Source organism: Emys orbicularis, chromosome 7 (assembly GCF_028017835.1).
Source record: "Emys orbicularis isolate rEmyOrb1 chromosome 7, rEmyOrb1.hap1, whole genome shotgun sequence".
In the NCBI taxonomy this organism is placed as follows: Eukaryota; Metazoa; Chordata; order Testudines; family Emydidae; genus Emys; species Emys orbicularis.
The window spans coordinates 34001258-34145436 of record NC_088689.1 but is presented as its reverse complement, the minus strand read 5'-3'; the positions used below and the strand labels follow the sequence as shown (position 1 = coordinate 34145436).

Below are 144179 nucleotides of genomic sequence, written 5' to 3'. Positions count from 1 at the left end.
CTCAAGATTTGCAGACACTTGCTGAACAAAAGGACCTGATGGGCAGTTGACCCATGAAACAACCTGACCACAAGAACAAGGCAGAGGAAGAGACTGGATAGTGGAGGTGAAATATAGTTGAGTAATAGGTTTGCTGCACTAGAGAACATGGATGAAAAACAGGCAGAAGATGGGGTGGCAAGGAAGAAAAGAAGGGAAGCCAGTCCCTGCAGAAGAGAGGAAGAGACAAAGGAAATAGTCTGGGACCAGAGCCTAAGGAAAAATGAGGATGATATACAGGGGACTGTGAGAGAGAACATAAGACAGATTCATACCAACACTGGAAGAGTCAGGTCTCTTGGAGATTGGCTGCTCCATACTAAGAAGAATCAACAGGCCTGTCACCAGACCATATCTGGAGAACAAAAGAGTGTGCTGTATGCCAGGGGCAAGGATATGAGATGTGGACATAAGGCTAACAAGGATTGTGATGGGAGTGGGGGAAAGTGCTACATGTCAGGACAAATTACACTGCTAGATTCCTACTGGAGCAGATGAAGGACATCTATATTAGGCTGGTAAGATGCTTAAAGAAGATAAAGAAGGGATGATCGACCATTAGGAGGTCTTCACAGGTAGAAGACTCTCCTCAATTGATGGACTCCACTTGAGCCCCTCGGGAATAATCTTCTGGGATCAAGGCTGGCACAACTATAAGATGGGCTTTCAACTGGGAAATGAGGCGAGAAGGATGGGAGAGACTCATGTAATCTCCATGCCTGGCTTCAATAGACAGGAGCAGAACAATTTGTACAAGACAAAGATGGACCCAGCCCCAAGGCATTTACAGTCTTAGGGTTTATTATCCCTACAGTGTTAGCTCAGGTTATAAGTCAAGTGTTGCCCCTAACTTACATCCTGTCCACACTCACAAATGTCCAGCTTGAGTGTGGTGGTGCTTTAAACTCAAACTAGCTGACCTGTCAGGGAGTGTGGCTTGAAGCTTGAATGCTGCTGATGCTGGAGTTAGTAATGCAGTGGAATGCAGCTACTCTGTGCTGCTAATACAACCCTCCTGTGCTCTTGATCCAATCATTTGTTGCAGTTTGTGTGTTGTTTTTCAGTGAGAACAGTCACTCTTGGGCTAAGCTAGCTCAAGAGACGTTAACTTGAGCTAACACTGCAGTGAAGACCAGCTCTAAAAGACAGACACGAATAGCAGAAGACACACAGGGCCATGAGAGGTGTTAAAAATGTTACTTTATATAATTTGTTTGGTCTAGTGATTTCCTGCCCCTCCCCCACTGTTGAGACGTTCTCTCTCTTTTTTAAATCTGTTTGCTATGGATAGGAGTGGGAGCTGCTTTTTACTGTTTTGTAAATATATTGTCTAAGTTTGTTGGGGGTGGGGTTTCTAGATAATTTTCTCTTTGTGGACTTCTTTGTTTGTCTATGTGACCTTGGCCATGAGTAAAGCTAGTTTCAAATGTGGTATATGCATTACTAATACTCTGTGTACTTAGAAGTGTCTGATTTAGATGTGAAAAAATCATAAAAATGTTATTTTATGATTCATTAAACTTTCTGTTGGCACTCTGAGATACAACAAATAGGAGTACATGAAAATTGTTTATAAGAGACTATTAATTGCTGTTTCTGAGAAATCTGTTTAGAAAGTGACCTGTTAGTGCTTTCTCCCCTGTGATAGTGTTCAGCTTTTCACTTCTTATGAAGTTTAATCAACAAAATTGGCCAGAGTTCTAGGACATAGTTCCTGTGGTGACTCTCAAGTTTTAAGTGAATGTTTTTGACAGGCCATAATGCACGTTATGAATCCTTTCCTTTTTCTCCTTGGAAAAATAGAGGTACAAATATGGACCAACTTTGCAGTACAAAATTTTATTTTTGCTTGAATGAAATTTTGAATGAATTAGCTTTTTCTAACTAGGTGTAAAATGGGGACAAATACTAGCTGGACTAACTCATGCGCGTGCTCAGTATTATAAATGGAGCTGTCACTATTTTAATGTTCTGGAAGAAAATTAACTACAGTGCTTACATTATCTCTCTTGTAATAAAATGTTGTGTTGCTAATTTTTATTGTGCTGAGATGTTAAATGCATTTATATGGTATACATAACAGATCTAAGAAAAGAGATTGTTTTTGATGAAAATGGTGGTCAATTATTTACAATATTATGGAGACAATATTTGTGAGATTTTGCTACTATTTCTAATACAAGGTAAAATTATTACATTGCTAATTCTAGAGTTTTCAAAAAGAAAAAGGGGAAACTGCAACTATGAGTTTTTACAACTATAGCAAAATGTCATCCGTTTCTTACCTGTTGCTGTTTGAAAGAAACACACAAACAAAATTCTTGCAGTTATAGTAATGAGGGGAGACACTTGAAACAGTAGTAGGTTTTAAAAAGAAAATCAGAGAAGGGAAATTTTTGAGTCCATGGTGGCCCTTTAAGCAGGGGCAAGATATAGTCCCAACAGCAGTCAACCTCAGAGCATGGGTAAATCACCTGGTGTGATTATCTTCCTGTTCTTTGAAAATGGCATAGTATCCTGAAAAGTGACAGAGAGGGGGGCTGATTAACTCAGTGAAGCAGAGTACTGCTGATGCTTCAGAGCACTTTGCAAAGGCAGGTCATTAGCCTGACTTTTTTCCACCTGGGGAAACAGAAACTTGCCCATGTCATCCAGTAAGTCAGTGGCACAGCCAGGTGTGGCAAACCGAGGTATAGAACCAATGTCTTCTGAGTCCTGGGCACACAGCTTACCTGTTGAGCCAGGCTGCCTCTCAAAAACAGAAGTTTTAAGTGTTGAGCACCCACAGGTCCCCTTGCCTTCATGAAGAGTTGCAGGTGCTCACACTCCCTTAAAAAAATGAATATTCAGTGACAAATTTCAGTTTGAATTCATTGCATCAGTGTTCTGTTTTGCAATGGGACGCCATAGTCAGTTCATACTGCTAAGACTTTTTTTCATAGGGACACCATTCCAGATCTTTGCTATTGGATAAACTGCCTTCCAAAGGACACGTGGTGTGCAGTTAGTGAATACAGCTTGTGTATTTGGCACACTTACTTCATGGAAGCTTAGAAACTAACCATACACCAAGATAACGAGTTTACAGCACTTCTTACACTAAGGAAGATTCCTATAGGATTGGAAAGTTTGGAAGGAAGGGCTTAGAAAGAGCTACATTCAAAGGAACTTAAGAATTCTAGATCAATTTCCCTCACCCCCAAAATATTTATCTCTTCCAAAGCAATCTGTGTAAAGAGACTGACCTTGTTTTTTCTCGCTCTCTAGTTTCTGTAGTGCTCATGAGGCTTAGCTCATACCAAGCTCAGAGGAGTCAGCTGCCAATGTGAATGTTGCATTACTGGGATGTGCAGGTGCATGCTGATCCAGTCCCAAAGACCTTTTAAGAATTGAGAGAGCCCACATTATGCAGTCCCCAAAATCATTTGCTGAGAAAGCAGCCATCCAGTGACAGGCAAAAGCAAATGCAGGCATCTCCAGAAGAAGGAGTGGGTTTGCACTGCTACCTTCAGCCCCAGAACAAACAGAGCTAGTATTAGGGATATGCAGAGCATGTGATGGCTTGAAGCACCCCATAGTCCTGTCCGTTGACATCAGGAGCAGCATGAGGTGCAACCTCAGGCTTACAACAGCTATGGGGAATTGCCAAGTCCCAACAAGGAGGAACAATACCCCCTACTTCCAGCCAATAACCACTTCTCTCCTCACCATCCTCAGGCTGTCTTCAGTCAAGAAGGAGGAGCTAAGCAGAGGGAATGGCTTGTTCTGACCATCCATTGCAGAAGCGCTGAGACATTGGTGAGGAGAGCACACAGCACCGTCCAAGGGATTGTGGAGGAGGAGAGGAAAGGAGGGCAGGAATGTTGAAGGAAAGTGACTGAAAGGCAAAGTGGGACCATATGGAATGCTGATACCTGTGTGTTTACAGAGTAAGGAAAGAGTTGGGGTGAGAGTGAATGAGGGGAAATAGGGTAAGTGTAAATGCGGAGACAGTGTGCATGTGGGTACAGGGGGAAGTATCTCAAAATTTGGAATTTATTTCCCTGAAATTGTCTTTTTTTCTATACAAAAATGCAGCTTCTCCCCTAGGCAGGAGGATGCCATGGTTACAAATGTTTAAGGTTTTTCGTTAGTTGGCATTATATATGTTAGGGGAATAACTTTAAAATTGCTGTGATGTCATATCTTGTTGTTTAGTGGAAAGACAAAAAAAGGTTACTGTGATTACTTGTGGTTATACCTACTGGTGAATTTTTAGGGGAATTTGAAGTAGCCTTACATTTTTAAGTGCCTCATTGTGGTTAGTGTGATATTGGTGTTAGTGACAGTCCTTATTGCAATAGGCTGAAACAACACATACACTTAAGAGCTCAGGAAGGACTTGAAAATGGGATTCCAACTTTGTTGTTTTTTAAAAAGATACTGCGTTACATGCAAAGCTCTACCTCTCTGGAATCCTAGCTTCAGAAAGATCCGTCCCATTATCATAAAGCTGAACAGCTTTAAATACAAAATGCTGATTTTGAAAAGCTTATATCAGTAGCCTTTTGTTTTATAAACTATTAAACCAGTGTGGAGAAGGCTGTCACTGAACATTTGTTCCACTGTTTGCTGAATGAAGAATTGAATAGTAGGCATTTAATTTACCTATAGTAGAGAGAGTAAAGATGGAAAAGTCTAGAGTATTGTTGCAGAGGTAGAGAACAAGATGCTTCGGTTATGAACAGCTTGTGCCTCAGTGAAGCCTGTTTTTGACGTGTGGACAAACAGACTGAAAGAAGAGACTGATGCTTAATGAGATCATCAAAGCTATTACAAAAGACTAAAATACCTCTAAATTGTTGGTATTAATCCAGCTCAGGGTGCTAGTGAAAAAATGCCAACATCTGATGGCTGTTCTACCTATGTGAAATGAGTTTGATAGTCTCAGTCCAGTTCTGAGTGGACAAGTGTCCCCATCACAAGATGGGCTACCATAAGTTGTTGGCAATGGAGTGGCTAGCCAAGATATGGCTATGTAAACTGAACTATCCACTAACCAATAGAGTAGTTCACCCAGGTAAGTATTGAGCTAGAAGGGCAGGGAGAAGCTTATACAGGTGGAACAGAGACACCACCAGTACATTTGATTGAGAAATTCAGCCTGCAGCACTGACAATCCAGAACCCTCTCCACACTACACATACAGGTCACGGAGGCTTGAAGTTAGAGCAATTAAGCAAGGACTTTTTTTAAAAAAAAGACAGCAATAAAGTTGGCATATTGTCAAAAGAAATGGAACTTTTAAAAATGAATTTAGTGTTGATGAAATGTGCCAGATAGCTCTAGAGACTGAAGTCCTCTGACTACAAGACATGTATAGCTCAGACAGTGGCAGTGTATGTTTATTCTGCCCCACCAATGTGCTTCCTCCTTTACCCAGCTGAGTGATGTAGCTATAATACTGCAGCTGGGACACACCTAGTTTCAACTGTCACATAGAGTGAGTTTTCCCTTCCAAAATAACCCAGAAGGCCAAAACAATACCTAACAGAAGATCAATTTTTTCTGCAAGAAAGATCCTGTACTTTGTACTTGACACTTTAAAATAAAGGTTAAATTGTGCCAAATATATTGGAAGAGAAGATGCCAGGGCTCAAAATGGAAGGTCATCCTATCACCATTTATCAAGCCCACAGCCCAAGTGCCAAATAGCCCACTTAAACATCAGTACATAGGTGGAAGGAAGTGTTGCTCTAAAGGATCCGCACTTGGAAGAGTTCAGTTTAGCAGGAAAAATGAGTAGCGGGTAGGGGTAAGTTAAAGTAACTGCCTATGCAGACCCAAATCCAGCCCTGTGTAACTTCACTGATTTCATGAATTGGACCCAAACACTATAACTTGCAACTTCTTTGGATCCCTCAACATAAAGTAAAACCAGCTCAGACTGCCTTACATCTTCCTCCTGATGTGTTAATTGTACTATCTTATATATCAACTCTGAATTTGGCACTGAGTCTTGGAAGCCAGAGTCTTTCGTGTACAATAAAAAAATATATAGATGTAAAGTCAGGAGCCACATGTGACATCCTTCACCCACTTCATGAGACTCCTTTTAGCTGTTTCAGGATGTCCCTTGACCCTCAACGATGGTGTTTCATATCCTTTTTTGCCCTTAAAATACACATCATCTTTATTATTTTTCACAAAACAGGTGAATTCTCATCCCCTTTCTCACAACACTTTGTTTTGAAGAAATCATGAACAGAGACTTTTATAGATCTCTCAAGATACCACACTCAACAGTGATTTAACTTCTCCTACTCTAACCTTCCTGCCCCACAGTCCTTATCTAGATGTACTCATTAGCAAAACCTATTAAAAGCAACCAAATTAATACACTTTTAATAAGAGGATGTTGGTTAGTGACAGAGCAATATTGGGAGTCTGTCAGGTGGTCAGTAGATATTATTAAAATATTTGCCAAAAGAAAGGGAAACTGCTAAATAAAGAACAGGATACAGGACTAAGATCAGCCTTGTTCAGAATTCTAAGATGTTGTGGTTGGAAACACCTTGCAAACTTTAAGGATGTGTAGTCGTTTTTCCTCTAACTGCTACTTTTCCTCAGTATTTATCTTGAAATTCAAGTAATGTCTTGAACATCTGATCACACCGTCCCTTCCACTAACTGCTCACACTCCATCAGATTTTAAGGTCTATTTTTGAGCCTGCAATGCTTGCACGTTTCTCCAATGAAAGGAGTTTATACAATTAAAAATAATATCTTGTATGTAAATCAAAAGTTGTATTGAACTTGCTTTTCTGCTCCTAAGATTTTCATTCTGAAAGCCAAACTAGAGTGGCTGTTTCCTGAGCCATTATGAGAATGTTTTAAAACTGTACAACCGAAATAATGTGTCCAAAGCAAATATGCCCATGTTATTGATATATAGTAAATTTTCTTTATTTATTCAATAATCATGGAATAATGTTAGTTCATCCAGTCTGAGACATCCTCCCACAAAAAATTCATAAAATATAATTCCAATTATTTGAAATTCAAAATAATGATATTCAAAAGTATACCCCCAAATTAGAATTCCTCTTTTAAAATTCTTTTTTTTCCTCTGAATTTCAGAAATATCTCCATCCCCATTCCCATTTAGATAATGAAGGTTTACCTGTATTTCATTTGACAAAACTGGTCTGATAGGACCTCATCTGTATTGGGAACTGTAGTATTATGAAAATTACTTTCGCAATGCGGTCTATAAGCTAAAACCAATCAGGATGAGGACCTCTTGTTTATCAGTTTTAATTAAGACCTTTCCTAAAATTGATTCCATAAAAAGGGGAACTACATTATGGCTTCATTTTTCTCCAAGAACGAATCCACCTGGCTATTGGAGAGTAACAATGCAAATCACAAGGAGTGAGGAGTTAGGACAGGGTCAAACAAAGAACTTTTTTTTTTACACTGACATTTTAGCAGATAACCCTCTTCTCCTTGCTTACGCTTGCTCTCCCAAACGCTAGAAAAGGGGTATATAACTGTAACTAAGTAATTACTGTGGTTTTCTTCTTGTCTCCTTTGACCACTAGTCCACTTGCTGTGGGAGGATACACTAAATTGGCCTCTTAAATTCAGTGACTTCCATTGGTCGCTGAAGATATGCGGGGCTGGGACTGCTGACTGAGTGCAGCAGAGAATGCATCCACCAGATAGAAAGGGAGAAAAAAGAAAATTGCAGCAATTACATCACCAAAGACCCCGGAGTGCCTTTTAGCATGACTGATGGATTTCATTCACAGGATCTTCCAGACAACAAAATGGAACGGTAACATTGATTTTATTTTTTCTTGACTGTCTCCTACAGAGTTTGTGAATGAAGTCTACTAACAGCATTAATAAACCTTCCAGTATCACTGCTCCTGCAATTAGCAGCTAAGCTTGTAGTGCAGTAGTGGGTGTAGCTAAGAATTTGTTCTGTACAGACACTGGACTTGCTTCATTTTCCCATCCCTTTCATCTCTGCTAGTCCATTCGCACTCATTTATACACTGCTATTCTTTGTTCTCCGTCCTGCTTATTTCAAAATCAAAATTTTGATTGTAGTCATTTTTTTGTCAAGCTCAACAAAAAAGCAAAAGAGAGATTTTAATTTTTTTTAAAGAAAACTTTCATGAACATGTAGTTATGTTGTTGGACTAGCTCTATTTCTCACCTGAAGCCCCAGTTCTATGTTTGTGATATCACAATTAGTTTGCTGTGGATGTAATTATACCTGTGGGTGAGGAAAAAGCACCTCAGGAGAAGCAAAATTCCTAAGCAATGAAGACACTATTTTCATGCAAGAGTCCCAGAGGTTAAAAAAGGAGGGAGAAAGTACAAAGAAATTATTATATAAAAGCCTGAAGTGTTCCTAAAGAAAATGTTTTTCAATTTTCTGTTGGCCACAGTTACTAAAACGTTTCCACTTACGCTGACAACTTTTATAGTAATCTCATGTTGGCAAATAACATGCAGGACCATTGACACCTCCTGCTGAATACAATCTTGGCCGAGCCTGGGGTAGTGTTAAGAAAAATGTTGAATGCTATGCCCTAGTTTCAATTTAACTAACGGGAGGGTTTTTTTAACCAACCCGTAACAGGAGGCTCTCTAAGTGTCTTTAATTAAAATAAGAGCCAGCTTGGTTCCATAATTCTGCTGTCTGTATCCAGCATAAATGACAATCTATGTATGTGTTCAGCTTATCAGGAAAGATCAAGCCGTCACCAAACCCTCCCAGTGGCCATGTTTATAACACATGAAAAAATAGGAAGTTAGGGAGGTGAGCTGAGAACTTGAAAACTCATTGAAAGGGCAAGCTGGATATTAGGTGTTTGCTGTAAAATCCTCAAAATATACATCTAAGGTGTAGTGGAACCTACTGATGTGCCTCTCCTGAATAAATACAGACTGCCTGTGATTTCTCTTCTCTCATTATATGCCACAAAGTTACAATCTAACTGCAAAGACACAAACCCTGAGCAACCCAGAGTTGGGGGGAAATGGCATTCAGATATGTGTGACTGATGAATTTTCATTGTTTGCTAGGAACCCATTATTAAGTGACAGAATATTCTGTTAAATAAACCAAACATCTGAAAAAAACAAACTACACTGAACATATTGGTGGAGGACACCATAGTCCCTGATTTTGAATATGTGACAAATTAAATTCTGAAAATGTCATGTTTTAGCTGAATTGATTAGCAGTTACTGAGTCTTTTATTTTAGTGAGTGAGAATTTACAGAAGGTGGGGGAATTCTTATGCATTTCATAAACCAAAATATCCTGTTACTCATTTTGATCTAGAAACAAAGAATAGTCTGTCAAATTCCACTTTCTTACCCCTCAGACTTTCTCAGCCAAGAAAGTATACTAGTGTACTACCCCCAGTAAATAAACCTTTTACTGATATTCACGTTTTAAAATATATTTTTGGTAACTGTTACAACTCTTAATAAAAAATGTTTTGGCTGCTCGGATAAGTTTGTTACAGTTTAAAAAAAAAAAAAAGATGCAGCATAAAAACTCCTGGATACCTGCTTTCTAAGATCATGTTTATATGGATTCTTCACTCCAAATGATAGTGTCACTGGGCACTTCTACAGAAGGGACACATGAGGCAAAAATACATTCACGCTACTTATGTGGTGGCCCAGTACAGCAAAAATACCCTGTTGTACACTGCCATTTAGATTATGTATTGTGAAGTTACAGCCATCTTAAGTGTCGTGGGCCGTGTCTTCCTGAATGTATGCTGTGGAAGGCATTGAACCTTAGTGATAAAACAAGTCTCCTATCTTCAAAAATCTCTGGGCCAACCTGTTGCCCCTGCCATGTAAAAAGCCATGAGAGATAATTTCTTCTGAGAGAGCCTCCATCAGGAGTCTCTTGTGCCTCTCACCCTAACTTTCCATTGGTTGGTGGGGTTTGCCTCCTGCACCTTTTCCCCCGGCATCCCATTGGAAAGGGCATGGGAGGTCTGCCTTCAAATTTGGTGGATCCCTGGAAATCCACAGCACAGACAGCCATGGACATCTGCACAGAGGCCTTGTGACCCCCCCCCCCCCCCATTGCTCCATCCCCATGCACACAAAATCCTAGCAACATGGCTGCATTGGACTGGGCATGGTGTCCAGGCTACCCAGAAAAAGTAACATGGCTTGAGCTTGGGGGCTACTACCTTTCTGGACAAGTTCTGCAGGGCTAGAGGGGAGTTGGTATGTAAACACTACCTCTTGGCCCTGCCCTGCCCAGTCCATGCTCCTCCCCATCGTGGACTTGAGATGCTACAGAGAGGACTCTGTGAGATCTGAAAAGGGGGACAATGTTGTGGGGATGGCTGAGCCCCCATGTTGTGTGGGAAAGGGGGTGATCTGCACATGAAAGATTCATCTGACACACCTCAAGAAGGCACAAACTGGCCCTTCATCCCAGCAAGCAATCATATGGGTTGCAGTCTCAAGCTTTTATGATTGCTTAAAGGTGTGGCATTCACAGTGTTGCTTGTTCTGTATCCTCAGTTGAGTTAGACTTCAGATTTAAACAAAGCAGAGTAACTGGCACAGAGAATTCACTTTTTGCTGGCAAAAAAAATATGTACATCTGACTATCCAGCTTTCTCCTGGCTGGCCAGTTAGCATTCACAAATTGATTAGTATGCTTGGTTTGATCATGTAACCCCATTAAACTTCAAATGGTACCTGATTATGTGAGCTACTGAGCTCTTCAACTTCCATTGATTTCAGCAGGAGTCGATGGCTCTCAGCATCTTGCAGTATTGGGCCCTTGTTCAGATAGGATGGGAGCATAGACAAGAAATCCAAAATACATATTTCTGTTAGGATTACATCTCTATCCCTAGAAACTACACTAGTTTGGGTTTGCACAGAGAAGGGCTAAACTCCAGCTTAAGGGTTCCTCACCCCCTTAGGTTAAGCAGATTAAAGTAATTTGCATGAATTTTGAGAGAACTGTGGGATGTGAAATCTGCACATGAACAGGGTGTACAGAGGGCAAAATCCTGCTTGCCTTACTAGTGCCAGTGCTAGCCCATTGGGGGCCCTAAGCAGGAATATTTTGCCCCCCCCCCCAGCATATACTAATAGTTAACAGGGGGCCCCCTTGAGCTGCTTAGGGCACTAAACAATTGCTTAGTCTGCTTATGCCTAGAACCTGCTCTATGCCTTACTCCGGCTGAAAGGAAGGGGTTTTTGCAGGACAAAACAGAAGGACAGCCCATAAAGCTGTAAAATTTACAAGAACTGTTGCATCAGTTTTGTGATTCACTTTCAGATTATGTCTAACTATATCATACGTGGGTTGGAGGGGAATGTCCCATTGCTGTAAAATCCCTAACCATTTGTTTTTCTCCTAATAATACTTCCTCTTCTCAACTTCCCTTCGCCTGCACCACACCTGGCTAAAGGCATCTGTTGTTCATATAAGAATAATTTGTTTTATTTTATTTTATACTTAGTATGGTAATACCCAGAGGCCGCAGTGTGGACGATGGTCCTACTATGTTAGAAGCTTGACAAACCTAAAAGAAGACATAGTCACTGCCCTGTGGGGAAACGTAAGTAAAAGTGTCACTTTAAAGTTTTTCTTTAAATGTAACAAAGATATCAATAAAAGAATAGTATTAATAGTCTAATAATAGAATACTACAATGAATATTCCAAATTAAATGTCTCCTTATGCTTAAAAGGCCTGCCCCTGAACAGTGTGGACAAGGAATTACATATACAACTTTACTGATCAAATGGCTGCAACATCCAGTGCAGTGTTCTAGCATAATTTCTAGACATTAGTTTCTTTTTTCACAAATCTGGCTGGAGACCAACAGCATCAAAAGACAGGAAAACCCCAGACATGCCCAGACACTCATCTGTGTGAAGTTTGTTCTTTATCATAAACAAAACCAAGGCTCTAAATGTCGTGTGTACATTGTTTTGCATGTGTTTTGGATAGATAGTATTTGGAAAAATTAGCATTTTATGCACTAAGATCCTGAACCCTTGTGCACTTTGAATAGAACCTTTTCCGTGATTCTGATACTACTGCTTGTAAGAAAGTGCACCTTACTATGGGCCACCCACATTGTTGCCTGTGCATTATTGGTAGTAGCATGGATAGGTGAAGAGTGCAAGGAGACTGTGCTGCTATTCCCAATACACTCAGACTTGTAGCAGTGCCTGTATCTCATACAGTATTGCTGCACCCAGTATAAACCCCATGCAGTTCACTCTCTCCCTGGAGCAGCAGGGAAAATGGGAAAGTGACTGGGCTCAGAGAGGACTGTTCCAGGGGCAGTACAACAACACAACACCCTCTGCTTACTACAGATCACAATCATGCTATAACCCTCTGTGAGTGGCACCGCTCACTTCAGTGAGACTTACCTGTACTCATATTGAGTACATCACCCGGTTCCCTGACTGTCAGAATTTCAGCCTGTGTTTTGTGACAGTCCTGCCACTCGATACATTTTAATTGTTTACTATATTAAATACTATTTTAAAGCCATTCCAGAAGCAATCTGTTTATTCTCTGTCCCATTTTGGGAGGTAGTTGCAGACAACCATCCTTCGATTGGTCATCTGTTCTCTATCCCCCTTACAAAGTGCACTGATGTAATACAGGCTCTTGTATACCTTAGTTCATAATCCACAAAGCTGTGTAATGCATAGCTCTTTGTGACACTTTAATTAGAACGTTCAAGTAGAATGCCAGGCTGTCAAGGTTGGTGCTGTAAAAAAGGTGTGAGAACGAGTACTTAGGGCTGTGCTTTGTATTTGAGTCCAACTGTGAATACTCCCAAACGTAGGAGTAGGTAAATGGCACCAATACAAGTCCCTCTTTACACAAGGCAGCATGTTTAATCCAACGGTTTGCATCAGTGTCGCTGCACTTGTGCAAAAATCCCTAACAGAGAAGCTCCAACATGAGGAATGTTCATATATAGATCCACACTGCGGCTATGCATCAGAAATGTGCATCTTTTATTCATGTATTTATTAAGTATATAAACATTAAAAGGTGCTTATTCAAAGCTCGAAACACCTTTACCATATCTCAAATATACAAAACATATATGCATCACCCCCAAAATGAAAGAAAATAAAATACCCTGTGATCCTCCAGCTGCAGAACCGCATGCTCACTGCACACAGCCTGGACTTCAGCCTATGCCCACCCCCTCTCTAAAAGCCTGTGAGAAGAGCCTTGGTAGTCTGAAGTTGCCTTTTAAACTCTGATGAGTCTGGACTGTACAACGTGCCCTGAGTACGGGTTAGTGCACAGCTGCGCTCTGCAGAGCAGAGAATGAATTGTAACTCAGTCACAATTCCTTCCTTCTTGCTGCTCCCCTCTTGTTTGGGGAGGGAGTAAATTACTTCTGCTCTTTTGTGGATTAGCTCAACTGCCCTCTGAAAAGCTACTCCAGTTGGTAAGCAGGGGGTGATTGAGCCAGGGCTCCCCCCGTTTCCTCCTGGAGGAGAGTAACTGGCAACTAGATCTTACTCTCCACCCTCCTCAGAGGAGTAACAATTTGTGCAGCGCTGAGCAGTGGAATTGGGTGGGTGAGTTGGTGTTCCACTCCCAGTTACTCCCCTATGCAGCTGAGTGAAAGCTCTGTCAGTCTAGCCCATAAGTAAGAGAGGGTTAGGTTCTTTTAGTTGTGAATGATACAAGACCAAATAGTATAGTTCACACCTAACCATCTCTCAGCACTTCAAATAAAATAAAACAATCAAACTAAAAACATCCACCCAATGCCAGGCTAAAACCAGAGGTCTTCAGTTTAGTCTTAAAATTGATTTCAGATCTCCTAAATGTGATGGACTACAACTCTGAGTCCACAGGACAGAAACACTGAAAGAAAAGGTGCTGCCCTTACAGGCTTGCAGCTGATCAACAAGACAGATGAGAACTCCTGCCTGAAGGATCATAGAGGGAATAAGGGAGGTTATTAAATCTGAGGTAGATGAGGAAAGTAGCCCCAAAGAGCCTGAAAAGTCAAAAGCAAAATTTTGAAGTAAAAATGTTTTAAACCACTGCAAAGGCTCTAAATCAGGAGTTCGATGCTGGGCTAGCCCTAGTCCAAGGTTAGGTAGTTGAATAGTTTGGTAGCCAAATTCTGGACAAGATGGAGATTGCCATTCGTTCTAGTCAGAAGTCTAGCCAACAGGAAAGTAGAGAGAGTAATTTTAGAGGTTTTAAAGCCATAAATTACAGTTTCCAGGTTAGCTATGGAAAGACAAAGATGTATCCTGGCAATATTCCTAAGAGGGCAGGGAGGGCATTTGGTGACTTTTTGATTTGAGCCTAAAGTGACATCCAGACATTGATCCAATGATCCTAAATATTACTGTACCCTGATGGGCTATATTTTGCCCTTCAGTGGGTGTATCTGAAAGGCAGAAGTGGACACCAAGTGGCAAAGTAACCAAAGACAACAGAACCTGGCAATTGCATAGCATCAAACCTGAGCACTTTAATTTTGTTGCTCTTTAGTTTTAAAAAATTCCTTGCCAGCCACAAATTTTACAGCTGAAAACCACATTCATGTTCTTGAGTCACCAAAGATACATTATCAGAGGAGCTGTAGATGGGAGTGTTGCCAGTTAAATGTAATTAGACAATCCATAAAATTAAAGCTATCATCCAGAGGATGCATGAAAATGTTAAAAACATGGGATCAAGAACAGAACCCTCGGGAGTAACCCAACGGCTTACCACACTATCAGAAATAGAATCAGAGGAAGTGAAAGAAGTATAATTAGAAAAATGAGTTTTCAGCCAAACGATCCTGTCTATGACATATGCAAACTTTACTGGGAAACTGTAAAGCAGATTAGACCCATAATGTAGACTTAATTTAACATAATAATAATTAATAATTGAATTTAAGATTGAGATTTTCAAAGATATAGAGATTTAGATATCTTGCATTACAATTAATGGAACACAGTGTTGCCAACTCTTGCAATTTTATTGTGAGTCTCACAATATTTGGTGTTTTTTCTTAAAACCTCAGCAGCTGGAGTCAAGTGAAATATATAAGAATCTCAGCTTCAATTTTTTAAGAAATAACTTTCTAGCCCTTGAAAACACAAACTCTACAGGCTCAAAAACCAAGGGGAAATAAAAACAACCCAACATTTATTATTTTAAATTTTTTATGGCTGTCAAGCCCATTTCATGATGGGGGGAGGCATACATGATTTTTGGGATGGCAATACTGTGTCTAGGTTCTCTCTGAAAATCTCAAGCTAATAATAACTTGTCATTATGTTTTCAAATAGCAATGAAAACAGGTTTGGCCTCTTTCCCCTGGATTTAACTATTCCCTTAAAATATGAGGGACTGGTTAGGGCATTAGCCTGGTACTCAGGAGAACCAGGTTCAGTTCACTGCTCTGCTGCAGGCTTCCTGTTTGGGATTGAACAAGTTTCCCCTCTCCGTGCACCCATTCCAGGAGAGAAGTTTGGAATTAGCCATTGCAGTCTGTCTGCAAGATCACACATCAATCAAGCTGGACTCACTCACTCCAGCACCATGTGTCCGATGGGTCAGGATTGGCGGCACTGCAATGGAGACTGCTCAGATACATTAATGTATGCCTTGTGCACACTATCTCTGCAAGTGGAGCCAACCCTCCTTCCCCATGCTCTCCATTCTAATGAGCTAGAGATCTCAGGTTCAACCTACCACCCTAAGGAGGAGCCGTCAGATGGGGAGACGTCAATGCATTTGGCGATCCCCTCTGAGGGTAGCAATTCAGACATGCCACCTGTATGGACAGTAAACAAGAAACTCTGCTTTTAACACAGTCTTGGAGGTGCCCCACTGGAATTGGACCACCAGCACCACATGGCTACAACCTGGCTGGGCCTGTACAAGCACAAGCTCATCTGCTCCTGGCACCAGCATCAGGGGACTGGGACCAGCATCTCTTCACTGGGCATCAGCATCACCAGCTGCACTGATGGGGTGCACCTCTTAGAGCAGCTGCCATGGTCCTCCAGCTCCTGTGGCCACAGATGGGGACCAGATGTAATATTTGGATCATGGCATATCCCTAAATGACCCTCAAACAAACTCGATAATTCTCTCTAGAGCGAGAGAGACCCGTAGAGACATCAGTTCCTACAGCAGTGTGCTCATGAAGTTTTTCCCACCCCACCCCCATTACAACTGAGAATTTTGGAGACGTCATGGCAAACCAGAATGACACATTGGTGTGAGAAGTTTTATGGATAAGGTGGAGCAAGCTGGATGGCTCAAGGGTGTGCTGGAGTGTTAGAATAAATCCAATAATGTGAGCTGCATGAGCTGTGTCAGGCTGTGTGGAGTTAAAGAGGCCATTTTTGCATTGCATGGTTGGCAGGACAGCCAGACTGCAGAAGAAGATGGCAGAGCAATCATGCTAATGGCCACCCAGTATCAGGCATCTGGCGTTCTTCCCAACTCATCAGTGTTATGGACTCAGACCCAAGCGCATGAAAGTGCTTTGCCCATCCTCTCCCCCATTCTCCCCCTGCAGAATCAATTCAAACAATCCTAGCCAAAATGTTGCTTACTCCCCAACCACTACCACCTACCATACCAGCACCCACCTGCTTCACCTCTCATGACCTTCCTACTCTTACTTGTACCAATGTTTGTCAGTCCCTTCCTCCCCAACCACCCCCCTCTGTCCTTCCACCTCCTCCTGTTCCCATATGTACTCCTATTTGCCCCAGACCTCCCTGCCTGTCTGCCTCTCATCTGTGTCCCATCCCCCACCACACACAGGCTCTGTGCTCCAGTCCCCCTACCCCAGCCCCCAATCTGTCTGCCACAGCCAACAACAACTGGATTGTCTACCTCTGCTGAAACTGATATTGACACCTGGACAACTTCTCAGATACCCACTACTTCTGAGGATGCAACTGCTGATCCACATTCAAACAATGACAATAATGGTCATCTGTGCCCTCTGTTTTGGTTTCCCCTCCACCACAACCTTCACATTAAAGAAAGGGCAAAGCAGTGATGTGTGATCCCGGTCCCAGCACGTCTCCACCAGTAAGCCCCACAATACAGCAGAGAACCGGAATGTACAGGGACAGCCACTGGGTGCCAAAGGGGGGGGAGGTAAAAAATGAGCAGCCATGTGCACTCAACACCTGTTCCTTCCCCCACTCCCATGTACTTGACCACCACTTCCCCCCCCCTTTGTTATGAAGACACTTTTTTATTTCCATAACTACCCAAACTGTCCCAACACCCATCTCTTGTTCCCTGTAGGTGCCCCACTAACCCCCTGACCCACTAACTTACAATCTGTCCCTATCTAACTAAAATTTTTCTCACAGCATACATCTCTGGCTCACCCTACACTTCCATTGCCACCTGCTGCCATTTAAGCACTTTCATTGTTGCCACTCCATCTAACACCTGCAGTCAGTGCCAGATGACATGCGTTAAGCTTGACCCAAGCACTCCTACATGACCAGCCACTGGAAATAAGATAGGAGTGCCGCAGCCTAGTATAAATGTCAATTAGACAGCCAGGGAGCTCCATGTCAGCGGGGGGCTGAGAGGTGGCATATGTAACTGTTCAGATGTACTGCTAGGTGAGTCTGACTGTCCCTGCGTATAAGCCCTGTTTCTCAAAGTTGTGGCTATTGGCTGTGTGGTAGCAGCAGTGCTTAGGCTTTGCTAATGCTCAGGCATTTTGGTGCCAATGAGCAAGAAAGCAGGTATCTACAGGATTAGGCACCAGCTAAGTGGCGGTTTTAAAAATACCAGTGGTGGACTTTGGTGCCTATCTGCCTCGTCAGGTGCCTAAATGCCCTCAGTTTCTCAGTTCCCCCATCTGTAAAATGAGAATAATACACCCCCTACCTCACAGAAGTGTTGTGAGGATGACTAGACTGAAGGTTGTGAGGCTTTCAGGTAAGTACCTAGGATAGATAAATAGAAACCAGATACTGCAGCACTGTGCCAGTGCAGGAGATCCAGAAAATGAAATAGGTCTGCACTGGGATTGGGACTCGGAAGCCAAGAACTCTTAGAGTAGATCCAGAAAGTTGTGACCCTACAATGTTCCTATGCATTGTACATAATACATAGTATACAGACTCCTAGTATTGCCATTATAGCACTGGGTGGCAGATACATGTACATCATGCTGGTTATGAAAATAACCATGAGGTATTCTAACGAAATGCCTTTGAAATGGTCTGAAATACAAAGAAGTGAATGGAGAAGATGCTAAGAAAACAGCTGCTGTATGTTTCTTTCCTTTAAATTTAAGTCAAACTTTGAAATGTTTCCCAAAAAATTATTAGCAGCTTTGCAGATGATATATTATTATAAATGTAAAAGAATACATCCCCCCACTAATCATAACTGAGTACCACTTTAATCTAAATAAATGGGCCATATACAGTCCTGGGATAACTCAAGGAAGAATTTGGCTCAAGTAGCCTGAGTTAGGATAAAACATTAAAAATTGTGTATTGTGTACAATACATTGTGCATCTTTTTCTTTAGCTGAAGATATGTGGGAAATACCCTATACCAGGGTATATATTTTGTAGATAAGAGAATTCTGATGCATGACTTCACTAAAAGGTAACCTCCAACACTTAAACATTTAAATGATTATTCTGAATTTAGCTTAATGATTTCTAGGAAAACTCAAACCGAGAGTATAGTTGATAGAAGGAATTGATAGAACCTTGTTTACTGGCATTAACTAAAAAGGCCAGATACACAGCTCGTGTAAAGTGGTAAGCTCCAGAGCTGCCCCTATTCCTCTAAACTGTACTTCATCACAAGCTAGGCAGTCATTTTAGATGCAGCATATGTCCAGGTATAACTATGGAAATATTTTCTACAGTGGAAGCTGTTTCTAGTGAAACTGTTTTAGCTGAATGAGTCTCAAATTGTTTCAGTCAATTGCCACTAGAGATAGATCTGACCTGGAATCCAGCATCCTCCCATTTCAAACTTTTGGAAAGTTTGGTTCTGTGGCCAAACTTAGCAGCTTGGGCTGGTCTTTAGTTGCGGAGAGTAATTAAAATTCGAATGATAGGTAATGACAAAATATAGTTAAATTGCTGGGTGAAAAAGTGATTTTCCTACAGGTGAATTCTATTGTGCTTTAAGAAATGATTCCCCATTGTGTCAAGCTCCCTCCCACACAGTATGGTGTCATATTGTCCTTCAGTGTGGGTCTGTCTGGCATTAACTTGCACCTTGGCAGATGCAGAACAGTTATCCCAGTGAGTTCAGAGCAAACTGCAGGCTCTGTTCCGTGACTCTTCAAAACCTCAACTCGACTTCACCATTAACACAAAGCTGCTGCTCAAGGGCAGGGAACCAAGTGTGTGCCCTTAGCATCTGTCACTTGATAGAAGGGGGATGGCCAAGAATCCCCAGAACAAACATTGCAACCCTTCAAACCAGCACAAGCACTAGCCCCCCAGAAGAACAGAAGGGAGAATGCCCTAAATAGATGAGCAAGTTAAGAGATTCCCCTTTTCTTTGCCAACCTGATAGGCCCACTCATCCTAACATCGTGCCTCTAGGACCTTCTGCACTGCAGATAACAATAATGAATTAACCTGTCAGGAAAGATTGTCTTTAGGGCTAATATTGTAAGTCCAGCCCAGCAAGTCACTCCATACCCTACCTGCTGATCCACAGAGCCCAGAAACGAATTTATTGCGTCCTAGGCAATCTGCAGAGCATACTTCATATCCATCCTAGAATCCAGTCCAGCCTCTCAGGTTTATTGCTGCTACCACCTGCTTCATTTAGGAAGATGTGTACTGAAGAACAGAAGAAATGGCCATTCTGGGTCATACCAATGGTCCATCTAGCACAGTATACAGTCTCCTGACAGTGGCCAGTGCCACATGCTTCAGAGGGAATGAACAGAATAGTGCAATTATCAAGTGATCCATCCCCTGTGTCCAGTCCATTCCTCTGGCAGTCAGAGGTTTAGGGACACCCAGATCATGGGGTTCCATCCCTGACCATCTTGGCTAATAGCCATTGATGGACCTATCCTCCATAAACCTATCCAATTCTTATTCGAACCTAGTTATAATTTTGGCCTTCACAATATCCCCTGGCAATGAGTTCCACAGGTTGACTGGGCGTTATGTGAAGAAGTACTTCCTTATGTTAGTTTTAAACCTGCTGCCTATTAATTTCATTTGGTGACCCCAGGTTTGTTATGTGAAGGGGTAACTAACACTTCCTTATTCATTTTCTCCACACCATTTGTGATTTTGTAGACCTTTATCATATCCTCCCTTGGTTGTCTCTTTTCTAAGGTGAAAAGTCCCAGTCTTTTTAATCTCTCCTCATATAGAAGCTGTTTCATGTCATCATATCATTTTTGTTGCCCTCCTCTGCACCTTTTCCAAGTTTAATATAACTTTTTTGGAGATGGGACAACCAGAACTGCACACAGCATTCAAGATGTGGGCATTCAAGATGTGGGCATATAGTAGCATCATGATATTTTCTGTCTTATTATCTACCCCTTTACTACTGCTTCCTAACATTCTGTTAGCTTTCTTGACTGCTGCTGCACATTGAGCAGATGTTTTCAGAGAACTATCTACCATGAATCCAAGATCTCTTTCTTGAGTGGTAACAGCTAATTTAGACCCCATCATTTTGCATGTATACTTGGGATGTTTACTTTGCGCTTATCAACACTGAATTCCATCTGTCATGTCACCCAGTTTTGTGAGATCCCTTTGTAGCTCTTTGGAGTCAGCTTTGGACTTAACTATCTTGAGTAATTTTGTAATTTGCAAATTTTGCCAACTCACTGCTCACCCCCTTTTTCAGATAATTTATTAATATGTTGAACAGCACAGGTCCCAGTACAGATTCTTGGTGGACTTCACTATTTACCTCTCCCCATTGTAAAAACTGACCATTTATTCCCGCCCTTTGTTTCCCATCTTTTAACCAGCTACTGATCCAGAAGAGGACCTTCTCTCTTATCACATGACTGCTTACTTTGTTTAAGAGCCTTTGGTGTGGGACCATGTCAAAACCATTCAGAAAAATGCAAATACACTATATCCACTGGATCACTGTTGTCCATATGCTTGTGGACTCCCTCAAAGAATTCTAATAGACTCATGGGGCATGATTTCCCTTTACAGAAACCATGTTGATTCTTTCCCAATATATCATGTTCATATACATATCAGATAATTCTGTTCTTTACTACAGTTTCAACCAAGTTACCTGGTACTGAAGCTACGCTTACTGGTCTGTAATTGCCAGGATCGCTTTTGGAGCCTCTTTCAAAAAATCTGAATTACATTAGCTATCCTCCAGACATTGAGTACAGAGGCTGATTTAAGCACTAGGTTACATATCACAGTTAGTAGTTCTGCAATTTCATATCTGAGTTCCTTTTGAGTGAACACCATCTGGTCCTGGTGACTTATTACTTTGTAATTTATCAATTTGTTCCAAACTCCTACCTATTGACACCTCAGTCTGTGACAGTTCCTCAGATTTGTCACCTAAAAAGAATGACTTAACTATGGGAATCTCCCTGACAACTTCTGCAGTGAAGACGGATGCAAAGAATTAATTTAACTTCTTCACAATGGCTTTCTCTTCGTTAAGTGCCCCTTTAACACCTTAATCATCCAGTGATTGTTTGGCAGGCTTTCTGCTTCTGATATATATGAAGAGCAACAAGCAAAGGACACAAAAACTAACAACAACCCTTAATATAATATATATATATAATTATAATATATATTATATTAAGGGTTGTTGTTAGTTTTTGTGTCCTTTTACTTGTTGCTCTTCAAAATCTTTTTTGGCCTGCCTAATTATACTTTTGCACTAGATTTGCCAGAATTCTATGCTCCTATTTTCCTCAGTAGGCTTTTGAATTCCACTTTTCAAAGGATGCCTTTTTGCCTTTAACTGCCGCTTTTACTCAGTTGTTTCGTCATGATGGCATTTTTTTGTCCTCTTACTGTTTTTATTATTTTATTATTTGGGATGTACATTTAGTTTCAGCCTCTACTATGGTGTTTTTAAAATCGTTTTCATGTAGCTTGAAGGCATTTCACTCTTGTGACTGTTTAACTAGTGTCCTCATTTTTTGTGTTGTTCCCCATTTTGAAGTTAAATGCTACTGTGGTGGGTTTCTTTGGTATTTGTAAATTCTATTGTAAATTCAATTACATTATGGTCACTATTACTGAGCAGTTCAGCTATATTCATCTCTTGGACCAGATCCTCCACTTAGGACTAAATAAAAAAATTGTATCTCCCCCTCTGGGTTCTAGAACTAGCTGCTCCAAGAAGCAGTCATTAATTTATTTCTGCATCCTGACCTGAGGTGATGTGTGTCCAGTCAATATGCAGATAGTTGAAATACCCCATTATTATTGGGTTTTCTGTTTTTGTAGCTTTCTAATCTCCCTGAACATTTCACAGTTATCATCACCATCCTGGTCAGGTTGTTGGTAGTATATTCCTACTGCTATGCTCCTATTATTCAAGCATGACATTTCTATCCATAGAGATTTATGGTACAGTTTAATTCATTTAAGATTTTTACTGTGTTTGACTCTGCTTTCTTTCACATATAGTGCCACTCCCCAACCAGCATGACCTACTCTCATTCCTGTATATTTTGTATCCTGGTGTTACCATGTCCCATTGATTACCATTGTTCCACCAAGTTTCTGTGATGCCTATTATATCAATATCCTCATCTAATACCAGGCACTCAAGTTCACCCATCTTAGTATTTAGACTTCTAGCATTTGTATACAAGCACTTATTTAGTCGTCTGCCTTCATCTGATGTAACTGAAGAAGATTCTTTTTTGTTTGAATATTTCTCTTCAGTTCCTACCTGTACTTTATCAACTTCTATCCTCTCCTCTTTACTAGGATATAGAGTATCCCTTTAATAAATCCTTTCCATGGAATGTATCTGAGTGAACCAAGTGCTCCTCCACAGATGTTGGCTTCCCCCCCAGCAATTAGAAAACTCCTCTGACCTTTTTAATTTTACATGCCAGCAATCTGGTTCCGTTTTGGTTTACGTGGAGCCCATCCTTCATGTGTAGGCTCCTTCTTTCCCAAAAGATTTCCCAGTTCCTAATAAACCTAAATTCCTCCTACCAACACCGTTGTCTCATCCACACATTGAGACCCTGCAGTTCTGTCTAACTGGCCTTGCACCTCAAACTAGAAGCAATTTCAGAGAAAGCTACAATGGAGCATAGTTGAAGACAGAAGTGGAACAGTTGTAATATATGGACATCTGGCACTATTACTGTATTATTTAATCAACAATCAAATACGATTGTAAGCCCCCTTTGAGGGTCATGCCTTATTCCTTTGAGGGGCACTGCATAGTCAGTGTTTGGCAAAGGAATGAAGTCCTTTGCACCAGCACAAAGTGTTGCCTTGAAGAGGAAACAGTGGCTCTTGCAGCCTGTTGCTCCTCCCTTTTTCTCCAGCTAAAGCAATACTGAATGAAAGACAGTGAGTGGCAGGGAGCAAACAGCAGAAGAAAAAACAGGGTCCAGTTTTAGAACTGGCAGAGGGAAGGCTGAACGAGAGATCTCTTGACAGTCCTTTGGCCTCATCCAGCTGCCCCCCTTCCTCAGTTGGCTCCTGTCAGCAATTTCTATCTTAGGAGAGGAGAAGAGGCGAAAGGCTCCAAAGTGCAGACTGCATACTTGTGGGCTGACCAGCATGCTTGAATTTCTGAGATGCCCATATAGATCAGCATCTGTACTGTGGCAGCTGTTGTGAGTACCCCAGTGGATGTTCCAGCAACCATGGTCTAAGCAGTTAGTCAAAGAATCTTCGGAAGGATGACAGTTGTGATGCTGGATTTTGTTTTATATTAGGTTTAGAAGCCTTAGAATTTTGGCCCCAAATTGCTGCATTGGACTGTGTGTTTGCAAGAGTCACTCAGCTTGTTGTTACTGTCTGGCTTGGATTCCTAAAAATAGTTTAAGGCTGCTTCTTATCATTGACTGCACCCACCCACTTGGCAGTATGGGGTCAAAATATAGAGTCTCAGAACAATTAGCTGAGCATTCATTTTCTAGCAGGACCACACAAGTCCCCAGGTATACAGGAACATAGCCAGTTGAGGATGTGCTGACTGGCAAAGTCATCAATTGCTGTCTGTTTCACGGAGAATTTTCTTTTCCCTTTTTCCTTCTTGCCCCCAACAAACACAGAGCTTCACTTGGGGCAGCAGTACAGTGTCCCAGGACCTCTCCCAAGCTGCTGTTTGTACTCCAGAATATCAGCTTTCATATAAAAAAATTGTCTCCAGCTGTTACAATTTCAGAGAAAATCTTGAAAATATGCACTGAGTGTAACCAGTTCATATGTTTTCACATAGCCTGAAACAAGATCTTTGATAGGTGTGAACAACCTAGCTTATTTCAGCGAGGTCTTTTGATTTCTTAAAGAACTGGATATATTGTTCACTGAAATTATTATGAAATAGGGTGACACCCATTGTGTACATATGCTCACAGGAGCCAGAGGCACTGCTGGTACCACTGTCTGATTACCAGATTTAATTACAACTAAACAGATGACACTACAGTCAAGATTAACATTAATCTGACCTATGAATCCAGGCCCTTCATACACATCCAGGTAGTGATTGTGCACGTTCTCTGCTATGTTCAAATGATTATTTTGATGTCTGAATCGATCAAGCCACCCAAATGAGCAAAGGTAGCATGCTCTGATAGAAGCAAAAATAGCTGAGAGAGAATCTTTGCAGAATGGCCATGGATGTCACCTGTACCCTCAGGAAGAGCAAATCGGATGCTACTCCTAATAAGTACTTACCCATGCTGGAAAGCACTCTTGGCAATGCTGGAAGTGCAGAAGGGGAAATCTTTTTATAGCAGCTGAGGACTGTTAATAAGCAGGTAAGAGAGAAATCATTCCTATTTGATTTATCTGGAAGATCTGCTAAAACCTGTGTGCTAGTTGGAAGAGGTGTGTCCATAGCTAGACAGAAATGAACGAGACTGAGTCACGTCTTGAGAGGAGTCCTTTATTCTGATCTTCTGCTAATCTATTTTTGTTTGATAGTGAAGGTAAAAACCATCTAACATGTTGCCATCTTCTGAGAAGAGTCTTGAAGGCCTCACAACCTTTTCCTTCCTAGAACACTTTCTGCTTACCTACAGTCAAGGCCCATGTCTTTGATGCCCTACGCCAATGGCTCTCAACCTTTCCAGCTTACTGTACCCATTTCAGGAGTCTGATTTATCTTGAATTTTCACCTCACTTAAAAACTACTTGGTTACATAAGAATGGCCATACTAGGTCAGACCAAAGGTCCATCTAGCCCAGTATCCTGTCTTCCGACAGTGGCCAATGCCAGGTGCCCCAGAGGGAATGAACAGAACAGGTAATCATCAAGTGTTCCATCCCCTCTTGCCCATTCCAAGCTTCTGGCAAACAGAAGCTAGGGACACCATCCCTGCCCATCCTGGTTAATCGCCAGTGATGGACCTATCCTCCATGAACTTACCTAGTTTTTTTTTAACCCTGTTATACAAAATCAGACATAAAAATATGAAAGTGTCACAGCATACTATTACTGAAAAGTTGCTTACTTTCTAATTTTTACCATATAATTATAAAATAAATCAATTGGAATATAAATATTGTATTTACATGTGAATATATATAGATAGTATATAGAGCAGTATAAACAAGTACACCTCTACACCGATATAACGCTGTCCTCGGGAGCCAAAAAATCTTGCCGCATTATATCAAACTTGCTTTGATCCGCCGGAGTGCGCAGCCCCCCCCCAAGCACTGCTTTACCGCGTTATATCCGAATTTGTGTTATAGCGGGTCGCGTTATAGCGGGGTAGAGATGTAATTATTTTTATGAAATTAGTTTGTACTAACTTCGCTACTGCTTTTTATGTAGCCTGTTGTAAAACTAGGCAAATATCTAAATGAGTTGATGTACCCCATGTTGATAACCACGGCCTTAGGACCCAGTAACTGCTCCCTTGCAAAAGAAGCTCCAGAAGATTGAAAGACAGTTGATTTGTCCTGTAAACAGCTCCTACACACCATCAGCAGTGACCAAGACAGATGGTTTGTAGAACAAAAATGTTGGATTCACACTCTGCCATGAAATGGTTCCAGCAAGGGGACTACTGCTGAACATCATGCAAGATGCAGTGCAACAACTGGGCACCCAAGCTTCTGTTATTAGTGAGAAGAACATGAATACTTGTCTAGTAAAAATAAGGAAACACTGAGAAACTGACTCCACTGAAACTCCAAAGGCACCCAATGAAATAGCAAGATGGGACTTCCATTATGAAGAGCTACAGCCTATGTAGAACATCAATACCAAAATATGGGGATACTGTATTTATTGCAACTGTAAAACATCATCTAAAGCTGGGAGGGAGAATGGGAAAGGAATCTGAGTTGCTTTAACCAAAAAATAATTAATAATTTAGTAAATTCAAATTATACTATAAAGAGCTCATTATTTCCTTGGTTTTAACACTATAAATTATCAGCCACAATGCCAGTCACAATCATCACAACAGCAATAATAAAACAACCCCACTCTATGTTTAAGTTCTGAATGGACTTTTGATGGGAGATAAGGGAGAATGATGTGGCATTTTTCTACATGAGCTGTTTCACAAAGCACTATTTTAGGTTGCACTCTATCCAAAATTGATATTCTATCATTTTATCGGAAAAGGAACCAAGGGCTGCCTGAAGCTACCATTGTCCGAAGCAGTAATGTGCATCACAACTTGTAACAGAGCTTTCTTTTTCATCAATTTGTAAAAGCGTGTGCGTGTAGTGACGACCTGTTGCTTTCCTTACGGAGTAAGCAAAGGGAGAGATGAGGTTTGTGCCAAGAGCCCTAACTGAAGGGGACAGATAAATAGATTGAAACATGGATGGTTTACACACGCTCCAGCTGCGGCTTTGGAATAGGGCGCCGCGCCGAGCACACGGGGACGCAATCCAAGCACACGGGCAGATATTCAGGGTGGGTCTGTCACACACACTAGATGTTTCTCTCTTAGTGTCCAGCTCAGAATGCAAAATCCGGCGAGTTATTCGTGTGTCCCTCGTGATCTGCTCTCAGCACCCCCTCTTCTCCTCGCCGCCAGCCCGCTCCCCAGTCCCCACGCTGCTGCTCCACCACCTGCACGCCCGAGAAGCGTGCGCCTCCCCGTGCTGCTCCGGGCCCGGGGCGCCTTAGCCAGGCAGCTGGCCGGGTAAGGGCGGCAGCAGCCTCGCTGGGGCTTCCCTGCGCGACTGGGCCTGTGCAGCCGCTGTGCACATACTCATCGGGGCCCCAGCGGCCGGGCGTCTGAGCATCTGCGGCGCCGGGGAGGGCAGCTCCTGGGGCAGGGCGGTTAGAGCGGGCGGTGGGTCCCCGGCCCCGCTGCGGGGCTCTGCAGCCCCTACCGGCCCGGGCCAGCGCCAGGCAGCGGCGGCGTGGCTCGGAGGGCAGGCGGGCGGCGACAGGCTGTGCCCCACTTTGTGTCCAATCAGAGCGTGCGGGGTGCGCGCGGAACAGGGCAGCAATGCGTAAACAAGCCTGGGAAACTCCTCCGCCCCCCGCGCCGCTCCCTCGCACTCCGCTCCGCCGTGCTCTCCCCCGGCTGGCTCCCGCAGCCTCCCCCGCCCTCCGGCTCCGGAGCGCTCTACCGTTACCCGCCTTCCCGCCGCCCGCCCGCCCGCGCTCCCCCCATGCTCAGGGCCTCTTGAGGGAAGGTAAGGGACCCGTCTGCCCGCACGCCCGAGCAGGGGGCTGGGGAGCGTGTTCTGGGGTGCAGGGGGGCGAGCAGGTGTCGTAACAAGTTGCTTAACGTGACATTGCTGTTGAATCATGTTGCAGGGAAGAGCAGCAGCAGCAGCGAGGCAGGCTGGCAGGAGGGATGTGACAGGGGCTCCAAGGGACTGGAGCAGAGAGCCACAGAGTAACTTTCTCCTTTATTTCCCTTTAATTAGAGAGCCTGCTTCAGTGCGGGCAGAGGCTGAACGAGCTGAGATTTCTGGCTGGAGAGAGGGGGAGAGAGAGAGAGACCCTGAAATGTGTTTGGAAGAAGCTGCTGCAGTTTGTGATGCTTGTAGCTTCCTGCTGGGGACAGAGCAGCAGCAGCACATTCGCTGTTGGGTAACAAGCAGGTTTGCATTTGGCTTCTGCGTGTGCTTCCACCAAGGATTTTCCTAGCAAAGAGCCTGGGTGGCTAGTTAGTGAGGAATAGGTTCTGGTCCAGACCATCTGTTTCTAGGGTAATTATCTCTAGTTAATGCTCCATGGCAGGGTGGTTGGCTTCCGTTTTGATTAGGCTGGATTATTATATAAGGAGAGAGACAGAAGTCCTCTGTTGCATAGAAAGCTGCTCCTGTGCATTTCTCTCTCCAAGTAGTTGGGGATCGAGGGACTAGTCATGGCCCAAAGGACATAGCCAGCGCAGAACCGGCAGACACACCTGTCTGAGCCCCCAGGCAAAACTGATGAGCTCTTTTTACACATACTGTTGGGTGCGTTTTCCAACGGTTGTGGTGGAAATGAAATATAGCCCATTGTATTTCCTCATTGCACATTTCCTTCCTCTTACTCTGGATATATCTCACTTTTTAAAAAATAAATATTTGAGCAAAAAAGTTTAAGAACTTGGTTTTTGCTTTGTTATTGAGCATGTTTAGTATGTTAGTATGATCTGGAGATGACTGAATGAATCATCTTCTCTATGGAATAAAGGCTGGTGAATCATCTCTCTCACATGTGTGTACATACACACACAAAATACATTGTTGTTGATAGTGAAAGATCAGTGTCAGTTTCTGAAACAGTGGGAGGGGGGTAGGATGTACTTTGCACTCAAAAAACCACCCCGGTTTCCTGAGGCTAGTTCATGAGCTGTGAAAGTCTTGCAACATAAACTGTTATTTTCTTGGCACAGTAAGAAGAGAGCTCATTGAATGGTAACCTGTGCCTTTATGAACTAACCAACCCTTTGATTTCCTTACTATCTTAAATGATATTAAGGTTGCCAATATCTCATCGTTGATATTTGGGGTGCAGGTCAGGAAGCAGTATGCTATTTTAAATCAGATTTGAATAGGAAAAATATGAAATTGTATAGTTATATCTGTAAAACATAGGCCAAGGACATTCTTTGTCAAATACAAAGGTTTTTAAAAGAGTTTTGGTTGTAGGCCAAAATAATTGACCTATTTCAAAATAAAAGTTTGTTCCAAGCATTCTGTATTTTGGGGGGAAGCTGAGCCAATTTACTCAATAAATGTGCTACAGTTGCACCCTTACATAAACTACAGTTTGATCCTGCTCCCTTTAAAGTTGATGGCCATTGACTCCACTGAGACTATTACTGGGTCCTTAGTATACAGCTTCTCTCTGGAATCCCATTTGCATACCTTCCACTTTTCCTTGACTTCTGTCTCCTGTCTTCTTGTATGGAGGAGGCAGTGACATGAAATTTACAATTCCTCTCCTTCCCTGTGGTGCCAACCTGCATTCAAGAATGAAGCAGCCAAGTATAGCAGGGGAAAGTGCTGTACACATGCAGGCACCTGCAATCCAAAAACATAAATACTGTGTCAAGTGTGCGTGTGTCCATATGACAGTCTCCATTCATTTAAACCCCCACTTTCTCGTCTGGTTGTCGTACATTCTTTATTTCTATGGCCTTACCAAATTCATGGTCCATTTTGGTCAATTTCACGGTCATAGGATTTTTAAAATCATAAATTTCATGATTTCAGGTATTTAAATCTCAAATGTCGTGGTGTTGTAACTGTAGGGGTCCTGACTCAAAATGGGGTTGTGTAGGGGTAGCAAGGTTATCATAGGAAAGTTGCAGTATTGCCTTCGAGCTGGGTGGCTGGAGAGCGGTGGCTGCTGGCTGAAAGCCTAGCTCTGAAGGCAGCACTGCCGCCAGCAGCAGTGCAGAAGTAAGCATGGCATGGTATCGTATTGCCACCCTTACTTCTGTGCTGCTGCCTTCAGAGCTGGGCCCTCAGCCAGCAGCTGCCACTCTCATGCCACACAGTTCTGAAGGCAGCATCGCAGAAGTAAGGGTGGCATGGTATGGTATTGGCACTCTTACTTCTGCACTGCTGTTGGTGGGGCGCAGCCTTCAAAACTGGGTGCCTAGCCAGCAGCCACCACTCTCTGGCCACCCAGCTCTGAAGGCAGCACAGGAGTAAGGGTGGCAATACTGTGACTCCCCCTACAATAACCTTGTGACCCCCCCCTGCAGCCCGCTTTTGGGTCGGGACCCCCAGTTTGAAAAATGCTGGTCTTCCCCGTGAAATCTGTATTGTATAGGGTAAAAGTACACAAAAGACCAGATTTCACACTCCATGACACGTTTTTCATGGCTAGGAATTTGGTAGGGCCCTACTTATCTCTAATGGGCTGAGCGCCATACCTGCAGCTCTTCTCATGAAAGCAAACATGTTCATGGACAGGGTTACTGTTAGTGTCTCATACATTACTGTTGGGGAAGATGGGGCATGCCATCTTCTGTGTTCATACAGAGGTGAACACACTGGCACTTCATAAATAACAATTCTATATCAACAGTGTAGCAGTTGGATGCAAAAAGACTAGATTAATTCAGTGTTCACTCTAATCATTTTAACACTCAAATTAGGAAGTTCAGGAGTTAACAAGGGTTAGTCTGCATAGCGGTGGTAGCTCAGCAATATTGGACACACTAAACAACAGGAGGTATATTTAAATGAATAAAATATTCATCAGAAATAGGGGTACAATATGGCCATGTTAACACAGAAGTGGAAAATTTAGTTTGATATGTTTAAATTACCAACATTAACACTGCATTAATGTTTCTTTCATTTAATTTTCTTTAAAACATCAACAAACAGACAAAAAGAAGAAAATCCATATTCTATTTGGGTACTATTTGGCACAAAAGTAGAACTACACTTAAATAAGTAAGAAAATGGACTATTTGCTCCACTTTTTTCTTTTGTGTTCTGTGTATGCCATGGGATTCAAAGTAAAATTGAGAGATTGTAAATTTTGTTTCATTGTAAAATACACAGATATTTGTTGCCAATTCCTACATGTTGTGCAAGGTAATAAAATAGGTTGAATTTATTTTGCTAGTTACAAATATAAATCAAAATATAAAAGAGAGTAGAGCCAGAAAAGACCACTGTGTAACAGAATCTACCACCTTCCATTCTCCATTCACTCCATCATTCCTGTTAATGCCTTATCTAACCTGTTCTTTAATCTCTGTGGTATTGGTTCCTTGACCATTTTCCTTGATAGTCTAGTCCTCCATTGTACTTTTTCTTAACTATTTTTTCAATCACTGTAGTGGTCGTGAAAAGTGCCAGCTTGACAGCCTTTGAGACTGAAGCCCTTTATCAACAGAAGGGGTATAGCACAGGCAGCAACCTCAATCATGTGGCAAGACAACTTTTAAGTGCACGTATGGGGAGGAGTGGTGTTTCAGTCTCCATTCTTTGTTCTCTCTACGAAAACTGGCTATAAAGGTACCTTTGTGGTGGTTTTGTGATATGAAGGATACATATTTTCACTTGTCAAGTAGGGACTGAACTATTGCCGCCACCACTTCTTTTTACATGTAAAACACTGAACGGCCCTCATATGGTAACAATTTATAGTGACTACTGACCCTATTCACATTTGATCTGGTAACCTAAAGGTGAAATGCTTATTTCCCATTACTAATTGCCAAATCCATCCAGTCCCCAAGAACTTTCCTAATAGCTACCCACACCTTTTTGTTCCTTAGGGTTAGGACATTGCTGCTTGTTCTGTCATCTTCTGAGACTAAATAATTTTCTTCCTTTATGCCATTACCTTAGATGTATGTATTTGTAAACTTGGAGTGCTTTTGCTGGGTTGATGTGTGAATTACAAATGGAACCAAACTGGTTATTTTAAATAAAGAAAATAGGAAAGAGGGGGGGGAAAAAAGGTTAACCCCTCAGCCCTTGAAGATGTTTGGATACCACAGTCCATTTGCATGAGTGTTGCAGCTCCATGTTTGCTGGGTTGTAGGTTTATTCTGCTTGGTGCCAAGTGAGAGGTTGTTTTTTTTTAAATGGGCTTCCTCAGGTTTAGTGTGGAGTTGCATAAGCTATACAATTATTTTAACTGAATGGAGCTCAGTAGCAAGTTCATATAATTTAGTTTTAAAATGTTAATTGAATTTGAACTAACTAACCGCTTAAATTTCTTTATCTTCAGTTCCATCACTCTGGACTGGAGGCTTTCACTCTTTCCAACAAATAGATGTTGGCAGCTTCCAGGCAAATTTGCACTGACTGACACCCTATGCCTCTTTACTGATGTCAGTGGCGTTTACAGACTATAATTCACTGCAGAATTTTGCCCTTCAAATGTCCTTAATGTTCTGTTCTCCACTCATTCAGCCAGTCTGGCCTCTCGTGCACCGTGTACTGCAAGAAGCACTGGAAGACATATTGAAATGCACTTGCAAGCAGTTTTCTTAGTTCTTTGTCCAGCAATTTGTTTTTCATGAAGAACTTTTCAATGAAGAATCTTAAGGACAGAAAGGGATGGAAATGTCCCTGTTTCAAACCACTATTTTGTGACCTTTTTGCCTTAAGTACAATGATAATCTTATTTGCCCAAAAGGTACTACTGAGGAGACTCAAGGAGAAAAACGCTTTCCTTCTCAGAGGGGCTTAAAAATTGTATATGGAAGTTGCTGGGAGTTGTTCAGCTCTCAAAGAGTACTGAATCCTCAGTAGTAAAGGTATTGTTTCCTAATTCACTTATACTCTGTAGTGCACACCAACAATCTATTCACCCTGATATATTTTTTTAATTGTTGGCCATCCATATGGCTTTTTCTAACAACTTTCAGTTTGTCATTTAGGTGCTGCTGTAATATAAATGTTTAAAATGATTATAGGTTTAGGAATTTGCCCAAGTCTTTAAAAACAAAAACAAACCCACAACATTTTACTGCAGGGATAAAAGAGTGTTCTCCCCAAGCACCAGCGCATTGTACAAGACAAATAGCATTAAACAAATAGTAACAAGAATGAAAACAAGTAAGCCTAGATTTTGCCCTTGGTGACTCCTGTGAAGCTCCAGCAACTACAAGGGCAAGTGCACAAGAGTCACTGATGGCAAAATTAAACCCTAAGAAAATTAAAATTTGAACGTTGTTTAAAAAACAAAAACAAAATGAGTTTCTATGGACAAAATGTCCTGTGCTGCTCTCAGACTGGAATTTGGTTCAGCTATGGACTTGGTTTCTAGTGGAAAAAGTCAACAGTTTAGCAAATTGCATTTGTCTATAGTCACTCCATTGCTTTGGGAAGTGATTTGGGATATGTTGACTATGGAAAAAAGGCTATATAAAACCAAATACTGTGGTATTACTAGATTGTAGAAAGACAATTTATCTTCATATTATCCTTATAAGGGTGATTTTTTATTGGTACTACTCTGGAGGATAGTAAATATGTGAATTTACAGTATAGCGATACATATTACATTTATATATCTTTAAATTATTGCAATTCTTGGGTCAATTTTTAGGACTAGAAGAGTTGCCTAATGGAATATTTTAGGCTGTAACTTGCTGTTTCCAGTCTTTCAAGAGTAATGTATTCCCAGCACCTGTTGTTCTGTAACAAAAAACAACCTCCCCTCTCCTTCCCCTCCCTCCCCCCAATTTACTTTGCAGTAAAAGTGAACAACTTGGTGTATGAACGTATAGATAAGTAACTATCTCATACAAAGATATACAGCCATTGAGGGTTTCTGGTGATATCGTTAAGCAGAACATAAGTGAATTCTCTTTAGAATTTTAAGATGGTGTATTCTTGTATACATTATTTTTAATATAAGACTTCTACAAAAAAATGTCTTAGCATTCCATGTAGAAAAGAAGCAAGTTGGTTTCAATACACATTCAATCAATATAGTTAATATGGGTGTGTGATATCATACCCATATTAATTAAATTTATATTTTGTTGACCTGTGGGAATAGCATGTTGGACTCAATTCTGTTCCCAGTGGGACTATTCATGAGAGTAAGGGCTGTGGAACTTGGACTTATATAAGAAATGAAACTAGGATGTTACAAATATTTTATTCCAGTAGTTTTCTAGCATTTCATCCTGTGGACCATCATGTGAAAAAGACCCTCTTATGGAACCATCTCCCCTTTCCACCTTCCCCACTGTGACGAACTGGGACTGTTCTTACGTGATCTGTGAATGCTGACAGGGGAGTGTGGCTGGGATAGTCTGCATTGGGGGATGGGAGACTGACTGAAAATACCTGAGCCTGTAACATGAGAACCCAGGAGGGGGCTGGGGCGAGGTGACACCTTTGCCTGGGAAACTGAACAAAGGCTGTGGGAGGGGTCGCTGAAGGCAGAGTCGGGGAAGCTGGCTGGTGAGGTGGCTGGCAGGCAGGGAGGGCTCTGACCTCTGGAGGGGGTCTGGGGTGCCCGAGGACCCCAAGATGGACCTAACTGAGGGGTATCCTGTTGTCTGTGCCTGCAAGACCTGTCCCGGACTGTATTCCCGTCGTCTAAATAAACCTTCTGCTTTACTGGCTGGCTGAGAGTCATGGTGAATCGCAGGGAGCCGGGGGTGCAGGGCCCTGAGTCCCCCCACACTCCGTGACAACTGGTGGCAGCGGTGGGATCTACTGCACCCCGTGGACGGCGCTTCCTGCAGTAAGTGACTGGGGAGCAGTAAAACGAAGGGGGATTGACGGGGACCAGGCGTGCTGAGGAGTCAGAGAGAGACGGTTATCACCCCTGGGAGTGTGTGACCAGCAAGAAGGACTTTTGCAGTAACAGGGTCCCCCGGGGGATCGCAGCGAGTGGTCCCAGGGGCGGAGGAGTCTGCAGCTCGACCCTGGCAGAGAGGTGGTGACCTCGAGAAGGGCTGGCACACTAGGGGTCTCCCTGGAGACTGTGGGGAGCGGTGAGCACACAGGCCTGTGAGTGGCCAGCAGGAAGATGTATGCCAAGCGGCTTAAGAGCGACCTGGTGGAGCTGTGCAAGCAGAGGGGGGTGCGCATTGGGAAGCTCACCAAAGACCAGCTCATTGCCCAGCTGGAGAAGGGAGATCGCGCGAATGAACTGATCCCTGTCTCTGAGGGAAGCAGCCTGGCAGATGCAGCGCAGGCCCCAGTGTCTGTCCCAGCTGGGAGTGGTCAGCCGGCTGCTGAGGGCTTCCAGAGACCCCTCCTTCCTATGCCTAGGGGAAGGGTGGGGAGGAGCCCAGCAAATACCGAGGGCGCAGTGACCCCCCCGGCCAGCAGGGGATCCTCCCGGCCACGCGCGCCATCCGTGGAGCGGAATGGGCTGGAATGGGAGAAAGAGCTAAAACTGAGAGAGCTGGAGGATCGTGAACACCAGAGACAGCATGAAGAGCGACAGAGGCAGCATGAACGGGAGGAGAAAGAGAAACTGAGGCAGCATGAACGGGAGGAGAATGAGAGACACAGGCAGCATGAGGAGAGACAGAGGCTTCATGAACTGGAGCTGGCCAGGCTGAAGGGCCGCGAGCCCCCGGCTGCGGTGAGTGAGGGGGGACCCAGGACTGCACGGAGCTTTGATAAGTGCATCCTGGCCCCACGTAAGGAGGGGGAGGACATGGATGACTTCCTGGATGCCTTTGAGACGGCCTGCGAGCTGCACCAGGTTGATCCTGCGGACAGACTCCGGGTTCTCACCCCCTTACTGGACCCCAAAGCCGTGGCATTGTACCGCCAACTGGAAGAAGCGGAGAAAGGGGACTACGAACTATTCAAAAAGGCCCTGTTACGTGAGTTTGGGCTGACTTCTGAGATGTACCGGGAAAGGTTCCGGAGTCAGGATAAAACCCCTGAGATCTCATATCTGCAACTAGCCGTCCGCATGGAGGGATACGCCAGCAAGTGGGCAGATGGGGCCCAGACGAAGGAGGACCTGGTTAAACTGCTGGTACTGGAGCAACTGTATGAGCGGTGCCCATCCGACCTGAGGCTGTGGTTGGTGGACAAAAAGCCAGAGAACCCGCGACATGCAGGCCGGCTGGCCGATGAGTTTGTGAAGAGCCGGTCAGGGGCTGGCAGGGAGGAGTCCCAAAGGAACAGTCCCACCACAGCGCAGAGCGAGAGCCACCATGGGCCCTCCCAGCGGGAAAATACGGAGAAACCCCACCAAAGGGGAAGATCCAGCGTCAGGTCCATCCAACCCACTCGAGGGGACCCCTGGGACATGGTCTGCTATCACTGTGACCAAAGAGGTCACATACGGGCCCAGTGCCCCAGGCTCAGGGACAGACTGAGCAGACCAAACCCACAGAGGGTTGACTGGATAGAGACCCAGCCGGGCGAGAGGCAGCACTCCCAGGGAAGGGGGGCTGGCAGAGTACCACCTGCTAAGGAGGGAGGAGAGCTCCAGGCCTGCTCCTCTGCGGGGCGGGATGCTCCAGACTCAGGGTTTTTGGTTTATACGGTGGGCGCGGGGCGGTCCCTCCGGAAAGAGTACCTCGTCCCCCTGGAGGTGGATGGGAGGAAGGTCGATGGATACTGGGATACGGGCGCAGAGGTGACGCTGGCCCGGCCCGAGGTGGTGGCCCCAGATCAGGTGGTGCCCAACACCTACCTGACCCTGACGGGGGTGGGCGGGACACCAGTCAAAGTGCCCGTGGCGAGGGTACGCCTGAAGTGGGGGGCCAAGGAGGGCCCCAAGGATGTGGGGGTACACCCGTATTTGCCCACTGAGGTGTTGATGGGGGGGGACCTGGAGGACTGGCCCAGCAACCCCCAGAATGCACTGGCTGTGACCCGCAGTCAGAGCCGGCGAGGAGCACTGTGCCCTGGCCTTGGGGAGGGTGCCTTGCCCGAGGCGCAGGACCCTAACCTGGTGGGGAGGGAATGCCCAGGGACACGGCTCAGGGAGGCTGCGGCCTCAGACCCAGCCGGCAAGAGAGAGCAGGTGGCCATCCCTGTCCCAGCTGCTGAGTTCCAGGCCGAGGTGCAGAAAGACCCCTCCTTGCGGAAGATAAGGGACCTGGCCGACCTCGGTGCGGTACAGACCATGGGGAGAGGTGGCCGGAAAAGGTTCCTGTGGGAGAAGGGGTTCCTGTACCGAGAATGGGCTCCTCCAGGGAAGATGGGGTCAGGTGGGATCAGGAGGCAGCTGGTGGTCCCCCAGAAGTATCGCCGCCAGCTGCTGTACCGGGCCCATGACACCCCCCTCTCAGGGCACCAGGAAACCTGGCGTACCCAGCAGAGGCTGCTACGGAGCTTTTACTGGCCTGGGGTCTTTGTTACTGTCCGGCAGTACTGCCAATCCTGTGACCCCTGTCAGAGCGGGAGGAAGGCCCGGGACAAGGGGAAAACGGCTTTAGGACCCTTGCCCAGCGTAGAGGAGCCTTTGCGGAGGGTGGCCAAGGTTAAAAGGGGGGCTCTGAACCAAGAGAACCCGCACCACCGACCTCCAGACTGGAGTGCTGGGAGAAGACCGCAGCCCAGTTGGAACCCCAGGGGTATTGGGGTGGGAAAAGGGCACAGGCCGCATAACCCTTCCCACATGCGAACTGCGAATGCCCTCGAGCACCCCCGACCTAAGGGGGGGGCGTGAAACTGGAGGGGCCTGGTGTAATTCTCACCAAGGAATGGGAGGGATGCTGGGGCATCCATGGGAACGGGGGTAGGTTCGAACTTCCCCCGGTCACTGGCTGAAGTGACCCTGCTCAGTTCGGTCTCGGAGGGGGGAGAGATGTGACGAACTGGGACTGTTCTTACTGTGATCTGTGAATGCTGACAGGGGAGTGTGGCTGGGATAGTCTGCATTGGGGGATGGGAGACTAACTGAAAATACCTGAGCCTGTAACATGAGAACCCAGGAGGGGGCTGGGGCGAGGTGACACCTTTGCCTGGGAAACTGAACAAAGGCTGTGGGAGGGGTCGCTGAAGGCAGAGTCGGGGAAGCTGGCTGGTGAGGTGGCTGGCAGGCAGGGAGGGCTCTGACCTCTGGAGGGGGTCTGGGGTGCCCGAGGACCCCAAGATGGACCTAACTGAGGGGTATCCTGTTGTCTGTGCCTGCAAGACCTGTCCCGGACTGTATTCCCGTCGTCTAAATAAACCTTCTGCTTTACTGGCTGGCTGAGAGTCATGGTGAATCACAGGGAGCCGGGGGTGCAGGGCCCTGAGTCCCCCCACACTCCGTGACACCCACTCCCTAGTCACCCACTTCTTGGTTCTCAAAATATTTTGTTCTGCTGACCATGAGCAAAAGTTCCATGGACAACTGGTAGTCCATAGGTCAGAGTTTGAGAACCATTGTTCTATCCACGTATATGCATAATACCTGCAGTTGGAAGTCACATGTATGTAATTAATTATATTTATTAATAATATTTGATATTGTGGTAGGGCTTAGTAGCCTCGGTCAGGATCAAGACTTTATTAAGAACTGGAATTTCCCAAGCAGTAGTGAGTATCTAAAATGACTGCTACCGTAAAAATAAAATGTAATACTGTTCAGGTGGCATTTCAGTGCTAGTTAGCCAATGATCAGACAGCCAGATGAGATGGGTTCTGTTTTTTATCCAGTGGGGATAGTGTTGGTGTTAAAGATGAGTAGTTGATTTACTGGAAATGAGACAAGAGATTAAGAGTCCCAGGAGTCCCTTACAGAAACATCACTACTAGTTAATGCAAGTGTAATAGCATTATTCACCAAAGAGGGAAAACAGCATCAGAATACCATCCAGGCTCTAGTTTAATGCCAGAAAACCAAAGCTATTCTTCACAGCTAAGGATCAACTCTTGGGTATCCACCAGTGACCAGTGGATGCATGCACATGCATTTGAAATAACATGCACGTACACAAGTGCAATGCCTGATGTTCTATGTGTGTGTGCATTTGAAATCCCCTACTGATGTGTGCACTTTTCTTTGTATGATCTTTTGAAAATTTGGATCATAATTTGTATTTGTTACAACACTGAATATGATCCAAAATTTTCCATTGGTTTCACAAGAGATTTTCCATTGAATTCAGAGAGAGGCTGGATTTTAGCAATTCTTTATTGGTTTCAATGGGGCTTTTCTATAACATCTGGCTTTGCTCAAAATTTCAAGAGTAAGTTTCCTTTCAAACTGATGGTGCCTTCCTATTGAATCTGTTCTGGTTTAAAAAAAAGAAAGAAAATCTGAGTTGGTGCTGTTCATTCAAACTGTGACAGTTTCTTTTTTATTCAGGATTGTTTATTGCTCCAACCCCTCCCCCTTCAGGCAACCTGGGAGAACCAGCTTCCTTTAGCCTGGTCACACACACTCTTTAGAGCAGGGGTAGTCTAGGCCAGTGTTTTTCAACCTTTTTTTGGGCAAAGGCACACTTGTTTCATGAAAAAAATCACGAGGCACACCACCATTAGAAAATGTTAAAAAATTTAACTCTGTGCCTATATTGACTATATATAAAGTAATTCTCTTGAATAGGAATCAAATAAACACAAAGAAAGTATTTTATAATTACTTTATTATGAAATAGTAAGTAAACAGAAATATGAAAAATTATAAAATACTTTATTCAGTGCGCAACCTGGGCCTGTTTGGCTGAACACAAAGCTGATATTCTGAGCTATTTATAGTCCTTAACATCAGTGGTGGGATTCAAAAATTTTAGTAACCAGTTCCGACATTCAAGCATGGTTTAATATTTTTTCCCCACGGCACACCAGGCAACATCTCGCGGCACACTAGTGTGCCACGGAACAGTGGTTGAAAAACACTGGTCTAGGCGAACCAGGGGCGAAATCCAGACCACCAGATGCTTTTGAACTGACCTCAAAATCTTTTTATTTAGTTATTATATCATAATATATATTATTAATATATAGTATATATATATATATATATATTATATTTAGTTATTATATAGTTATTATTGTTATTTTTTATTATTATTATTTTCTCTGGAGTCTGGACCTTGACTAGACCTTGCCTAAGAAATTTGGACCTTGCCCAAGAAATTTGGACCTTGACAAAAAATAATTGACTACCCCTGCTTTAGAGTAACAATTGTTCCATCAAGGTAGAGGCATTCAGTGTTAATGACTTCTTGATTGTCCTGAAGCAGCTTCCTGATAGGGTTTGTGATGACCAGTCTTTGCTAGCAAATGGCTGATTCAGTACACAGTGAGGGTCACTTTATATACATAGTGTTAATAAAATCAACTAGAATACATAAGTTTTACACAGACAGATTCCCTGAACTCACATATGTGATACCGCCCCTCTCTGAGGTGTGATTATTTCACTGATGATACATAGTGATTCATTTTTGGTGGTGTTCTGCTTAGGTGAGTCTAATTTTTCTTGAGTTTTGGTGTGACAAGCACATTTTCCTGTAGTTGTGTATGAGGCATATGGGAAATTGATCATGTCTTTCATTAGCTGCAGTGTTCCTCAATAACTTGATGTTCTTCATTGGCGAGATTTCCTTTGTGGCCATTCTAATCACAAATATTACAGAAGAGTAAAAGAGGGTGACCTAGAGAAACATTACACAGAACAATAGCGAAAGAAGCCAAATCTATCAACATGACACTCAGGAGCCTGAAGAGACCAGGGCAAAAGCGAAATAAGTGGCAGAAATTGGTGGACAACTTCCACACCTGAAGTGGTGGGAGGATAAATTAAAAAGAAAGATGTATATGTTTGTATAGATGAACCACCACCCTGTTAACTAGTGTTTCTATACCCGGTCCTGGACAACAGGAAAAGGAGAACTGTGTACTCAAAGTGATCCGTATTCTAAGGAAATCAGAACACTATGTTAGACGCATTATGATATTAATGAGAATCCTCATCCCTATCAAATAGATTATCATTTAGCATTGTTTGTCTGCAGCATTAGACCTATCTGTATCTCCAGTGAACAATATGACTTGAATTCTAATCTGAATGTTCAGTTACATTAGACACTTTTTTGTAAACATACATTTCTTTTAACTGAACAAATGTATTACAGTTCCACTATCAGAATAATCTTCTGGTATTTAACAAATGTCTGTTTATAGGTCAGAATCATAAGAGCCTATTAGCTTTGAAACCTCTGCGGTCATACTGATTTACTATTCTTTGCATGAAGACTCAATAGTAAATTAGTGGGGGTTTTCTATCGTATTTTAAATGTTTGCCAAAGTCTTTTTGAGCCTCTACTATAGCTCCATAAGGGGAATCAAACTCTTACTTGTACAGATCCTCAATTCTTAATGTTCCCTCAAAGATGAGGTAATCTGAAGAATCAGTCCTTACTATCTCCCAAAGATATGGTTGCCAACACTCCTGGACTGGCCAGGAGTCTACCGGAATTGGCATCAATCTCCCGGTGACTACTGAAAGCAATCTGGGAGATTTTAATAGGCCACTAAAAGTCCGGTCCCTACTTGCCCTGGCTCCGCGCGGCTCCTGGAAGTGGCCAGTCTGGCTCCTAGGTGCAAGGGCGGCCAGGGGGTCTCTGCGTGCTGCCCCTGCCCCGACTGCCATCTCTGCAGCTCCCATTGGCCGGGAACTATGGCGAATGGGAGCTCGGGGACGGTGCCTGCAGGCAGGGGCAGCACGCAGAGCCACCTGGCTGCTCCTGAGCCTAGGAGCCAGACTGGCCGCTTCCAGGAGCCGCCCGAGGTAAGCGCTGCCTGGCTGGAGCCTGCACCCCAAACCAGACATGCCAAACCCGTGAAAAAAATGCAGAAATTGCGCTTGGTTTTGGCTTAATTGGCTTGTGAGTTGTTTGTTGGCTAGTTTTTGGCTGGTTGTAGCTTGTTGCTTCTTTTTTTTGATCGGCTCCCAGCAAGCAGGGGCAAGGGGGGACAAGGGGCAAGGGAGGGAGAGAGTCAGGGGTGCACAGCAGACCCACCACAGTCCCAGACTGCACGCTGGGGGGGATCTCGTCACATAGAGCGTTGGGGTTCTTAGGGATTGGCTTGTTTGGGCCTTGTTTTGAAATGGGATTAGCTTGATTTTTGGCTTATTGTGAAAGTTGGGGTCCTTATTTACCACATGAAAGTTGGCAACTGTGTCCTGAACCCCCTGCTGCACCCCAGCCCTGAGTCCTTTTCCGCACCTCAACCCCCTGCTCCACTCCCTCCTGCACCCCAACCTCCTGCTCCAGCTTGGAGCCCCATCCTGCACCCCAAACCCCTCATCCATGGCCCCACCCCAGAGCCCACACCCCCTCCTGCACCCTAACCCCTTGTCCCAGCCCTGAGTTCTCCTGCACTCTGAACCCCTTGGCCCCAGCACAGAGCCCCCTCCTGCACCCCAAACCTCTCATCCCCGGCCCCACCCTCCCGGAGCCTGTTCCTGCCTCTGCCAAAGAAGTACTAAGGGATGGTGGGCAAGTCATGTTAAGCAAAATGTTGAGTTGGCCACTAACTCTATATTCCTGTTTCGTGGGTGCCCAACATGAGACACTTATAGCCAGGTTTGTAGAAGTGATAAGCACTCTCAGCTGCCACTGAAGCCAAATGGAGCTGTACTTCGAACATAAAGAGAGCTATAATGTGTCAAGTACCCTAAAAATTTGGACCCTGGGTATTTCAAGTAGGTACCCAAAATTGGAGGACCCTGTTGACAATTTTGAGTTTAATCTGTCTGTGCCTCAGTTCCCACATCTGTAAAATGGGGATAATAATATCACCTAATTTCACAGCATGTTCTGAAGATAAATTTATTGATGTCTGTGAAGTCCTCAGATGTTATAGCAATCAGCAACATAGAAATGGCGAGGAGAAAGTTTAATATTAGTATTTAGTGCACGAGGGAGCTATGTGCTGTAAATAAGGCCTGAGGCCGCACACTGAATGAGGAGACTAAAAAAATATTGAATAACCACCCATTAACTGAATGGATAGGTGTTGGAAAAATATTATATGGTGATGTCATTAAAGGCTGTATCGTGCATACACACAAAGAGGATTGAATTCTTTTAACTTTTTTTGCTTGTAATTATTATTTATATTACAGTAGTGTCTTGAGACCCCAACCGGAGGTTGGTGTTTTACAAATATATAGGAAAAGGCAGTCCCTATCCCAAAGACTTTTTAGTCTAAACAAATGAGTGTGATAGACAAACCGGGATTAGGAGAGGCAACAGTAATACCACCATGTCTTTCATAGACTAGTTGGGTGTGTAATTTGTAGGTACAAAGGTGCTGTGGAGGTTGTTTTTAAAAGTTGTCCCAGCTCCCCACCTTCCTAACCATTATCAGACATCTGTGTTCCATAGTCATCACAACAGATGCCTATGGAACTTGAGGAGGACACAGCAGTGGAGTTATGGATTAGTTTGTGGAAGGTGTTCATGCATGAGGGGTGAGAAGGCACTTGTGGGAGAGTGGGATAATAGAAGCATATCCAAGATACTTCAGATTAAAGATTTTAGAAACATTTTTTTAAAATATCTCAACAAACAGGATTACTCAGGCTCACTAGGGTGAGCGGGACCTACTGTATTCACTCAAACGTTTCTTTAAAATATGGAATTGGGCCTTAATACAGTTTCCTATGCTTATCTACCCAAATGGAAGACATTTCTTAGGCATCACCGAGTATCATATCAGCAGGAGCTGTTTCCTGAGTGTCTGGTATGGGAGGGTTTTGTAATTCAGAGAAGATCACACCTCTTTTGTATGATGTCTTCTTCAACTATTGGCTCTCTCCTTAGGTTAGAGAACAAACTGTTGGAATTAATGATGGTAACAGTTTAGCCCAATAATCAGAAGTGTCACATGACCCCACTGCTGCTATTGTGTTTTTGCTCCTGCTAGACTGGAGTAACTTTTCCCTCCTACCACAGTTGTGTGTGCACTGAGGCTCATGCAAATAAAAATGGCAGCAAATAGACTGTAGAGAATTATATTGTGATGAGTAAGCTGCATGTGCATCCATTAAATATTTTCAGTTTAAATTTTTTTTTGCTGTGTGTGCTATATATATTTTGTGTGTTCTTCTGGTACATTCCTGTTTTAAATCTTTCATCCTTGTCCTTTCCCCCTCCTGCAAATGTGGCATTTCTTTTTATTAGGGTTATTTTCAAGATTTTATATTTCAAAGGTTTTAATTTTCATTAATCATTTTGTTTTTTTCCTTTGCATGTTTCTGGTTATCTTACAAAGATGAGGAGCTGGTGAAAACTCCAGGTAGAAGATAAATTAAGGAATCAGAAGAAACTTGAGTATACCACAAAGAAAACAAGGAAGTATCCCGGAGCAGAATCTAGAGTACAAGTGCTGGTATGAAACTACAAATATTTTTGTTGGACTTTAGGACAGCGTCTATCCTGGAAGAGAAACCTGACCTAATATAGAGCACAGTTTGTAAAACAGTTCTCCTTGGTCAACACTGGCCAGGCAGTGTTGAAACCATTCTTACTGGAAGAACAATATTTAAATATGATTTTGGCTAAAACAGTATTGCTTCTACTGCACATGGGGCCTGTTTCTCTTCAAGCTTGAAGTAATAGGTTGTATAGTGTCTTGATTCCTTATATGTAGCATTACCAGGCCATTACCTTCTAGCACTAGGTTTTGAAATGACGTTGTTAGAAATATTGACTCCGATTATTTATTCAATAGTTGCATAACTTTTTCTGAAACTATTATCAGGCACATTGCCTTTCAAAAATCAGAACATATTGCAATAAATACTCTGCACAATATCAGTTAAAATTTGCTATAATTATGTATTAAATTATAATAAACAGAGAGCATTTTAAAATCATTGCATCTGTTCTTAAGTGAAGATTTAAGCAACTAAGCAGAGAGTTAAACAGCAATATTCATAATCAAATAGGATTATTTAGGACCTGTTGAATTTTGAGTGTTGTTTAAAATTATACAAGGAAGTAGGGAGGGGGACGTATAATACCTTTTACCCCATTCCCCCTCGATGTAAAGCCAAAAGGTAGTTGAATGATTCATTTATAACTGAAGAAGATATTGGCATACCGTGTTAATCTAGATAATCCTACCTCAATTTTACATACCAGAGTCCCTGGTCCCATTATCCCACTGAAATCACTGACAAAATTCCCACTGAATTAAGGGACCAAAGTTTGCCTTGTTATACCAAGGTTGTGAAAAGAAAATACGTGGATTTACATGCTCTACACCTGTGAGCCTGAAATCAGCATGAAAGGGGGGCTTTACCAATGAAATCTGATTTTGTCATAAGTATGTGAGACGACATACCAAGGAAAGTTTAGACTCACTCAAGGGATTTAGTAATGCTACAATTAAAAAAATAACATTTTAATTTTTGTGACTAATTGTTGTTGTTTCCATAACTTGCCCATTTAAAGTCTCAGACTAAATCTTCATATACTTTTACATTTCATGTTGTCTGCCTGGAGTCAGTCACCCCTCCTTTGGAAACTGTTTATTTTTCAGCACTGTTTGGGGGCAGAGGTTAGATCTAGATTGGCGACAAAGCTTCCTTTGGTGGTTTCATATATTTGCTTTCTTTTTTTAATCTTCCTAATACATCTTCATAGTGTAACATTGCATGGCCTCTTGACATACTGCAAATTGTCTAGGTCCATACACCTATGCCTTTAAATAAGAACACTTATGTAGTGTCTACTGATCAAAACTGAAGTTATGCTCTTACTATTAGATGCCAAGCAGAATTCTAGCTGTGGCATTTTGTACCAGCTGAAGTCTATTAATGGCATGCAGGGCAAAACAGCTTAAAAGGGCTCTACAACAATAGTCTAAACAAGATGACACAAAGGTTTGAATAAAGACCTATGCGTCAGCAGAAATGAGGTGGAGATGTAATCTGGCAATATTCCTAAGGCAATATAATGGAGATTTCCATACAACAAACATTTCATTCAAATGTTAGACGAGTCTCCAGCTGAACTGCTAAATTGCAGATCCTGGGGAAAAAAGCATTATAAAAGGAGATGGAGAGAAAAGACAGAATTAAGAGGTGAGTGATTTTTAGCTAGTGTTTATATCCCACAAACCCATGTTTTCTTGCATTAAGTTGTAAGAAATATCTAAATATGCCTGGACACTATTTAGGCATTCACAACAGAGATAGCAAGTAGAATATGGGGACAAATTTAATGTAATTGTGTTCCCAGTATATAAATTAAATTCAACACCATGGTGATAGATCAGTTCACCTAATAGTAGTATATACATCAAGGCACCTGGAACAGCATAGTGGAACTTTTGTTATAATATATGTAATAGAAGAGCAGACATCATTATGAGATACAAACTGATTGTTAAGAGGAAATAGGAGCCTAATTTACTACAGCACCATGTTCCAAAGAGAGTTAGGTATGATAGATGCACTATCATTATAGTCAGAGCCTCAAAAATGTCCCTCTTATTTCAGGAGGGGCTGAAAATATTGAAAAGGCAATATGCTCAGCCTCTGGTTGTGGGGACAGGAATTTAAATTGCTCAGCAATAATCCCTCTGACCATTTTGGGAGTAGCAAGGACAGGCCCAGAAACTGTATGGCACTGCATACATATGTGCAAAGGGACAGAATAAAGGCAGAACACATTCAGCCTTGACTGAGTGCTTAATTAAGTGCAACCTTGACACACAGTGCTTTGCATTAATTTACCTATAATTCTCTTGAATCCTGATTATCTTAATCCAGGAAAAGTGAAGCACAAATACCTGTGTATAGAGAAAGCTGTGTTGTGTTGTTGGACAACAGAGACAAAAGTTTCAAGACTGATATCTGCTGTGGGTTATCCAAATTTTTTAAAAAAAGACTTATCTAAACAAATCAAAGTTACCTTAAATTTAGCTTTAAATTATCTTTCCTCTCATTTTATGAGTTGAATAAATAATACCCAATGAGTTAGAAGCAAAAGATTGTCCATATCTAAATCAGCACCAGGTACTGCCTTCATATAATCTATTAGTCTCAATGTGACTTTAAGATTACAAAATAGGTATTTTTTGTTGTATATGAAACTTATCTGACATTTTGGCTGGATGTAAAATTGTTGCCTCCAATTTATACTATATATTGTGATTAGTAGATTAAATCTGTCCCAACTGATTTTTCATTCTAAAAAAAAAAAAAAAAAAAACATGTAAAAGAAGAATGGTGTTTTACAATATCAGTTGTACCAATTGATAATATTTGATAAAAAGAAGGCACATAAGTTACAAAACATTTTTCAAAGAAAAACCCCAAGAGTTCTTCTGGAAAGTTAGTTTTAATTTTTTTTTTTTTAAAGAATGTCATGCTTCAGTGGACTCCTAGCATGTATTTGAGCCTAAAGTGCTAGATCCAAGATCTAGGAAAAATAAATATCTTGTGGCTGTATATGACAGTTTTCTAAAGGCGGTGCAAATATGTATTCTCAGTAGAAGTAGAATTATCAGGTGTGTCTGAGTTCTTGGAAGACAGTTTTCAGAAAGGAGATAAAGTCCCCTCCTTTTCTTTTTTACACAGCCTCAGAATTTTAATGTTTCAGAACCTGATCAAGTTCTATTCTCCAGTAAATCAATGAACCTGATTCTCAGTAGATACATTATAAGCCACCTCTGTGCTCCCTGCATTCTAGGGCTGTGCAAGAAACTGCCTGGCCCCTAATGTAGAGCAGCCTCAGGAGTTCTATAAATGATGCTGTGCTTTCCATGACCATCAGTGGCTATCAGACAAAGAATAGCTATCCTGCAGTGTACTCCAGCCACATCTTCAACACACCCATGATCCACCCCTAAATCAGGGGGCTGATGTAGAGTCCTTACGCTAGCTTTATATCAGCTAAGAAGGCATCCTGCATAGAGGATATTCTCAGGGGAGCATTGTCTGTTTTGGCTGTAGGGTTTTGGGGGGTGGGGTGCAGGGATGAGGTTGTTCTTTGGGAGTCAGATTTTGTTTTATTTTTGTTGCTTTAATATACATGTTGCTATGTAGTTGCTAGAGAAGGCAATGTATAATAAGTGACCCTACTTCAGAAATTCTTCGCTATTATAATCTAATCAGTTGCATTATTCAGAAGTGTGTGATTTGTCTGGAGAAGTTTCAAAGAGTTTACAAAAAAAACGAGGAGTCCTTGTGCTGATCCAGACTAACTCGGCTACCACTGAAAAGAGTTTACAGTACATGAGATTAAAAGAATCAGTAAAATGCAACCAAACTAAAATATCCACCAGGGAATGGGGGTAATAACCTTGTGGACATTGTTAGTGCTTTCTAATAAACTGTACAGGACTCATGCTGTGGGGATAAATAGGTTAGAACTATCCAAGATGGAGAGATACTCTCAACAGATAAAGTATTGGGTGTGCATCATGATTTAGTATTAGAGGTTTATGCCCATTCAAGAATGTTGATATATCTTGTGATTAAGAGGGTATGATGTTGCTGTAATTTGATAGTGGATACTTTTGCAACCACCGTAGTTATAGAGAACATGATGAGTGGGGGATGGTGTTTGCAGGTGCCATTGCACAGTGGTTAGGGAGTTAGGCTCTACTCTTTCCCCTAGACCACCCTCACACCTGGTGTTAGTCTATCTTTTATTGTGGGTTGACTCAACCCTCCAGTCAGGTTACAACTCAGTCCTCTCTCCCTCCTGTCTGACAGGGTTTCCAGGGAGATATGGGGTGTGGCTGTTGACACCGCTCACCTCACAAGTGTCAAATCCCAGCCAGGGTTTGCAAAAGGTATTAATCCTTTCCTTCTTTTTGTACCTCCAGGGGTGAGTCTAAAAGGTGAGGGGTTTTGTGCCTTTCTTAATGAGGTGGAGAGTTGGCAATGGAGTCCAGGCCCTCCCACTTCACTGAAGTCCAACACAGGGCCTCTAAGTAAGGCTGCGTGTCTGTCACGGAAGTCACAGATTCCGTGACTTTCGTGACCTCTGTGACTTGTGCAGCAGCTGGTGTTGCTCAGGGGCTGCCCAAGCTGGGCAGCTCCTGGGCCAGCAGCAGCAGTTTGGGTGTGTGGGAGGGGGCTAGGAGCAGAGGGTTCGGGGCTCTCCAGCTCCCACCGGCATGTCCCTGCAGCTCCTAGGTGGAGAGGCCAGGGGACTCTGCGCACAGCCTGTGCCCACAGGCCCCGCCCCCGCAGCTCCCATTGGCTGTGGTTCCCGGCCAATGGGAGCTGTGGAGCTGGCGCTTGTGGCAGGGGCAGCACACATGGAGCCCCCCTGGCCTTCCCTCCCCCAGGAGCTGCGGGGACACACAGAGCCAGGTAGGTCAGCCCCACCAACACCCCCAGCACCAGCAGGGGTCCCGGGCCATGTGCTGCCCACCTTCCCCGTAGCACCAGCAGGTCCCCGGGCCACGCGCCACCGCCCAGCCCCCACGGGGATCCTGGGCTGTGCGCCACTTCCTGTCCACACACACCCCAGCACCAGCGGGGGTCCTGGCCCGCCCCCCCCCCCCAGCACCCACAGAGCTCCTGGACCACCTTCCCCCCCAGAACACCCATGGTCTCCCCTGCCCAAGTTTTAGTTAGGGGTATATAGTAAAAGTGATGGACAGGTCACGGGCCGTGAATTTTTTGTTTACTCCCGTGATCTGTCCATGACTTTTACTAAAAATACCCGTGACTAAAATGTAGCCTTACCTATAAGCATTACCAAATGTCCAGCACCCAGGAGTGCCTTAAGGCTGCCTCCTTGGGCCACTTCCTACCACCCACTCTCTTGTCAAAGGCTTTCAGTCTGTCACTAAGTAATAAGAGAAAAGGTACCAATTGCACATTCTGCCCCTCTGGGATCATTAGGCAGGCCCCCACGCCACCAGAGATGGTTTCTGCAGCATCTTTCTTCAGGCACTCCCAAGGCAGGTCCTTCTTCCTGACTTGTCAGGCCATTTCTGAGCTGACTGGCTCCCTTTTAAGCTCCACCTCTAGCTGGTGCATGCTCTGCAGGTGCAACTGGTCAGAGTTGCTCTTTAACCTCTTCAATTCTAGTGCAGGGTTTATACACCCCATCACAAGGCCACAGTGCAAAGTGATCTCTAATTTTCTGTTTCATTCTTTTCTATTGGTAGGTAAGTTTAACATGTTGAGCAAAGGCTCTGGGGTTTACAGTATTACTATAAGTAATTTGGTTTAGCTTCGAGCAAAGCAATTATATTTGTGTGGGTTTTGTTTAAAGATGTGCTGTTTGCAAAAGCTGTAGCCATTATGATGAAAATCTCACGTTAGCAATTATCTGGTCTTTGGGACACATTATATCTCTGTGTATATCACAATGCTACTATATGATTCTAAATGTGACTTCTACAGGCAGCTTCTCCAGTAACACTAATCAGTGAGATAGTTGAAGCATTTATGCATCAGCTAAATGTATAGTAAAAGTAGCCTGTTCCTTTTTTACATTAGAATTATAGTAGTAATTTCAAGCCAGTACAACAAATCTTGGGGAGAGTTTTTTAAAGAGAAATGAGATCTGAAAGATTACATGTGGCATTTCTCTACAGTGAAACTGAAAGTATTTTTGACCTGAATTCTCTTATCAGCATTGCAAGTTACTGACAATGTTGTTCTGGGAATACAGCTCATGGTGGCTACTGTTATTTTTGTTGACTTGGGATCTGAAGAAATATAAGCTGTCAAATGTTCCTCATATGCACATGAAGACATGTCATGCCATAAGAATATTAGAAACTTGTGTGAAAACTTCATTCTTTTCTTATCTATGCCCACATGCTAATAGTAAAATGAGTCACCCACTTAACTGCAAAACAGAGAATTTGCTTTGATGCTCAAAAAGTTTCTACGTCCTTGAGAAAAAAGTCAGAGTAGGTGGTGTTCAAATTATAGAGCCAAATCATCCCCTCCTTGGGAAAAACCCATAGAGGGGAATGGAAATTCTGCAAGTTGAAACTCAGAGTTCCTGAATGATCGTTCTGTTTGTACTGTGGTGGACAAATCCAGCCCTTGCTATCAGAGAGTGTAGCCTCCAAAAGACATTCAGAAATGGGGGAATGCTCCCGGAGCCTACTGTGAAAACTCCAGGGGTGAGAGGCAAAAGAGAAGTAGCACACCCTAGTATCCCTTGGTCTCCTGACAGTACAAGCCCCTTTTCAGAGCAGTTTCAGTGTGCGCATGGCATTTGTATGTAAGCTAAGGTTGATGTTAGCATTTTCAATTCAATATGCATTACATTCTCACAGGGAATGATGGTGTGGAAAGTTACCCTGCCATCCCTGCCTCTGTACAAACAGGTTGCATCTACCTGTGGAGCTAGGGGTGTGATTCCCGGCTGGAGGAGACATACCTAGGTGTCATCACGCTAGCGTGCTAAAAAATAGAATGTAGCTGTGGCAATATGAGCAGCAGGACAGGCTAGCTGCCCCAAGTACGTGTCCATCAGCAATCATAGGCACATTGTCAGGGTGGCTAACCTGCCCCTCCACTTACGCTACCATGGCTGCATACTATTTTTAGCACAGTAGTTTGATGAGAGCTAGCATGGGTATGTCTCTTTGGGATGGGAACCATACCCCTAGCTTCAAGTTTAGAAATACCCATAGAGGAGGCTTCTGCAAGTTTCATGAGCAAGGTCATGAAGTGTATTGTATACAGTGTATTTTCCCTTATTCCATTGGCTTTGGCCAGTACTTGTGCATTTTTCCACCCCTCTGCACATGAGATAGGACTGGTTCATTCCCACTCATAGTTTGTGCATGTACTTCTAACCATTATTCCAAAGTGTGGTAATGAAGAGATGTCCTCCTTAAACATACCTGCTCCCAGAGTTTACCTATGTGTTTGCGTAAATCTATCTGTTTACCACTGTTTTAATTTGTCCCAGAGCATTTTCTTTGTTGTTTAAAAATACAAAATGAGACAATATTTCTGCTTCAACCACTGTTTATGTTATTAAAAACATTGTTTGGAAATAAGCAGGCTAATGCATTTTTATTTCCTTTTTAATAATGCATGTTTAGCTATGAAGCAATCTATCAGTACTGCATGCATAGTACCCAATAACTGGATCATCACACCACCAGCATAAATAGATTAATTACATCGTAGAGGCATAAAAATAACTAGTGTCTGGAAGTTGTAGAGGCTGTGTATGGAATTAGACTGTGTAAACAGCCTTGCTCATGTTCATTATGTGTTTACGTTAATAAGAAAGAAAAATAGTGTTGAGTTTGCAGTCTATGGGCTTGATTCTGCACTGTCTTGCACCTAGTGTGCAAAGTGAATGTAAAATGCTACTAATTCAAAATGATAGTGATTCAGTTCCATTTTGCACAGGTATAAATGACTGCACAAGGTTCAAGGCACTGGAGAATCAGGGTCTTTGTCATCAACTGTAGCAGTTTCTCAGGGCTGTTTTCCTTGACTTCTTCTGAGACCAGAGAGAGATTTGGGATTTGACTTTAAATTGTTAAAACTTCTGTTCTAAAAGTGGCAATGAATAGTCTCTGAAAATAATCAAGGATTGAGTGTTTTATTTATTTATGTGATTATTTATGTGAAATTTGGGACACTCAGGTGCAGTGTTTTCTAGTGATGCAGAGATTGTCTAGTTTAGGTCAGGAGCTAAATGAATTTAGAGAGAAAGAATGGTATTGTGCTAAAGGTACTGGACAGGGATTCAAGAGCTGGGTTTCATTCCTAGAGTAGTATAAACCCTCATAACTCCTGGTAGAAAATTCTGATGCCCTTGTGGGAATTACTTAATCTTTCTATACCCATCTATGAAAGGGGGGTTAATAATACTTCCCTTTCCCACACTTGCCTGTCTAATCTATTTAGTTTGTAAGCTCATCGGGGCAAGGACTGTCTCTTAGTAGGCTTATGTACAGTGCCTAGTGCAGTGGGGACCTAGCTCAGATGGAGCCTCCATACACTATTTTTAATACACATAACAATTAATAATCTGGAGCCTGTTCCTGCTCCCACTGAAATCAAAGTTTATAGCTTTCCTGTGGGTAACTTTCTCCCTTTTTACAGAAAAGGAAACAAAGATTTGCTTCAAACTACATGCATATGGTCAAGTTCATATAGTTTTAAAAACTAATTTTTTTGTATGCAACATCAGTGACCGCTTGGTTGAGTCATAGCGACTTTATTAAATAGTATAGCATTATAGTATGAAAACTGTTCCTTTCTTTCAGCTAATTTTTAGGATTGTACAGGTAATGTCTAGTAGTGTCCCAAACCCTATGCGTCTGACGAAGTGGGCATTCACCCACGAAAGCTTATGCTCCAATACATCTGTTAGTCTTTAAGGTGCCACAGGACTCTTGGTTGCTTTTTACAGATGCAGACTAACACGGCTACCCCTCTGATACCAAACCATATGGTTTTCCATTCAGGGCTAGGTTGTATCCCATGCTGCCGACCCATATCACAAGTAGCACAGATGGGAGAGCAGTCCCCACAGGGTCTCTACACCCCCTGCACATATGGGCAGGAAGAGGGCGGATTGCCAGTGCCACCTGTCCCCACCCAAATACGTGCAGGCCAGGCCAGCTGCACCATTGTAACAGGAGACATATGCCACACCAGGAATTAGGGGCTGGAGCAGGCTTACATCCACCCCTGTGGAGCAGGAGGAAATCATGAGGCAAATGATGACTCTGAGTGTCACAATCTGTTTCCTGTTCTGCTCCTGAGACATCACAGTTACATGCTGACCACTATATAGGGATTGTGGCAAAGGCACAATTGACCCCATAGGATATGTCTATGCTGCAGCTGGGAGCAAGCCTCCCAGCCCAGGTAGACAGACGTGCACTAGCAGGGCTCAAGCTAGCAGGCTAAAAATAGCAGTGTGGCTGTAATGGCTCGGGCAGCAGCTTGAGTTCTTAAGCCCACCTAGCCCCTTGGGTCTGAACTCGGGTGACTAGCCTGAGTCTCCCCCAGAGCCACAGTGTTCACACTGCTATTTTTAAAAAGAACAGGAGTACTTGTGGCACCTTAGAGACTAACACCTCCCTGCGCCCAGCTTTCTACCCTCCCGAACCTTCTTTGGCGTGAGGACCGTGCACTCTCTGCCTCACAGTCCTGCCTGCCCCACGCCCCCCTGCCAGAGCGAGAGCCCAGCATTCAATTCCCCAGCCCAGGCGCAGGATGGACTCATGAAGGCAAAGCAGGCGACATGCTCCCATTGCCCTGCTACAACTGCACTTGGCCCGCTGCTGCATGCCAGGGACTGGAGAGGAGAGTGCCCATTTCACCTTGCGGCTCTTTGAATCCTACCCCGCCCGCCGCCCCCCGGCCAAACCCAGATTGCACCCTCTCCCCCCTCCACACCCAAACCTGGTCTGCTTCCCTTCCCCTCCCCAGTCAAACCCAATCCCCCACTGACTGAACCCAATCTGTTTCCCTTCCCCACCTAACCCGATACTCCACTGACTCAACCCGGTCTGCTTCCCTTCTGCTCCCCAGCCAAACCCAATCCCCCACTAACCAAACCCAGTCTGCTTCCCTTCCCTATCAAACCCAATTCCCGGCCAAACTCGAACCATCACTGTCACTGACCGAACCCGGTCTGCTCCCCTTGCACTCCCCAGCCAAACCCGATCCTCCCACTGACCGAACCCAGTCTGCTTCCCTTCCCCATCAAACCCAATCCCCCAGTATGACGGAGTGTCCGCCATTCTAATTTTATAAAAACAACAAGGAGTCCAGTGGCACCTTAAAGACTAACAGATTTATTTAGGCATAAGCTTTCCTGGGTAAAAACCCACTTCTTCAGATGTATGGATTGAAAGTTACAGATGCAGGCATTATATAATGACACGTGAAGAGAAGGGAGTTCCCTCACAAGTGAAGAACCAGTGTTGACAGGGCCAATTCAATCAGGGTGGATGTAGTCCACTCCCAATAATAGATGAGGAGGTGTCAATTCCAGGAGAGGCAAAGCTGCTTCTGTAATGAGCCAGCCACTCCCAGTCCCTATTCAAGCCCAAATTAATGGTGTTAAATTTGCAAATGAATTTTAGTTCTGCTGTTTCTCTTTGAAGTCTGTTTCTGAAGTTTTTTTGTTCAAGAATAGTGACTTTTAAATCTGTAATAGAATGACCAGGGAGATTGAAGTGTTCACCTACTGGTTTTTGTACGTTACAATTCCTGATGTCCGATTTGTGTCCATTTATTCTTTTACGTAGGGACTGTCTGGTTTGGCCAATGTACCTGGCAGAGGGGCATTGCTGGCACATGATGGCATATATCACATTAGTAGACGTGCAGATGAATGAGCCCTTGATGGTGTGGCTGATGTAGTTGGGTCCTCTGATAGTGTCGCCAGAGTAGATCTGGGGACAGAGTAGGCAAAGAGGTTTGCTACAGGGATTGGTTTCTGGGTTAGTGTTTCTGTGGTGTGGTGTGTAGTTGCTGGCGGACTCCTTGTTATTTTTGTGGATAAAGACTAACAGGGCTACCCCCTGATACTTGACACCATGCAAAGCTCTAATTTGATTAATAACAATAATTGGATATTATAAAGGTAGAATAAAATGTAGTAGATTTTGATATGAAAGAATGAAGGAAGGAAGTGACAGTGTATTATGTATAATGTATGTGATTTATTTTAAGATCCATGCTATGTTGTGCAAAGTGAAAACAATAACAATGTCAACACTGTCAGGTTATTCATTTATTTTTATTAAATATGTAGACTAAATAATGAAATTAATAATTTTCAGGCCAAATGTGTATTAATTCTAATGCACAATGCCATATTATGCAGTATTCATTTTTGAAAGTTTATAATAAGTGATGCTCCGGGGGGTGGAGGTGGGGGTGGGGCGGAAGGTGGAAGTTTCGCCTAGGACGCAAAATATCCTTGCACCGGCCCTGCACATGTGAGTAATCCACTGAAGTTAATGGGAGTATTCACATGCATCATAAGCATGTGTGTAAGTTTTTACAGAATCAGGGCTTATGTATTGTATATGTGACAGTTCTTGGGGTACCTAGGACTGTGAGCTATCTAGGTATCCCCCTGCCTCCAGCTTGAGGAAGACTTGCTTGTGCTAAGCTGCGTTTCAGCTCCCTAACACTACTAGGCAATGCTAGCCCTTGCTTTGCTTTGTAGGTTAACAATAAGTACACTCCAGTCCCTGAGCCCTTCTGAAGCAGCCCCTGTAGTGTCCAGCCCATTCTCCGCTGAACACCCCCAGAAATACTCGGTTGGCTATCCCCAAGGGAACTGTATATGCAAAAGCTTGTATGATTTAGCTCAGGATCAGCACCTTGCTTAATATCACAGCACTTAGATATATGTATAGTGAAAACAAGGATACATTTATTACCAGAGATTCAAGAAATAGTGAGTAAGAATAATGGTAACAAAGGGTTATATAGAAAATAAAATCATAACATGCTTTCTAGAGACTAAACTTAACGGACTAGTCTGCTGTCTAAAGAAGTCTTATCTCATCCAACGTCTTCTGCAGCATTTCCAACCGAGGCTGGTTGTGATCCCATTGTCATGAATGTAAACACACTGCCTGTTTACTTCCTAGGTGCAGGATAAAGGATTGTCTGATTTGCCTTCTGTTTATATCCCCAAAGTTCATTGTCTGTACTCAGAGGCAGTATAACCCCTCATCACTTGTTCTTCCTGTGTGTTCTTACCTGTTGACTTCACAGCTCTCTTGACTTTGTATGTAAATGGCTAGCCATTGTGTTATCTTACAATGCTTAATTTACATCTCAACAGGGAGACTGGTGAATAAATATTTCTTGTCTGACAGAAAACCTGTTTGTCTACCCTGCCTTGATATAGACTTCTAAAATGTATTTTCGGTATATATACACATAACTCCTTACCTAATCTCTGTACATACATTTCACAATGAAATTAATGACCGGTGTGCTCCAGCTTTCATTTAAGACCTCACATGACATTCTTTGACCCAGAATGTACATACCAGAATCAGGACATTCCTGTATCCCGCTTGCCAGGTGGCATTAAGGAGTTCCTATATCAGAGTAGATAAGCATCACTTACATGCCACTGAAATATATGTATCTCTTCCGTAGAACATGGCAGCTTTTCTGCACTTAGTGCTATACAACAGTTTTTAGCAAGGGAAATGAGGATTATTTTTTCCAAATAAAATACAGGAAATTGAGGCAGTAGAATGTAATTACTAGAGCTGTCGATTAATAGCCGTTAACTCATGTAGTTAAAAAAATTAGTTGTGATTAATCGCCATTTTAATCACATTGTTAAACAATAGAATACCAATTGAAATTTATTAAATATTTTGGATGTTTTTCTACATTTTCAAATATATTGATTTCAATTACAACACAAAATACAAATACTGTTCATTCTATATTATTATTTTATTACAAATATTTTCACTGTAAAAATGATAAAAGAAACAGTATTTTTCAGTTCACCTCATACAAGTACTGTAGTGCAATCTCTTCATCATGAAAGTGCAACTTACAAATGTAGATTTTTTTTGTTACATAACTGAACTCAAAAACAAAACAACGCAAAACTTTAGAGCCTACAAGTCCACTCAGTCCGACTTCTCATTCAGCCAATTGCTAAGACAAACAAGTTTGTTTTCATTGACAGGAGATAATGCTGCCCACTTTTTATTTACAGTGTTACTAGAAAGTGAGAACCGGGGTTCATGTGGGACTTTTGTAGCTGGCATTGACTTGTCAGATATGCTAAACATTTGTATGCCCCTTCATGCTTCGGCCACCATTCCAGAGGACATGCTTCCATACTGATGACGCTCGTTAAAAAAATAATGTGTTAATTAAATTTGTGATTGAACTCCTTGAGGGAGAATTGTATGTCTCCGGCTCTATTTTACCCGCATTCTGCCATATATTTCATGTTATAGTAGTCTCGGATGATGACTCAGCACATGTTATTCGTTTTAAGAACAGTTTCGCTGCAGATTTGACAAAATGCAAAGGTATCAATATGAGATTTCTAAAGATAGTTACAGCACATGACCCAAGGTTTAAGAATCTGAAGTGCCTTCCAAAATCTGAGAGGGATGAGGAGTGGAGCATGCTTTCAGAAGTTTTAAAAGAGCAACACTCTGATGTGGAAACTACAGAACTTAAACCACCAAAAAAGAAAATCAACCTTTTGCTGGTGGTATCTGACTCAGATGATGAAAACGAACATGCGTTGGTCCGCACTGCTTTGTATTGTTATCGAGCAGAACCTGTCATCAGCATGGACACATGTCCTCTGGAATGGTGGTTGAAGCATGAAGGGACATATGAATCTTTAGCGCATCTGACATGTAAATATCTTGCAACACTGGCTACAACAGTGCAATGAGAATACCTGTCTCACTTTCTTGTTCACAATGTCACCTGAAGCAACATTCTCTCCTGCAAATGTAAACAAACTTGTTTGTCTGAGCGATTGACTGAACAAGAAATAGGACTGAGTGGACTTGTAGGCTCTAAAGTTTTACATTGTTTTATTTTTGAATGCAGTTTTTTTTGTACATAATTCTACATTTGTAAGTTCAACTTTCATAATAAAGAGATTACATTATCGTACTTGTATTCGGTGAATTGAAAAATACTATTTCTTTTTTTACAGTGCAAATAATTGTAATAAAAAATAAATATAAAGTTAGCACTGTACACTATGTATTCCGAGTTATAATTGAAATCAATATATTTGAAAATGTAGAAAACGTGCAAAATATTGAAATAAATATTATTCTATTATTGTTTAACAGTGCAATTAATCACAATTTTTTTAAATTGCGTGATTAATCGTGATTAATTTTTTTAATCACTTGACAGCCCTAGTAATTACCCAACTTGAGCTATAATCAGGACTTCATTTAGAAAAGTGTCATCAGATCTTTAATAACCACAACAAGCAAGAGTCTCAGTTTTACATCCTATCCAAAAGATGGAACCTCCAGCAATACTGTGGCCTGTAGCACTATAATGAGGCATTGGTTCAGTACAGACGCAGAAGGAAGAGTACCACCTTTTGAAGTATTTTCCTTAAACTAAGCAATGTAGGTTACTATTTTTGTTATCAGAGTGGACAAATTTGCAACCTGAGGAGATATGGCTGGAAAAATTAGTTATTTGCGACTCTAAGGACAAGTCTACAGTACAGTGCTACATCGGCGCACCTGCACTGATGCAGCTGCGCTGCTGTAGCGCATCTGGTGAAGACGCGCTATGCCGAGGGGAGAGCACTCTTCCGTCAGTATAATTACACCACCTTGGCAAGAAGCATGAGGTATGTTGGCCGGAGAGCATCTCCGGCCAACATAGCACCAGTGTGGACAGCGTGAAACTTGCATCGCTCGGGGAGGGGGGAGCTTTTTCACACCCCTGAGCGACATAGGTTAGATTGTCTAAACTGGTAGTGTAGACTTGCCCTAAGAGTTTGAGTTTCTTAGTTCTGTGACCATGAAATAAAATTAAAAACACTAGTTATTATACTTGAGAATCTGGTTTTCTAAATCCAATTCTTGGAAAATTCACACAGATGATAATAAAGATGATATTATGATAGTTGATAGTATGAAATCTTTAGATGGAATTTTATGATTCTATTACAGATACAGGGTTAAAGCCAAAAACCAGGCCTGTCAGTTTTTAGGCCAAAGTGACTTCCCAACTGGCATACCATGCCAAGTTATGGGCGGTGAGTGATTGCTCACTTGAGAATAGTTTTCTGGCTAGAATCCTGAGCCTGCCTGCCTCCTCTAACTGTGTTATTCAGATAGGAAATCAATTAAAAACATCAATTTTGCTTAGTTTTATTCCATTAAGATATTGAATAAAATCATTAATATGTTTCAAGATATGCTTCCAGTAAAATGTTATTCAGAATAACTCACATTTGTTAATAATAACTGTTATAAGAGTCCAGAGCATTGAAAGGCCTTCACATTTCAGCCAAGAGTCTTAGACAAATATGGAGAGAATGTTTTTTCTAACTCTCAATGGGCCAAGTTCTGCTATGACTTTTATTCCATGTGATCCCATGGATTTCAGTGGGCTCACGCAAGGTATAAGTTTGTACAGAATTTTACTCAATATCTCTGCCAAATTGTTAATCAAAGGGGTGACACACGAACATCAAGCTAGGGTCAGAGTATCTTGATCTTCCCCTTCTTTTCTCTCTGTTCAACCAGGGAACACACTATCTATTTCAGTAAGTTCAGAGATATCTATATTAGACTTAAATTTTGGGCAATGAAGTCTACTGTTTTAATACGCAGATGAAAGGACATTCCCATGAATGAGAGTCTTCCCACACAGTGCAAATAAATTGAAGACTCTCCAATGTTATATGATTAAATGTAGGTTTTAGTCTGATTCAATACACACACATTTTAGATTTCTGAGAGTTGGAAGACCAGCTCCTATTGAAAGTCAGTGGGAGTTGGACACTTAATTCTCTTGCTACAATGATCAATACCCCTCCCACAACAACTTTTCAAGATCCATGGGCCTATCACAACATGTGGTGTACCTCATCCAATGCATCATATGCCCACACAACAACCATGTACGTGAAACCTGCTCTCAAATGAACTCTCTCAGAAAAACGGTAAAAGATAAAATCACCCTATTACCCACAGGTGAACACTTATCACAGTATGATCATTCATTATCTGACCTATTAGTCATTGTCCTCAAAGGAAACCTTCAGAAGACAAGCATGGGGACATGTTTGCTAGACATGCATGGTCTCAACAGAGATACTGGTTTTGTGGCTCATTACAACAATTTGTGACCTACTAACCCTCCTTTGTCCTACAACTGCAAATTTACCACTTCATTTTAAGTGGCTTCTTACAACATGTGTTAACAAGTCTGGCCTTATGGGTGGGCCATGTGGTCAAGAGGCAAGGATTCTAGGGTATGAGTCTGTGGAAGGGAATTCAGGATAAAGGGGAGGGAGAAGCAGCAGGGGCTGGGGATGATGGGGGTTTGTGAGGAGCCCAAGCAGGGGTTGGGTGATGGAGGGTGTGTGGGGAGATCGTGGCGGCCAGGGGTGCTAAAATACAAGTGTGACGAGTTCGGTCGCAGAGACCCCCTTGGGACTGCCACCTGATGTGCTGAGACTACCTCTGAGCCCGTTTTCCCTGCCAGCTTGGGACTTCAGTACTCTGTCTTGCTGAGCCAAACATGCTAGCCTGTTGCAAACACAGACCCCGGTCTGAACCACGTCCCCCAGAAGCTGCAGATTTAACTGAAAACAACTTAAAAAGTGCTCCTGTCTCTAGCACGCAGGCTTCCAGCTCCCAATGGGATCCAAACCCCAAATAAATCCGTTTTACTCTGTATAAAGCTTATATAGGGTAAACTCATAAATTGCCCGCCCTCTATAACACTGACAGAGAGATATGCACAGCTATTTGCTCCCCCAGGGATTAATTACTTACTCTGGTTTAATTTATAAGCAAAAGTGATTTTATTAAATATAGAAAGTAGGATCTAAGTGGTTCCAAGTAATAACAGACAGAACAAAGTAAGTTACCAAGCAAAATGAAACAAAATACGCAAGTCTAAGCCTAATACATTAAGAAACTGATTAAAGATAAAATCTCATCCTCAGAGATGTTCCAGTAAGCTTCTTTCACAGATGACTCCTTCCTAGTCTGGGCCCAATCCTTTCCCCTTGGTACAGTCCTTGTTCCAGCTTAGGTGGTAGCTAGGGGATTTCTCAGGACTGCAGCCCCTTTGTTCTGTTCCACCCCCTTATATAGCTTTGGCTCAAGGCGGGAATCTTTTGTCTCTCTGGGTCCACACACTTCCTTCTAAGTGGAAAAGCACCAGGTTTAAGATGGATTCCAGTACCAGGTGACATGGTCAACATGTCCTGGAAGACCCCAAGCCTTCATTCTTCCTGGCCTGACTCACAGGAAGGCTTGCAAGTAAACAGAGCCATTTACAACCAATTGTCCTAGTTGATGGGAGCCATCAAGATTCCAAACCACCATTAATGGCCCACACTTTGCAAAATTACAATAGGACCTCCGAGGTATATTTCATATTTCTAGTTTCAGATACAAGAATGATACATTTATACAAATTGGAGGACCACACTCAGTAGCTTGTAAGCTTTGTAATGATACCTTACAAGAGACCTTTTGCATGAAGCACATTCCAGTTACATTATATTCACACTCATTAGCATATTTTCATAAATCATATGGAGTACAACGTCACAACAAGTTCTACCAGGGTGCCATTTTCCACATGGCTAGCCCTGTCTTAACCGCTTATGCTTAACAATCTGTTCCACCTTGTACTCAGCTAAAACACTCTGCTTATCTTTTCGAGACCAGAAGAAGAGCTCTGGGTAGCTCAAAAGCTTGTCTCTTCCAGCAACCAAAGTTGATCTAATAAAAGAAATTACCTCACCCTCCTTGTCTCAATTTGACATTTACTTTGTGTGATCGACACCTACTCCTTGCATTGCTGGAGTCCTGTGGTACACCAGTCCTCTCTAAATGTCTGATGTGTGCTCTAATTATCACAAGCTTGGAGCCAGTACTCCAGGCACTCCAAGCATTAGGCACTATGCCCTAGATCTGGGGTGGGCAAACTACGGCCCACAGGCCAGATTCGTCCAGCCAGCCATTTTAATCCTGCCCTCGAGCTCCTGCTGGGGAACGGGGTCTGGGGCTTGACCCGCTCCAGCCGGGAAGAAGGGTCAGGGGCTGCTCCACACAGCTTCCAGAAGCAGTGGCATGGCCCCCCTCTGGTGCTCCAGCTGGAGAGCAGGGTCGGGGGCTGCTCCACGCGGCTCCCGGAAGCAGCAGCATAGCCCCCCTCCGGCTCCTACATATAGGGGCAGCCAGGGCTCTCCGTGTGTGCGGCCAATGGGAGCTGTGGGGGCGGTGCCTGTTGACAGGGCAGCGTGCAGACCGCCTGGCCGCGCCTCTGTGTAGGAGTGGGAGAAGGGCATGCTGCTGCTTCTGTGAACTGCTTAAGATAAGCGCCACCCCGAGCCTACATCCCTGAGCCTCCCCCCGTGCCCCAACCATCTGCCCCAGCCCTGATTCCCCTCCTGCCCTCCGAAACCCTTGGTCCCAGCCCAGAGCACCCTCCTGCACCGCAAACTCCTCATCCCCAGCCCCACCCCAGAGCCCGCACCCCCAGCCAGAGCCCTCACCCCCTCTCGCACCCCAACCCCAATTTTGTGAGCATTCATGGCCTGCCATACAATTTCTATTTCCAGATGTGGCCCTCGGGCCAAAAAGTTTGCCCACCCCTGCCCTAGATTTTTAAGTATCTAGGCATCACTGTGCTCAGTGTTGCAATGCCAAACTAATATAGGAGCCTACATCTCCATTTCACTTCTAAGTACCTAAATTCCCTTTGAAATTGAGTGCAGCAATACCTTGAAAAAGCTGAGCCTATGGCTCTAACAGCTGGTATCTCCCAATGTACACTCCACTACTTGCCTCCCACACCACTGTCCTCAGGACCCCCAGACATCCTACCTCTGTGACCCACTCCTCACCAACTGCCCTTCCAGTCACTCTGGAACATCTTCTGAGTAGGAGGGAAAGAATAGAAGCAAATTCACCCTTAAGGGATTCATCACACTGCCTTCTGCTGACATAACACTGCTCAGCTGATTCATCCTATCTCCTCTTTGCAGAGGATGGTATACGTCCCGCTATTGCTTCAAGATTACACTTACATAGAATGTAGAAACAATCCTACTTTGGGAGGGGATGGGTTAATGATCTAATAGGGTATTTTCCATTTCTGATCTGAATGTTTCAGACAAGTCTGATAGTAGTAATTTTATTTGGATCCATATGTACACTTTAATATCCATGCTTCAAGGCCTGAATAGTGCCCTCCTTTGACTGCAAATAATTCAGGTATTTGTATCCTATAATTCAAATAGGATAACTGCCAGAGTGCCATATAAATGTATAAAGAGTACGTTTTTGACTAATGAAAATGAATAGGAGTCCTTTTTATGATAAAACCTCGCCCTCCTCTCAAAAACATTTATTTGCCAAAGGTATCACTGTATTCAGGCTAGCACCTTAGATTTCACTATGCATTCATAGCATACAAAATAAGAGTGAGCATGTGAGAGAAATTCCACCCTCTAATGAACTGAGTTAAGTAACTGCTAGTACTTGCCAACAGATAGGCACCTTGTATAGAGCTCAAAAGTGATGTGAAAGGATTCCCATACCAAAGCCCTTTTGGTGACCCTTTCTCGGGAATATGAGGGAGAAGGAAATATTAGATCTATTCCCACACTTTTCCATCAAATCAGAGATAGAAAAGCCCCAAGTGAAAGATAAAGTCTTCAATAGTATAAATTTGAATAAAATAATTTTTTTTACATAGTAGTTAATGTAACCATTCCCTTGGAAAGTAAAGAAAATGACAATGTATGATCCCAAGATAATGACAACAAAAGCTGTTAGTTTACTTATATTTAGGGAAAAATATTGTAACCATAATTCGGGAACCTAGCATCAGAAACAAAAGTAAAGTAAGTGCTAGACGAGGTTATATTTAGCATATTTTAATTTTCATCTGTGAAAAGATGCAGTAATTTTTAAATCTTGAATATTTGTTTTAAAGTTAGTACTGTCACCACAGAGCAATGATTATTTCCTAATTATTACTTCCTATTCGGTTCTATTTCTGATGGAAGTAAGTATAGTGACGACTCTTAAACAGGATTCTGACTGCTCAGACAAAACACAGTTTTCCAAACGTAGTTCTTTAGATGGGAAACAATTTTCCCAATCCAGATGTGTCCCAGGATCTTTTCTGCCTACCCAGTAAATCCAAATCTCTCTTGGGATAACTGAGTGCTTGATTACAATGGATATTATGTAAGGGGGGAAACAGAACGCATTAGCTTTTGACCAATTAATGTTTAAACTGTAGCTCAAAGTGATAATCAGAAAAACTGCGGCTTCAATCCTGCAACTAGAGCTGCATGGATAGATGCTTATGCTACTGAAGCCAGTAGGGCTCCATAGGTGTCTCAGGGCCTACCTACTGGATCTGCTTGGAGGATCAGGGTCTTAGTTTGATTGTAAAATGCTAGTGTCAGCTTGACTATTGATCCAATGCTTATTTTCTGTTTCCTGACATACAGCAGAAAACTTAAATGTTGTCAATATTTGATGTCGGTTCTTGAAAGTGTTACAGCTTCATTAATGAGCAAAATTAATGGAGCAGTTGTAATTCACATGTTGCGTTATTCACTCCTCTGTTATTTATGACCTGGCCACTCCATTAAAAAGTTATTTATTTTCTATTGAATGCAAGGAATTACTGTACATCATATATGTCAGAGTACTGCAACAGTTTAATAGGGAATGCAACAAATTACCCCTCAACTTTAAAACTTTTAAGGATACATTCTATATTTTCCACACATTAGACTGCTTTCCATAGTAGTAATGGCAGTATCTAGCTAAAACCATAGTACATTACAAGACAAACTTTTGTTTCTACCATCTATGGAAAAAAGAGCAAGCCAATCAGAAGCAAAATCAGGTGTTTAAAGAATATGAAAAAGTTTGGGAAGTTTTAGTTTCCTCATTAGCATTCAAGGGATGTAGTTATCTCCTTTGTACTTGATGCCCTGGATATATGATATATATTTAAAAGCACTAATGTAATTTATTATTCTTGATTATGCTATTTTTCTTATAATGCAAAAATAATCACTCGACACCAAAATATTAAATATTGATCGGTATTCCTTATAAAATGGGATTTTAAAAGACTTGGCTTATGAATCATAGAGTCATAGAAGTGTAGGACTGGAAGGGATCTCGAGAGGTCTTCTAGTCCAGTCCCCTGCAGTCAAGGCAGGTCTAAGTATTAAAGACCATCCCTGACATGTGTTTGTCTAACCTGCACTTAAAAACCTCCAATGATGGAGATTCCACAACGTCTATAGGCAGTTTATTCCAGCGCTTAACTTCCCTGACAGTTAGGAAGTTTTTCCTAATGTCCAACCTAAACCTCCTTTGCAGTAATTTAAGCCCATTGCTTCTCATCCTGTCCTCAGATGAACAAGAACAATTTTTCTCTCTCCTCTTTGTTAACAACCTTTTATGTACTTGAAAACTGGTATCATGTCCCCCCTTAGTCTTTTCTTCTCCAGACGAAACAAACCCCGTTTTTTTCAATCTTTCTTCATAGGCCATGTATCGGGGGTAGCTGTGTTAGTCTCCAGACTCCTTGTTGTTTCTTCATAGGCCGTTTTCTAGACCTTTAACCATTTTTTGTTGCTCTCCTCTGGACTTTCTCCAATTTGTCCACATCTTTCCTAAAATGTGGTGCCCAGAACTGGACACAATACTTCAGTTGATGCCTTATCAACGCAGGGTAGAGCAGAAGAGTTACTTCTCATGTCTTGCTTGCAACACTCCTGCTAATACATCCCAGGATGCTGTTTGCTTTTTTTACAACAGTGTTACATTACATATTTAGTTTGTGATCCACTATGATCCCCAGCTCCTTTTCTGCAGTACTCCTTCCTAGGCAGTAATTTCTCATTTTGTATGTGTGGAATTGATTCTTCCTTTCTAAGTGGAGTACTTTGCATTTGTCCTTAATGAATTTCATGAGTATCTAAACCAGTCATGTCTGTGTGGGTAGTTAGCACAACTGCAGTTTGGCTCTAAAATATGGTTTGAGCTAGACATCATTAAAACAATATCATTCCACCTTATAGCTATGCTTTAATGGAATGTTCATTAAATGCATCAATTACTATTTGAAACTGAGTCTGGTGGATAAACAAATATACTTAGAAAAGACCTTTTAACAAGCAATACTCCTGGGGAAATTCTGCGCAATGCAGAATTTTGCAGAAATTAATGTTGTGTACACAGAATTTCCTTTCCCCCACAGAAACTCACTGCAGTGCTGCTGGCCACCACTAGGGGCCACTGGACCCAGTAGAGCCCAGGTTGCACATAGAAGACACTACTAGGGGGAGGGGAAGGGGGAGGGAGCTAGAGGGTTCTCAGCAGCGGCAGTTCCCAGCACACCCTGAGGGAAGGAGACAGCATGCAGGAAACTCCATGCAAGCCTGGGACCCGGCATCAGGCTGTTTCTCCCTCTGGATCCCTGGGCTCTGAGGGGTAGGGGGCAAGTGTCTGGGTTAGGGGGCATGGCTGGGCTTTGGTGGGTAAGGGGTGTGAGTATCTGGGCAAGGAGGGGCATGGCTGAACTCTGGGGGTGTGTGCGGGTATCTGGGCGGGGGGCCCTGCAGCTGGGCTGTGGGGGGAAAGGGGTGTGGATATCTGGGCTGGGGGGAGGGGTTGTGGGTGTCTGGCTCCCTGCTGGGCTCGGGGGAGGGGGGAGGAGAAGGAGGCAGAGAAACAGGAACTGGGTTGTCATAGGGGTTTAACTCTCTACTCCTGGGGGAATTTTTTGTGTGTGGCTGTACTGTTACAGACATACTTGCTGATAGGTATTTTGAAATAAATTACCAAATTAATTGAAATGGGCATGATTATGCAGTGTTATTTTGACAGAATTTGCAGAATTTTAAAATGTGCGCAGAATTTTTAATTTTTGGTGCAGAATTCCCGCAGGAGTAAAGCAAGAGATTTTATAAACCAAATAAGTTTTGAAGTCCCCAAAATTAGGATCCAGACAGAATTTCTTTTAAAGCAATCCTCCCAGCCTCAATCATTTTGAAATGGCCAAGAGAATAGCAGCAGCTGCTTATTTTACCAAAGGGGTTTAATATTGCACTCTGATGCCTATAGACTTTATTTCATGTTCAGCAGGGCCACCCAAGTGATGATTCTGAAAAAAATCAACTTCTAACAACTGACAAAACTTAATCACAAATGGAAATATTCAGTTTGCCAAATAAAAGATTGATTGATATGAAAAAGGACTTACATTTAGTATTATAGGAATAAGTTTGTTAAAGATCATTATGATTTTAAAGAGTAACAATTCAATGTTATTTTTTTTAAAAATACTCCATTCAGACATCCACACTCTTTTCAGCTTTCAATTTCAAATAGCTGAACTTCCCTGTATCTTAATAATTTTGGTTTTAATTATGTTTCAAAACTGTTACTTGACTTTAATTATATTGTAGTTTGTAAAAATTACTGATTTCCTCTTCCTTCCTCCCCCACATTTTCCTAATCTGAGTCAATGCCTGTCTGCTGTGTGTAAAGAAGGAACAACTTTAGAAAACCGGGTCTTAAAATCCTCCTTTTTACATACCTCGTGGTAAAAGTTGTTTAAATTATGGGAAACAATGTTTTTTCATTAACTTGCAATGTTTTATTAACTGAAACTTTTGAAAGTACTTGGGACTTTATTTCACTGTTTCCTTATACTTCTTTTAAACAATTTTGTCATCTAACAAATATTTTCTTATGTTGCATGTTTTCCTTCTTACAAGGTGATATTTTCTAATCCTAGAAAAACTTGCCAGAGTGTGTATTATGACAAACAAGGCTAAACCCAACAAAATGTAACTTTTGTTAGACGATAATTTGCTAGAAGCTGGGAATGGGTGACGGGATAACTTGATGATTGCCAGTTCTGTTCATTCCTTCTGAAACACCTGGTATTGGCCACTGTCACAAGACAGGATACTGGGCTAGATGGACCTTGGTCTGACCCAGTATGAGCATTCTTATGTTCTTAATCCATGATATTTTTTGTTTTTGTTTTTTTACTGCTAAGTTAAAATTGATTATAGTTCAGCAAACTTTCATTTATATTGTAAAGTCTTCTCATAAAAATGAAAACTTTGTTTGAAAAAAAACTTTTGATGAATTAAAAACCTCATACTTAAAAAAAAAGTCCAATACTTTCATTGTACCATAACTTGAATTATAAGTAAGATTTCATTTGAACAATACTTGACCTATCCTGCACTCAGACTGAAGTAATGGGACTCCATTTAGGTGTAAAGGTTCCACCCATCTGGATTTGATGGCAGGATTGGGCCTTAGGAAAGCCTTCTACTGTTGCAGCATAGCTAAAATATGGAAGATGAGACTGAACTGGGCCTAGACAAAGCAAATGTTTCATAAGTAAAGTGGAAAGTCACAGGCTATAGGTGGTAGACATGGCACGGCACAGTCACAGATTCTAAAGCAAAATCACAGCCTGGGAAGTACTTTGTTCTGTTTTTATCTTTACCAAATTCCACCTAATTTGTGTCTCCCCCAACCATGCATCAGTTTTGTTTTTTTAAATATACACCACCAGCTCCATCCCAACAACTTTGATAGCAACCCTGTATTTATATAAATCAGGGAGCAAGACAGTTAACATCTGACAATGGGGAATGCTTTCATTCATGCTTGATTTTACATCCATGAGTAGTCCCACTAAAGGTATGCGTCTGTGTAATTATTTTCTGGATCTAAGCCTAATTTATTTCAGTATTTTACTGATAGTAACTGTGTTCTCTCCCTAAATGCCCAGTGCTATATAGAAAGGATAAAAGTTTTGAAAATTCATTTGTTTCAGCGGTCCAAAAATTAGATACACACTATAATAAGAACAAAATTCGGTATTATTTAAAAAAAACCACAACACCTTGAGAGGTGTGATTTAAGTCCCCTGAGAGAGATTTTTATAAAAACTGTGACAGAAAGAGAAAAGTCGCTGGGGGGGGGGGGGGGGCTGACTATCTTGTGCCAATTACTGCTCTCCTCATCTAATGCTACTCAACACAAGCTGCTCCCAGCTTCATAGCCATCGAGCCTCTTCACCCCCACCTCCTCCAGCCCCCCCTTCTCCACACCCATCTGCCCTCCCTAGCCCCCCTGAAACTCCCCAGCCATCTGCCCTCTCCAGCCCCACTTCTACCAGCCACCCCTCCTCTCCATCCACACCCATCTGCCAGCCACATTGCAACTTCCAAGCCATCTCCCCTCTCCAGTTCCGCTACCACCCCAACTCTCCCCAGCCCCACTTCCCCTCCTGTCCCCAGTCATCTGCCCTCCCCAGCCCCACTTCCCTTCCTCTCCCCAGCCATCTGCCCTCCCTAGCCCCACTGCAACTCCCCAGCCATCTGCCCTCTCCAGCCCCACTTCTACCGGCCACCCCTCCTCTCCATCCACACCCATCTGCCAGCCCCATTGCAACTTCCCAGCCATCTGCCCTCTCCAGCCCCACGTCCCCTCCTCTCCCCAGCCATCTGCCCTCTCCAGCCCCGGCTGCCCTCTACCTCACCTCCAAAACTACCCACTGTCCCCAACTCCCCCAGAGGCTCCCCCCAGCTCCCCGCTCCATCGGCGGGTGCCTGGGGCTCTTGGGAGCGGCAGCCCCGGGGCCCGCGGGGAGACGCCGCGCCCTGCCCCGAGAGGCCGCCTGGGCTGTGGCGCAGGAGGGCTCGGCGTGGGAGCAGCGCCTGCGCGCCTGTCCCGCCTGCTCTCGCTCTGGCCCAGCGCTGGGACCGGCCGCGGCAGCCCCGCGGGAAGGAGGGCGGGCTTGAAGGGGCGGGAGGCGCACGCTGTTTCCCTTTCTCTTTCGCTGGGCAGCGCGGCTGGGGCTGCTGCCGGCCAGAGGCCGACGGGCGCCGCAGGTACCGCTCGGGGGGGGGGCTGGGGCGGACACGGGGCAGGAGGCGCCGCAGGTGCATGGGGGGAGGGACAGGAGTTTTCCAAGAGGGAGGGAGCACCACACCACAGCCCTGAGTCTGGGCCGTGGTGCCCCGGCCTGCCCAGCGCTCGGGGAGACCCCCCCCCCCCTTCCCCTCAGGCCGGGAGACGGGACCAGAGCGGGGAGAGCCGCCCTCCGCCGGGACCCACTGTGAGGCCTGTTTACGGGCTGTGCCTCTACTGGAGGAGGAGTTCGCCCTGTGTGTGGTTCAGTGGGACGTTCCCAGGCTCCTCCAGGGTTTACTGAAAATCTCCCAGGGTCCCGGCAGCTTGAACGCAGCACCTGCCCCCCACCCTCCTTCTCCCCCAGCCCTGACTGTCACCTTGCCTTGGTCACTTTGCTAGTCTCGTAGTAAGCTCGGGGGGTGGGGGCAGGGACACTGGCTTAATTCTTGTCAGCAAAGCACCTAGCACTGAGTCGGTGCTGTGGATTGCCCCATGCCAAGGACTGTGACACTTGTCTGCTGGGACATCGTCATCATTATTATGCTTCTCCTTTCACATGCCTTGCAGGTATGAAAACACCCAGCCCAGAAAAGGAGCAGGAGTTATGAATGATGTCTCCGTGAGAGGTCTTAAATGTCCATCAAATGCCTGGAGAGGTGCAGTTGCACAGAGCAGCTCTTGTGAACCACATCACCTCCAGCTGTCAAACTCACGCCTCTGGCCTAAAGCGCTCAGCCAGCATCGCCTGCCCCACGAATGGCTACCCAGAGGAAGCACTTGGTGAAAGATTTCAATCCTCATATCACCTGTTACATCTGTAAAGGATATCTTATCAAGCCAACCACAGTAACTGAATGCCTCCATACCTGTAAGTAGTACTTTGCAAGGTATCCATCCTTCACAAGTAATGCTTCCTCCAGATATCACCACTCATTTTTTTAAAAATGTATAGCATGAAAGATTGTAAAGTGTTTCAGGATGTTCAGCTTGCTCAGCTTGGATATACACTATTATCATTGAAAAATCTCAGTGTGGAGTACTTTGGGCCTTAGAGTTAATTGGGGAAGAGAGAAGTCAAATATTTCAAAGGGATTTGTTATGGTTCTGGCAGTATACTATACTTAAAATTACAGTATAGTGTATCCAGTGTACATTTCTAATAACAGAACTATTGAACTGAATTATGGGGAGGGAAGACTCTGAACTAAGCCAAGCTCTGCCAGTTGGTGAGAAATTTTCTGTCTGCACTGAAAATGAGTGGTTGAGGCATCTGCAGAAGACCCCCCCCCCCACCTTTGAGTTTCTGCACATGGAACTGACTACAGCTTTACAATGTATAGCCACCGATGTGGGAGCCACTCCCCTTGTGGAAAGTTGAGTTGCTACAACAGACTGGTGACTATCCAAGAACTACTTTTCCTGAGAATTCTTTCATTTGCAGAAGAGCACTCTGGGAGATATAGCACAGGAGGAATCTGTTGCAGTGAGGCATGTCCTGCTGATCTGTGTGCCCAAAATACCTATATTCTTCTGATAATGGAAGGCTTCCAAAACTTCTGGGGCTGTGGATTGTTTTCACTTCCAGTTCTTTAACCCCAATCAGCCTTCAGAGTTCTTCAAGCCTAAATCATACTATTCTAGTCATTTAGGCTGTAATGGATCACACAGGGTGCTTCCCGAACATAAATGCTATTCTCTCGGGCATGGTGTTAGTGCTGTGACTTTTCAGGGACTCGACCTATCATTTAGCTAATAAAGCCAGATCCAGATGATGAAGACATTGATGAATGGCATCTCCTCAGCCTGGATTCTCTCTTCGCTTCTCTCCCTTTAGACCAGATGTACTGTATTAGCTTTTCTTGGTAGAGAAGTTGTAGATGCGGCTGCTCTGCCACTTGTAATATTTAGGTATCTGGACAATGGTCTTAGTGCAATGCTAGTCATAAGTAACAGCTGGGAATTTTAAACCATCCTGTGCCTTCTGAATGATAGAGACAGGAAGAGCTCTCTGGGATATCTTACACACAGAGTATAGTCCTTGCAGATCAGGCTCAAAGAGCATCATGCTCCTCATGTGAGCATGTAATGTCTACTCAGTGAAGTTCAGGAAGGAGGGAATACTAGCTTTACCATGATTTAAGGATGCCAGTCCACACAGAAAAATTACCTGGGCCAGAATTTTCAAAACTGTTGTTTGTTGCATATTACATAATAATAACATATCTATCTAGCAATCTGTGTCTTTGACATAAATTACAAAAACAAATCTCCCTGCTGAAACTGCCAGCATCTCCTAACAGGACTGTACCCACATCAGAATTCCTACAGAACTTCCCAACCCTCCACAAACAAATCTCAGTCCCTTTCCCCTTCCCTCCTCCAAAGCCTAAGTAAATGTGTGACTTGCAGTGTGTCCTCAAGGTCAGTAAACCCATCCAGTTTTGGAACAAGGTGAGTCCTTCAAGGAGGATACCCTACCACCAAGACCCCTCCATTTGTAAATAGAGGGAACTCCAGTTTGAGTCTCTCTGCTCCTTGTAATTGTGACAGTAAGCATGTACTTAAATAGGCAGATAGGCACTTAATGGAGCGTGTAAGTGGAAGGTAAGTGCCTAAGCAATTTTCAGAAGCGTGATAAAGCGCGTGCAAGTCTGCAGTAGATTTTGGGGAATAGTTGGTCCTTTCATGGAATTCTACATTGTGTGTAAGGGAGTGGCTGATTAACGGTCAACCTTATTTGTGCCCTTGAACAAGTGAAGTGTTTTTTAATTATAATTTTAAAATCTCTAACAAGGACATTGTTCGAAAAATTAGGTTATTTTTAAAGCTGGTATATAAAGAGGTAAAAGTTTAGTTGAATAAAGTAGGTGATCTACAGAGAAGCTTTTCTTTGTATCATCTGTCTTGTTACTTAGCTGTGGGTCAGGGCCACATGCTATGTGGATCCTCTGGTCCTTCCATATGCCCCCTCTTGCTCCAATGGAGTGGAGGCTGGAGTAGCCTCTGAGAATTGACTCCACTTGTCATTGAGTTTTAGGCCTGCACTTCCCTGATTTGGGCTAGATTCTGAGGGAGGTTTTGCCCTATAATGAGCACTTCTATTGAAAATTTCATCTTATATAAACAGAACAGTTATTCAGTGTAAAATGCAATATGTAAAATATAAGCAAATCTCTTGTTCCAATATGAGACTTCTACTTAGTTGCAATCAGTGCTTAGATACCTTTGTGATTATCATTTAAAAGTATCTTAGAGATGCTCTTCCCCTTGAGCTATTTTTGACATAAAGAAACTAGAATGGTATGTAAATACAATTGTTTGCAGTCTTGTTGTAGCTGTGTTGATCCCAGAATACTAGAAACACAAGGGGTGGGTGAGGTAATATCTTTTATTGGACCAGCTTCTGTTGTGGAAAGAGACAAACTTTCAAGCTTACGCAGAGCTGAAGAAGAGCTCTCTGTAAGTTCAAAAGTTTGTCTCTTTTTCCAACAGAAGTTGATCCAATAAAAGATATTACCTCACCCACCTTGTCTTTGTAAATACAGTATCAATCATATGTGTTCCTTCAGTGTTGATGTGGGTGCAGCAGCACTGACACATGTATACATAACTGTTTGGCTCAGTGCAAGGGTTTAAAAGTGGAAAGTGGACCATCAGTATTAACAATTATCCTATATAAAGGGAAATTAGCGCACTGTATGACATGATTTGTATGTTAGTGAATTAAAGGTATGTCACACTGGTGCTTTTAAGCTGTGGTAAGTGAGTCGTGAAACTTGTATAATGGTTTGCCCTAAGTATCATGGTGCAGCCAAAAATCAAGTGTATCTGACAATTCTCTCGCTTCACTGACATGCATGGCATATGTCTCAAAATTCTGAAACCTATCTCACATTTTGTTTATTTTTTTCTCCAGTGTGTTGGCTGTCGCTTTGTGTTGTAATGTAAAAGAAGACAGTTAAAATTGTACCATATTTGTGTATCTCATACTGTAAGTGTAAAGGTTTTTATAAGGTGTTAAATAAATACAGTTATCACTTAAATTCCTGCTCAGAGATTTTTCCCCCTATTCTAGAAATGTCAAAGTGATAGACCCAGGAAAATGTGCAGAGTTTTCCATATTATGAATAATAGAATAAGCTCATGCCTCTGACAGATGAAAATATTGGTTGATTAGACCTACTCCTATAGAGGAATCACAAGTCCGTACAAAGTTTTTGAGTGTTAGAATTCACATTTTGAGTTCTGATTTACTGACAGATATGTAAAAGTCATATATAGCTACTGGTAAACAACTCCCTAATGACAGCACAGTTGTACATAATAAAGAGCACAAGTTATTCTAGTTAACATCAATATTTATTTCAAATCAGTTTTCCTTTTTCTGATGATGATAAAGTGTTTTGGGCTGGTAACATTCAATTTTGGTCAAACTATGCCCTTTTTTTTCTTCAACTGGGGGTAGTGGAGGGGGAGTTCTTATAGTACCAACGCAAGCCATCTTGACATCTGTCCTTTTTGGAGGATGAGAAGATTTTTGCTTATTCTGAGTTGCATGCAGAGGTAATTATCAGTCACTTTTTAAAAACTAAATTACGAAGATCTTAATTGCAGATCTGTAAGAAGTCATTGCAACTACTTATCTGCTTAAAGTGAAACATGTCTTTAAATGCTTTGCTGGATCAGGGCCTTAATGTTCTTCTGTAAATTTTATAGCTCTTTTATATTTGAAGTTTAGAGTATTGATGACTTATTGCGTAGGGTTTTCTAAGGTAATAGTTTGTAAATATATTCATATGACACTACAAATGACAGTAGTGAAGTATTCATATTTAAGAGTTCTAGGTATAAAAAAAAGTTCATATAAGAGCAAACAAGACCAGAATATCAAGTTTGTTCTTCTGTTCTTGTTAAGTCCTTTGAATAATTTTTGCTCTGTAAGGGCTTGTCTATACTTACCGCTCTGGTTCGGCGGCAGGCAATCGAACTTCTGGGTTCGATTTATCGCGTCTTGTCTGGAGGCGATAAATCGAACCCAGAAGTGCTCGCCGTCGACTCCGGTAATCCTGCTCGGCGCGAGGAGTACGCGGAGTCGACGGGGGAGCCTGCCTGCCGTGTCTGGACCGCGGTAAATTCAAACTAAGGTACGTCGACTTCAGCTACTTTATTCACGTATTCTGAAGTTGCGTACCTTAGTTCGAATTGGGGGGTTAGTGTAGACCAGGCCTAAGATAGTTTTGTGTTGTGCATGTATTTTCATACAAATGAAAATCAAGTTCAATATTTAAACAGTCAGAAGTATTAAAATATTTTATTGTTGATTGCTATAATGAGATCTGTGTAGTGAGTCTCTGTGGTTACTGTTTATTGCTATTCCATATTAATACTTTATACCATGCAATCCCAGATAATGAAAGTTCATTTGTGTCCTGAGGGTTGTACTGTGCCTCCTTGATGGCATCTCCTTTCTCCTCTGCACCCTGTGTGTCACAAGCCTGGAGTGCAGCAGGTGTGCCCCTATTGCTGGACTTGTCGGCAAGAGATCCTCCTCATTTCATTAGGATTATGGGGGACCCGCAGTGCAGCCTGGCTGCTAGATCCATCCATCCTTGGGAAGCCAGCCATCAGTCTCTATAATTAGGAGAGCCAGCCAGTGGGCCTTAAAGTCTGTGCCCCAGGCTCAGAGAGACATGAATGCAGACTTTAGAACCTCTTCGGCTGGCTTTCCAGATTATTAAAATGCTTGTTTTCTGAAGATTTCAGGAGTCCCTCAAAGATCCCCATATTATTAGGGTTCACTGTTTTTGTTTCAGAAGTGGTCTTAGTTCTTTGGAGAATTGTTGGAAGAAATTACAAAATAGTTTTTCAGTCCATTTATTAAAGTATTTGCAGTTCACATTTCAATTCAGGTGAAAAATAATAAACAGAAGAGAGTTACTTTGCATCCAGAACATTTTAACAAATTAATAATAGCACACCTATTACTTCTTGCCAAATTATATTCAGTTTTTTGTCTTAATGATGCTAAAATCTGTAATTAATCATATTTGGAAGCAACCACAGTCTGATACTTTTTGATTAAAAACGATAGTAGTGTTTGGGTTAATATAAATTTGTAGGCTCTTATTTTGATGTTGTTGATTCCTAATTCAATATCCATGCTTCTCTGATGATTTTGATTTTAAGATTCAAGTACTGAATGTTCACCAGTGCTTCTACCATCACTGTTGTTAAAGGCTATATATGTGGAGGGAAAAATAGCTCATTTCAACCCATGGAACAATTTTTTATAATTTTCTTTTTACCCTTTTAGAAAATAGTAGATATCAAGTTTTTCAGTCACCAGCATTGCAGGGATTTTTGCAGGAATTCTGTATCATAACTGATTGCAAACTTACCTTAATTTCAGATCCTCCAAAGTCATGGCTAGCTCCTGCTTTGCTGAGACTCCCCAGCATGCACTTTCTCTGAATCTCTGTGCAATGTTGTGAGGAATATAAAACAATAAAAAAAATTGCATACTTATAAACAATACTCTCCTAACCTGTATTCGCTCAATGTTGTAATATCTCAGCAGGTTACAGCTAGTCATAATTTTTGGGAACAAGAAACAGATAAGTTAATGGTGTATTGTCACTTGTGTTAAAGAATACCCCTCTTATCCCTGCTACCAGAAGCATTCAGCATAAGTCTGGTTTTTTTTAATTGCAAGCCATATTGCAAGCAATAATATTTTCTTGATCTAAAAGTTACACTGCAATAATGTATACTTTTATCTAATTATGGCAATTTTTTCTTTGTTACAGTTTGTAAGACATGTATTGTTCAGCACTTTGAAGACAGCAATGACTGCCCCAGGTGTGGCAATCAGGTGCATGAGACCAATCCATTAGAAATGTTAAGGTAAGACAACATTAAACAAAATTTGACTAAATATAACGGTATTTTTGATAACTTCATTGTTCTAAGGAAATGCCATAATTTCTTCTTTTTTATTTTTAATTTATACAAATGCTGACTCCTATGTATATGCTCTAAGCACCCTTTATATTACTTGAATATAAAACTAAATGAATACCCAGCATAACCCACCAGCAGCAAACTGGTCAACTAGAAAGTTTCAATTCCCCCTCCTTTAAATTACTCCCTGTCTTCAAATGCTGGAAAGAAAGGTGACCAATGTAGTTTGACTAACCTTCATTTAGAATAAATTCACTTAAAAGGAGAAAGCACTTTTAAAAATATTTCTGACATCTACGCTTATTTTGCAACTGGGAAAGGAGCAGTGGCACAAACTATGTATTCCCTAGAAAGCTCTTCCAAAACTGCCAGTTCCCCTTCTAGGCCTCTTCTTTTAATAGGTTTTTTTAAAATTTGTCGTTACTATATTTTAATGGTCTGTTGTTTTGCCCATTGCTCTGTTGCCTAATGTTTATATTTAAATTTATTGTTGTTTCTAGTATGGCCTTTCAATGTATTGTTCATTCATAATTCAAACGTTCCAGAATGCACTTGTACCATTTCAAACCCGATCTCTGATAAGTCCCTTTTCCAGATAACTGCCTCACCAGGAATTGCATACAATAAGTTTACATATGTAGAGGATTGCTTGATCTAGGCTTGTGAATTGATTGGCATTAACAAGCATCCTTAAAGTTTAGCATTAAATATCCATAATATACTTTGATTTATTCAAGACATCAGGCAGAAGCTAGACAGAAATCCCCTCTTTAGCAGACAAGAGAACAGTAGACATAGTGTTTTCCATCCCTAAAGGAACCCAGTGTGATGTTATATGAAATAGAAACAACAGAATTGGCGAATTACTATGTCACATTCCCAATGGTATGTTTCTTGGTTTCTCTCTGTCATATTTATAAGTTGCCTATCACCTTGATTTCAACATAAGATTTCCTCAGAAGAATTCAAAGTTTCAAGAAAAAAAATTGTTTAACAGAGTTTTGAATTGTCATGATGTGAAAATGTATTTCATACAGTTAAAGGCATAAACCTCCAATACCTAAATTCTCTATCCTATCTGCCTTGTTGAGCAGCTTTTCCTTGATCCAATTTAGACTAACAAGGCTACCTCTAGACAATGTTCACCCTTAAGTACATAACTAATTTCCCACAGTGCGAAGTACTTACTGTGGAGAGAAACAAATTTATATGAAATATGGACTCCCATAGGCTGTTTGAAAGGCCAAAATAGTTCACCACTATAATCCTCATGGAGAGAATATGGGATATCTATTACTTTTTTAAAAACACATTTTATTTTTTGAACCAGCCCTAGCTCTGTCCCCCATTTCCTGTGTCTTTCCTTCCTTTTCTGTCTCTGATAGTGTCACCAATGTACTGGCAACTGCAGAAATAAACAGGAGCTACATACACTCCAGAACAGTTTCTCCAATGTCCCTCTATGTCAGCCCAGGTAGTTGGGTGGACTATAAGTTCTCCTACCAGCAGATGGAGTTGGAGAAAAGCAAAATTGGAGAAAGGCTAGAGAAGAGCAACAAAAATGATTAAAGGTCTAGAAAACATGGAAAGATTGAAAACAATGGATTTGTTTAGTCTAGAGAAGAGAAGACTGAGTGAGGGGGAACATGATAACAGTGGTCAAGTACATAAAAAGTTGTTATACAGAGGGTGATATCCTTATCCACTGAGGACTGGGCAATAAGAAATGGACTTAAATTGTAACAAGGGAGATTTAGTTTAGACATTAGGAAAAATGTCCTAACTGTAAGGGTAGTTAAGCACTGGAACAAATTGCCTGGAGAGGTTGTGGAATCTCCGTCATTGGAGGTTTTAAGAATTGGTTAGACAAACACCTGTCAGGGATGGTCTAGATAATACTTAGTCCTGTCTGAGTGCAGGGAACTGGACTTGATGACATATCCAGTTCTAATCTACATAATTCTATGAGTAAAAGGGAACTTTTAGGATGAAAATTAGTACCCATTTGCTCAATCATTAAAATGTGTTCATCACGGAAGGAGCCTTGGCCTTGCCAGAAAGAGAATAAGAACTGCCTATACAATGTTTATTGTGTGGTGGTTCTCCTAAGGATGGCTGTTCCAACACTTTTTACCCATGTTCTGCAAAGGTAGTTACAGCTCCAGCCTTAGATGGCTCTGTAGATTTGGGTGACCAACTCTTCTCCCTGGAGACTACTTAGTAGGCCAAATGATAATTGGGAGAAATGCGGGTTCTCCCATATATTGTCCTTATATGAAATATATCAGCCTTCATGGCCATGGCCTCTGTCCTAGTCTCATGACATCTCACAGTTCCAGCCTTTGACCCAAAGGAGAAAGAAGCCTCAGTAGAGTTTTTCTCAGCAGCGGATTAGCATCCCTCTGTGGATACAATTGTTATGGAGAAAGCTATGAAAACTAATAATTCTGGAGGGAAGACATTCCTATGGGGGAGAGTTGGACAGTTTTTAAAAAAGAAAATATAGTTATGCCAATTAAACAGGTGAGCTGCATTCTTAATCTACAGGAGAACTCCTTGGAGTCAAAGAAGAGAGCTTCAGTTATTGCTAGCCAATGGACTGTTTATCCACAACATTTTTGACACAGGATGGACTATAATGGAAAACTCCCCACTGTTCCATATGCTCTTAGACAACTTTTAAGTGGCTCAAAGCATATATCTAATTTCAGTTCTTGTAGCATCTAAAGGTATATGTACATTGCAACTGGGAGCAGCCTCTCAGCATGGGTGGATAGACTTGGATTTGTGGGGCTCGAGCTTGCATGCTCACAATAGCATTGTGGACATTGCAGCTTAGGCAGTAGCTTGGGCTCTGAAGCCCACCCAATCCCCTGGGTCTAAGCTCAGGTGGCTAGCCCAAGGCTCTGCCAGAGCTGCAATGTCCACAGTGCTGTTTTTATTGTGTTAGCTCAAGTCAAGCTAGCACGAGTCTGTCTACCCAGTCTGGGAAGCTCGCTCCCAGCTGCAGTATAGACACACTCTAAAGTAGAATCCAGCATCTAGAAGTGCATAGAAATACCACTTTCCTAGTTGACTGGATGGGAGGGTCCAAGGGTCTGTAAGGTTTCAATGGGCTGGAAATCAGAGAGAGAGCACCTAAGAGAGTTCATGATTTTTGCATAGTTTCTGTGCAGATTGTGATCTGTTTGACATACAAAATCCTGCCATTAGTAATGTGGTATAGATCTGGTAAAATGATATAGCAGAAAGAAAACACCAGTACTGTATAGTCTGCAAGGGTTTTTCCTCAAGGGGTGATAGATTTAGATATAAATATAAATATATTATAGATATTGATATTAGGGCTGTCAAACGATTACAAAAATTAATTGCGATTAATCTCACAATAAAAAAATTAATCGCAATTAATCACGCTTTTAAACAATAATAGAATACCATTTATTTAAATATTTTTGGATGTTTTTCTACATTTTCAAATATATCTATTTCAGTTACAACACAGAATACAAAGTGTACAGTGCTCACTTTATATTTATTTTTGATTACAAATATTTGCACTGTAAAAAACAAAAGAAATAGTATTTTTCAATTCCCCTAATACAAGTACTGTAGTTCATTCTCTTTATCATGAAAGTTGAACTTACAAATGTAGAATTATGTACAAAAAAACCTGCATTCAAAAATAAAACAATGTAAAACTTTAGAGCCTACAAGTCCACTCGGTCCTACTTCAGCCAATCTCTCAGACAAACAAGTTTGGTTACATTTGCAGGAGGTAATGCTGCCCACCTCTTGTTTACAATGTCACCTGAAAGTGAGATCAGGCATTTGCATGGCACTGTTGTAACCAGCGTCGCAAGATATTTACGTGTCAGATGCACTAAAGATTCATATGTCCCTTCATGCTTCAACCACCATTCCAGAGGGAATGCGTCGGGTTCTGCTTGACAGGTTCTGCTCGACAATGATCCAAAGCATGTTCATTTTCATCATCTGAGTCAGATGCCACCAGCAGAAAGATGGATTTGCTTTTTTGGTGGTTGAGGTTCTGTAGTTTCCGCATCAAACTGTTGCTCTTTTAAGACTTCTGAAAGCGTGCTCCACACCTCGTCCCTCTCAGATTTTGGAAGGCACTTCAGATTCTTAAACCTTGGGTCGAGTGCGGTAGCTATTTTTAGAAATCTCACATTGGTGCCGCCTTTGCATTTTGTCAAATCTGCAATGACAAATGCAGGTAAAACAGAACAGGAGACATACAGTTCTCCCCCAAGGAGTTCAGTCACAAATGTAATTAACGCACATCACCAGCATGGAAGCATGTCCTCCGGAATGGTGGCTGAAGCATGAAGAGGCATACGAATGTTTAGCATATCTGGCACGTAAATACCTTGCAACAGCTACAAAAGTGCCATGCAAATGCCTGTTCTCACTTTCAGGTGACGTTGTAAATAAGAAGCAGGCAGCAGTATCTCCCGTAAATGTAACTCCTTGTTTGTCTTAGCGATTGGCTGAACAAGAAGTAGGACTGACTGTACTTGTAGGCTCTAAAGTTTTACATTGTTTTGTTTTTGAGTGCAGTTATGTAACAAAAAAAAATCTACATTTGTAAGTTACACTTTCACAATAGAGATTTCACTACAGTACTTGTATGAGGTGAATTGAAAAATACTATTTCTTTTGTTTACAGTGCAAATATTTGTAATAAAAACTAATATAAAGTGAGTACTGTACACTTTGTATTTTGTGTTATAATAGAAATCAATATATTTGAAAATGTAGAAACATCCCAAAATATTTAATAAATTTAAATTGGTATTCTATTGTTTAACAGTGCAATTAATCGTGATTAATTTTTTTAATCGCAGTTAATTTTTTTAAGTTAATCGCGTGAGTTAACTGTGATTAATCGACAGCCCTTATATATAAACATATTCAGAAATAAAATCAATCAAGCCTCTGAAAAATTTTCATTGAAAAATGTTTGGATGGAAAATGGCTTTTTGAAGGAAATGGAATTTTTTGTTTCCTTAAAAATTTTCAGTGAAATGAATCAAAATGAAAATTGTTTTGAATCGAAAAAAAATTTGATATGTTTTCCCCCCCTTTTCCAGTGGGAGAGATGGCAATGGGAACAACAGTAATCCCTCTGATAACTGAAACAAAATGATGATTCAAATCAAGACAATTTTAATTTCACTGAAATATTTCAGTGAAAATTTTTGAACAAAGTGAAAATATTGTAATTTGTTTGAAAATTCACAGAAAATACTTGTTGTTGTTTTTTAACTATCCCCCAAAACTGAGTTGACACAGGCAAAAAAAAAAAAAATTAACAGATGACAACCTAGAGTTCAACTCAGTTCTGTGACCTTGGGTATGGAGCCCTGGCTTTTCATAGGCATTCTTCCCTCTGTGTCCCTCAAGCAGTTATTTTATGGTTCTTCCCAGAGTACAGGTGCCAAGAGGAGGGTGAAGTTGAGGTTAACTGAGGTTAATCCCTTGTTAACTAAGGACCAGATAGTGCCCCAGCAACCTGTCATGGCTGTCTACAATACTGGTTTCCAAGGCAGACTGATGAGCACTTTTTCTCCTAGATAGAGACTTTTGAGATTTTTCTCTGCAATGGCATAATAACATAAGAACGGCTATACTGGATCAGACCAATGGTCCGTCTAGCCCAGCATCCTGTCTTCTGACAGTGTCCAATGCCAGGTGCTTCAGAGGGAATGAACAGAACAGGTATTCATCAAGTGATTCACCTCCTGTCACCTGTTCATAGCTTCTGGCAGACAGAGGCTACGGAAATTTCAGAGCATCATTTTGCAACCCTCTCCATCCTGGCTAATAGCCATTGATGGACCTATCCTCCATGAATTCATCTAGTTCTTTTTAGAACCCTATTACAGTCGTGGTCTTCACAACATCATCTGGCAAAGAGTTCCCCAGGTTGACTGTGCGTTGTGTGAAGAAATACTTCCTTTTGTTTGTTTTAAACCTGCTACCTGTTAACTTCATTTGGTGACCCCTTGTCCTTGGGTTATGAGGAGTAAATAACGCTTATTTACTTTCGCCATACCAGTCATGATTTTATAGACCTCTGTCATATCCCCCCTTAGTCGTCTCTTTTCCAAACTGAAAAGTCTCATCTTATTAATCTCTCCTCATATGGAAGTTGTTCCATACCCCTAATAATTTTTGTTGCACTTTTCTGTACCTTTTCCAATTCCAGTATCTTTTCTGAGATGGGGTAACCAGATCTGCACGCTGAATTCAAGATTTGAGCATACCAGGGATTTATATAGAGGCAATATGATATTTTCTGTCTTATCTATCGCTTTCCTGATGATTCCCAACACTCTATTAGCTTTTTTAACTGCTGCTGCATACTAAGTAGATGTTTTCAGAGAACTATCCACAATGATTCCAAGATCTCTTTCTTGAGTGGTAACAGCTAACACTGCTCTACAGCCAAAATGCTTCTGAAATAAATGTAGTCAAACTTTACTAATTCTGGGTCACTGAGAACGAAAAGGATGCTTAAAATTGTTGATTGGCTCTAGTTTTCAAGATATGCTATTGGGTCAGTATATACGACCCTTGACTTGGGAATGGCGGAGGATAAGTGAGTTATAAAGGGAAGGGATCTCAATTTAAACCAGAAATGACTAAAATACATCTTTGACTGGATCTATGAATAAATCTATGACTGGGTTTGGACAGTACTTGCTTTTTAGGCAAAGCAATGAATGATGCAATCTGAAGCTGGTATTGCATCATACATGATATGAATTGCATCATGTTATTCCTAGAAGTCATGGATAATGCAATCATAACGAAGCTTACATCACTCTGCTGAACAAATTGCCCTATATCAGCTCTAGAAATCATACAGTGTCGTGCTCTCTTATTTGTCAGTGTTTGATTTTGCAAAGGGACACATTTCTGTTTAGCCAAAGTGAGCAGAGATGCCTCGTACTTGTGTGAACAGTGCAGATAACTTCTGCTATGTTTGTGGTGAAGTGACTTTTGCATCACAAAAGCGCAGTATAACCACTATGGTTAAGAAAGCCTATCACCTTTATTTTGGCTGCAAAATTGGAGATCAGGACAAGAGGTGGGCCCCACACATATGCTGCAACACTTGTGCAACAAATCTTCGTCAGTGGTTGAACAGGAAAAGGAAATCTATGCCTTTTGTAGTGCCAATGATTTGGAGACAGCCAACAGATCATACCAGCAATTTTTACTTCTGCATGGTGCCTCCAGTTGGGAAAGGTGTGTCAAAGAAGAAAAAGTGGACTGTGCATTATCCAAACATTCCATCAGCTATACGCCCAGTATCCCACGGAGAAGGACTGCCGGTTCCTGATGCACCAGAATCATTCTCACTTGAGTCAGATGAGGAAGAGGATGAAACTTCTGGTCCTGAACCATCAATGTCACAGGACCCACATTTTCTCCTATCCTCCTCCTCTGAACCACACCTCATAACACAAGGTGAACTGAATAACCTTGTCAGGGATTTGGAACTACCCAAGAGTAAGGCAGAGCTGTTGGGCTCCAGACTACAGCAGTGGAATCTCCTGGCAGGTGATGTTAGGGTTTCCATGTTCCGTGACCGTCAAAAGGATCTTGTCCCATTCTTCTTCATGGAAGGTGATCTTGTAGCCTGCAACAACATCGATGGTGTGATGGCAGCCCTCAACATCGTTCACGATCCAGATGAGTGGAGACTGTTCATTGATTCATCGAAGACGAGTCTTAAAGCTGTTTTACTGCATAATGGCAATGTTTTGCCATCAATTCCAGTTGGTCATGCAGTCCATATGAAGGAAACCTATGACAACACGAAACAACTTTTGAGGTGCATAAACTATGACCAACATCAGTGGCAGCTTTGTGGCAATTTGAAGGTTGTTGTTCTCTTGCTTGGTCTGCAGCCTGGATACACAAAGTACTGCTGTTTTCTCTGCGAATGGGATAGTCATGCAAGAGATTCCCACTACATCAAGAAAGATTGGCCACTCCGACAGTCATTGGAGCCTGGGAGGAAAAGTGTTCAGCATCCACCACTTGTTGAATCAAGGAAGATTTTGTTACCACCCTTACACATCAAACTGGGTCTGATGAAGAACTTTGTCAAGGCCATTGACAAAACACAAGCAGCTTTCAAGTACCTCCGTGGAAAATTTCCAAGTGAAGCTAAGATAAAGGAAGGTGTCTTTGTTGGTCCTCAGATTTGTGAACTTCTTCGAGATGATGCATTTGACCATGCACTGCGTGGCAAGGAAAAGACGGCATGGAAAGCCTTCCAGTTAGTGGCAATAAATTTTCTCGGAAACAACAAGGCAGACAACTACAGGTTGTTGGTGGAAAACCTCCTCAAGGCATACAAAAGCCTTGGTTGCAACATGTCACTAAAGATACATTTTTTGCACTCTCATCTAGATTTATTTCCACCGAACTGCGGAGCAGTGAGCGGCGAGCGATTTCACCAGGACATTGCAACAATGGAGAAACGCTATCAGGGCAAATGGAGCCCATCAATGCTTGCAGACTATTGCTGGACAATGACAAGAGATGCTCCATTTAATGAATACAAGAGACAAGCCAAGAAGCGCCGAGTAGACACTGAATAGGACTAAACTATGTACAGAATAGTTTTTTGCCTTTTGTTTCATAATAAATTTTATTTAGATAACCCTTTTGCTGATTTTTAAAGTGTTACATAAACAGGACAGGTGAAATATTATCATGTAAAGCAACCAAAAACACATGAAAAGACCTAGGTTTACAATTTATGATTAAAACTCTACTATCTACACAATATACATAGACATAAAATGTAAAAACTAAAATATCTTAGAAACAGTAGCCAATCAGTTGTTTTAATTGTCATATTTGAATTGAGCACATCAAAATACATAATAAATAGCACATTTTATCTCTGAAGCAGACGACTTCTCAAAAATTGTAGACCAGTGTAATTTAAACCCCATCATTTTATATGTATAGTTGGGATTATGTTTTCCAATGTGCATTACTGTGCATTTATTAACACTGAAATTTCATCTGTTATAGTATTAGGACTTCCATCTTTGTTGTGGATGCCCTAGTTTGACAAGCCTTAAGGCTACAAACTTGGTAGGGAAAAATCACTTTGGTAGTTTTCACCTACAAGAGACACTAAAATTTTAAATTGTTAAAGAAGCATCTGAAAGTTGCCTTCCCCCTTGGGTTAGTCCTTTTTACCAAAGGGTTAGCAGATTTGGGGATGCAATGTCCTGACAGCATTTCACCTCCTCCAAGGTCTGCAAATGTGCCCAGTTGTGCACACTAGTCTTTTACTTTCTGGGTTTTTTATAGGCGCCTACTCTGCAGTTTCTTGCTGACTAGAGTAAAGATGTATTAGGGATAAGTAATTTTGTTGTTCCGTATTCCTCTATACACACAGTATATAACCCACAATTTTTGTGGTTTTGTTTGAGTTAGGGTTTGAGTTTTTCTTTGAATAATTTTCCATGTAGTTCCTTTACATTGGTAGGGTTTATATTGTTCAGGTAACTTCTATCTAAAGTAAATTGGGCAGTCAGCCAGACTGCTGTATAGAGGGAGTGATATCCCAGGAGCTAGGTTGGTGGGTTTGGTTTGGTATTTTTTCTCGCTGCTGAAAAGAGGACATTTACCCATTGTCTGGGCTTTCAGAGGGAACTGAAGAAACCAAATTAACAGATAAGAAATTAACTATTCCCTGAGGTACAGTTTGCATGGTGAAACTTACTATAATTGATCTAATATCACCTGGGAAAAGCTGTAATAAGTGTCTGACTCATATGCTTAAAAAGGTAGTTTAATGTTAATGGTAATTTTTGAGGAAGCATGATTGAGCATACCTACAATCTCTTTGTGCCCAGCAACTATCTCTTGCTTTCTGTAAGGGTAAAAAAAACAGCCCCCAACCTTTTACGCCAGTAATGTAGTCTGAGTTTTTCTTATTTTGTAACAGATATTCTACCAGTAGAGCTTATGATTAAAAGTGAAGAAAAGATCCATATGGTGTCAATATAAGAGCAAATATTCAGGTCTTAATTTCATCAGAGTTGTTTATTTGTTTACTCCCTTGTGACAGCTACAAGCTGCCTGTGGGTTTATGGTTAGGTGTTTGTATGTAGAGCAGTTCATGGGAGAATGACATGTTTAAATTATATATAAAAAAGACAGGGTGATATTCAGCTGCATCTGACCAGTTTGGTTAATGAGTATCTCAAAAACTGTTGTTCTAAGCTTTTGGGGAGGGTAGGCATGAAAGGATCTCTCTCTCTTTATATATGCTATATATAAATGTTTATAGGTATTCATATTGCTTCCTCTCACCATAGTGCCTGAGTGACTCTGATGCACTGGGTTTGTCCTCTCAGAAGATGGTATGTAGCACAAACAATGCTGCTTGTATGCTGAAAACAAAAATATGGTAGAAATATTTCTGTGTTGATGTGAGAATTTCACTTCATCTGAAAAATACGTTTCTGAAATATGTAAATAATTTTGTGCTCTAGGCAGGAAATATGAAGGTGAGGAAAAAAATAAGACCACAGGCTAGAACTGCAGAAACAGCAATATTCTGTGGGAAGTTTCCTTAAACCCAGTTATCCTAAAAGGGGTTTATTTCACAAGAACCTTCATAAAACAAATAGTTTGCTAGTTACAATTTATAAAAAACAGTTTTAAAAATATGTTAAACTCAAAGTAATCAGAAGAGCAGGTGAGCAGAAATATCAAACTGAGTCTTCTGATGTTGACTATATGGCTTGCTATATATATTTTACATGATGCGTTTTCAGAGAGCCTATCTTTATCATTACTTGAGAATGGAATAATATTTTATGTGCAATGGCATTAAACACTGTATGAAGTTTTAACTAAACATGAATTACACTGTAGTTTATTACGCTTGAAACTTCTCAGTGATATATGAGTGAACTATGTTATTACATGTTTGAACCAGTTAGATTTTTGAAATATAGGTACTATATCATTATAAACTAACTTCCAAGTAATTGCCATAAGTGTTAATTTTTTTTAAATATATCTTTCAGTTACTAGTGTTCAGGGCCTGTCTAAATTGCAAAGTTAACTGTGAAATTCTGTGTCAATCTTGAAAATGGGGATTCACTTTCTGAGGGATGTTACATTGTTAAAATCACTTTGGGCCCTGTCCTGCATTCCCTGTCTAACCAAAATTATGTATGCACCAAAAATCATTGGGGGCTTTGGGTGTACCAAGAAGGTAGGATCACACTCTTTTGATATCCTGCTCTAAGGACACCAGCGAACCTGAATGAGTTTTCAATTTGCCTGTGACACACAATTAGTAGTGGAGAATTGCTTTGCTCATGTAATTCATCCTGTCTTTTAAAAATAAAAATGTCAGGGGCAAGTCTAAAGCTGGTATTGCCATTTGATATTTTATGCTCTTCTGGACGTTTTTTTTTTTTTTTTTTTTTTTTTTGCTGTAGGGTGTCAGGGTTTGCTCCCCACTCTAAACTCTAGGGTACAGATGTGGGGACCCACATGAAAGACCCCCCCTAAGCTTATTTCTACCAGCTTAGGTTAAAAACTTCCCCAAGGCACAAATTCCTTCCTTGCCCTTGGTATCGCTGCCACCACCAAGTGATTTAAACAAACATTCAGGAAGGGCCACTTGGTTTACAAAGGTAGATTGTGCCAGACCAGCCTGATCTTTTTCTTTGAGAGATAACTGATTGCATTAGACAAAGGAAATGCAGTAGCTCTAATCTACCTGGATTTCATACAGTTCCACATGGTTAATATGGAGAAGATGGGACTTAATACAAGAATTGAAAGGTGGGTAAGGAACTGCATAAAGGGGAGACTACAGCGGGTTATACTGTTAGTTGAACTGTCAGACTGGAGAGAGGTTGAGTTTCTCAGGGATCAGTCTTGGGACCAATCTTATTTAACATTTTCAATAATGACTTTGGCACAGAAAGTGAGAGTGTGCAAATAAATTTGCAGATGACACAAAGTTGGAAACTATCGGCAATACAGAGGAATAATACACAAGAAGAAGTGGATGACGTAGTAATAGCAGTGGAGTAATAGAAATCAAATGAAATTTAATAGTGTAAAATGAAAAGTCATGCACTTAGGGACTAACAAAAAGAATTTTTGCTATCAGCTGGGAACATACCATTTGGAAGCGACAAAGGAGGAGAGAGACCTGGGTGTATTGATCCATCACAGGATGACTATAAGCCACCAATGTAATGCGGCCATGAAAAAGGCTAATGTAATCATAGGATGTCTCAGACAAGGTATTTTCAGTCAAGATAGGGAAGTGTTATTACCGTTGTACAAGACACTGATGAGACCTGATTTGGAATACTACGTGCAATTCTGGTCTCTCATGTCTATGAAAGATTAACTCAAACTGGAACAGGGTCAGAGAAGGGCTACTAGGATGATCAGAAGAATGGAGAACCTACCTTATGAGAGGAGACTTAAGGAGCTTGGCTTGTTTAACCTAACCAAACGAAGGCTGGAAGGAGATATGATTGCTCTTTATAAATACATCACAGGGATAAACAGCAGGGAGGGGGAGGAGGAGGAGTTTTTTAAGTTTATGGCCAATGTTGGCACAAGAACAAAAGGATATAAACTGGCCATCAACAAGTTTAGGTTCGAAATTAGATGAAGGTTTCTAAGCATCAGAGGACTGATCTGGAATAGTCTTCCAAGGGGAGCAGTGGGGGCAAAAAACCTAACTGTTTTCAAGACTGAGCTTGATAAGTGTATGGAGGGGATGGTATGACATTCCAGGGTGCCATCCAGACCAGTGAGGGTCTTTGTCAACCTTGCCCTGCACCCTGGGATGTCTCACAATGCTTTGCTCCTGTAGCTCCTGCCTGGGCTACTCTCAAAGAGCCTGCCAGCCACACATCAGTCACATTCTGGTGTCCACTTCCAGGGTGGCCCCCGCATTCTCAAAGTCCTGAATTTCCCCCCAAAACATGTGTTCAGCACTGTCCAGCCCTCTTCTGGACCGTTCCAATATTTTAGTCCATTGCCCTTTTAAGGGGATCAGTATCCAACAGTTTGCTACTTTAAATGGAATTACCACACAGCCCAGTTTAACCACAATACTGGATTAGTTTTGATTAAAGAATAAAAGAAGTTTTTTTTAACTACAAAGAGAGAGGTTTTAAGTGAGTACAAGTCAAAAAGGGTTACAAAAGAAGATACAGATGCTTAAAGATAAAATGCTTCCTAGTACTAAAACTTAACAAACCAGACTTGGTTCAAGGTGAAGTCCCTTACCACATGTTCCCAGTAACATCGCTGACCAGATTCTCAGGCCAGGATCTGTTCCTTTTGTCTTTTTAGGTGAAAGAGAGAGAGATGGATAGGGAGAGATATCTTGGGGTGTTTTTGCCCCTCACTTTATAGTCCAGACCCTCTTTTGAAATGCATTTTCCAGAGGTTATCCCTAGATAAAATTCATTGCTGCTGTTAGGTTGGAGCCTTGTGGTGAAAGAGGTTTCAGGCTATTGTTTGCTAAGATACAGATCTGTTTGTACTTGCCCCTCTTCCTTGCCAAAAAGTGGCCACTTGATAGGTGATTGCCCATCAACTTTTATGATATCTGGTTAGAGGTGTCATCTTGTCCTTTGTCTTTGAGAAGCTGGTTTACCCAGACTTGTCTGGTAAACACATTTCAGATCTAATTTAGCTATTTATAACTTTATATATAAATAATCATGATATTATTGACCAGTGAGTTATTAGTTTTCAAATGATACTTTACAATGCATATTTTGTACAAAGATTATTGTAGTAGCATGTAGGGTGTGAATACCATAATAGATGGTATGATGAGATTGCCTACACTGGCATGTGGCCCATCTGTGACTGCTACTGGCAAATCTCTCCAACTGCTGGAGATGGGACACTAGATGGGGAGGGCTCTGAGTTACTACAATAAAATTCCTTCCCAGATGTCTGGCTGGTGGGTCTCGCCATCATGCTTGGAGTCTAACTGATCACCATATTTGGGGTCAGGAAGAAATTTTCCCTCCAGGTCAGATTGGCAGAGACCCTGGGGTTTCTTCGCCTTCCTCAGCAGCATGGGCCACGGGTCACTTGCTGGTTTAAACTAGAGTAAATAGTGGATTCTCTGTAACTTGAAGTCTTTACATCAGTAATACTCAGACCTCCATTCTTCACGAGTTAAATTAGTGATCAACAATGTCCAAAAGAGTCACAGTAATGTTAATTGATGTTTTAAAAAAAATATTTATTTATTTATTTAATTAATTAAATTTATTTACATACACACAGAGCAAAATGACTGACCAAGTATTATTATTTTATCAACTACAGTTGGTTAATAACATAGTAAAAGAATCCTGATTGGTTAATAATTAAATCACACAGTGTTTTAATATCATGTGCCACAAAGAGCCTCAGGAGATGCTTTACAGAGCCACTTGTGAGCCTAAGTCTAAGTATCACTGCTTTTAAATCATGATTTGAGGACTTCATTAACTCAGCCACAGGTTATGGCTCTGTTACAGGAGTGGGTGGATGGGGTTCTGTGGCCGTTAATGTGCAGGAGGTCAGACTAGATGATCACGATGGTCCCTTATGACCTTAAAGTCTATGAGTCTAAATAAACAAACTGCAGTTAGGAGTTTCAGATGATGCGCGCACACACAGCTTCAAACAGCTTTGTTTGCTACATTGTCGTTTTGCAAGTTAATAACATCTAATATGCATGATAAGGGCTCAGGGATGGGAATTTTAAGGGTTTTTTGTTTAGAAAATGTTAATTAGTACTTCTGTATTTTTAACGCAGAGATTTACCATAATTTCCAGAAAATAACATGCTCTTTTCATTGAATTTTGATGCTGAAAATTAAAGGAGGTGTGTGTATGAGTGCATTTTCTCTTCTACATTATTAATTATTGTGAGGGCAAGTAGCGTGTGCTACAGACATCTCACATAATCCAACAGCAAGCACTGCATTTGTGATGTGACCTCTGAGTGACTCTAGAATTGTTTTGTTTCCCTAGTATTATTATATTGTACCTTATTTGTTTGCCTTAGAGTCCTGTTTGTTGTCCAGGTTCTGAACAGCGTACTTTACTGTTGGTGAGAGGAGATGAAACAGTGAGGAGAGGAAGGAAGAGAAAACAGGAGAGAAGAGGAAACAGAGAGGGAGAGGAGACCAAAAGGAGAGGTGAAGAGGTAGAAAGAAGAGGATAGACTAAGTGGACAGGAGAGTGGGTGAGATTAAGAGAGGTAAAAGTACATTCTTAGCTTTAGCAATAAAAACATAGATGCATGTTATTTTCTGGAAAAGATTATATCTGTTCTTGGCAGCTGTATTGAAAAAATGGGTCATATCATTTTAGTGATCAGAAAATTGAGAGAGAATTAATATCAAAACCCTGCATTTTTAAGTCTCTAAACGCCCATGTACACAGTGTCTAACCATAAATACAGTATGTGGTGGGTTTTTTATGAGAGACTGTAACTGAACTAAAGACTTAAAAACCTATTAGGACAACTGTCTATTGACCAAATTTAGACCTGGATTAAATAGGTGCAACTCCTGTCGGGTGTAACTGGATCACAAAACCAGTGTAAATGGAAAAGTTGCACCGCTGGCATCAATTTGGCACCCAGTAGCCTCAGTTCTCAGCTGTGCCAAATTCACGCTCCTTGCAGCTTGGGGAAAGCTGGGAGATGGCTCAAAGCCACCTTTATGCTTCCTTGATCCTGCACTGGCTGATGGCCAGAAGGATTCCCAGCATAATTTAGAGCAGCCTCTAATTTATGCTGGCAGCAACCAATCAGCATCCTGGGGGATCTGGCAAAGCCCTGTGTGCAAACCCGCTCCTAGCATGTCCCACCTCCATCACGCCCTCTGTGTGAAGAAGTGAAACAAGTTGCATTGAGCCAACTACTCTAGCTTTGTGTCACCTGTGGGATTCTCAGCAGGAGGAGTCCAGGGGTGAGTCCCCAGCAAAACAGCCAGAACAGGGACCAAGGATTTAGCCTAATGTGTCCAGACTGAGGATGCAGAAAGTGGGGTGATCAGGAAAAGAAACCTACACAAGGGTATAAAAGCAAGCCCGCCCCACCCAACCACTTTCTTACACCCCTTACACAGCTTGACAATAAAGTAGAGTGGAATCATCTTTGCTTTATTTTTGATTTTACTTTTTGTTTTCGTTCTTGTCCTTCTGTCCTTTGGTGTGTAAATTACATTCATTTCCCACACCCAGTTAATGCAATATCCATGTAAATTATGCTATTCTACCACTTACTGCAATCTGCACCTCCCTTTATATCACTGTTGAATTTAACCCTGTGGTTTTACTATTCTGTAATGCATAGTTATATTTTAGATGGAGCTGTTAAATTATTTTATCAATAGTCTGTATTGTTCATACCCAAAATACATACATTCTTTTTTAATCTGAAGATTATTTGGATGTCATATTACTATAGAAAACTGTATGTTTTGTTAATATATAAAAAAGCAGTATCATAGAAAGTGAGTTCCTATCCAGGCTGGTAGAAGTGATAGCAAAAGCATATTCTGTCTTTAAGCTAACAGCTTCAGTACTAGATAGTTACCCTCATCAGTTTACACAAATCGAGATAAAAATATATTTGCTACCTTTATCTGTAAGTAGCCTTCCTTTTGTTAGTTTGTGACACTAACTATAACCTTATGAAACATAATGTTTGTGTGTGCTAGCACTCTATATTAACCTGGCGGTTATTTTTCTGTATGGCTACCTGTTTTTAATTATTTTTAAGAGATGGTGTGTCATTGCTTTGTTTGATGGTACCTTGATACTGTGGTGATGGACATCTTAAAAATGCTGATGATCATAATAGTTTATAGCAATGTTCTTTAGTCCAGAAAAAAAACAGTCATAACCAGAAATTTACCAGAGAAACATTACTGTCAATGAATTTATTATTTAAAGTTGGCTACAGTGGCCGCCATCTTAGAATGGGGTGGGGAGAAGAGTTGGTTACATTTTGCCATTTTTCTAATTGTCCTTTTCAAATATTAAGTGAACCACTTCACAATGATACACAATAATTTGCATGTGACAGAAATTGAAAAATGCTATGAATGTTCTATATAGTGAGATTGTTTTTCTCCTCTTTCTTCTCCCACTTTTTCTCTGTATTTTTTTAAATACTGACACCTGAAGTTATGCCTGAATCTGTAACAAATCAGTGCAAGGGACGGGTGAGAGGAGATAAGTGTGAATATATTTTTCTCATGTTTTTCTTTTTTTTTTTTTTCATTTTGAAATCTATTGGATTGTGAATGAAGTATTACTTACCAGGAGTATTGTTATATAATTACTGAACTACTTGTTTAGGAGGCTTTTTTAAATTTGTTTTTAATGACTTATAAGGGGTGTTTAAAATCCTGCAGAGGAATCTTCTTTCTTTAAAAGAATTTTTTTTTTCTTCCTTGAAAGGTTGGATAACACATTAGAGGAAATTATATTTAAGCTGGTGCCTGGACTTCGAGAACGTAAGTTTGATTAGTTTTGCTACCTTTTTTGTTTTATTGGAAGCAGCATTTCTAGTGATATTTCTGTATTGTTGATCTGAAACATCACTTTGCTTTTGTTTGATGTTAACTAGAGGAACTTCAGCGTGAGATCGAATTTTGGAAGAAAAACAAACCTCCAGAAAATGGACAAGGTGATTTTTTGTTGTTGTTGTTCTAGCTATAAATTTAATAATGTATCTGTTAAGTAATATAATGGCTTCTCCATAGGCTGCAGTCCGCTGCAAATACTTGTGTTTGTGTACAGTTCCATTTAATTCAGTGCTTGGAACTACACAGGTGGATAAAATTACACCTTTGTGTACGTGTTTACAGGATCAGGGCCACAGTATCCTGATGTTTGACTATTCAACAATTGTAAATTTTAAATCTAACAATTTCATCCTTATTTTTAGTTGCATTTCCCAATAATATTCCCATGTTTGAGATTCATACTACTTTCTGCTTTGAATTCTTAATATCTTTTATACTTGATGTTTTCTACTTTGATCCTAGTTATAATCAACCAGAGGTAAAATATAGAACTATGCGAGTCTTTATATACAGATTAATTTCTGTTATCAAATTTGGCCAGCTGTTAAGTGGGAGCTTGTCAAGAATTAGGTTTGACAAGTAACAGAAATGTTTTTCCACAAGTGCTAAACAACTGCATTATATAGATTCCAGAATGGCTGTCTTTCATAGTAGTCTTAAAAATCTTTGAGAGTCCTTTATTGAGCTGATAAGTAATGCAGAAAATCCAGGGGTTTTGTATTCTCTAAACTGGCTTCATGATTTGGATGCCATAGCATGTTTGACTTTTTGTAAACCATTTAAAGACACTCTGTCAATCCAAAGAGAGATTTATTATGCTGTATGAGGATCATCTGTTTCAAAGAGACATTATCAAGTACTCTTTTTATAATTTTTTTATATACTTTCTGTTGTTTATAATATCCTCTTTTCAGTTTGAAAAAATAACATTTCTTACCTCACTAGTTTTGTACATTTACATTTGGCAAACATTACAAGGGCAGCTTTAATTTTTTCTCTTCCTATTAATACAATTATTTTAATGTTAGCCTACAGAACAGTTTAGACAAAATTTTACTAGTCCACTACAAAGTACCAGATATAATTAGAAGTACATATTACATAAACTTAAGGAAAATATTTTTATTTATTAATTTTTATTAAAGATAAACAGAACTGTTAATAGTGTTATTTACTCATCATAATGATCCATTAAAAGAGGGGTGTCACATTTACAAGATAAAGGAATATAGCAGAGTCAAGGAAATACACTGTAAATTACCAGTTACTGTAAATTTATACAGTTATAAGGATTGTACGATTGATATATTTTTAATCAGTTCATCCTTCTAGATCTTCCTCAAATAGTTCAGTTGTTAATCTAATACAGTTCAGTTGTTACTCTAAGGACTTCTTTGCTTTGTAAATCAAAGTGTAGAATATAAAGGGGTTATATAGGCTGGCTACTTCATCTCACCGTGATGAGGTCTTGGTTATCATCTAGGCTGGAAGGTTGCCTGCCTTTGCTGCTCCTGTGTGGTTATTGTGACATTTTGGGGATCACCCGGATCAGTAAGGGGTTCTGTCACCACCTGTCTTGTAATTTTGGGTGCCTTACTGCTATGCTCTAAGAGCTCAAGAGTTTTGACACCAGTAGCCAGCCTACAAGCATAAAGGTCTCAACCCTGGCTTCCACCTGCCTAGTTACTCCTTGCAGGGCTGATCCCACTAGCCCTTCTAGTCTCGAATCTCCCCCAAATCAGTCTGCCCGAGTTCTTAACTACCAGACACTTGGACTTTTCTCCTCTGATTTGTCACCCCTGAAGGAGTGAAACCTGCCCTCAGTCATGAGTTCACTTTGGCACACACACTCCACACAGTTTGCACAACAAATTCTTGCTTGCAGTAAAAATAAACCAAAGTTTTGTTTAATAGAAAAATCATAGATTCAAAGATGAAATAGGGAGGAAAAGCAAACACACATTACACAGAAAATATAAATAAAGATGCAGTCTGTCTTTACACTTCTATATTAGTTAAATTCCCTTTTCTAATGCAAGTTATCTATTGCCTCTGAACAGTTGCCCAGCATATACCCTCTGTTCTAGAGGGGATCCCATGTTTCCCAGATAGCACCCAGCTTAGATGCTGGCCCTGAGTTTTTGGATAGCCTTCACTTCAAACCCTCCTCTCTTTTTAACAGGGTGTGCCATTTTGTTTTGTTTTTCTTTCTGTCAGGCTCTGGTAATTCATGGTTACACAGAGCAGGGGAAACTCCCTCCTTCCTTAGTTTTCTTTTCAGTTTAAATGTCTTTCCATTAACTTTAATGATCCACCATTGTATCTTCCTGGCTGGACGATGGATGGGTATTTGAAGTTGGTTTCATGTAAACAACTAACATGGAAGGTGCCCTTCTCTGCCTGATTATTTCATCCTCTGTTCTGAGGTGATGCTGTAGTTGCACCACAGTTATTACAATTTTCTACACACACACACACACACTATATATATATACACAAATATACATGAGTACATTCATAACCATAACCTGCATACATATCTCCTAATGACCATCAAGGTCAGAACATTACAAGCTTTCATAAAAGACCTTACTTGGCGTATATTTATACACAATAACATTGTATACAACCAGTTGATTCATTAGCTTATTCTCTGGGGTTCAGACACACCCTGTTCTCCCTGGAGGTGTCTGCACCCTGACTGTCACAGTTGTTACCTTCTTTTTCTTCTTAGGTGTCTGTGGCAGCTTACTTGTAGAGATCGACAGGATGAGTGAAGGAGTGCTTGAGCAGGATAGCAGAGAGTGTGAGTGAAGGGTGATCACTTAAGAGTTTTATACTCGACTTTCTATTTTAATGAAATTATAGGAAAATACACCTGTTTCAGGCTTGTTTAGATTCAAAGTTGGCTGCAGTCATCCTTTCATGGGCTCCATGCCTGGTTTTGGTCACACCTTCAGCTCCTGAGCATGCAGTCTGCTTAATGAATTTGCTGCACACTTCTAATTGCCTTTGTTCTCGTATCCCCAGATAATCTTTTAAAGTTAGAGTTTTATCTCTTTTTTTTTTTATTATTATTATTATTCAGTCCATTTCCTGAGGGCAGATCTACACTTAAAATGCGGCAATGGCACAGCTGAACTACAGTAATGCTTAAGTGAAGACACTCCTATGCCTATGGGAGAGTTTCTCCCATTGGCGTAGTTAATCCACCTCCGCGAGAGGCGGTAGCTGTGTTGACGGGCGAACATCTTCCACCGGCATAGCGCTTTCTATACCGGGGTTAGGTCAGTATAACTACTGGTGTGAACAATCCACACCCCTGAGTGATGTAGTTATACAAAACTAAGTCTGTAGTGTAGACCTGGCCTCAGAGATTTCTTCAGTTTCATTAGGGTTCAGCAGGAAATGAAATTCTGTTTGTAAAAAGTCCAAACATTCTTTATATAAACATTTTTAATTTTATAGTCTTTTTTAAAATTAAATAACTTTTAAAGAGGGTCTCTAGCTTAAATAGTCATTACAGAATTTATTGATTCATCATAATTTTTGGAGAGATGATTCTTCTTGTCTTCCTGAGTTGGGGGAGGGGGTTGCTTACATATTACATAATTAATCTATCTCCCATCAATATAAGTATTCCATACTTAAAAGGCTTCTTAGATTAGAAATCAGTTTAGCAAGGTTATTAAATTTCAGGTTGGTACATATAGCATTTTACCATAGCAATGATATTAGGAAACCATATTAAATGTTTTTCATTCACTTAGAATACTTGCAGATATGCCGTTTCAACATTTAAGAAATAAATAAAGGTTTTCCATAAGGCATTTTTCCTAGAATTTCCAGAATGAAGATTTTAGAGTGATTGTGAAAGAAACCCATTTCAATAAGGATATTTCTAGTATTCTTTTGTTTGGGTTTACTACAGGGTTTTTTTCTTGGAAAGAGGAGCTCATAGAGGCCCGCTATACTCCTGGGTTTTGTCTTTGATAAGGATCTTCAGTGTTACTTCTTTTTGAAGTCCTTTGACCAAATTGTGTTTAACAGTTGCAATTTTTACAATTAAAACTCCAGTTCAATATTCTATACAAAGTATCAATCACAACAACCAAGTTTACATCCATTTTCCAAAACATAACATAAAAGGAATTGGCATAGAAAGTTAAAGCAAGATAAAGTTAAAAATGCAGCATTTCCAAGTTTTTGTAAACACTCTTAGGAGTCATAAGTTATCTCCCTTGATACTTGCGGACTTGTCCCTGAGGTGACAGGAAGCAGAAGCCTCCTGGAATTCCTTTGATTAGCTTGAAAACCTCCCAACATAAATAACTAAAAACAGGTTTGTTATACTCACCAAGTACCCTGGCTATAATCTGCTTGTAACTATATGTTAATATTCAGTAAAAGCACAAGCAAGTTTGTTATGACCTAATGTTTTAAGAATACATTATAATAATTTTATTAATATCAGTAGTGAGGTCTGTTCACCGCAAGTCTCAAACTACCAAAATATGCTTCCATAGAGCCACAGATACAGGGTCTTTCCGTTAGTGCAGTGGTTCCCAAAGTGGGGTTCGCAGAACGTTTCAGGGGGTTCGAAAGAAAAATTTCATTAATGGCGGCCAGAGGACTCTGCTGGGACCCAGTTGCAGGGCAGACAGCCGGAGCCCCAGGAAGAGCAGGGCCGGGCAGTTTGAGCAGGCAGCCCGAGCCCTCCCCTGTCAGCCAGGGAGCCGGCAGCCCGAGCCTCGTGGAGAGCGGGCAGTTTGAGTCGGCAGCCCAAGCCCTGCCCTGTCAGCCAAGGAGCCGGCAGCCCGAGCCTCGTGGAGAGCGGGCAGTTTGAGTCGGCAGCCCGAGCCCTCCCCTGTCAGCGGGGGAGCCGGCAGCCCGAGCCCCAGGGAGAGCGGGGCCGGGCAGTTTGAGCAGGCAGCCCGAGCGCTCCCTGCCCTGTCAGCCAAGGAGCCGGCAGCCCGAGCCTCGTGGAGAGCGGGCAGTTTGAGTCGGCAGCCCGAGCCCTCCCCTGTCAGCGGGGGAGCCGGCAGCCCGAGCTCTCCCCTGTCAGCCAAGGAGCCGGCAGCCCGAGCCCCAGGGAGAGCGGGGCCGGGCAGTTGGGGCAGGCAGCCCGAGTCCCGGCAGTCAGTGGGTGAGCCGGCAGCCCGAACCACAGCGCTCCGCGCAGGGCTGGCAGCCTGAGCCCCAGGGAGAGCGGGGCCGGGCAATTGGGGCCAGGCAATTGGGGCCAGTAGCCCGAGCCCTGACCCCGTCAGCAGGGGAGCCGGCAGCCTGAACCCCAGCGCTCTGCGCAGGGCTGGCAGCCCGAGCCCCAGGGAGAGCGGGGCCGGGCAGTAGGGGCTGGCAGCCCGAGCCCCGCCCCCGTCAGCGGGGGAGCCGGCAGCCCGAACCCCAGCCCTCCTTGTTACCACCAGCCACAACCTCACCCGAAACTAGAGGTGGGTGAAAAATACCAAGCATTTTTCACAGAAAGTTTTGAATTTTTTTCACATTTTTCAAAATTCCCCAAGAAAAATTTACAAAAAACTGAAACAGAAAAATGGTCCATTTTCAAACACTGTTTTCATGAAACATTTTCTGATTTTTGAAAACCAAAAATGAATTTATTTTTATTCGAAACCATTTTTTTTTTTTAAAACAAAAGCCAAAAAAACATTTTACAGAAACATTTTTGGTTTCTGGTTTTTCTATGTTCGTTAAAAAAAGTTTCAATTAAAAATATTTTTCAGAGGTTCATAGATTCCGGGCCTGGCAGTTGGGGCATCCATCACAGTGAGGAAATTTAAACTTAAATCCCTGAAAATACTCATTTTTAGGAGGGGGTTCACAAGATTTCACAATTTAGTGAAAGGGGTTCGCGGGCTGTTAAAGTTTGGGAACCACTGCGTTAGTGCAAAGGTGACCTTGGGCTGAGGGAGTCTGGATCTGCAAGACACTTCTGAGTCCAGATAACAGGTTGGATAGACATGTTTACATAACAGAAGCATTTGGAATAAGTTATACACCCAGAAAGTGCTTAGAAATCTGCTCTGAAAAGAAATTACGTGTATGGATTTCTTACTGAATAATTTCACTAGTGTTGCTTTGTGGTACCGGCAGCAGCTTAATACTGTAATGTGTGAAGGATTTTTATGCCATGTGTGGTTTGGTTCTTTTGAATTGAAGAAATGTCTTGGATACTGATTCTAAGTATTCGAAGACTATTACAAGTCTAAAAAAGATATATTTTTTTCAATCGCATCAAGTCATGCTTTAATAGGTGGCTTGTACCAGATGCCTGGACAGTTGCCTAGACAAGATCATAGTTGAAATAGCTGCAAGGACTTTTCTGGGAAATAGCATAGAGCTCTTAAGGTCTGGGAGGGGAGTTTGAATTCCTATCAGGGTGTCCTGAAAGATATTTCTCTTGCACATGTTCCTGGATTCCTTATCTGATTGGAAGTTCGCTAATTCCCTAGTGTCTGGTATTGGAAAAGCCTTAACAGGAAACCCAGATCCTTAATTGAAGCTTCCTCTATTATTCAGCATTAGTAACTGCTGAAAATTAAAGTTATTCAAGGTTTTGTATTTGCTCCAGAAGCCATGAAGCACAGATAATTCTCCACAGACAAATGCTTATCAAATGTACTTTGCCTGTGTGAGGAAAGGGGTTTAATTCCTGGAATTTCACAGAACTTTCCTTGGTAGTTTGATACAGTATATCCTGTTGATAGATTGTAAAAAGCAGCTGCAGGGACAAATAAAAATGTGGTTTGTTCAACTAGAAAACGTGCCAGTGATTTAGTGATGTCTTTCAGACATCGAGTCATCTTGTTTCTGGCTTGTGTAAGATACTTTTCTTTCCAAAAATTTGGAGTAACAAAAGTGGACAAGGTGAATAAGTTACTATGTCTGAAAATGTGTGCATTTATTAATTACTTTAGGCATGAGAAATTGTTTTCCATACAATTTTGACTCCGGTTTCACATTTAAACTGTTTTTATTCATGTATGAGTAGTTTGAGGTGGAAATACAAAAACATAATAGAACCTGATTTAACAGAGTATCAGAATAGGCAAAAAGTAATCCATTCAAGTCACTTGTTTATCTCATAAACCAGTTTTTGCATGTATGTGAATCGGAGTTGATAGATCAGATTATTTAAACTGTCCTTTTGTCCTACTTCTATTCTTATGTCTCAATTTTTATCAGCTACTCATTTTTCTGTAACTCATGTCAGCACTTTATTAGTCTTGATATCTTGAATTAGTGTTTTGTGCCTGCAGTGAACAGCCTTTGCTAGTAACTTCCTAAATAAAATAGAGAGACTCTGAGATTGCCACTATTAGGTGTATATAATAGGTGTGTTGTATGTTGTCTTCCAAACTGGTTAAAAGCTAAGTCAGTTAGAAACACACCATTTTAATTTGCTGTATGATTAGTGTTATTTGTATTACAAAAACACCCAGAGGTCCCTGTTAGGATTGGGGGTCTATCAGGGGTACCAGAACGGGGGGGGGGGGGGTCAGAGGTCCGTGGCCCCCTCACTTTTAAAAGTGGGAGAGCTATGCACTTCTTACCAGCCGTAAAAAGTGAGGGGTGAGGAGGGGACGGAGAAGTGAGTAGAGACGGGGCCTTGGGGGGAGGGGGCATCATGAGGGCAGGGGTTGAGGAGAAGGGGCAGTGCCTCGGGGGCGGTGGCAGAGGACAGCACCGGTGGGCCCCCCCCCCCCCCCCTTTTAGGACGCTTCCGCAGATACTGGGCTCTGTTGTGCTAGACACTGTAACGTACATGGTAGGAGACACTCCATGCCCTGAAAAGTTTACAGTGTAAATTAAGATGCAACAAGTGGGTGTAACAAATAAATGGAGGGAATGGGTGAAGGAGGATAAAAGGTAACAGTGATAAGCATACACAGTTACGGAGGCTATGTCTTCACTGCAAAAAAAAAAAATTGGGGGGTTTTACAGCAGGATATTTAACACATTAGCTGTAAAATCCTAGTGGAGACAGGGCACCTGTAGATTTTACAGCAAAGTCAGTACTGTACCCCCACATGTGGTTGATCTTGCCTAGTATATTTCATGGTAAAAATACAGTGCTTTGTTGCCTCTAGGATTTTACTCCAGGATAGCTAATCCATGTTAGTTTTGCATAGTTAAATGGGATTGACTTATTCTGAGATGTGAGCTTTATTAATTACAGGAAGTAAACACACAAAAATAGACTACCATAATCACTACTGACCACCTGCCTAACCACTATCTGTAAAGTAGAAATCCTTTGTGTGCATGTAAAATTGCAATTTTGGTAGTAAACTTCAATTTTCAGGGATTGTGAATTGAGCAGTTTTTAAAGAATGCATTGAATGAAATTCGGTCCAATAGCATATTTTTAAAGAACATATTTTGAAACCAGTGCCAGATTTAAAATAATTGAACCAAAGCATTTTAATGCATTTTGGAGAATTTAGCTTTAAATATATCTTTGATTTCATATCTATATCTCTGTGTGTACGTATGAGTGTACTAATTCATTCCCAGGCATTGCAAACCATTCATTTTAATTGTATGGTACCTGAATAATCTGATCTTTATATTTTACAGATGAAAGTCCAAAAGCTGACAAGCCCAAAGTAGATGAAGAGGATGATGAAAATCAAGACGATAAAGATTATCATCGGAGTGACCCACAGATTGCTATTTGCCTTGATTGTTTACGGAACAATGGGCAGTCAGGGGATAACATAGTAAAAGTGAGTTGTTGGAAAGAATCTGTGCTGCTTATTATTTCCTGACAATTTAAGATAAACTGCTGTGGGAGAGAGTTTTGCAGTGTTCATGACCTATAACCATCTCCATTGTCACCATAACAAAATCCTCTCTTGGTTGGAGCATTATAAAGAATCTTGCAATTTTCACAATTAGCTGCCTATAAAATTACTCGTTTGTGATTAACTTTTTCAATAATCTATAGGACTAGCACATGTCGTGGTAAAGCAGGATGAGAATTGGAATACCAAATAGAAATGTACACCATAGTATTACAGTACATTACATCTTCTTCTGCTGTGGTTTGTCCACTTACAGGAACAAGCTGAAATATCTTCCCATCACTTTCACAAAAAAAAGTATTTAGTATTTTTAACCCAAGGATTGCTCGAATACTGAGGAACTGAGAGCCAGATCTCCTGAGCTATAAACATGGTGTTGACACTAACTTTTTCTGTGACCTTGGGCAAGTCACTTTCCCTATTTGAAAAATTGAGATGATGAGGCTTGCTTACCAGTCTTCCAGCTCTTAGGGGTATTTTCTTTCTCTCATGTCTGAGCCCTTCCTAAGGGGAGTAAGCTATTTAGGAATCCTTGCCGATTTTACTGTCAAATTGTCAAACTGCTGCACAGAGAAAATCATAAAAGGGTACATACAAAGTACTCACCTAGTCAAGTACTACAGAATGCTTTACTGAGTAGGTGTGTATTTTAAACAATCATGCTCAATATTTGAAACTCTTTACTCAATAGAAAAGTCTTTGTTCTGACCCAGGATCAGCAGAACTGTGTATGTGTCTGTGTCCCTCCCTCAGCTCGATATGTCACATGTTGCAAGAAATGTCTCTTTCTCCCAAGATAGGTCTCTGTGTTTTGCAGGTTGGATAAAAAGTGTTAACCACATAGGCGCTAGGGTCTGCAATAACAGATCACATCTCAACATTGGGGCCTTAGAGAGTTTTCACTGGATTATTTGAGAAAGGTTTTAGTGTTTCAAGAAGTGTTCCATCTGTTCAGCTATCATGTGACTGTGTCCCTTTCCTGTTAGCCCATGTTCCTTTTATATTTTCTTCATTTCTGTATGTTTTTTAAAAATGTACAAAATACTGATATGTTGGAAGAACTTGCTTTGTCAATGTTGTTGATTCCCTTAAAAGAAAGTTAAAAGCAATGCAATAGAGGACCAGCAGAGGGCTGGACAAAAATGGCTTCCTGAAGCCTGAGATGTAAGGGGTTATCAAAGTAAACTGCCTCCATCGACTTCCTGAACCTACTAATTCCTCCCATAAAACAGAGCACAGGGTTTCAGAAGATGGAGTCTCCAAGAAAAAAAAATCAGAACACCTACTCCAGAGGTAGAAACCAAGGATAAAATGCTGGAAAAAACTTGGCAGATGGTGAAACCCAAGAAAAGGAGGCTAGGAAAAGAAAAGACAAATCCTCTCGATAATGTACTGTCAGTGGCAGAAGTGAACCTGAACAGGAGTACTCAGGTATCTAAGGAATCAGCTAAAGATTATACAGAAGGGACTTCCTGAAGTCATCAAGAATGAACAATTGTGAAGTAACTATGTTAATGTTAGAAGGGAAATAGTATGGTGTTTGTTTTAAGTGGGATGAGCATAATTTTGTGATAGCTGCATTTTAGAAAATAAAGGACAATAGGGAATGGGTAGGGGGGGTATCCTAGGGATGGAGGAGATAGAGAGGTAATGGGGAGGAGCCCTTAGGCTCAAATGTAACTTAAGTGAGCAGATGATAATCAATCCCTGAGGGTGAGGGTCAAGGTCCCATAGGTGGAGAATGTACCATCTTTGAATTACAAGAGAAGCAGCCCAAGTATTCATGGGGAGAGTACCGAGGTTTAGAGTTCAGCAAAACACTTGTTTGGGGAGTGATTTATATGCTATGGTGGTATTTTGGTTTTGGATTTAAACTAGGGGAAAAGCAGGAGTGGGGAGGCAGAGGGGAAGTGTTATAGGAAATAGCTAGGGAAGTTTACAAACAGAAATCAAGCCATATTCAGGCAAACTATCACGAATGCAACACAATTAGAAACCAGAGACATCAGACACACAAGGATTCATGCCATCAAACAGCTAAAAAAATCACAATCATTTCAAGCTTTTCAGTAAGCTAAACAGTAATTCTCAATGGCTCTTCCTTTTAAATAACATCTTTGAATGTCAAAGGGCTAAATAATGTCATTAAAAGGGAAAAAGTTCTGGACGAATTTAAAAAAACACGCTCTTAGATTATTCTACTTCAAGAAACATTCTCAGGAAGGGCAAATTATGGGCATGAAAGGTAATTGGTTTAGGCAGATATTTTTTGCTTCAGCCAAAGAAAAGAAAAGAGGTGTGCATGTATTTGCTGAACATGTATGTTTCCATATTAAAGACCAGTTTAGCTTGTTGAAGGGCACCATTGCTGGGTTATTAATAAGAGTTGGCTCAGTGCCTCCCAATTAAAAGCAATTTTTTTTTTAAGATTTTTAAAATTCTGCAGCACTTTAGGATGAGGAAATTATACCTGGAGGAGACTTCTGTTCCACACTGATTCTTTAGGGGGACAGACCTGACAAAAAAGTCAAGATGGGTGGGAAAACAGATGTAGCATTGACTTCTCTGTGCTAATAACTCAATCTTGGATTGTAGGAGAGAACTGCACCCGTGGGAAAGAGACTATACATTTTATTCACACCCACAGTAGGCTAGATTTATTGTTTCTGTCTAAATCCTTAATGAAGCAGACAGGACCTGCACAAATTGGCACCATTACAGGGCCAGATCGTGCACCACTGAAAGTAGTATTTGATAGGTGGGATAGGTCCTAAAGATCACTTTTTTGGGGAAAATGAACTGCTTGTTTCTCCAAGACAAAGATCGGGTTGCAGCCGTTAAAGAGGATATTGTTCAATACTTTCAGATTAATGATCTGGACAATATAAAAAGAGGGCTTATCTAGGAGGCAGGTAAAGCTGTATTTGGGGGCCATTTGGATAGCAGAACTCTCAATTGAAGAAAGAAAGCGCTCAAGAAAAAAATAGAACTAGAATAGGAGATAAAAAGATTACAAGACAGTCATAAAAATAGGTTCAAAAGAAGAATATCAACAATTAACTAATATAAGGGGAAATTGAATATGTTGATGAGAGATGCCACTGAAAAAGCCTGTAAGTATCCAAAGAAGATGTTTTATGAAAAAGGAAATAAAAAGTATAATCTTTTGGCTCAAAAGCTTAAAGGGATTCAACAGCAACATGTTATTCCAGGAAGTAAAAAAATCATCAAAAATAAATTACACACCCTAATGAAATATGTGCTATTTTTGCTACTTATTATAAACACCTCAGTATGTCAGATAAGCCAAGCTCTGAATCTATTCAGAAATATCTGTAAATAGCAGGCTTGCCAAAGATAAAATTGATTAAGCAACTTTAGTTAAAGAAATAACAGAGGAAGAAATCTTAGAGGCAATAGCAAGCATGAACAGTGATAAAACTCCAGGACCTGATGGTGTTCCAGATGAATTTTACAAGGTATTTAAGGAGGTATTAGTGGGTCCCTTGAGGGGTACCTTTTGCCTTTTTCTGTTAAAGGAGGAACTTCCACAACCTATGAAAGAAGCTACTGTTGCTCTCCCTAAAGTTGGAAAAGATCTTACTTTATGCACTGTTGAATCATGACATATTTTAGCAAAAATACTAGCTAGCCGATTGCAAAACTCTATGCTCTCAGCTTATATAAATCCAGATCAAACTTGATTAATTAAGGAGAGACAAATGTCAGACAATATTCAGAGAGTACTTGGAATCATCCATAATGCTGAATCAAGTAAAGATCTGTTTCTTTTGTTATCACTTCTTGTAGAGAAAGCCTTTGATAGAATAGAGTGGAACTTTCTATTTCAAATCCTGCCCCTTATGGATACTGAGTCCCAGTTCCTAAAATGGATAATTGCTTTTTACACCAGTCCAGAAGCAGCTGTGCACGTTACTGGGGTTAAATCACCACTGTTTGAATTACACAGAGGGACTAGGCAAGGATGTCCATTGTCTCCTTTACTTTTTCACTGGCATGGAGCCTTTTGCACAAAGGAACAATGAATCTATCACAGGAATAAAACTTGAAGGAACTTATCAGAAAGTATCTTTAAATACAAGTAATGTCATATTATTTTTAACTAAGCCAAATATTTCCCTAAAATTAATTTCCAAAGAAGTCCATGACTTTGGGAAAGTGTCTGGATTTGAAGTAAATTATGTCAAATCTGAAATGCTAGCTGTAAATTTGCCAGATTCTGAAAAGTCCTTGCTCCAGAAAACATTAAGGTACCTGGGAATTTAAATCTCAGACAACCTAGAAGAGCTCTATGATTTAAATGTCAAACAACTATTTCAGCAAATGAAAAAAGATGTGGAGTACTGGAGGAAGTATGCAAGTTGGTTAGGAAGAATAGTCACAGTCAAAATAACCGTTTTGCCAAGAATATCTTTCTTGTTTCAAAAACAACAAGGAGTCCGGTGGTACCTTAAAGACTAATAGATATATTTGGGCATAAGCTTTCGTTAGTAAAAAAACCCACTTCTTCAGATGCATCTGGTTGCATCTGAAGAAGTGGGTGTTTTACCCACAAAAGCTTATGCCCAAATAAATCTGTTAATCTTTAAGGTGCCACCGGACTCCTCGTTGTTTTTGTGGATACAGACTAACATGGCTACCCCCTGATACTTTCTTGTTTCAAAATCTTTCTGTGATTATCCCAGATAAAACCCTTGCAGGAATACAAAGGATGTTGTTTAAATTTATATGGAACAAGAGACCTAAAGTGAGAGTAGATTCTTTATACAGACCCATTGAACAGGATGGGCTAGCTGTTCCAAATATCTATGGTACTATCAAACTAGCCAGTGCAAAGCAGTAGCAGATTGGGGGTGCTCTAACCCAGCCAAACACCGGATCTATACTGAACAAGAAAATTGTGGCAGTGTAAATTTCACCAGCCTACCTTGGATTAATAAAAAATTATGCCTTCCAGAAATGTATATACATTCTTCATAAATTAATAATAAAACTAAATAAATAGAGACAATACAGTAAAATTAGTTAACAGTAAACATGCCCACTCTAATAAATATTCTTGTACCAAAAGTTGCATACATGCTATTTAAGTGAGGGTGCTTTGTTTCAAAATATCTAACACCCCTTCTCTGATATGTTCCTTTAGGGTTTAATGAAGAAATTCATCCGCTGTTCTACACGAGTGACTGTGGGAACCATCAAAAAGTTTCTCAGTTTAAAATTAAAGCTTCCAAGTTCTTATGAGGTAAGTTCCCCCGCCCACTGCAAAATATTAAATTTAAGCTTCAGCTAAACAAAGTCTTTTTAAAATAACTCAATCAGTGAGTACAAGGCAGTATTCAGTCTCTGGTACAAGGTTTCCTAAACCCGGAAATGAGCCAGACCCACTGAAGGGCCAATGGAGCACCAACTGCACTTGCTACCCGGGCACCTTCATATAAATTTTGCTTGTTGCTCAGCTTTGGAGTGACCATCATTTTGTTTTATCAGTAAGGTTAAGATTCTGTCACAGGTATTTTTAGTAAAAGTCAGGGACAGGTTGCGGGCTTCTGTGAACTTTTGTTTGTTGCCCGCGACCTGTCCCTGTCTTTTACTAAAAATTCCCTGGGGAGGGAGGGACAAATAGAGTGCTGCCGGGGGCTTGCAGCTGCTCCAGCCCTTCCACTGCTCTTGCGGCAGGGACTGACCTAACCCAAGCCAGCTGCTCCGGTGGCCCCGGAGCTAGCCGCTAGTCAGCTGTTCCGGGGGTCACTGCTCCAGCCCCGACGCTGCTCCTGCGACAGGGGCTGACCCAACCCTGGCCAGCTGCTTCGGTAGCCCAGGGCTAACAGCTGCTCCAGCCCTGCCCCAGAAGTAGTCATAGAGGTCCTAGAAAGTCACAGTATCCATAACAGAATCATATCCTTATGTATTAGTTATCTTTTCCGTTTTTTGATATACAGGTATATGTTTTCTCTTCTTGCCTCCTTTTATATGGTTAATAACAAAAGTAACCCTATAGCTATAACTGCTGGGAAAGAAGGAGTGGTGACTAGACACCACCTGACCAAAACGTTCTTCAGTTTCATTAGTGATCCTTCATTTTTACTGTGTAATGTGAAAAGCTGCCCAGTTCTGATAGACTAACCTATGTCTAAGTACTTATATGGCCTCCATTACCATAATATCTGAACACCTCATGATCTTTAATATATTTTCCCTCACAATACCCCTGTGAGGTGGGGAAGTAATATTAATCTGGCCAATGGAGCAGCTCCTCTGCTAAACAGCATAGGAAAATTTCTAAAAAGTCTCAGTGGAGATAAGACCTAAGAGACAATAAACAGGAGACCCCACAATGCCATTTTTGTAGAAATGCTTCTCACAGACTCTCTCACTTCATCACATTGCTTCCTTCTCCTGCCCTAAGTCCTCAAGTAATAAAGAATGGTATTTGCATTTTTGGGTTATTCTTAAATTTTTTAATAAGCAGGAAAGTGTGATAGTCATGTGTGTATCCTTAAGACTAAAAGAGTATTGCAATGTTCAGAGCATCTTCCAAGGCACACTGTAAAGCTTTTCTCTTTACTCAGGTGACTGTATAGGATTAATAAAATCAATATTTTAGGGGGCATTCATCTGCATTGACATTTGTTTAAGTCAATGTATGGTCCATGCACTAAGAGTCTTTGGTGGGATTATTAAATAGCTAAGAGATTCACTTATGATTTCATTTAAAAGTAACAATTTCATATCTGTTGGACTCTGTCATCATTTTTTTAAAGCTGGATGTACTATGCAATGGTGAAATCATGGGGAAGGATCATACTATGGAATTCATCTATATGACAAGATGGAGACTAAGAGGCGAAAATGTGAGTACTTTTATGATTTTTACATGTATTTATGTGTGCCTGTGTATAGATAGATTTCTTTGTAGAGTTTGTTTGGCTTCATGGCTTGGTCGGAAAGGTGTTCTGTGATCTTTACAAAATCTGTATTTAAAAATTAATCTCAAATACTCTCCAGATTATTTATATTAAAAAATTCTATGATTAGTTAGTGAAACACTACAACAGGCATACTACACAGACTTTAACATTCAGAATTAGCAGGAATACGAAGTTTGAATATACGTTCTAATTTTGAATTCTTAGGTGAAATATCTGAAACCACAAACACTTAGTCATCGTGGGAATTTCAGTTGAAATAGTATGATCCCTTAACTTACAAAAGACTAGAGTTTCTGTCCAATCATTCTATATTCAAAATGCTCTATCTATAATATGATGGGACATTGAGAAATCATTCGAGCCATCTAATTATTTTGACATTCCTTAATTCTATATTCATATCATGTACAGTAAACATATAATAATGTCCACAACAGACAGGACAGCTAATTTCCCCCTCCCACATACATAGTTTAGAAAAGCAATAGCTATCTTGCTGAAGGACATTTCTTAGGGATCAATGATCAGATTGAGTTAATAACCCTTAGGTTTGCTTTGGATCATTAACTACTCCCATTTGGTCATTAATTGTCAGACATCATCTCGTTGCCTGTTGTATTTATTTTATCTTTCTTTTATATATTCATTCATGTTATATGTGGTTATATATTCTGCTTTACCTTGTAAGGCTTTGCATTGTGTGCAAAGTGGTTGCATTTCAGTGCAAGGGGAAGCTGCCCATGGGTTCAATTAAGGTTAAGTACTGGTGTAGTTTTACATACTGAGCTGTAGTAAATTCCAGAGCCCCGGCCCCCATCACTCTGTTTTTCTGATTTACAAGTACTCACTGTGGCATAGGCAGAGGAGACAGAATTAAGCACAATGTTGATCAAACAACTCGCAAACTTTTTTAACAGTTTCACCTTTAAACCTAGTAAGACGTTTAAAAAAAAATTTAATTTCTGCATAGCAAATATTGACTAGGTTTGAGGACAGAATATTGCACTGAGATTAAAATGGCTATCAAGAATGCAATATTGCACCATCAAAGAGTGTTTTAATCTAAAAGTAGTATTGCCCTTGAATCCAGTTGGTATTTGTTTTACTAACCTTCTGAATTTTGTTAACATTGCTTGTGCTCTAATGAAATATTGAGGAGAAATGAGGCCGTAACAATAATAGAATGCATTCATGATGGCTGAACTACTGCCTCCTGTCAACACATGGATTCTTGACAGTTGCATTGGTTTGGAGGCAATAATGTATACTATTTGGTCAAATGCCCATATTTGCACCAGCTTAAATTTTCAAAAAAATTAAAAGAAAAATGTTTTCTTGGATATATATGATGTTATTGAAAACTCTGTGAAATTTTATGGAACATTTATGGTCACACAGAATCTCCAGGTGATGCATTCACCTTTTCCATTGGATAATTATAAATTACTCTTAATACCCAATGCTTGCAAACCAAAACTAACAGAAAATATAAAATGTATAATACTGTCATCTTTGAAGTAGCTCAAGTCTCTTCAGGGTGCTATTCCTGCCTGGGTGAAATATTTCAGAAATTATGTTTTTGGTAACAAACCCTCCAATTATTAACCTGTTTGGAAACTTCTTTTTGAGGGGAAAATTATCAAGAAGGTTATAGTAAGGCAGCTCCAGAAATATCTGCTCTTCTGTGGTTGTCCAGCCCCTGGTCAAGTTGATTTTAAGCCAAAGTGTGGTACAGAAGCTATAATGGTTCTTAGTAGATAATCTCTTCCTTTGATGGATGAAGAGCAGGTAAATCCATTATCTATGTCTGTGACACTGTTCACTGTGAGCTTTTGTTGACATACCTCTGGACACTAGGAGAGCTTGATATAGTCTAAGAAACAATGATAATTTACTCCTTGGAAAATGCGTTCCTATTTTAAAAATAATTAATTTTAATTCTCTCATTTGAAACAAAAAAAAATTAAATGATTGATGATAAATGTATGTGTCCAGTTGTGGATGCCTCTTATCTGATCAGAAAATCATCTCCTCCGCAGTTTCGGTGTCAGAACTGCTCATCTTCGCAAGTCTGCTCACAGGATGGCACTTTTTATCAGGTAAGAGGCACTCACGACTGTACATATTACAGATCCTGTCAACATTTTAATTGTAACTCATTGTTGTGGAGGTTTTATAACTCTATGTTCCTCTGAGCTAAAACTTAACATATAAGGTCTAAGTCGTCTATTTATTCATTCCATAAAGCTTGTATTGAATGAATGAATGAATGAATGAATGAATGAAGTACTCTCAGGAGTTTTAAGGCTTATGATTTTTTTAAATAAAGGCTCTTTATCTTCATGCTTCAGTGCATACGATGATCACCAGCAGGGTGTTAAAAGACATCTCCCACTCTTCCCTTTCTCCCCTTATCCTCCCTCATGATAATACTGCATGGTTAGGGACTGCATGGTACCGCATGGTTAGGGACATAATGGAAGTTTATACCTCTATAAAGTATCCAAAATTGGCAAGTAAAGAAATGTTAGATTTTCTAATGTTGTGTTCCTTTTTACTGCTTTAAATTTGGAAATGGGCTGACATCCCAGCTTCATATCCCTCTAGTGAAGCACACCAAAACTCAAGATCTAAACACCCCGAACACTGGAATTGAAAACTGATCAAAACTTTCTCAAATTTTCATATTGTTCACAATGGGTGTTCTAATTTGGCCTATTTTAAAGAAGATTTCAAGCTGCAAATTTGGATCTGAATCTGGTTTCAGTATTTGATTTGAGCCCATCTCTATTACAAATGATTGTTTTTTAAAAATGACCCCAATATGGACTAATATTTTTCTTACATGGAAAACCAAAATTAATGATCCAGGGTCAAATTCTGATACAAATGACACTTTGCAATTGTGCTGACTTCAGTTGAGTGATTTGGGTGTAATTGAGGGCAGAATTCAGTCCAAATGAAAGGGTGTTCTAGAAAAACATTTCTGTTTACGCATTACAATTTGTATTTGTTCAGTTAGCTCAACATTTTTAGTGGTATGCAGACTTTGTGCATAGGAGTTTTGAGTACAGTATAGTCTCATACTAAATTTTAGGGGTGTAATTGTCCTCATTGCTTGTGTGTAATTCCCATTAATGTTAATAGAAGTTAGGTGCTTGCGTTCAGAGTCTGCAAGACCAAGCATTAGTTTGAAGTGTGAAAGATTCTTAAATGTTAAATGGGATGGTTTCCCTTTTTCTCATGTAGTAATCATATCCTGGACTAAATAATCTGATATTGAGTTTATTTGAGCATATAGTTATTACTTATAACAAGAACTCACTTCAGGTGTTTTCTGTCTTCTCACCCAAATACCCTCGCTACTATAAATACCTTTGCTCTAATTGTCTGATTTTTTCAGACTTCCACACCTACAAGCCCACAACAATTGTGATCTCTCCAGTTTCTGACCTTTTTCTACCATAGTGAGAAAAATTCATTAACTTCTTGCATAAGTCTTGAATGCAATGGTTATTCTTTTTTTGGTCTCTGAGATTCATCTGTTGTATTTGAAGAGTGAAAAAAGAATGCAATATTTTTGTTGCTAATGATAATTTTGTAAAACCTCTCAGTAATTCCACCCACACAATTTAAGAAGTCTGTACCTCAACTGTGGTCCCTTCTGGCAGTGAAGTCAGAGGCTATTTGAACCCCATGTTGACATAATAGAGCATTCCTGGTTTTGTATTAGAGAAGCTCCAACACCTCAGTAAAGTTATATGAAGAAAACATCAGACTTAGACTGAAAAAATATATATTATATAAATGGAACTTTCAGCAGCAAGTGACCACAAGTTCCACCTTCCTTCCCTAATCACAGTGCTCCTCAATTTGTGTATCCAAATGGATGTGTTGCATTTTTGTGAATGCAAGATTAAGAGCTATTGAAAATGCAGCCTTGAATGAATATGAAGATAAGGGAATTATTTTCAGGAGCTTTCAGTCCTCCTTTCTCATGAAATCAAGTGACTCTGGTTGACTTGACTTTCAAAAGAGTTGAGTAACTGCAGCTTGCATTGGTTAATACTGGTTATAATGGGAGCTGTTGGCTCTCTGTACTTCTGAAATACCAGGCCAAGTATATCATCTTAGAATTTATTTGATCAGTATGAGATAAAAACATCTTATGAATGTTTTTGTCAAACCTAACAGCACAAGAATACCTGAATTATTTCTAGGATCACACAAGTGTGATCCAGTATGTCATACGTACAATGTAAGTTATGTAGCGTATGTATTGTGTATGGATGATATAATTATAATCTGACTCCTGAACTCACTGTGGTATAAGAGACTTTTTACTATATTTTTGAAAACTGGTTGTGGATGTAAATTTTATTGAAATGTATAAAACCATATTAGTCTAATGTTAACCCTAGAGGTAAGTTTTTAACTTTCCTTGTGGTACGGTTTAATTATATCTTGTTTGTATTTCATATAAACCATGCCTTCATGTTATCCTTGTTTGTCTTTTTTTGTTTGTTTGTTGTTGTGTTCTTCTTTTGTTTTTGTTTCTAGTCTTACCCAATGGTACTGCAGTATCGACCCAGAATTGACTTTGGTTAGACCAAAGGGCCGGATCCTACTGAGATGAATCCTGCACTATTTGTTACCCATCGACAGATTGCACAATGAATGGATGTGCCTGGATTAAGGGGACACAACCAGATTTTCAGCATGCAAATAAGGACATTGTCTTTCTTAAAATTGTCAATTGCATCTTTGTTGTTTCTATTAGAGCAAGCCAAGTGCCATTCTGCTACTGAAATGTGCATAAGATATTTGTGGTATCTTAAAAGTGTGCTGCAAGTCATAGCCAAAATCATGACGTGTATAGTCAAGATTCAGAAACTACAGAACATTTTGCCTGCCTGTTAGAAGAGTTTTCTGGTCCTAATGTTGATTACACTAGCAAAATGGCAGAATGCTCATTCCATGTGGTGTTGCAATTGTCACATATTTACTATTTTACTGATTATTGTTGTATAAATGATAGAGAACTGTACAAAAAGTTATGGATTATACCTTGAAAATATTTTGTATAGAAAATATATTTAGAACAGTGGTGATTGTGCCACTACATTTTTCTTCTTAAGTTTCCATGCGTCCAGGTATAGCTCGCTCATGAGTGTGCAACAATCATTTTGCAATGAATGAAGATTATCCTTACAACAATATTAGAACATAGTAATTCAACTAAGCCATTTTAAATTGTCTAAATAGATTCTACCAGTATCACCTAATAGCACCATAGCCCTTGTGAGTGCAAAATTGTATGACTTGCCTAAAGATTGGAATTTGATATACAACTATTTAGGATACTGGCAACTGGTCAAATTAGGTTTCTTTTAATAAAGTCAGTGTAAAAGTGAGGTTAAAATAATTTAAATGTCTATTAAAAAAGCAGAAATTCCTGTCTAAAATTACACCATATAGCAAACATTTATATATCTTTTGTCACTCTGTGCCGTTCACTTTATTTTTAAGATTGGGTTTAGATGTGTCCAAGTGTGGCATATAATAGAGTAAAATAATACAAACTAACATATTTCAAAATACATAGCTTTAATGGCATTAAATTTCTGTTATGTTTATCTGGAGTTCAGAAGCTGTTGCACATTAACTTAATTAGTTATTGTCGCATGCTAAAGCTAGTTCCATAAAACTAGAGGTAATGCAATATAGTAGATAAGCAGTCTGGTGAAAATAATAGGCTGTTCAAGGCATTTTTTTTCTCAGACCTGGTAGTGGTGGGGGGGGAAAGTGCTTTTTTTTGCCTTAGGTATCACAAATATAATGGTTCTAGTGAAGAAAATTGTATTAAGGTTTCTGGTAACATTGCAGGGAGCATTATATTTCATGCATTTTCTGTAGTCTTCCATTGTCTTTGCTCAGTTTACAAGTCAGAGTGGGTTTTTTATTTCAAACTCTGCAGAGATACTTACAGTTCAATACTTGGTATAATTTCTACTTAATGCACAGCTACCAGCATTCCTACTTACTTTTATATGACTTTATGTATACAACAAAAAGGAAACAAATTGACTTTCAGAAGCTACTATAGAATGAACTAGTCGTGCTTAGAAAATCAAATAAAAAACCTAAATAAAAAACCACAGGATCAAAGCATAAAAGATAGACGATGGGAAATAGCTCCTATGAAAGTTTGGTGGCAGTACAATTTATATGTGTAGGGCATGCAAAGAAACATGCATTACGGGTGAAAAGCTGGCCTCTGAAGTCAATGAGAGTTTTGCCATTGACTTTAGTGAGAACAGGATTTCATCCTATTTGTACACACTGAGTCAGATCCTACCTTTGTGTTCCAAAAGCCACATAACAAGGGGGAGTAGAGACATTGCCCGTAGCATTCTGTTAAGGAATCCTGCCATTGCAGATGAAGATTGCATATAATGTGCTGACACAGGGTGCCATGGGAAACACTCTGATACTCCCTTCTGCAGGCACAGTGTGCTGACTAGTATTGGGGCTAGTTGGGCCATACTGTTGATAGCAACAGATGCACTTGCTGGTTGCAAAGGCTAGTCACCTCTTGCCCTCCCAGTCCATGGCATGCTCCTTTCCAGTCCATGGCACCCTCATTGGCAGATTGACAAGCTGCTCCATGTCGGTAGATCCCAGCTCCTACACAGAGCCTTAACAAATGCAGTGGTACTCTTCACAGACACAGAGGTCTGCCCACATGGATCAGGTTGCAGGAGTGAGATCCAAATTTCTATTGCATATCCATGTTATCTGCATCATACTAAATTCCTTTATAAAGAATCAATACAATGTTGTTTCTAAATATTTACATGTATGTACTAATGACACCCTGCAATTTTTATATCCTTCACATCATAGAAGTGTTTTTATGCCAGGAGTATTTTCAAGGTGGCTTCACATTAAAATGAAAGGTTTGTTTCAAAGCTTTTGGTTTCAGTTCATCATAAAATTAATAGCAATATTTCAAGTTTAATTATTAGTTGATTCGGGGGAGACAGTGTATTTCTTTAGTTGCATATTTGCTGGTTTCATACATTTGGACTGGGTGTTTTAAACAAACAGAAGGACAGCACAGAATTTGTTTGCAGTGTTGTTGTAGCCATGTAGTCTCAGGATAGTGGAGAGACAAGGTAGGTGAGGTAATATTTATTGGACCAACTTCTGTTGGTGAAAGACAAGCTTTCAAGCTCACGGAGCTCTTCTTCAGGTCTGAGAAAAGTACGCAGAGTGTCACAGCTAAATACAAGATGGAACAAATTGCTAAATGTAAGGAGTTAACACGTTGCAAGAGACCATTCAAGTCATGAAGTGAGCAGTTAACACCTCTGCAGTCATGGGACAAAGGAGTGCTAGTGGGGCACAGATGGTTATAATGAGCAATAAATCCAGAGTCTTTATTGAGTCCATGATTTTTAATGTCTAGCAGCGTTGTGAATTTTTTCCAGCTTTTGAAGGTGTTATACAGACTTCCTTTGAGGATGAGGATAGGTCAGATATGGAGTAATTGCTTTGTGAAAGGTGTTTGGCCATGGGTGATAGGGTGTTTTTTGTCTTTTATCATTTTTCTGTATGAGTTCATTTGAGAGTGTAGTGATTGTCTGGTTTCACCCACAGTTGTTATTGGGGCATTTAGTGCAATGGATGAGGTACACCACATATTGTGTTAAGCATGTGTACGACCCATGGATCTTGAATGGTGTATTGTGGAAGATATTGATCATCATAGAAGTGGAGATATGTCAGCCGGGTTTTGCATCTGTTGTTCTGGCAAGGTCTGGTGCCACTTTGAGTTGGTGTGTCCTGGTCTGTGGGGAGCTTGCTTCTGATGATGACCTTGGTAAGGTTGGAAGGTTGTTTGAAGGCCAGAAGAGGGGGTTCAGAAAATATTTCTTTCAGGATGTGGTCCCCATCGAGTATGGGTTATAATTATTTAATGATTCCCTATATGGGTTCCAATGTGGAAACACCATATTACCTGTGGGTAAACATTTTTCACGAATATTTTTCCCAGTTTATTTTGAATGATATCTTGAAACATGTTAACTTCTTATGTTTAACAGTCTGTTCCATCTTGTACTTAGCTGTGACAATCGAGTATCTTCCCCAGACCCAAAGAAGAGCTCTGTGAGCTTGAAAGCTTGTCTTTCATCAACAGAAGTTGGTCCAATATAAGATGTTCCCTCACCTACCTTGTCTAACACAAAATTTATCACTTTGAGTCCATTCTTAAGGGTATGACATAGACAGAATTTTGCACCCAACCAACAAATTCATATTGGATTTAGCACAGCCACTGAAAATTCTTTTTACTATATTATGAGGGCCCATGAGTGACAATGAATAGAGGTTTGAATGTTTCATAAGATTTTCTGCATTCTCAGTTCAGGAAGCCAAAAATTTGTCTTGCTGAGAATTGACAACTGTGTTATTTCATGGTTTGTTTGTTTTTTAAATCCAGCTCAGAACTGGATTAGGGAAGTCAAATCTTCTTCATTGTAAGTACGAAAACTAAGGACAGATACGTTTTCAATGTACTCTGCTGAGTATCCTGTCTTTCAGTGCTTTTATAAACATACGATCTAGCTACCTACAATTATAAATTTCTGATATGACAGCATAGTGCCTGCTTGTGGTTTGGTTGAATGCTTGTCCTAGGGGTTAGATGCCAGCCAAATTGATATCTATGTGGCAGCTTGCATAACACAAGTGCTGTCTCTCCTGCAGTAAATTCCTCTTTGCTTATACTGCATAGGTGTGACATATCTACAGATATGCACGTGTGATTATCCCTGTTGATACATTGTGCCAATTAAAAAATATAAAAAGTGTAAGAATAGTCGAGTGCATGTACAGACACTTTTGAGTGCCAAAGTCAGATTAGAATGCAGTGGGAACATGGGTATTCAATGAAAATCACACAGCGTGTCCAAATAAAACAGGACACTACTACGTACAGGCATGCTTGATGTGGACATTTCAATAGCACACAGTGTCTCACCACTGCATAAAGTCAATGAGGAAGGAAGAAAATAGCTGAGCCCTCAATAGTTATTCTGAAATTATCCATATTGTTGGCACCCAACTGCAACGGGGGGGTCAGACCTAAAATGAGACACTTTCCCTAATTGTACAACCTTTAACTCTATCCCACAAGTTTAGGTTTTTTCTAAAATGAGAACCCAGAAGTTACATCCACCTCCTTTCCCCAGTTAGCCCATTAATAGAACTCAAATGTAATGCCTTTGTTAGACTAAAAATCTGTAGGCAGTATATATCCTCTAACATACTGGAAATTAAGAGTTTACAGAATGGGATCTTGTAAGATCTCAAAAGCATATATAATACAAATCTATTAGATTAGCATGAAATGTGCATTACATTGTGTACTATTAAACTACCTTGACTAAGGGCCCAATCCTGCAAACACATGAATAATTCTTATTTGTCTGAATAGCCCCCACTGTAGTCAGTGGAATTCATCACTACAGTAAGGATTATTCAAATAAATGTTTTCAGAATCAGACCCTAACGTATGGTGTGCTTAGATAGGAAACAATTAATGTGCAACAAAAATGTAACTATATTCTTCTTTTTAATGACGTTTTATATTGTAAATTATTTTGACTGTTCTGGTTTTACTGAAAATGTTATTTAAAGGAAAATGGTGGATTACTAATATAGAATATCTTTTAGACCCACTTTATACATTTTAAATGAGAATATTTTTCTGTGTATTATAAATGGTCTCAATATTTTCAGTAATAGTATTTCTTAATAGAACTATACATAGAAGAACCTTCCTTCAAGTGAAACAAACCAACATCAAAGAAATATTTTCTGTTAATTAAGCAGTTTAAATATGGGCAAATACAGTATCTCACATACTAGAAACTATTTAAAAAGGGTGAGTCTTATGTTGAGTCAATTTTATTTTCCCCTAAGCAATAATCTTGAATTTTGGATCCTTATCTTTTCCCCTAGTCTGAGATATTTTGTCTGTACTTCTCTTGCAAATTCCAGAGGCAACTCAGACTTGTCGATAGGAGTTTAAGGTTTGGTCACACTCCTTTAGGACTTAAATTCACTTTCTGCAGCACAGAGTGGTGGACAGGGCTCCCATCTTATCCATTGCAATCCTAGCTATTAAAGCTGATTTTGTGAAAGCAGCAACCAAAATCTTTTGCTCTCTACTCTCCCATAGTGAACCAAAATTTGTAGGGCTTTTCTCCCTAAATGGGACCACCCACTGAGCTCTTTTGCTCTATTTGTTTTCCATTTCCCTATCACCACAGAGGTCAAGAGGCAATCTGTTTGCCATAAGGTCTGAGGAGCCACAGAAGGGCATTCCATGGAGTTGCAGCAAAACCACAAAAGCCAACTTAGCCAGACACTAAGGGCTTGTGTACACAAACATTTAATTCCCCACAAACTGCAGTGTGAGTATACCCTACACCAGCCTGCTCTCGATCCTGCTGACAAGTATTAACAGTTCATTAAAACACTTTCATCTAGTTAATGCATGTCAATTAGTCCATGGCAAAATAAGGCAGGGTAGAGTCACATCCCAGCTTGCCACAAATTAGACAAGCCCTAACTGATTTAAGTCCTAGACAGCATAGTTATTCAGTGCCAATTCTCTGAGTTTCAAAACACACTGGTGGAATCCTATCTGGAGAAAAGCTTGATACAGTGCTAGCCAATTACATGGACTAGCCAAAGTGTTCGCTCCCACTCCAGTAAAGTTGAAGGATGCAAAGGTCCTTTTATTCCTATCCACAAGGGGGTAAGAACATCAGAAGAAAGCCCAAACCAGAAAATGAGTCCAACTCCTCTTTCCAGCTCATTCAGTTTGACTACAACAGTTTGAAGTCAAGTAGACCTACAAAGCAGGGTATTCCCTTTTCCAGTTATCTCATTCTAATTGATTTCCGACAGGTAAGTTCAGAGCCGATTGAAGCAGAGATGCACCCTGGAGTTTCAGACTCCTCCATATCTCTTTTTCATCCATCTTCAACCTTACAAGACAACTAGAAACATCAAATAATTCCGAAGAGGATCTCACACCTGAAGAAGAATGTCCTAGTTCAGTCAGACAGTCACCTGGAGCGAGAAGCAATAGAACTTGTCCCTCAAATGTTTGGGACGCTGCTTCATATTTTTCAGAGTAAGAAAAAGATGAGGCGAGCCCAAGTGGTCTTAGACAAGGAAAATGAACAGGTTGACAAAATAGAAAATATTCAGATAGGAGAATTTTCTGAAGCCCTCTCAAAGTATCATTCACCTAGGAGTTGAATGCAGCCTTAACAACATAGGAAAGATTCAACATGGCCCACGCAATGATCTCTAAGATGTGCGTACTTGCAGCCCCTTGGTCTTCTGGCCTTGTACGTAGAGATTACACCCTAGACAAGAGTGCATATGGTATAACGTCAAAGATTTCTCTTATGAGCCTGGAACTGTCACAACAAGAGATGCATAGGAAAGCAGATACTATCCAGAGTATTTCAATGCATCATTTGGTGGTGATGGGAAGCCCATATGATAGTAGCAACTTCTTTCTGCAATCCAGATCCCAAAATCCCGACCACTGGTATCAGCCTTTCAGAATGGGGAACACACCTGTCACAATAAACAAAGTAAAAAAAGCTCCAGAGCATCAGTTTCCTAGATTTGGGAGCCTTCAGCCTGGTTCTTTGAGACTTCAGTGCTTGCCTTAGGGAAAGAGCATGTTCTAGTTCAGTCATGACCATGGCATATATAAATTGACGTGAGGACATGAGAAGTTCAAGTCTAAATGCCAAAGTAATGCAAATTCCCTCCTGAGAGTAAAGTCATCTATTTTCCAATAAAGCAAGCCACATAGGAGCTGTCCACAATGCTACAAGCTTTCGCAATCCAGCCCTTTGAATCAATGATATATAATTCCCTGTATTTCCTTACAATAAGGTTATGCGTCATGTCAACCAGAAGAGTTTCAGAAAATATTGCTTTTAGAAGACAGAAAGCCTTACATCATCTTTCAGGAGGCCAAGATAAAGCTCTTTCTACTCTAGAGGCATTCATAAACAAGATTAACCCATCAGTACTTCACGGGAGATCATTTATTCATTTTTTCCAATACCTCACACTTGGAGAGGACAAAAACATGGCATATCCTACGTGTGGGAAGAACAGTGAAAATATACCTTAGTAGAACCGATCAATTCAGAAAAAATGTTTTGTTTTTGCCCGTAATGCCTAGGCTAAGCCAGCAAAATCCTCCATAGCCAGGCGGATCTAGTCCTGCTTCATCAAAGCATATTCAGCTGTAGACAGACTGATTCTAGAAGGGATCAGATTCTACTTAACACATTCCACGATGGCTTTCAGGGCAGAAAGAGCTTGAGCCACCACAGAGGAAATCTGAAAAGCTTCCACCTGGTCATCTTATCAACATTTTCGTAAAACACTATTGGCTTGATCTTCACTTCTCAACTGAAGCATCCTTCTGTGGGAATGTGCTCCAAACAGTGATCCCAGAATAGATTAATGCTACTAATTTTAGAGAAGGGGAAAATTTTTCTTGTCTTACTCATCTTTACTTCCCAGCTAATTTTTTTCCTTACTGCTCACTACATCCCAAATGTCTCAGATGGATCGGGGGGAGAGGTCAGGATCTTTCAGGTGGGATTTCTAAGTAGGGTTTCCTTTGACACAAGACATTCTGCTGGTGTCTTTACAATGGTCACTTCTGAATCCAGTCATTACCATTAAGAAGTTTGTTTCCTTTACTAATAAGGAATTTAATGTTGCTATACAGCTCTGGAAACACTTCAAGAGTGGTGGTAGGGGTGTGGAAAAGCCCATAGACCTGAGCTGCCTCTTGTATTTGTAGAAAGAGAGGTGCAGCTCTAATGTTTCAGACTGCAGGAGAGGCCAGCCCCATAAGATAAAGATTCCATGATTATATTAACGAACCAAAGAGAGGCATTAGATTGAATTTGCATATTGCTATGATGTATGTACTTTTTCTTACAGTAAACTTTATATATATAATAATTTTTTCTAGTAGATATTTTTAAAGAGGGCTTAATGTGTGACATATAAAAGGATGGATGGGATGAACATAAATAGTTTGCTATTTTTTTTCCCTTAAGGTGAAGAGCAGCAGGCAGGGTTCGGATTAAGAGAGAATGGTGTAGTATATAAAAGTCTTACAAGGGTAAAACATTTTTGTGCTGCTGGCTATAGTCTAAGTTTTCTATTGCAAACAAAGGTGAAGCAAAGATGTTTACTGTCAAAGTGAGATGCATTTATTCTGTGGTGATATTCTGGTCCCATAACTGTGTTTTGTATTCTATCAGGTGATTAGCAATGTAGATGTTGCCGATGTGTCTGAGGGATTTTGGTGCAGTATAATCAGAGCTGCTCACTGTACCTTTTTACTGGAAAACTGAATTCTGATTGACTTAAATTACTCTGTGCATCTGCCTATCAGACATTTAATTTATTCATAAAGTTTTTTTAAAAGACTATATTTTTATGACTTATTTGCTTGCCTAATAGTTGTAAGGGACTTTTTAATACCAAAGGTCAGCCATCCAGAAACTGACTTGGAATAAAGCATTGTCATTTTCCCTTGAGGAGTGCAGTGGACATCTAGTTAGTCAAGTGTAGTGCATCTGGTATCAAACAAACGTATGTTACTGGTGGTAGCTGTTTATTGCCAAACTAAAGTTTGGCATACCTGTCAGTTTTTGAATAACAGATAAATTATGGAAATTAGCATAAGGATTGAATTTACCAGTCATGGGTAGAAAGAATGGTCCCTTTTAGGTCATGGTAATGTCTGTTAACAAAAAGACGCATAAAGGCTTGCATTGCTGATATCTGTGCTATACCTGGCCTAGGAACTAATAAAATACTTCAGTGCGCTGTCAATCTCATAAACCTTCTGAAGCACAAAATATTCAAGATACTTTGGGGTTTTCTAGCTGTAGCTTAGTGAATTTTTGGAGGGTAAAAAGGACAGACTTGGAGGATCATGCAAAGATGTTAAACTACATTTTACAGATTTTATAGCTATTTTTTTAGCAAATGGCATTGCTTTCAGTAACATCAGACTATTGATTAGCAAAAATATCAGGGTTATTTTATGTGTTGTGCAGTAAAAATAAAAAATTATATAAATCTCTTGCATTTCTTTTCCAGGATAGTCCTGAACTAGATTGGAAAAAACAGAACAATTATTTAAATAGATTTTTAAATCTGTCACTTAAAAAATTGCAGTAGCTCTTATTTCTTTTCTTTTTTTTCCTGGAGTAGAAACTTCCTGGAATAAACATTAAGCAATGCATAATTTTGTAAATTTTTTCCCAAATGCAAACTTAAAAACATTTTGCATTTTAAAAAAATCAATGCAAAGCCTGATTTGTTAGACGTTCTAGGCTATTGAATAGTCTGTATAGAGTACTCTAAATGGCATATTTTTGGATGGGGGCTTAAGTGTCCTTATATAAGCTGTGATCCAAGTAAAGATAAGAAAGGAGCTTGTGGTGGGCAGTAATTCTTCCTTGCATCTGGTCAGTGGCTATCAGTTTTTAATACAACAGCCCTCACAATACTTAAAGAGATCATAGAACATATTGTAATGTTATGTTGCTAATTTTCTTTTAAAATATAAAATATTTTAAGCTTTTTGTCAAAAGTGGTAACACCTTATTACAAATAAACCTTTTTGTGGTTGTAAAATTTAGCTTATAAATCATTCAAATTGAAGTGAAAAAAAAATACCAGGTCATTGTTAATGACTTAGTCTATCCTACTACTAAGAATATATGTATTTTTATAAAGGAAAAGCACTTGTAGATATTTAATCAGTCCAATATCTATGTTTATGTTTTGAAAAAACAAAAAGCTGCTTAGAGAATCACTTAAATATTTTTATTTTTGTGCTCAAATGCATTCTCAGTTGATTTATGGAATGTTTATTCTGTATAAAGCTGTATAGTTGTTACAGCTGGGCTAAATGCATTTTATACCTGGACTTAGCCAAGTATATCTGATCATGCTACAAAAAATATGTACATTATCAACAATTTGATTGCATAACATATAATGACGGTGCTGTTTTTTCATTTTTGACATTAGTTTCTTCCTACCTTATAGCATTCCTACTTTATTGTATTTGTTGTGGTACAGCAAATTTCATTGTGAGGGTCGCATTCCAATGGATGTTTTAAGGTACTGTATACAATATTTACATAGTCCATTTACAGTTTATGCAATCTATAAAATTGCCTAAAATTTGCTAGACATCAGTATTTAATAGCAAATTCCCCACTGAATGAAAATGACCAGATATGTGAAGCAAATAGTATTTTCCTAGTGCAGTGGGACATATCTGATACTCGATATTTTTGAATTTTAGGAAACTGCTGCTGGAACATATGCATGTTACAACTGCACCTTTTGAGTTACTAGTACATAGTCATTTGTACCAACCGTACTTTTAAACTACTTTTTTGAAAACACAAAAAACCACATGAAATGACATTAGGACTTAATCTCACGGAACGATGGACACTGAAATGGTGAAATTGAAATGATGGTTGAAATGACATTCTTAACCCATTTTTTGTGCCAGCTTGTACTGTAGTATATCTAACATCTAAAAGAACCCAGCAACACACACGATTCCAAATTAATTCTACCAGATCACTGTTAACGACAGATGGCCAGATTCTGATCTCTGTTCCACAGGTGTTAACCCACAGTCTTCACACAATGGGACTCTGCATGGGTCCACACTAACAGATCCTGAGGCTGGGTCAGAGCTCTGGATTTAACTTTAATGGTGTTTCTTTGCTTTTACATTCATGTAACTGAGATTTGAATATGGCCAAGAATTCCCACCATAACTCCGAATTTCCTTACATTTGTGGGGTCTTTCATATCTCTAACATTAGTCACACTTAATCTTTTGTGTTAGTTTTCCATAAGTTTGTAAAGTTTTGTAACTATAAGCCCAGGAGTCCACAATAAATTACAATATTACAATTCTAAATGTGTATAAATATTTACATAATTAAATAGAGGATTTTATTCAATAGATACTGCAGATACTTGGTAAAACCATTACCATATTAATACACTTACCCTTTCCTTGAGTTCCTAAAGTAGTCAGTATTTTTAAAACATCTTACAATTTGAATATTTTACTTTTTAAATTTCTTGTTAAATAGCTGCTAATAGTATGTCCATATTAAATCAATGGGGGCTCAACATCTCAGGGTCAACAAAGTAGCATTTTAGAATCTCAAACCAGTTTGAGTTATAAGTGTAATATATATGTAAAATATATATTGCAGCCCCCCCCTTTTTTTTTTTTTTTATAATAACCAAATGAGTATTTTTGTTAAAAGTGTATAAAACAAGTACTGTGGTTTCCCCCAGCTCTGCCAAAGGTCACTCTGGAATATTATTTTCAGCTGAGTTTATAACCCTTTTAAAAAATAGAGGGTTGTTCTGAAAAAGGACGATAAACCCGTAACTACATTAGAACTAGTGAACACTTCTATAATTAGGTACTGAGTTGGTACTAGACTTCATTTGGCAGAATCTGTGTTGTATTTTGATGCAGAGTGAAGTGAGTTTGTTTGGAGTTATATCTACATTTGTAAAGAGGGTAAATTTTAGTACAATAACTCATGCAAACTCTGTAAATGGACATTTTAAGAAATATATTTGATATGTAACAGTTTCTTATTGTCACCATATGTATGCTTCAGTACCAGTGATGTTAAATTGAGTGTTTCATGTTAATGTCAAGAATATCCACGGCACCTTCATTACTGCTATAGTAAGTTACAATTGTGTATGGTCCATATGCTGCAAGATGCCTCTGGCCCAGTTGAATTAATCCTATGAAAAATCTAGATGAGCAAGAAGTATAACTAATCTGCTTACTAGCACTGAATTGCTCCTTTCTGAAAGCAATAAATATATTCATGTTGTAACATCTGTTGTGCAGCCTACAAATACAAGTTGTTTTGTTGCATTTTGTTTTCTATATAATTTATTTTGTGCAATAAAAAGTTTCTCTGGTTTCTCTGACTTTTCTCTAGATTGTAAAAATATTTGAATTAACATTTCCTAATTTCAAATCTAATCATGCAGGCTTTATAGACCAATTAAATGGCAGGTGCCTTGCTTCAAGGAGTCTCTTGTTGCGATACTTGATTTAACTCTCAATCCTATATGGTGCTTAGTGCCTCCTAGAGGCGTGGAGTGTCCTGGTCATTGATGGCACTCAGCTAACCACAGGGTCAGGCTTTAAATTAAATATAGCACAAGAGTTGACCTAAACAGGGGAGAAGAGATAGGACATGACAGTGTTAGAGTGATGAAAGATCAGGACTTTTAGTAATCAATTAATGTAATATTAAAATGTATGAAGTGTCCAGAAGTGAAAATTTCAGTCATTATGTAATTTTGTAAAAACCTACTTTTAAAGTTATGTAATACCAGTGCTCAAAATCAATTGGAAATGGAACGCAATATATTTTGCTAGATCAGCATGCACTTGTTTTATGTGGAAGATTGTTGAGTGTTGAGTTAGAGTTACTACCAGCAACCACTTAACTGTGTAAGTATCCTACTGTATGTTAAACTTCCTCTAGATCAGTGTTTCTCAACCTTTTTGATACCAGGGACTGGCTTGCTGCCTTCCTAAACTGTATCAGGGAGATCTCAGAGACCGGTTGTTGAGAAACACTGCTGTAGATGACATATGTACTGCCCTTGAATTTTTATCAAGTTTTTAAAAAGCTGTATGGAAGTTCAAGCATTACACTGCTTTCTCCCCTACAGTAGAAGAAAGGATGTGCAGTAACCATTAGACCATAATTTCACCAATTATTTGCAGTATAAAGAAAAAATTCTTATGTCAGATCCACACATCCTGATCTCAAAAAAGTGGCAAATAGGGCCTGAGGGATGAAACAATTAATAGGTGCATTTTGGTATTTTTACATGCTCCCAAATCTTAGCAGCTCCAGATCATGTTTCAGATGGTGGAGTTCCAAACCAGATGTTGTCAACACACCTCCTCCTCACTTAATTTCTGTTAGAAATTTGCTTAAAAGGTTAATCTCAAGAGTGCCAGCTATCCTACCCTTTAGTTTAAATAAGTCCCACTGTTCCACCTTATTGGATGTGAGTTTGATTGGAACATTTCAATCAATGTGTTTTGTATGTATAAATCTAAAGTTAACATTTCTGAACCAAAGAACCTAATGCTGATTTCTGGACACTCCTTAGAAGTTTTAGGTTCCATAATTACCATAAATAATCATGTGCTGTGCACAGCCCTGCCCCTATGTGTTTTGTGCTGTTGACGAAGAAACTACACCTCTACCCCGATATAACGCGAATTCGGATATAACGCGGTAAAGCAGTGCTCCGGGGGGGCGGGGGAGGGGTAGAGCTGTGCACTCCAGTGGATCAAAGCAAGTTCACCTATAACGCTGTAAGATTTTTTTGGCTCCCAAGGACAGCGTTATATCGGGGTAGAGGTGTATCTACAGCAGGGGTTCTCAACCTTTTTCTTTCTGAGGCCCCCCAATACACTATAAAAACTCCACGGCCCACCTGTGCCACAACTGTTTTTCTGCATATAAAAGGGCCGGCGTTGGGGAGTAGCAAGCAGGGCAATTCCCCAGGGCCCCATGCCACAGGGGCCCCCGCAAAGCTAAGTTGTTCAAGGTTTGGCGGGACGCAGGGCCCTGGGCTTCAGCCCCATGCAGTGGGGCTTTGGCTTTCTGCCCTGGGTCCCAGTGAGTCTAATGTCAGCCTTGCTTCATGGACCCCATGAAACCTGCTTGCGGCCCCCCAGGGGGCCCCAGACCCCTGGTTGAGAACTGCTGATCTACAGTACTTTATTTTTCTTTATTTTCTACAGTATAATCTCCAAATCATACATCCATAACTCTAAATTAACTTCAAAATGCATATGAAATATTGTTTATTTAGATAATTTTAATGTGTTCCTATCTGAGCCTCTTGGTGCAAGTCCAAATAAGTGAAAATTATATAGAAGTTCACATGTACCTTAGGAATAGGGCTTGGCTCTAATGATTTTTCGTTAACATCCAGATCAGTAAGTTTGATTTGATTGATAAGTCTTTCTATTTTGATTTTATACTTTATTATGATACAGCCATGAGATGTAATGGTAAAACATTTGGGATGGAAATTTCAAAAGTGCTCAGTGTAGGCCTAATTTTGCTCCTATTTAAGTCATTGGGAGCTTTACCATTAACTTTAATAGAAACAGAAATAGGCTAATAAATACTGAATGGTTTTGGAATACCTACCCTTAACTGTTTATTTTATTTTAAGTGTATTTTTAAAATCAGGTTATATAGTCTGGAGGTGTGTTTTACCATACAATTCAGTATTTTACAGTCACTTATAACTTCCAAAGCAATCCTTTAAAATGTAACAATATGATTGTAGCTTTTTCATCATTACATTTAATTTCCCTTTTACACTCTTTCCTTTTGATTTTGTTACAGTGTCTGCTTGAGTTAACCTGATTTCAGTATTGTTAATTGTGATTGGGTGTATATTTTCTAATTTCAATTTGTTTGTTAGGAATTTCAAGAAACTCAAAAAAATATTAAAAATAAATATATACATACATACAAATCATAATCCAGCAAGTACACTCCAGGAGAGAGCCCTCAAGGAAGATGAGAAATCACCTTATTTACTCCTGGCAGAATTCTGCACCACTGTGTGCGCAGAAACACCCCCACCCCCCGCAGATTTTCTTTGCTTCCTGCAGAAAATGATTTCTGTGGGGAAGCAAAGAGAAGCTGCACCAGTGCTCACTCACCCCTCCCCAGCAGCGTGGGTGTGTCTGTTCTGGCAGCTGGGGGAAAGGTTGGGGGGGGGGAGTCTGGAGATGCCACGGCCGCCCAGGGATGTTAGTCCTGGCTGGGCGGGGGGCCAGAGGGGAGGATGGAGATGGAGTTCCCCCTCCCCCTCCTCTGCACAGAGCAGCCAAGGCTAGGTCAGATCAACCCCCAGAAACCTCCCCTGGCTGTAGGAGGCTATGCACCATGGGGGTGGGGCTTGGTGGAGGGTCTGGGTGCAAGAGGTGAGGCTCAGTGGGGGGATTGAGTACTGGGGTGTCTGGATGCACAGGGGTTGGGGGGACAGGAGGAGCAGCTCCCCCTGTACAGTAACCCCCTTCCCCCACTTCCTGGCCCCATTGGCCCTCAGCCAACAAGGGAGGGGGTCAGTGCATGGGGAGCTGCTCCCCCTGTCCATCTAACCCCATGCATCTGGACACCATCCCACATCCAAGCCCCCCTGCTGAGCCTCACCCTCCCCGCACCCAGAATCCTCCCTGTACCCCCCACCCCTCCCAAGCCTCACTCCCTGCATCAGGAGCCCCCCACACCCAGATCTCCCTGCACCAGAACCCCACACACCCAAACCCTCCCACAAGCCTCACCCCCTACATTAGGAGCCCCCCACACCTGGACCCCCACCCCACCAAGCCTCACTCCCGCCGCACCCAGACCCCCCGCTAACCCCTAACCACCTTCACCTGGACTCCCTTCAGAATCCTATTCCCCCTACACCCAGAACCCCCCAACGAGCCCCTGTGCATCCAAATCCCCCCTGCACCCTGACCCTCCATTGAGCTGCCTGCACCCACACAGAACCCTGGTACTCTTGAGGGAATTCTGCACCAAAAATTAAAAATTCTATGCCAAATAATTAAAAATTTTAAAATTCTACCAAGTTCTGCATATTTTGTATCAAAATAACACTAGCACAATAACAATATAATCACACCGTTTTCAAGTATTTTGGTAATTTATTTCAAAATACTTGTCAGCAAATAGTTGAAAATGGTGTGATATTATTATTTTGACAAAATATGCAGAATTTTAAAATATCGTGTGCAGAATTTTTAATTTTTTGGCGCTTCCCTCAGGAGTACTTATTATATTTTGAGTCATCTCAGACACAAAAAGGGGGAAGCCACTCATGAGGAACTCTGTCTATCCCTGTTAATGTCAAAATCATGTCAACCCTACCTCATGGTCAGTCATCTCAAAGGATGCTCATAAATCTAAAGAAATCGGTAGGGATACTTGGTCTTCATCCTGGCCAGAAGATGATCATCAACCAGCAAGATCCATACAATTTCCAATCTCAAATATATTCAGGGTATCCAGGAAATCTGAAGACTTCAGATTTTACAGAATTGTGTCACCACAAACTTCTCAATATTCATTAAAGAGGAATATTAGAGAAAGGTCAATAGTTGATGAGATTCTCAGCATCGAAAGAATATCTTGAGCAAGAGCCTAGCAAATCCCCTTTCTAGCACTAATCCTTCTGAATGGAGGCACTGGAGGACTCTTCCAATAATGGACTCTCTCTGTCTCCCTACTGGATTTCACAAGCCAACAAAAACATGTGTCCACAACTCATAGCCCAGAACTCTTCAAACACTTCCAGAAACTTTGTAATTGACACTGACTGAAACTAAATCAGAGAAGACACTATATTTGCATCCTGCCCCACTCCTCTCCAGCTATGGTTCTGCCACCTAAATTGGGGTGATTTTATGTAGGTAATAATCCCACAATGAGAAGTGCTTCACTCTGTAAACTAATGGAGATGGTCTGGATTCACCATGCCCTGTAGCACTTGGAACAGTTCTTTCCCACTTCTCTGTCACAAGCAATCTGCATATCTTGGTGCCAGTGGTGTGCATCATAATACAGAAGATACAGGACTTGGCTGTAGTGAACAAAAGGGATATTTTGTTTAGAATGCTGCAATGTAGCCTATACTGCATGATGCCACCATGCATGGTCTAAGCCCCAGTCTACATTAATCAATCCTAGAATGGATTGTTGACTGTAATATAGCGAGTATGAAGAGAGCCTTTAAGACCATTTGGCATCAGCTTGTGAAATTTCTTGTAGACTGTTGGAAGCAATTGGCATCTGCTTATCTAAACGGGATCCATTCCCTCACCGAATGTGCTGTATTTCTCATCCAGTTTAGTACAATGCAGCTATCTATTTCAGGCATTTTTAAAGCACTCATAGTACCTAAGCCCATAACACAGGGCCAGACTGCACCACCTTTACTCATGTTGAGTAGCACTTGACTCCACAAGTAGCTAATTACTTTCTTAAAATGAATCATGTATTGTCTCTCTTAAAATGGACCATTAGCTCTGCTGCTTGAAAATATTCCCTTTCTGGGAGTTCTTCCTGGGTAATAAAGCAAATTTTAACAAATCAGTATCATGAGCCAGCAAAGTGCAAGAGCTATGCCTAATTAGTTGAGTCCCCTTTAATACATTTTCTAGAGGGGCTCAGATACTATGGGTGTAATATAAGAACCCAGACACTGGCAGAAACAGCTGGTTCCAGATCAGTCTGCTGCATTTTGTTTGGTATATCAACTGGATGAGGAAGAGATTAAAATATTTTTTAATATATAGTCATGCAAAATCATATCACGTTGAGAAAGATATAGGCAAGGAAAAGAAAAGGAAGGAAGGAAATTGATTCACATGGAATTCTGACACTACCATAGATGTTTATGGTTGTTAATGAAAATACTGGCACTACTAAAAAACCTTAGAAGACATTTAAGAAGGTGGGGTGGAAGAATGGGAGAAAGGTGTGGATGCGTGCATTTTGCCTTTTAAAAATGTTAAGTTTCTCAAAGATCAGTGAATGAAAATCATAAATCTGAGAAATTTATGATGTATGATGCTTGCAAATAGTTCCATTAAGCACAGCATTTTTCTTTTGAAAATAGATTTCTTATCCTTTGGGATTAACCTGCATATCTATACATGTACACACTGTGGTTACATTTGAGCTTGGGGAAATGATAGACCCTCACATATAAATAGTTCAGAAAAGAGGGAGAGAATGTTTTGAGCATAAGAATATTTCTCTTCCTCTGTTAGTTTAATGGGATAGATGCCAATGCTTTTATGAACTATGAATGCAGCAGACTTTTTTCCAAATGAAGTTGTTGGAACTCTGCCCTTGGAGTGAGGCACTCACATTACAGACTGGCAGCAGATTTCTGTTTCTTTAATGAAAACTGGATTATTAAATCTCCTTTCCTTTGAAGGAAAAATTTTATACAAGAAATTGCTATAAGCCATAGTGCTATTGCATAACATATTCTCCTGTAGAGTGCTATAAGAAAAATGTCATGGTACAAAAATCCAAAGCATAATTCTACCAGAGAGATTTATATGCTAAACACCTGATGTTCTGTGGCTTGTTGTATGATAGCAAAGCTGCAAAACATTTACCAGATTCTTCCCAAATTACTAGTTCATACATTTTAATTGCAGCTCTGGATGCAGAAGTGACTTGCAGATTCCCACTTCAGTAACACATGGTCAGGATTTGCTCAAGAGCTAGTCATGGAGCTGCTGCTAACCCTATGCATTGTTTCTCCTATTAAAGCACCTCTTTTTGACTGCCCAAACAAAATAGTCCCTTCCAATAGTTTAATTACCTGAAATTATGGTGGAGGTGCTGACCTCAGCTCCATAATTAATTAAGCTTGAATTGAATTTTGTACTTAAAGCAGGATTCAACCACTTTATTGTGTATGAAGAATACTCATCATTCCCCTAACTTGGAGGTGCATTAAGTAAAGCATAGTTCTGTTCTGGGTCATAGAATATCAGGGACCTCAGGAGGTCATCTAGTCTAACCCCCTGCTCAAAGCAGAACCAATCCCCAAACAGATTTTTGCCCCAGATCCCTAAATGGCCCCTTCAAGGATTGAACTCACAACCCTGGCTTTAACAGGCCAATGCTCAAACCACTGAGTTATCCCTCCCTCCTTTAATAAATTATTTCAAAAAGCAACAGCATCTGAAATGTGGACAAGTGGGCCAGCTGCCTCAGCCTGGCTGTTAAGGACACTGAGCCACTGGCACCAGGAACGGAAGGGATCTTGTCCAGTAGGAAGTGTTAAGTTAACCGAGATGAAAATCATGTTTCCTGCCGTTTAGAATAAAACCGGCCTTCACAGGAGCGTTGTAGTGCCTTGGGGGTTTCCCTTGGGCGTATGAAGTAAGCCATAGCGCCTCTGCTCTCCCAGCCTCCGTCTCCACCCAGGTGCATTCTGTTCTGCCCCCACTGCTGGCTGCCTTGGGGGCGGGGCTCCTACCCCCGGCCCGCCCCCGGCGTGGGTTGGACGCTGCTGGCGAAGACCCGCCTGCAGCGGGCCCGCTACCCAGCTAGCCCCCGGGCCGCTTCCACGTCTCCGGGCTCTGGAGCACTGCCAGCACTGAGCTCACCCGGAAAGGTGCGGGCGGAGGCTGATCGGGGTGTGTGTGTGTGTGCAGGATGCGGGGGGAGACTGACCGTGTGTGTGTGTGTGTGTGTGTGCAGGGTACTGGGGGGAAGCGAGCGAGGGGGTGCAGAGTGCGGGGGGAGGCTGACCGGGGGATGCAGCGTGCGGGGGGAGGCTGACCGGGTGTGTGTGTGTGTGTGTGTGTGTAGGGTGCGCGGGGAGGCTGACCGGCTGTGTGTGTGTAGGGTGCGGGGGGAGGCTGATCGGGTGAGTGTGTGTGTAGGGTGCGGGGGGAGGCTGGCCGGGTGTGTGTGTGTGTGTAGGGTGCGGGGGGAGGCTGGCCGGGTGTGTGTGTGTGTGTAGGGTGCGGGGGGAGGCTGATCGGGTGAGTGTGTGTGTAGGGTGCGGGGGGAGGCTGGCCGGGTGTGTGTAGGGTGCGGGGGGAGGCTGGCCGGGTGTGTGTGTGTGTGTGTGTAGGGTGCGGGGGGAGGCTGGCCGGGTGTGTGTGTGTGTGTGTGTGTGTGTGTGTGTAGGGTGCGGGGGGAGGCTGGCCGGGTGTGTGTGTGTGTGTGTGTGTGTGTGCAGGGTGCGGGGTGAGGCTGGCCGGGTGTGTGGGTGCGGGGGGGAGGCTGGCCGGGTGTGTGGGTGCGGGTGCGGGGGGAGGCTGGCCGGGTGTGTGTGTGTGTGTGCGGGTGCGGGGGGAGGCTGGCCGGGTGTGTGTGTGTGTGTGTGTGTGTGTGCGTGTGTGTGTGTGCAGGGTGCGGGGAGAGGCTGCCCGGGTGTGTGTGTGTGTGTGCAGGGTGCGGGGGGAGGCTGCCCGGGTGTGTGTGTGTGTGTGCAGGGTGCGGGGGGAGGCTGCCCGGGTGTGTGTGTGTGTGTGCAGGGTGCGGGGGGAGGCTGGCCGGGTGTGTGTGTGTGTGTGTGTGTGTGCAGGGTGCGGGGGGAGGCTGGCCGGGTGTGTGTGTGTGTGTGTGTGTGCAGGGTGCGGGGGGAGGCTGGCCGGGTGTGTGTGTGTGTGTGTGTGTGCAGGGTGCGGGGGGAGGCTGGCCGGGTGTGTGTGTGTGTGTGTGTGCAGGGTGCGGGGGGAGGCTGGCCGGGTGTGTGTGTGTGTGTGTGTGTGCAGGGTGCGGGGGGAGGCTGGCCGGGTGTGTGTGTGTGTGTGTGCAGGGTGCGGGGGGAGGCTGGCCGGGTGTGTGTGTGTGTGTGTGCGGGTGCGGGGGGAGGCTGGCCGGGTGTGTGTGTGTGTGTGTGCAGGGTGCGGGGGGAGGCTGGCCGGGTGTGTGTGTGTGTGTGTGCAGGGTGCGGGGGGAGGCTGGCCGGGTGTGTGTGTGTGTGTGTGCAGGGTGCGGGGGGAGGCTGGCCGGGTGTGTGTGTGTGTGTGTGCAGGGTGCGGGGGGAGGCTGGCCGGGTGTGTGTGTGTGCAGGGTGCGGGGGGAGGCTGGCCGGGTGTGTGTGTGTGTGTGTGCAGGGTGCGGGGGGAGGCTGGCCGGGTGTGTGTGTGTGTGTGCAGGGTGCGGGGGGAGGCTGGCCGGGTGTGTGTGTGTGTGTGCAGGGTGCGGGGGGAGGCTGGCCGGGTGTGTGTGTGTGTGTGCAGGGTGCGGGGGGAGGCTGGCCGGGTGTGTGTGTGTGTGTGTAGGGTGCGGGGGGAGGCTGGCCGGGGGTGTGTGTGTGTGTGCGCAGGGTGCGGGGGGAGGCTGGCCGGGGGTGTGTGTGTGTGTGTGCGCAGGGTGCGGGGGGAGGCTGGCCGGGGGTGTGTGTGTGTGTGCGCAGGGTACGGGGGGAGGCTGGCCGGGTGTGTGTGTGTGCGCGCAGGGTACGGGGGGAGGCTGGCCGGGTGTGTGTGTGTGTGTGCGCAGGGTGCGGGGGGAGGCTGGCCGGGTGTGTGTGTGTGTGTGCGCAGGGTGCGGGGGGAGGCTGGCCGGGTGTGTGTGTGGGGGGGGGGTGCGGGGGGAGGCTGGCCGGGTGTGTGTGTGTGTGTGGGTGCGGGGGGAGGCTGGCCGGGTGTGTGTGTGGGTGCGGGGGGAGGCTGGCCGGGTGTGTGTGGGTGCGGGGGGAGGCTGGCCGGGTGTGTGGGGGTGTGTGGGGGTGGGTGTGGGTGCGGGGGGAGGCTGGCCGGGTGTGTGTGTGTGTTTGTGTGCAGGGTGCGGGGGGAGGCTGGCTGGCCGGCCGGGTGTGTGTGTGTGTGTGTGCGCGTGCAGGGTGCGGGGGGAGGCTGGCCGGGTGTGTGTGTGTGTGTGTGCGCAGGGTACGGGGGGAGGCTGGCCGGGTGTGTGTGTGTGTGTGTGTGCGCAGGGTGCGGGGGGAGGCTGGCCGGGTGTGTGTGTGTGTGTGCGCAGGGTGCGGGGGGAGGCTGGCCGGGTGTGTGTGTGTGGGGGGGGTGCGGGGGGAGGCCGGCCGGGTGTGTGTGTGTGTGCGCAGGGTGCGGGGGGAGGCTGGCCGGGTGTGTGTGTGGGTGCGGGGGGAGGCTGGCCGGGTGTGTGTGGGTGCGGGGGGAGGCTGGCCGGGTGTGTGTGGGTGTGTGTGGGGGTGTGTGTGGGTGCGGGGGGAGGCTGGCCGGGTGTGTGTGTGTGTTTGTGTGCAGGGTGCGGGGGGAGGCTGGCCGGCCGGGTGTGTGTGTGTGTGTGTGCGCGTGCAGGGTGCGGGGGGAGGCTGGCCGGGTGTGTGTGTGTGTGTGCAGGGTGCGGGGGGAGGCTGGCCAGGTGTGTGTGTGTGTGTGTGTGTGTGGGTGCGGGGGGAGGCTGGCCAGGGTGTGTGGGAGCTAAGGCGGGGACACCCCTACTCTGTCCTAGGAAGGAGCCTGCTGCCCCTAGTTCCAAGGGGATCAGCGCCCCCCAGCCCGGGTGGCTTCATGCAGGGGTGTGTCCTCGCTGCCCATTAACTGTGGCCCCACCGGGGCGAGCTGCCCTCCCAGCCTGTTCCCATCCCGCGGGGTCTGTCACCGGCACCCAACAGCCTCTGCAAGTCCAGGCCGAGGTCTGCTCAGTCAGTCAGCCTCCGACCTGGCTGCATGAGGCTCGGGGGGGCTGCCGCGGACTTCTAGGGGGGCTTCTGTCTGGCGCGGTCTCTGCGTTGCAGGTATGTTGAGCGTGTTCAAACAGAGCTACTTTTGCAGCCTACTTCCAACAGATTCATTCTCCCTCAGAACAGAGCGCGCCCCTGAATAGCACCTGGAGAGCTGTAGTTAGCCAGCTCCTCTCCACCTCTGACCCAGGCTCATTTCTTAGCTGGGGTAGCAGTTTTACAGTCCATGTGTAGCGTTCCCCTCTGCCTCTGAAGGCCAGACTGCGGTTATCATTCCTAGCCATGAACATCTGTGGACCAAGAGAAGGGGAAAGCCTTCTCCTTCCCAGGGACTAGAGTTGTCTGAATGTAACTTTAGCCAGTCCACTCTTGCCCTCTCTTCTGGGCGTTTCCAACTGTCAGAACCTTTCTTTTGTCATTATGTGGTACCTGACAAATGGAGGCATGGCACTGCGAACCTCTGTGAGGAAGGGAATTCAAAACATGCTGTTTCTCCTGGTTTAATGGCTTCTGTTTTGAACAGCCCTATGGCTAATATTCCAAGACAGCAGATGTGTGATTGCATGTTTACAGAACTTATTAATAAATAAAGTAGCATTCTGTATCTAACTCAATAAAACTTGTGTTCATTCATACATAGACATAATGTAAATACCAATTGGTTGTGTTGATATAGTTGAAATGTATTACAAAAGTAAAGAAACTGACTAGCACTACAGCCTATTTAAGAAGCAAGTTATGCCATGAAGGAGAACAAGTTCATCTATTCTTGTTTCAGTTTTCAGAGAAGGCAACCGACTCTCTCACAAGAATATATTTAAAATGTCAAGTTTTCCTCAGATCTACAGATTAGAAATCCACGCTGCAAGACATTAAAACACACAAAATGATGGGTTCCTTTAGAGAGTACCATACTACTGTAGTTAATGTGTGATGTGATTGTCTTGTAGGCCCTTCCCCCGAAAGCTTTCATTTTGTATTTGCACATTTACCACAATAGGGTCCTGTTGTAATCTAAATAAATAATCATATATTACAATCTACCCATAAAAAGGTGGCCCTGTTTACTCTTCAAGGGTAACTTTAATATCCCTTTATGCATCCTACATTATCCAACTGTAGATGCTTACAAAAACCTTGAAACCAAAAACAATTACAATGTAATATCCTTTTCCTCCACCAAAACCATAAGAAATAAATAGAAGGAAACAATTTTTATATTGCACCATTAGAGCAGTGTGAAATGGATGTCATGATCCTACAACCAGGCACGTGTGTAAATTAGGAGTTCCCGTGAGTGAGGTTATACATGCATAAGTATTTGAAGGATCGAAGCCTTAGTACTGAAGTAATGGCGTCTTGGAAACTTGGAAAACACAAATGTCCATGATGTTAATGAGCTGTGTGTGTTTTATAGAATTCATTTATGCAAGCAAAACATATCAGCTAGAAAATAAGTTTAATCTCAAAGGAATCCAAAGTGTTTTATAAATTTTACACACACACGCTACCCTAGTCGCTACATTGCTGAATTGCAGCCATTGGTAGAAGTAGAACATGGTAGCTTATGATAGAAAAAGAATACTGAACCCAACTGAAACCTCAAGGGAAATTTTTAAAGGTAGCTATTGTGACGTTCCCCTCTGGTGTTATCTGGACTGGTGATCTGCTAGGTCAGTCCAATCCTTGACTCTAGGAGCCAGCCTTCCCCTGCTCTGCTGTGAGAACCCCCACTCCTGGGCTGTTCACACACAGCCTCTAGCATGTGAGCTGCTCCTTGGATTGTGCAACTGAATGACACTAGCCAATATCTCCGGTCCCAGACACAACCCTAGGAACCTCCGTCTTGCAGTGTCCAGTTATGCCCACTGGATGCTGCAAGCTTATATGAGTTTGAAATAAATTGATATGTACTAGGCCTGTTATCCCAAGGGGAGCATCTGACATGCTTCAAACTAAATGCACTGCTTCAGGTAGAATAAACAGATTTATTAACTATGAAAATAGATTTTAAGTGATTATAAGTCAAAACATAACAAGTCAGATTTAGTTAAATGAAATAAAAGCAAAACGCATTCTAAGCTGATCTTAACACTTTCAATGCCCTTACAAACTTAGATGCTTCTCACCACAGGCTGGCTGGTTGCTCTTCAGCCAGGTTCTCCCCTTTGATCAGCGCTTCAGTCGCTTGGTGTGGTGGTGTCTGAAGATGTAGGTGGAAGAGAGAGGAAGAGCATGGCAAACATCTCTTCCTTTTATCATGTCCTTTCCTCCCTCTTGGCTTTGCCCCCACCTTCAGAGTCAGGTGAGCATTACTGAGTCTCTCCAAGCAAGGTTGAGCAATTCCCCTGGTGTGGCATCATGCAGGTGAGTCATTGCATTGTAGCTCCCTTGCTGGACAATGGCTGTTGATGGGTTGTTTGACACCCCGCCCGGGCATTGGTTACTTCCCTTGTCGTTGCCTCTGGGGAGCTAATAGCTGGCTGATTTCCTCCAACTTACAGTATGTTTTAGTGACAACCATACTATACAATTCTCATAACTTCATATGCATTAATGATATACACATATGGATAGAGAAATGACTTTCAGCAGATCATAACCTTTCCCCTGATACCTTACAAGGCATGCTTTATATGTAAGATCTCAATTATATGAAAATGAGGAATATGGGGGTTACAGCACACACTCCCCCAATGTATAGAATGTCACAGCTATAATGTACAATAATCACCGATTATGGAATTTGACAAGATCTAACGCCCATATTCTTGAGAAAAGCGCTAAAATATCTTTATTGATAAGGGGTAAAGAGCTCAGATTTTACATGTCCCCCTGAAAGACTATTATTTTTTATTTCTGTTTGTAGCTGCTGGCCAAGTCCCGTAGAAGCTGTGCAGCAAATTCCATAGCAAAGAGATTCTTCGGAGCAAAGAACCTTTAATTAGCATTTTACTCCATATTTCCTTTCTGTCTTTTAGCCTTAATAGAGTTAGTTGCTAACGTGGTGAAGCTACAGCAGTAATCACAGCCCACAAAATTGGAAGAAAAACTATATTCTTTTGAAGTTCCTCAGACCATTCACCTTAGAAAAGGTCATTGATGTGGTGGCAGTGACTACTGTACCCTTTTGGAGGACTATGTACTTAGTTTATCTTTTCTTCAGTCAATGAAGGAGACCAGCTAAAGCAAAACCTTGAGCCCAGGGAGAAATTAAATGTCCAGTATGCCTAGTTCCACTCATTTCCCATATAATTAGCATTTAGCACCCAGTTTCAATCTTAATACAATACTGGATGGAAGTGATGGTAGTTTTTTTTACATGGGAATCAATTGTGTAAGATTTAAGAACATGTGAGCCATCTCATGGCAGGAGGGAGGCGAGGTAGAAACTCCAGTTTTAGAGATACTCCTGCACCAAAACCCTAGTTCTGAACTTCAGGGAGGTTCAGCTATGGATCCGAACTTTATGGCTTACCCCTATCTCTTATAACAGGATGTTTGCACCTTTCCCATGTTAACCCTCTGCCCTGCAACAAGGACCAGAGTTTCCTGCCGTGAGTGCAGGGTAGTAGGGCTGGACTAGATGTGAGGAATTAATTAGTTTCCACATCTTTGTTATGAAAGAGATGTACTATGAGGTGTTGGGGCTGAAGCTGGAAGTCAAGATTTCTGAAAAGAGCTAGAGCTGAGTGGGGAACTAGAAGACAGATGATCTATTCTCGTCTGAAATTTGGTTGTATTGAACCACACTTAAATACTTGTCTTTAGACTTGTCTGAAGTGAACTGTCTTGTACCTTTATTCTGAATTTTGTCAGAGAGAAGTCCTATTGTTGTGTTTGTCCTTTGCGGGGGGTGGCATTTTCTTAACAATAAAGCACATCTCCAAGATGTTTCAGCTACAAACAGATGTGTGCATAAACTTTTCCTGTTCCACCAGCTAGTTGCTTCCTTACAAAGGCTCAGATCTGATACCTAACCGCACTTCCCTCCATACACCTGGGCTTTGGAGAAGTTTGGGCTGGGTTATGAACTGTTCAGCACCAACCTAGCTCTAATTAGTTCTAGTTCACTGACCTGCTGGGTGACCTCAGGCATGTCTTTTCACCTGTCTGTGCCACTGTTTCCTCTCTCACTCTTTACCCGTATGGTCTGTTTTTAGACTGTGTGCTCTTTGGATGCAGGACTGTCTCTTACTATGTGTTTGTACAATGCCTAACACAATGGGGCCCTGAACCAAGTTGAGGCTTCTAGGTGCTACTGTAATACAACTAATTAATAATAATGAGCACAAGGGTATGAAGGACTGCACTGAGGGGCAAAGATTACCTGGGCCAAGGCAACTGTTCCTGCATAACTACATGTACCAATTCTAGCTCAAACCATACGTGCAACGTTTCCACTAATGAGCAGTGAATGAAGGTTTGTCTGTTTCTTCATCTAGTTCTGGTGCTTTGAGAAGACAGGGTGTTACAGCAGCTAAGACACTTATGCAATAAAGATCAGTCACAGTTGCCTGGTATGAAGGTAGGCCGAGTTATGATTCCTCTTCTATTATAACTTCCCGTCCTTCACTATAAAATAAAATTCAGAAAGTGGCCTTTACTGAACTCTCCCAATGACAGAGGCAATTAAGGTAGGAATGTAAAACAGATTTAAGCCTCCTTTCTGAAAATAGCTACTGAGAGCCAAAGGCTTGATTCACAAGGGGGGCATTGAGTGTTGCAGCACCTAACTTTTAGGGTATGTGTACACTGGCAGAGTTACAGCGCCGCTCAGAGAGCGCTGAAGGGAAACCACTGTTGTGTGTTCACACTGTCAGCTGCCTGTGCAATAGTGTGTTCGCATTTGCAGAGGTATTCAGAGCGGTGCGCTCTGGGCAGCTATCCCACAGAACATCTCTTCCTCTTCAGCCGCTTAGAGTTGTGGGAAGGCGGAGGGGTTCGTGGGGCATTGTGGGTCCTGTCCCAATGCTCCATGATACATTGCTTCGCATCCCAGCAATCCCTGTGCTTCTGTCTGCATTTGGCACCATCTTTCAACGGTTTGTGTACTGTGCGCTCCGCCTCTTCGGGCTGCAGAAATGGATCCCGAACTGTTGACCAGTATGCTGCTCACTCTCACTAACGCATCACGAGTGGTAGTGGAGTTATTCCTTAAACTACAAAGGTAAGAGGATTGTGACATTGATCTCGCCACACATAGTAGTTACGACACGAGATTGCTTGTGGCATTCACGGAGGTGCTGACCACAGTGGAACGCTGCTTTTGGGCTCGGGAAACAAGCACTGAGTGGTGGGATCACATCGTCATGCATGTCTGGGATGATGAGCAGTGGCTGCAGAACTTTCAGATGAGGAAAGCCACATTCATGGGACTCTGTGATGAGCTCGCCCCAGCCCTGCGGCGCAAGGGCATGAGAATGAGAGCTGCCTGGCTGTTGGAGAAGTGCGTGGCGACTGCACAGTGGAAGCTGGCTACTCCAGACTGCTACCAATCGGTCCCTAACCAGTTCAGAGTGGGAAAGTCGACTGTTGGACTCATGTTGATGGAAGTGTGCAGGGCCATTAATCGCATCCTGCTCCGAAAGACCGTGACTCTGGGCAACATCCGTGACATTGTGGATGGCTTTGGACAAATG

General features: G+C 41.6%; 1 protein-coding gene across 3 annotated transcripts; it reads left to right on the top strand.

Moving 5' to 3' along the window:
- Nucleotides 1-44354: 44354 nt before the first annotated feature.
- PCGF5 (polycomb group ring finger 5) lies at nucleotides 44355-118076 on the top strand. 3 transcript variants are annotated; one of them, XM_065407424.1, is made up of 10 exons: nucleotides 44355-44454; nucleotides 71275-71575; nucleotides 77514-77610; nucleotides 95206-95261; nucleotides 95375-95434; nucleotides 103935-104083; nucleotides 109329-109427; nucleotides 110947-111036; nucleotides 113154-113213; nucleotides 115675-118076. In XM_065407424.1, the coding sequence occupies exons 2-10, from the start codon at nucleotides 71464-71466 to the stop codon at nucleotides 115720-115722; spliced, it is 771 nt and encodes a 256-aa protein (XP_065263496.1). In that variant the 5' UTR covers nucleotides 44355-44454; nucleotides 71275-71463; the 3' UTR covers nucleotides 115723-118076. The 3 variants fall into 3 exon arrangements, with proteins under 3 accessions (XP_065263496.1, XP_065263495.1, XP_065263497.1); XM_065407423.1 differs by lacking the exon at nucleotides 44355-44454 and adding an exon at nucleotides 70626-70685; XM_065407425.1 differs by lacking the exons at nucleotides 44355-44454; nucleotides 113154-113213 and adding an exon at nucleotides 70626-70685.
- Nucleotides 118077-144179: the final 26103 nt, after the last annotated feature.

Excerpts from the sequence above, each read along its gene's own strand:
- PCGF5 (XM_065407424.1), top strand. The coding sequence starts at position 71,464 with ATGGCTACCCAGAGGAAGCACTTGGTGAAAGATTTCAATCCTCATATC. Across the intron at positions 71,576-77,513 it reads AACTGAATGCCTCCATACCT|TTTGTAAGACATGTATTGTT; the intron begins GTAAGTAGTACT and ends TCTTTGTTACAG. Across the intron at positions 111,037-113,153 it reads GGAGACTAAGAGGCGAAAAT|TTTCGGTGTCAGAACTGCTC; the intron begins GTGAGTACTTTT and ends TCTCCTCCGCAG.